Source organism: Phasianus colchicus, chromosome 7 (genome assembly GCF_987193195.1).
Source record: "Phasianus colchicus chromosome 7, bPhaCol1.hap1.1, whole genome shotgun sequence".
Lineage (NCBI taxonomy): Eukaryota > Metazoa > Chordata > Aves > Galliformes > Phasianidae > Phasianus > Phasianus colchicus.
In genome coordinates, this window is record NC_143442.1 from 469881 (window position 1) to 587857 (window position 117977).

The 117977-nt window shown below is 41.4% G+C and overlaps 2 protein-coding genes across 14 annotated transcripts; one reads left to right on the forward strand and one right to left on the reverse strand.

Moving 5' to 3' along the window:
* Positions 1-1711: 1711 nt before the first annotated feature.
* PKP4 (plakophilin 4) lies at positions 1712-65578 on the reverse strand. 9 transcript variants are annotated; one of them, XM_090143430.1, is made up of 24 exons: positions 47639-47698; positions 41153-41246; positions 38687-38799; positions 36165-36253; positions 34558-34695; positions 30293-30327; positions 25799-25930; positions 25453-25643; positions 24143-24701; positions 22063-22254; positions 20313-20529; positions 19052-19184; positions 15605-15818; positions 14313-14496; positions 12892-13009; positions 12227-12418; positions 11920-12093; positions 11206-11356; positions 8934-9129; positions 6769-6853; positions 6550-6667; positions 3959-4090; positions 3142-3215; positions 1712-2606 (listed from the first exon to the last, which is right to left on the reverse strand). In XM_090143430.1, the coding sequence occupies exons 8-24, from the start codon at positions 25609-25611 to the stop codon at positions 2358-2360; spliced, it is 3147 nt and encodes a 1048-aa protein (XP_089999556.1). In that variant the 5' UTR covers positions 25612-25643; positions 25799-25930; positions 30293-30327; positions 34558-34695; positions 36165-36253; positions 38687-38799; positions 41153-41246; positions 47639-47698; the 3' UTR covers positions 1712-2357. The 9 variants fall into 9 exon arrangements, 8 of the variants coding, with proteins under 8 accessions (XP_089999556.1, XP_089999555.1, XP_089999554.1 ...); XM_090143429.1 differs by lacking the exon at positions 36165-36253; XM_090143428.1 differs by lacking the exons at positions 34558-34695; positions 36165-36253; positions 41153-41246 and adding an exon at positions 65448-65577 and having other exon boundaries at positions 25805-25930; positions 47639-47769.
* A 66-nt stretch (positions 65579-65644) lies between these two features.
* CCDC148 (coiled-coil domain containing 148) lies at positions 65645-114987 on the forward strand. 5 transcript variants are annotated; one of them, XM_031590830.2, is made up of 16 exons: positions 65645-65983; positions 67665-67724; positions 80517-80591; positions 83970-84091; positions 84924-85027; positions 85752-85834; positions 85992-86155; positions 86422-86517; positions 86608-86789; positions 90699-90837; positions 92938-93144; positions 104732-104872; positions 108550-108668; positions 111866-111983; positions 113014-113154; positions 114748-114987. In XM_031590830.2, the coding sequence occupies exons 2-16, from the start codon at positions 67688-67690 to the stop codon at positions 114892-114894; spliced, it is 1875 nt and encodes a 624-aa protein (XP_031446690.2). In that variant the 5' UTR covers positions 65645-65983; positions 67665-67687; the 3' UTR covers positions 114895-114987. The 5 variants fall into 5 exon arrangements, with proteins under 5 accessions (XP_031446690.2, XP_031446692.2, XP_089999558.1 ...); XM_031590832.2 differs by lacking the exon at positions 114748-114987 and adding an exon at positions 113600-114271; XM_090143432.1 differs by lacking the exon at positions 104732-104872.
* Positions 114988-117977: the final 2990 nt, after the last annotated feature.

Sequence of the window (117977 nt, forward strand, 5' to 3'; positions counted from 1 at the left end):
CTATTACTATTCAACTTTTTAACTTCCAAATTAACATCGCCCTGTCCTAAGGACATTGGTGTTTTGAATAGTTAACTTTTATTTTCCTCACCAGAATATCAATCTGAATGTAACTCAATGAATACAGTGCATTTTAGAAGCCCCTGCCTTACGTTTACGCTCCCTTTGGCCCTTTGGCTGGCCCAAACACAGCCTGCACTCTGAAGGTGAGCAATGAAATTACATTGTGCCCCGATTTTCCCCACTTTCATGCCTTTGGTTTGAAACCGTACATAAAGGGAAATTAACCAACAAACAGAATGTGGAGATGACTGTAATCATGTAGTACCAAGACAAAGGGTGGAAATACATGAATAATGGGACCATTAAAAAGCAAAGAAAATGACCATAACAAAATATATCTGCCACGCCACAGAAGATCCCAGTTGGGTGCCTGCCCACGCCTTGCTGCTTTTGATCCTAATTAAAGTCTCAGCTGAGAGGTAAAAATGATTCAAAGATGTCAGCAGATTCCAAGGAAATCAGAGCAGACCGTGATCCTGTCAGACCACTCTTTATTATCCAGCACTAATTGAAAGCACCGTGGGACAATGCAGTACCAAATAAATACATCTGGCTCAGTGAAGTTATGGGTGTACCAGATGATCAACATTCATTCTTGTAGCAAAGCTTGTACACGACCCTGAAGGCAGTCAGAACTATGGTGCAAGATCAGTGACCAAACTGTTCTTACCAGAAACAAACTCAAATTGAATTAAATGGAAACTCTTTCCTACCTTAAAAGGAGAAAACCGAAGTCCAGGAAAGAAAAGGCACCACCTGCACAATGCTGTCCCTTGGTAATGCATCATGCTGCAATCAGTGGGGAGTTGCTTGGCTCTGTAACAGAGGTTAAGACCCAACTCATTTCTTCTACTGGGCTGTTTACCCCTTCGTTTCTTTCCCCTTGTACAGCTAGGGGGCAGAAGCACCCCCCAGCCAAGTAAGGAGAGGTGAATTTAATTGGAGCGGTTCTGCTTACCTTTACCTGTCATCACTGCACCAACACAACTGGGGCATTTGCAGATGCTGAAAACTGAAGAAATTTGCTAGGATGGGGAAGAAAAAACTAAGAACAATACAAAGTCAACAGACTCTACAGTGTGAGGAAAGTACACAGTTACTAATGTCATCAGTGATTTGGATTGTAAGTAAATCCAAGCAAAGTGCAAACTACAGACTATACTCTCTGAAAGCAAGAAGATAGAAGTTTTATAGGGGGGAAAAAGGGGAGGAGTAGAGAAGTGCTGGGAAGAACACAGGATGAAGTTCAAACATACCCCAATTGCCTGTAGCCAAAGGAATTGGGAGTAGGACATAACTTCATGCTTTGGTATGCCAGCCTGGCACCTCTGGAACACTTGCACTGTGGAATGCTGAGACAGTGGCCAAAGCAATTCTGATGTATTTAACTTGATTGAAAAAAAAAAAAGTAGTTGCACCTTGCATTCACAGTATTTGTTTCTGAAATTCCACACGCCGAAAATAATAATAAAAAAAAAAGAACAGGGACCAGCTTTCCATGGATGAGACTTCCATATTTATTATTCTTCCATGTGCATAGAAAATGGCAGTGAAGTTTTTTGTTTGTTTTTGTATGAAATATGCAGCGAATGGGAATGGGAGAGGTGCAGGTATGCTGAACTGGACTTTGTGCTTCAAAATTATGCTATTAATTGTATTTTTTTTTAATTTATAACATTTTCTTGGATTTTTTTTTTTTGTGTACGATGTTTCAAATCTCTTTCAAAATGACACACTGCATTACAAATGGATGGCACTTTAAACCAATGTGGCATTTCCATATTTACACCAATGAAAGAAATTTACACGACATAATAGCATACAATCTTGACATTTAGTAATATCAATAAAACAAGGGCATCCATTTTATTTTTTTCTGTACAAACTATCAGAACAAGACTTTTATTCACATAAAAAACAGGTTTAATTTGCTCTGACCTACACACTTTCCAAATTCATTTTACTCAATTCTCAAACCTTTCATCACATCGCCCACACCCTCACCAGACTACAGAAGCTACAAGTAATAATACCTAACATCTAACAGAGCAAAGAAACATCCCTTCCAGTTTTTCTCTCTGACGGTTCCTCACCCAAAAAAACCCCCAGCAAAAACTAAAACAAAAAAACCCAAACCAAAGCCAAATGCCCTCCAAAACCCAAACCAAAAGACTTCCTTATTTCCTCTTTTATTTCACCTTCAGATTTCATAACCAAGACATCAAATGAGGCCATTCAATTTCTTCTCAAGCGCGATGAGAAATATACTGTTGTTTTTTTTTTTCCCTTTGATGCTACACCCAGGAGTCAGGTGAACCTGGGTACTGTTCTGCTCTATAAGAAGATCGTCTGGTGGAATAAAAGTCTACATAATTTGTGGTTGATTTCAGTCCATACTGTGTTGTGTAGTCTGAAGTAGCAGGAAAGTGAACTCGATCGTAAAAGTTTGGGTCTTCATAGCTGTGTGGGGACTGCAGGTACAACCTGTACGCGTCGCAGTTCTTTCTGTTGGTATCTTCTTGACTGTAGTACAGTTGCTGATGCTGTTGGCAACGTGAAAGAAAAATAAACTTTTAAAATGTAATTTAACAGAGAAAATGCTTGTTTTTAGAACTTATACATATTACACACAAAACTCTCCCTGAATAGCTAAGTGTAGCTCTTCCAATGACGAAAACTGCATGAAACGCGCCTAAGGCTCCATGTAGAACTAAAGCAGGAAAAACCTCTCAGCCTGTCTGCAGGTCACCCACCTGCATCCACTGCGGAGCCAGTAACAATCCACAGCTGAGTTTTTAGGACACGTGTAGAAAATACAGAACCTGAAATATCTGCCAAGTCAGAACAGCGGTCTGCGATCCAGCTGTGCTAAGAACATACAAAGATGTGGGACTACAGAAAGAAAGCACAGCGGTAGGCTGACAACAGCTTACGTACTGCTGAGGACAGAAATGCTCAGCTCTCCGCAGAAAACACTGGCGTTACAAAGTGTACTTAAACCCTTTAAAGTTCCATTACGACACCGTGTGCTGAGTCAAGTTATTTCAGTATCACTTCAAAACCAAATTTCAGACTCACCTGTAGCCGCCTGTTCTGTTCTCTCGCTGGTGAGGAATAGGAACTGATGTAAATTGGGGACGTTTTGCTGGAACCTGTGAGAAAATAGGTTTTGGCATCAACTTCAGTCTATTTTTTTTGGTCTTTGTGCTTTTATTTTATCTAGAAAAATTATGTAGCACTCCAACAATTAAGTCTGCAGATTTTACAGTTTACTAATAATACAGTCATGAGATACAAGTGAATGTTATCCCTCAGCAGTAGTTAAACAGAAACCCCAGTGCTTTTTTTTCTTTTCCCCATGCATGTGTGCTGCTGATAACCTTTAAAATGAGGAATTTATTTCTCCCTTTTTACTGACATCTCTTATTTTGTGACTCGAAGAAGGAAAAGCAAAATCAGGAAAGTGTGAAATACTGGTATAGCTTTATAATAACATAACAATATATATGCATATTAAAATAATGTTTGATTATAACATACAAAGTGTATAATAAAATAATTTTCTGCAACAGATTTTTAAACTAAAATAAGTTTTCCAAGCACCTCATCTCCCAGCATATAAACAGATCTCCTCTTATTCATAGAATCAAAAAATAGCTCGGTTTGGAAGGGATCTCAAAGACAATCTGTTATTCTGGTAATGTTTGTAATTTTAAAGAAAATAGCAGATAAATATAAAAAACCTCTTTTTTTCCTCATGCAACAAATAAAAGTGAAAACAACATTAAAAGCAACATTTCTGCTAATGCAGCTGTCCATATTATGATTGCATGAACTCCACACAGAAGGAATATTTACCTATTGCAGCTAGGAGGTCACCTAGCTAGTACCTTACCAGTATAGATGTCTTTATGAGCAATGATATCGCCGTGGTTGTTGTAATACTGCATAGAAGGTTGTGTTCTCTCATATTCAGAGCGGGGTTCTCTAATTCCTAACAAAGCCGGTGATGAAGATGTGCTGCCAACTGATGAAAAAGGAAAGGCTGTTATTGCAGACTGATCATCTTTCTCAAACCTGACCTTCTCTCTTCTCTCCTCACCCTTTCCTTCTCTAAGGATCAGCAAATGAGATGAGCAAATTCATGGGTAATGGCCAAAATTAGTGCATAGCCTTTCCTGTACAAAGAACTGCAATGATGAGAGCTATCAACAACGCACCATGAGATTACCACTGATACTTTTACAACCAGTCACCACTCCATAATGATTTGAAATAAGTAAGAGATTTTACCCATTTCATTCATTTCTTTGTTAAAGTTTATGATTTTATTTAGGTTATGCTTAAATAGAAGCTTCAAGTCCACCATGTCACCCAGGACAGGTCAGAAAACATTACATTCTGCCTGGCTGAAGTCACCCATGCACAGGCTTGTACTATTTTCCTTTCATTATCACACAGAAGTGAATCTTGGCCACTTGGTCAGCTCCTGTTGGCTGACAGCCATTGCAAAACAATACAACGTAATCCATTGCTTTTATTACTGTGAACAGATGCAGAAAGTTTGTACAACTACCTCTTTTCTTTTTCACAGATACCTGTTTTTCTTCTTCCAATACTTGTGTCCTTTATATCATATTCACAATTTTGGGTTATTAAGAATAGCTTAATTATGATATTTTCCTAGCATACTCAAGGCTAAAAAAGCTAACCTGGAGGAGCACCATCTGAAAGTGGTCAACTTAATGTGTGCACTGAGTGACTTTAACGAAGAACAACTGCTACAGACCATGTACAAATGTTCTACCACATCTGCTGTGTGTGCTGCAACCTGCAGGGCTGTTCCCACAGTACTCTGCAGATAAGTTTTATGCATTGAGCTTCCATCCTAATAGTTTAAGCTTGGTCATGCTCTGGAACAGAAAAACAGGCACTTCCTGTTAGTTTCTGCTCAGTGCTCTTTGAAGTACAACAGCCTCAGAATATTATGTTAGAACTTCCCATCTTATTTCCTACTTGCAGTTCACAGAACTGGAGCACCACAGTCATTCTGCTAGCATATCTTAGGAGGAGAGCTTCAGGAAAAGCTTGTAGTTCCCAGAGCCTGAGCAGAATTTGCTTCAGCGTCACTGCTTCTATTGAGAATGTATTTTTGGTTCTGGCTGTAGATATGTGGCCTAAACAGTCCACAAATTCAAGGTGCAGTTTTGATACCAGTATGTGCAACTTAGCAACTAGATCTAAGAGTACATAGCAACTCCTTTGGTACCATGTGGTTGGAGAGAGAAAAAGGGATGTTTGTTCAGGACAATCTCTCAGAAACCCAAAGGACTGGGAGAAAACCAAACATGTAACTGACCAAAAAGATCAGAACAACAAAATGCTCTACAACTGAAGACTGTAGTCTGCTGTTTTATGACACCAGACAAAGAAATCAGTCCTGTATTGTATGGTGTATTGTACGGTGGTGGCTGAGAGGAACTCTGGGCAGGAAGGATATGTTGTCTTTCCCCAAGTCACTACAGGATACGGCTGATAGCAGAATATATCCCAGCCTGAGTCCCTGTTTTTCAGTCACCTGTTTCACAAACTTGTGTGAGTGTTGTTCCTTTTATTTATGTAAGTAATTAATCAACTGTATTGTAAGAGCTGGTCAATTATTTTAGCAAATGGCAAATGTATTTTTCTCAGTATTAAGAGAGATATACTCACATAAAAATAGATAGACAAATTGGATGAAATAAAATGCTAAATTCAGAGGATACAAAACCCACTGAAAGCCTTGCTGTCACAAAGATCTAAATCCTACTCCTGGAGATGTTAAAGGAACAAAGGGGAGTTTACTGCAACAATGAGGAGTCAGAAGAGTAAGATGTGTTGCATTTGTTTTGCTCATTATATTGGAACAAAAACAGGTCCATCACTAGTGGGTTTGCTCTGTGTGCTTTTAAGTAAGAGGCCTGACCTACAATGCCATGCAGCTGAAAAGCAGTGATTTTGTAGAGGGAAACAGTGACAAAGTCCAGATCTCCACACAGTGTGCACTGAGGATGCTACTTAGGATTACATCTAATCTGGTCCCATGGGCTGCATGCCCGCTATCAACTGGGGTCTGCTGATGTTCTGGAAGTACACCATCACCATCTGATTCAGATTCTTGCAAAAGGAATACAATTCTCACATTCTGAGTTCATTTGAGCTTTTGTCATTAAGGAGTTAAAGGGGATGCTTACTTCAAAGAGTGCTTTATCCGAATGCAGAAGTGGAGATGCTCACACACTGTGGGGTCTGAAACCTGCCACCAGTATCAGACATGTCACACACAGCACTCGTGAAGCACCTCTGCACTGCTGTTTGTAGGGTTAAATACAGAGAAAACAGAGAGAGCCCCCGTGCTTTAGAATGCCAAGTCAACCCAAAGGCCGTTTGAGCTCAATGAGATACAAGGTATCCCTTCAATAGATCTCTTTATGTGTCTTCACTGACCTGACTGTATGACCGGTGACATCTGCTGATTGGCTGTTGATAACGAGGGATGGGATTTGAATCTCTCACGTTCAAGTGTCGATACTGGTGTAATGAAGTGACTCTGATTCCATCCATCCTGAGGAGTGGTAAAAAGCAAAGAACATAAATTATTGCTTAATCTTAGCTTAAGAGTTTTTATACAACTGTTTTCCAATGTAAGGTAATTTTGCGATCTACCTTCTTATAAATGCTGCGAAGGTCTCGATACTGCCATAACGTATTCAGTACCTGAGCAGCTGCCTTGACAACTTTCAGTGAAGATCTAAGGAAATAAAGAATATTGTGTTAGTAGTAAGCATTAACTCCACTTAAGCAGAATGGTGTTCTGGAGCAATGGAATAGCCTAAACCTTGCAGCTGTGAAGAAAGCCAGCTCTTAGTGCTGCCTGCAGTACAGCAGTGTCAGCAGGGTCAAGAAAGGCTGTGTACACTGACATGACAGTTACTTCTCTCTTCAGCCTAGAAATTCTCTCTTCATGTCACCACACCAAATTCTCTCTTCATGGTCATCATACACAAAAACAAAACATTGTGATAAGAAACATTCTTTAGTACATTTCACAAAAACTGAGACTATATACTTTAAAACTTTATACAATGTTCCTAGCAGTAGAAAAATAGCAAACAAATTAAAGGGAGTTGGTGCTGAATGTGTCCCAACATCCTCCAAATAGGACTTGGTTCTCCAACCTGTGCTGTGCTATCACAGGAGTGGTTTGGTCAGTGAGACTTTTTCCATTCTCAAGAGCAAGGTGAGGGAATTGCTCTGCCTGTTATGAAGAGCAGTCATGTCATTGTGCCTGGTGTTGGTACTGAAGAAGGGATTTGAAATTAAATTCCACAGCACATCTGTGTCAAACATGTGCCTTTTCCTGTCAGTGTGAAGATTCATCCAAACAAACTTTTTGAAAGAAAAACATGACTGAAAAAGCTGAAAAAAATTGCAGTTTATAGCATCAGTCAATGAGTAGACACTTCTAACCTATTCAAAGATTTTCAGTCACAGAATCATGTAGGTCAGAAAAGACCCTCATAACAACCATGAATCTCAACCATTGGTTCCACACACCTCCACTACCACAGGTTCCCAGGCTCTGCATCCCCTGGCTCTTGCACACCTCCATGATGGGGACTCACTGTCACTCAGGGAAGCCCATCCCAATGCCTGACCGCATCCCTGTGAAAAAAGTCCTCCCAGCTGCCAACTTCAACCTCTCCTAGCATAACTTGTGGTTGTTTCCTCCAGATCTCTCCTATGCACCCTGTTATCTTGTAGTTGTAAGAGCAACTTTCCACATAATCTCCACAGAACAACAGTTATAGTCACAGCTGACACCTTGAACATACAAACTATCATAAATCACAGATACTCAAAATACAGCCCACAGTTTCTTTTCAGACAGATGTTGATAAAAATGCTGTGCATTTAATTCACACTTCTGCACAGCTGCAGATCCTTTCCTCCCCACTGCTGCGCGATCAAATAGTGGGAACAAAACATGGGACTGACTGGATAATCAGCTTTGTGCTGACCAAAGAAGGGAGATCCAGGATTTCCTACTTTATGCAAGAGTCCTGCCAGCATGCGTTCCATCAGATACACTGAGCAGCTTAAAGCAGAGATCCTGATCAGAACTACATGGGGTCCCTGAGGCTGGCTTGGTGCTGGCACTGCATGACTCAGACACTGCGGCATTCCCACAACATGATGCTCTGCTACCCACCTACTTCTGAAAGGTATCAGTGCTACTGCCCACAGTGCCCTATAAAGCCCCTAGCACACCAGGTTGCATGGCACAGACAGACCCACAGCAGTCTGCAGACAGCCAGAACCCATCAACCAACCCATCAGCAGTCCTATTCCAGAGAATCCCACTGGCAAGGTTGCTGTTTGGTAGGGCAGGTTTTCCTCACAGCCTAACAACTGGCCATGCTCAATATAATTAATAGCTATTGAGATATCCTGATGAAGGTGTTAAACATGTTCTGATTTCAAAAAGCTCTAAATACTCTATTAATGTTGTAGGTATTTAAAAGATAAGTTTTTAAATACTGTTTTCCCTGAATAGACCCCATTAATGTGGTTACTGTCTGCAGCTGTAATAGTCTCCAAAAGCTGTAAGGAATACACTGTAAAAGAATGACAGGTACCAGACCAACTGCCTCTTCTGTCCCACTGTGACTCAGACTTGGTAGCTACTCAGATCAGGACAGTAAAAAAAAAAGAACAGACTTTTTAAAATCTATTTTTATTTTTAAACTCCCCTTCCCCCTGGTTACCTGCATTCTTACACATTTGAAATGAAATAAACAGACGATGTATGAAATTTGTTGCCTACTTGCCTGTCACCTCTTCCTTTTGTTATGTTCACCAGCTTTTCTATTCCCCCGGTATCAGCGAGGGCTTTGGCATTTTCCATATTTTTGCTGGTGACCTCATGCAGCGCGCAGCAGATTGCTGCTACAGTCTCATCAGACAGTATGCTTGGGCCATTGCCTCCTGGCAGTCGATTCACCAGATCTCGCATAGCATATTTGCCTGTAACAACCCATCAACAGAACCAAGTCAGAATGTATGTTTTGGTACTTAAGATTTGAAATTCTAAGACTTATCAATAAACTGCATTTGAAAGCAGTCAAATGGAACACGGGATCCAATCCACAGAAAAACTCCAAGACTTCACACTTTATGCAGTAAGAGTAGAGATCACTTTTCTCTTCTCCCTTCTCTCCTTCTGGCTTAAAAACCATGAGAAGTAACCTGCATTTTGGTATTAAAACTGGAGCATTTAGAAACAGAGATTATTTGGAGAAAGCAGAATTGTTCAAGAGAAAACATTACATTATTTCATGTGATTTGAGGAGCTGTGCACATTCCTTGGCTTCATCTATGGGGGGGGGCTAAAGAAATCCTTACAGTCATGTGGGCCTTTTTCCTTCAGACATTCTGTTCACCCTGTTTGTCACCCACAAGAGATAAGATCTCAGCTCCTTCAGTTTCAATTACTGACAGGAATAATCACACTGCAAATAAAGGAAATCAAGTAAAGCTGAAGTGTTTTTTATTTTCTTTTCCTGTTTAGGTCCTGTTGCTAATTAAACGGTTATTAATTGATTTTACTGAAGACTTGTATTTGTATGCCGTGGTGCTTGATGAAGAAGCCTTTCTCAAAGCCCTTCACTGTCTATTTGCATAATGTGTCTGGGGAAAAATTTTATCCAAAAATAAATTCTGCGCACAAAAGCAATTTCTTTTCAAATACAGCGGAAAGTTCCCACCAACAACGCTGTACACAGTACTACTCTGTCACTGCCAATGTTTTGGCAAGCTCAGCAACACACATTTCCACATACCGTCTTATACTGCTACTCAAATGAGTACCCACTCTTTTAAATAACCTTTTTCCCCCCAGAGATTCAATCACTGAAAGCCGAGAGCTCTGCACCAACAAATGGTGACAAAGTTGTATAAAACAGGGCACTGGCACGGGCTGGTTTCGGACTCACTTCGTGTCTCAGAATATTTTATGCCTGGAAAGCCAATAACTCTTCAATAGCTAAAGCTTTTACAGAGAGAGCGCAGGTGGAGGGACATTCCTAACTGACAAGTTCTGCTGTGAGGGGAAGGAAAAGTTCTGAAAATAGATTATCACAGAATATTGCCTGTATATGGCTGATGCAACGGAACATGAGTATATGTTTTTCTCCTAATTTTTTATAGATATAATACATGCTCTGCAAGAAAACATGTTCTGAACATGCCATATGGCAAAGCTCCAGAAATATATAATTTTCAACTGCATTTATTTTTTTGAGAGTAACTATCTCTTATCTGTATAAATAACTATTGCATGCTTACTCCATAGCCTACAATATAGAAAATTCCTGTTACAAAAATCAAACATCTTTACATCTTGCTATGAGTTAGCAGGTTCCTTTGGGCCACAGGAGCAAGGCATGGTCAACACGTGCCATAGTAGACAGATTCCTGACCAAGGCAGGAGAAGTTTTTACTTTTATTTTTAAAGGGTAGATGAGAAAGGCATAGGTGAAAGCTTTCAATGTTAAATATTAAAACTGTCAGAAGAAAACCATTAAGTTCTTCTAGCAAGCATCCTTACTGATTACTTAATTCAGCAAAGGCATATATATATACTGTTCTCTATCTGGGTTTTGGTGGAAATATTTCTCTAGGAGAGGATTTTTGCCCTCTCTCCCTATCCAGCACTACTAAAGCATCTACTGGTGCTCTGGCAGCAAGGCTGTCCTGTTCTCTTAGTACACATAAGGGACCCTGAAGCCCTCTGAGAAGGTTACCATTTATTAGCTCCAAGGAAGCAGAGTAGTGTTTTCCATCATATTTTGTACTGACAGTTTCCTGTTCAGTTCATTTGAGGTCACTTCAGCCCATTGTGAAGAGACAGGCATGCAAGATGGCTAAAGGCAAACCAAAACAACGGCATTACTCTGGAAAGTCCTGCTGTCAAAAAGATTAACTTCTGGGGCACAAGTGATGTGATACAGTAAAATCAAATATGCTATTTCTATTGGTAGAATCTTCCCTTGCAGTCTTTCAATATTAAGTCAGACTTACTCCTCACAGTTCTGGACTCACCAATAAGCTCCTTATTCCGAACATCTAATGCCATGTTCCGTAAGGCGGTTGCCACAGATGAAACGACTCTATCGTTATCCATCCTCAGGAGTTCCACAAGGATTGGCAGTCCTTTTTCTTTCCTTACAGCAGCTCGAATGTACGCTGCAAACTGCAACAGAGCTCCAAGTTACCTGCAGATCTAGTGGGACATTCTGACTGAAATTGTCTTATTAGATGATAATTCTTAATATTTCAAGGACATCTTTACATTTTCCAGTGCAGAGATGATATGTTAACAGTTAAATACTTCCCTTCATCATTATGAAAAAGGGCTGACTCTGCTATGGCAGGACATTTTAAGAAATGAAAGCAATTAACATTTTCTCCATCTCTCTGTGACAAATACATAACATTACTGAAGTATTCTCACCTAATGCTGTTGTAACACATTGTGTGCAAGAGCCATAAGCAGCAATATATGGAAATAAAAATGATAGAGCAAATACAAGTTTTTAATGCTCGTAACCGATATACTACATACCACAGTCCTGATGTTATGAAGTGTTATTACTGCCTAGTACATGTACATTTTGACTGTATAGTTTCCAGACTGCTCTTCCTGCCTACCATCTTCGACATTGCCTTTCACTGCAGAAATAACATTTTCATAGCACATAAGCTCTGATGCCACACTCTACAAAGAAACAGAAGGAAGAGCAGGAATTCAGATACCTTCCAGTTGCCAGCAGAAAGATTCTGGAGAGATCCTGCAGAGCCTTCGAGAGTGGCTGGATTGGAGCTTTCTGCTAGAAGCGTTAGGTACGGCTTCACTACCGATGGGTGCCACAGCATTTCTACCCCCTTAGGAGACTTGGAAAATCCTGGTATAGGGCCAACTCCATCCCACTGAGAAATGAATATGTATTTGTAAATACAATAAACCTCTGTATTTTCATTCAACATATGGTATCTTTCTTCAAGTTATGTTCATCGTTAGCTAAACATTTTAAACATTTGTAATCAAAGAAAAGAGGCAAACCTGGTCCTCCTGTGAAGTTTTTTTTTTCTTCTTCTTTTTTTTCCCCCAGCAGCTTGGCTCGGAGTCTTTGCTTGGTGACTCCTTTCCCAACAAGTCGTCCAGTTCATTGATGCCCAGCAGACGCGCCTGAGGCACCTCCAGCTCCAAGCGGTAGGAAAGGTTTCTCAGGGTGCACACGCAGTTCTCCACTGTCTGAAACCAAATTGTAAAGACAACATGTAACTTGTTGCTTTCTCGTGTAGTGATAAAACAAATTGAGCACAGATCAAAAGGTATTCTAAAGCACAAGCATCAAATTCTAATTCTGGGCCTTGGACATTACTATACTTGTTTTTTTGGGAAAACTGCAATCTCTCTCCTGATATCACCAAACATGAAAATATTTATAATAGTCTTCCCTACTATACTGGTTTTAGTAACCTGCAAATGAAAAGCATGAGAGCTTATTATTAAATGAATGAATACTTGGCAGAAGTGAATAGTCCAGAACAAATTACGACTGCATTATGGGACAGAATTTGATCGTGCATCAGTGACGTGGGGCTGAGAGACAATCAGCTGAGTTAAAAATATCACAGTGAGAAACTGCATTACACAAACCCCAAGAGATTAGATCAGACACATAGGTTAGCATTAGAAATCCCTCAGATGAAATGAGCACACACCTTGCTGTCATAATCCGATGTGTTCACACAGGTGTGGATCACATAGAGCAGTGAATCAACCAGCCCTTCGCAGGACCTCATCTGCTTCCGGGCTTCTTCCCCCGCAGAGCTCAGATTCCTAAACAGGCAAAATGAGAAACGAATGCAGTGCACCCACCGACAGACAGACATCATTTATCAGACAGTTTGCAGTTAACTTTTTCTTTTTTTTTAAACAAACAAAACCCCCATAGAATAATAATAATAACTGACTTAGAGAAGTTAAAAGCAAACATACCATTTGGTGCAGCAACCCCCTCCCAGCTTTCATAAGAGACGAATAAGATTCAAGTGATAATTCCAAGGTAGAACTGACTCAAGGACAAAACAAGCCATTAAGAGAATGCCTTTCTCACAGACTTTTTCCATACAAGCTGTCTCTGTTGTAGTAGCACAAAAGTACAGCATGTATGCTGTAGGATAGGTGGTTGGACTCATCTCTGTTAAAAATACCCTTTGCTGCCTCTTTGTAAGACTGGATTCATTCAGTGCTGTGTTCTATGGTGCAATCCCACTGACATTTGTAATATGCATACATAGAAGTATAAACTAGGGTGTGGGGAAAGGAACAGGCTGCACTGTCCTTCAGAGTAAGCAGCAAAGGATATACAGACAATTAGTTGCCTCCGAGGTAACCACCCTGCAAATCCTGACATGTATGTGGTGAGTGGATGTGCTCTGAGACCAGCCCTGCTGCTAACTCTGCATGCTGACCATGAAGGTGCATGTTCTCTAGGTGCTATAGTAGCACTGAATGTCCAACAACAGTGTGAACCTTGCCTTGAAAAATAACCCAATAAATAAAAAATAGTAGGATGTGAAAATATTCTGGAGTATAGAAGGGTTACCAGAAAATAAAAAGCAGTTTCAGTGTATCTACTGAAAAACAATGGTCTTACTGCGTTGCCTAATGGAAAAGTTTGAAAAGTAATAAATTGAAGTGATAAACGAACATACAAGTGAACAGAAATAGCTCACATGCTGCCCTGGGTCTTTGATTTCTCTTTTCAGATGTTTTAGTTTCGTATTTTATTATTCTGAAGAGTACTTTTCTTCTTACTGTGTTTGAGAAATCCACAAAGGGAATAGTCAAACATTTCTTTACTTGTATATATAGAAAGTAAAATGATCAGTTGCACTTCATACAAAAACCAGCCAAAATTTAACTATTAGCCATTATAATTAACACCTCTTGGTGACTTCGTACTTTTCATATTCTCTTAATACAGGAAAAAAAAAAAAAAAAAAAAAAAGAAAGCTGTTTGAACAATAGAATTAAATGGAATGCAACAGCAATTTTGCCTTAAAGATTAAGGGTAAGAAGGACCTGCTGGGAAGCAGGGCTGCTGTGTACCATGGGGTGCTGTAGAACAGGAGGTTACCTCAGGCATCCTGTAGTGTTGCGCAGAACCAGGGAAGTCTGAAATTTAATTTTATGATCATCATCAAAGGAGGCACTGTTCCACCCGGAGTGTGGCACTATCACAGTGTTTGTCAGCGTTGACAAAGCGTCTCTTATGATTGTCATCTTCACCGCATCACATGAAGACAAGTTCCAGAGAACCCCTTAAGAAAAGATTTCCATTGTGGTCGCTAGAGGTAACAGATATGCAGCAATACTGGCTACTTAACAGACTTTGCTTTTAACAAGAGAAAGATAATTTGCCTATGTATTTAGTTCGAGTAACAGTCTATAAATAGTCAGCAAAGCTGCCATAAAAGGACTTGCTTTGTAACATTTTCTCCTATTCAAGTTGATGTATTTGGCATCCCCCATCCTGGCTGACTGTCCAGGCTGCGATCTCTTTGATGAAGGAGCAGGAAGGTGAGAGGACAGCCCCCACAGAGAGCCCTAAAGGAGCAGCAGCCAATCCTTCCACAATGCTGAGAAGGAAAGCAAGTATATTCATGCACAAATATTCTCCTCTTTTACGTAAGGAAAGAAACCCAGCTGAAACATATGCTGACTGACAGGAAACGTTCCTTCCCCTTTCCTAAGGTACAGCTCGTTCTGCTGCCTGACAGGTATGCAATACTCAACAGATCCAGTTTCTTCTGAAGGAAACAGAGTTCCTTCATCAATTGGAACTTTAAGTCATTTATTCTTTCTGTCTGCAACAAGTGCCAAACTCATGGCCTATAAGCTAAATGCAGTGCCTCACAATCCAGAGCTGAGGGTGAACACACAGGTGCTTGCCATGACTGTTCTAGTAGACTGGACACTGAGAGCCTCGTAGAAGATGCATATTTCCAACTATTTACCTAAACTGTAAAACACACATACACAGTTTGTTTTCATCTTTTGAATTCTGCAGGATCTGTTCACAGCAACTGATAAAAAAAAAAGATGCCTGTAATAAAACTTAGGTTACGAGTAAAAGAAATGTTGACTTGAGGCCTGGCTGTGATTGTAGGAGCATCGCAAAATTTACTTTGGAACTTTGGGGCAGTAACTTCAGGATTCACTTCTCCCCATGAATCTGTACTTCTATGCTAAAGCTTTTAACTGTTAGTAATCAAAATATGTGGTTTTGTATTGACAAAATACTAATGCACAAAAAAAATCCAGCTAATATACTCAATTCCAGTCACTTATCAATTATTTCTAGGTCTCATCCACATTAGAAACATTATCTATGTTATAGTTCTGCACTGGTCTCTATCCAAAACATACCTGTTACGAGCTCTTTTATTTCTGCATCAATGGATTTTCTAAGCAATCGCAGAAGTGCAGGGATCCCACCAACATTCTTCATTGCTATTTTGTTTTCATCTGTAGACTTTCCATACACCAGGTTTCTCAGTGCACCACATGCATTCTTCTGAACCTCCGGGACTCTGTGATCCAGGAGATCCACCAGGTGTTTGATCCCTCCCAGCCGGCACACCTGGGAAACAGGAGAGGAATATCAGCACCTGCTGCTTTCGTGCATTTCACTCTATGGTTTTAAAAGGCTTTTATTTGTAAAGGCAGGATATTCTACTATTCTTCTAATTTAAGATTAACGTTATTTTGAGTTAACAATCCACATCAGAAGGCTATTTTTTTTAATATGAGCTATTTGCAGTATTAGATAGGTCTGTTACAACCTGGCACTATTTTAGCACTGTACAGTAAATTTATGCCATACCATCCACAGAATATGCTGAAGTTGGCATACGAAAACCCCCACACCTACAGTTGCTGAACTGCTGCTGCCCCAGAAGGAAATCCCAGGCAGAAGAAATACAACCAACTCCTTTTCTTACCCAGGAAGTGGTTCTGGGCCAAGCATTCAGATCCAAGTGAAACTGCAGTTCTGGGGGTTCTCTATTTCAGCATAGGACCACATTTAAAGAGGTCCTTTTTCTATTTTAAGTGATACACCCATTAGTTTGGCAAGACACAAGGCCATTTGAAATACACTGATATGTACCAGCTTCCATGAATTTTTGACTCTAAAGTTCACTTTTGTTGGCCACAGCACAAGGTGAATAAAACAAAACACTTAATGGAAACAGAACTGAGGTTCAGCCAAATCTGTTAAAATCGATGCTTTGAAAACCAGCACCCTCTCTATTACATTCTTGGAAATTGGCACTGGGTATCGTAATGATGAATAACTTCATCTGTCCCTAACAGCAGACAGATTGAAGAGGCTTCAAACACAAAACCAAAACCCAACCTGAAGGTCCCACAGGCTGTTTTTGCCTGTCAAATCACACCTGAAGTAGATAAAAAGAAAAGGCTGATGACTTGTACATTTTTTCTAGATCTCTGTTCAAAAAGTTTATTCTTCAAAACGAAAGTGTATTGTTTCAAAAGGAAACAGTTCCACACCTAGTATCTATCACATATGTTATAAAACCCAGACATACAAAGCTTGGCGTTGATCAGCCACGTGAAGCGGTTGCTGTTCCAACAGGAACCCTTTGCTGAGGGCAGCCAGTGGCCTTCAAGCCCCAGGTGATTCCTCTGGCCGCACCTGTAGCTACCAAGTCTGAAGCTCCATGAACATTGGGCTATAGTTTATTTATCTGATACAAAGTAAATGCAGGAGGCTGGTAGAAACAAATACTTTTATGGTGCTATTACCTCTTAATGCTAATAATTTTTATGCTGCTGAAGAACAGAAGCAAGAAATAACTATCATTTCCACTTAGAATGACGGAGTGGTTTGGGTTGGAAGGACCTTTAAGATCATCTCGTTCCAACCCCTGCTACAGGCAGGGACACCTCCCTGTAGACCAGGTTGCTCACAGCCCCATCCTGCCTGGCCTTGAGTGATTCCAGGGAGGGAACATCACAGCATCACTGGGCAACCTGTTCTTTACCTCACAGTAAAGAATTTCTTCCTAATATCTAGAATAAATCTACTCTCTTCCAGTTTAAAACCATTTCCCTTGTCCTGTCACTACCTGCCCTTCATAAAGGCGCCCCTTTTATAAAAGTCCCTCCTCCACCTTCCTGTAGCCCTTCAGGTACTGGAAGGCTGCTATGAAGTCCTCCCAGGAGCCTTCTCTCACCCATAGGAGAGGTGCCCCAGCCCTCCAATCAGCTTCGTGGCCCTCCTCTGGACCTGCTTAATCTCCCTTATAATGTTTGAAGCGCTGTTGTGTTGACAAACATTTACACTACACATCCATAACACCCATGCAAGTTCCAAGTGACACAACAGATGTACCATTTTTCCAGGATGAGATGCAGTTTTTGTGCATATGATTTATTCAAGATAAAACTGGAGTTAGAAAACCATTCCTGAGGATTTTGTTTTACTGAGTCATTAAATACCTTTAAATGTAGCAGCTGTTGCTTCTCTGATTCCATTCATAAATTAAACCCCAAACAAACAAAACCAAAACAAACCAACCAAAAGCCACTCACAAAATGGTACATTATTGCACCAACAAAGTACCATTGAATATATTTATAAAAAAACTAATTCATTAGATCAGAGTATAATTTATTAATTCCAAACATTTTCATAGTTAATTTAAATAATTTTTTTTCCTGATACTCTTCTGCTTACCTTCATGTTTCAGCATGAAACACGTGCAGGCATTTAGTTTGTTTTGCAAATGCTTTTAATATTTGTCAAGTCTGGAAAATTTATCTGGTCTTCATCACAACAATAAGATAATAAATCTAAATAATTAATAAAAATACAAAGTTGATGCAATCTTCAAAGAAAGCTTTACTGATCTTGGCAATAAATTAATCATGATTCTTCCCTATCATAAATAATACTGGCTGCTGGCCTCTGCTTTGAGGGGAATGTTCTCTGAATGGTACCATACAGCTACAGTACTTGGTACTCAAACTGCTAGTAAGGCATGTCAAATACCAAATAGCTCCAGTGTTAAGTAGGGCAAATAACTGAGATGCTACTTCAGATACAACGGAGAAGTTAATATCCCACTCAGATAGTGCTTAAATGTGTCATGTTGCTGTTCTGTTTGTGCTTTTTTGAAAAAAAATAAAGCAGACATTTTATAATTTCCCAAATGAGTCCTGTAACAATGAAAATAAAAAGGGAACAAACAAGATCTTACAGAATAATGTACACAGATAAATAATATCCCAAGAACTCCTACATGAGCAGTCCCACCTCTTAAAAAATGGCAAGACTGCCTATGAGCCTGCCTACATCTTTTGATCACTATCATCTTTAGCAGAAGATCGAAACCACCACCATTGAGCAGCGAGTTGTGCTAGGTTAGCTTCTTGTAGAACTTACATCAACACTTTATTTACATAATATTTATCATGAAAATAACAAATAAAACCCACTTATGAATGAAAAAGCAAATTCCTTTAGAATCTGTCTACAGACATCAACAGGTTCCATGAACACAGGTGTCAAGAAACGTACTCCACATTTCTGCTAGATTACATTACCCAACATTAGACTTATCCACATCACTTCCAGCTGTTATGCAGGAAAGATGTGTGTGTATTTGTCTGCAGTTCCACACATCTGAACACAAGTATACTTCAATATTAACGTACAGCTAGTACAAACAGAAACACACGAGCTCTAGAACATGGTGTTGTGACAAGAAAGGAAAACAAAGACCAGAGCTCCAGTTGCTCTTTCAGTTTATAGCTTCCTCCAGATCAGAAATGCACTCAGTACAGTACCTCTGTTTTCACTTTGTTGTCTCCGAAGCACAAATGCTGAAGGTAGGCGGCTGCGTTCGCCTGGACTGATGGGAACTGGTGTTGGAGCATGTGAATGACTTCAGGCAGTTCCGGATCTCTCCAAGCAAACTCCCTTTGTTGGACGAACACATTGAAGGAAAGGCATTAGTTACAAATATATGTTTATTTACTAAGTAGAACTAGTAGAGTATCTTAAGAATTGTAAACAATTTTTGGTTTTGTTCTGGAATATTGGGGGTAGGAAGAAAACCAATTACATTAGAATAACTATGTCACATCAGCTTCTAGTCTTCTTCCTGGAAAAGGACCCTTTGTATTCTGCACTCTTGAGTTAGTTTGGTTGTTGACAACACGGATATAGGTTTTAAAACTATACCAACTAAAACACTGCAACTTATATAAATCTCTGTGAGCTGAAATATATAATGCAAGATGCACACTGAACATTGCCACTTAAGTGCGCATCCTTACGCAATACCTTTTCCTCAGTGTTCAGTGGTCTTATTTGAAGCCAACTGCACTTGAACAAAAGCTGTGCAGTCTCAAGATTTCATCATCAGATGCAGTAAATTCGAAAAAATTGAGTTAATCGAGGATACTAAACTTGAAATAACTTTAATCAAACTTTATTAAACGCAGCAATTTTGTGTAGTCAAATCCTGGAGAAGTCATTAAGCATGCTTATGCCTAATTCCCAGATTTAGAAAAACTACCATTAACATTTGTTGGGCCATTTTCTTCTTTTTGTAGAGGAATGGTTAAGAAAAAAAAAGTAGCAGTATTTAAGTTTTTCTATTCTCAAAAACCTAAGGAAGTGATGTGCTAAGAAGAGTACTTGAATAGCTGTTCAAAGGCAGCAGGGCCTGTCAGATCACCACAGAATCCACTCATCAGCAAAGGTAAGTTTGATTACTGATCTTGTTTGTCACTCAACAACTACTTTGAGATTTATTCCTCCCTAACAACAGTGGAAAAGAATAATTCAGCTGAAGGGGACCTTCAAAGGTCATCTAGCCCAACTGCCTGATCACTTTTGGCTAACCAAAAATTAGCAGTACATTACCAAGGGCGTTACCTAAATGCACCTTCAATACTGACAAGCATGGAGCGTGGGCCACCTCGATCTGTTCCAGAGTGTGACCACCCCCACGGCAACAATACCAAGACTTCTCTCATAAAGACAATAAATATCATCTTATGATAAAGAATGTTTGGTTCTCGAAAGCACAAGTGGACTTGCCTGGGGTCTTTTTGAATGCTATCTATGGATGGAGATCGCGTGGTCCCATCGTCGGCGGGCGCTGCGTGCTGCAGCCTGTTATAGCCAGACTCTGACAGTCGGTACTGCATTGACCTGTAGGGTTCCGCATAGGTAGCAGTTGTGTTCAGAGCATAATTATTTCTTTGGTATGTGAGTGTGCTACGCTGACTGGATGATCTTTGAAGATTTCCAACTCCTAGTATAAAATTAGTATTAAAACAAACCAGGTAACAAATGTCTATCGAAGAGAAGAGACAATACAAAGTTAAAAGTGTAAGCAAAAAAATCAGCCTAAAAAAGGTGCATAGTGCTCAACGTTGAAAGCTGCCGCCAGTTGTAAGGGAACAGTTACTCAACATCCCAGAGAAGGCAGAGAGGCTGGCTGCAGAAATATAGGTTTGGTGGAATCAGGCTTATGCCCCAGCTTGCCTGAGCATTTAAAGAAAGATATGCATCTTGTGCCATTAAGGAGAAATTAGGATGCAAAATGTTTTAAGGTGTATAATAAAATTCAATTACCAACAGTAACTTCAATTTGCCAACAGTACTAAAAAGAAAAAGGAAAAAGAATTAAACAAATATTCACGTAGTTTGTATTCTATTTTACTTTTCACAATTACTTGTACATTTTCCCTGAATAAAAGCTAGTAAGGGGATGATTTCAAAGTATTAAGCTAATGGTTTCAAAGCCAGGAACATGTATGTAGCTTCCTGACTTAGCAGAACTGTTGTGATAGCTTCTGTTCTTCAAAGTCACTGATATGAGGTGGACAAGTAAACAGAGAATTCAAATTTCTAGTTACATCTGGTGGACATACTGGCATATCTTGACAAACTGTATCTACTGTATGCTGTTGAAGAGAGGATAACTGCAAAAGCCATTGCCTCCATCAATATCCTGTGCTCTTTGTATTTCAGGAATGAAATGCACTAAGAAGCAGTTTTCAGATGTACAGATGTAAGACATGAATTGGACACTTCTCTGTAAATATTTCTGGAGAGTTTAGTTAGATAACTCTATTATTTCCACATTTTTTTTTCCAATTTCCAAATTTCCAAATTTCCAATTTTTAGAAATTACTCCACTACGTAAATTAATCAACCATTCTCTTTACAGAGAATCAGTTCTAATACTATTAATAATGCCTATGCATTTCATTATCTGTCAGTAGCAATTCTACCAATTACTATAGAAATATTTCACTACGCTATCTTCAGATGTAGCATTCTGGCATCCTCAGCTAGGAAGTTAGGGAAAAACTGTATTATTACTGTGAAAGATATGGTAGGTAATTTAGTTGTGCAAGTTATCATTTTACTGCCCTGGTGAATTTAAAAGGGAAAAAAAGAACACGCTCAGCTGGTACGTGAATGATGCACAGAGAAAGAAAGAGCAAGCAACAAAATGTTTATGTCATGAAATACTCTGCTTGAATGTACCTGAGTGCATGTCATCAATGAATGTATTCTGATCCTAACCTGACACTCATATACAGCCCAAATACACAGCATATTTCCTGCAAACATCATAAAAACTTTAAATTCCTGCTGGTCATTTAAGTACCTCTAACCTATTTTCTACCCGCACTGATTTATGGCATATAGTTTCTCCTTTGAAATCAATGCTACCTATCTCCCATATGCCATAGGCCCCAGAAAAGCTTCACTATGTAAATCAAGCACAGCTCTGGTAAGGCTGATGGAAGAGCTCTGTAAGCCCTTTACCTACCTGACCCTGTTCGATACAGTGCTGACTGGGATCCCTGGTGGAGCTCAATTGTTCCATGATTTGGACTACGGTACACGGGACTGTAGTAAGTTCTGCCTTCATAGATAGGGGTGATGTGCAAGTCAGGAGATACAGCCGATCGTAATTCCTGTCCTAGTTGACTGTGTTGACTAGCATATGAACTCCTCAGGCCTGAAACCAAGAAGAGGTAAATATGTACATAGCCCACACTGATTAAAAATAAAGCAGTGATGCTTGTACATTTCTTACTTTAGCCAAGAAAAAATTGCATTATAGCTACACAAGTTAGATAACTCTAACACAACATTTCTGCCTTAGACTTCTTTCCATTGTTAAATGATGCATACCAGAACATTCACTGACAAATCAGCATTCCCTCAATAAAATACTGACAACTTTAAGTTTTCCAACTCAATTTTTTTTACTGTAGCATTTACAGTTGGAGTCTGAGTGAAAGCGAGGTCAGCACACAGTTCACAAACTGAGCAAGGTGAATCTGTTTAGGCACGACAGGTCAGGCTGATGGTTAAACTTGGTGATCTTGAAGGTCTATCCCAAACTAGATGATTCTGTGTTTCTATATCCTATGCCATGGGAACTGTTGGAGATGCTCGTTTTTCACCTTCCTTTTTGCTGGCTGCCTTGAGTTCTGTTTATTTTACCTCTGCTGTGTTTAAAGTAATTCCCTCAGCAGTGGGTTTATTACTGCTATCACTGCACCACTGCCAGAGCCAACCTCTCATCTAGCTTATGTGGCAGGGAAGAGCTTTGGGCAGTACTAACAGCACAGCTGCATCAGTACCAACCTTTCCCCTGGGCCCAATACAGACTTCAGTATTAAATTGTTCCCCTAAAGAAACATGAGGACTACTTTATATGAGGAAAGGTAAAGTTTTTCTCACTGATGGATTAAGCACAAGACAGTAATAACTCTGCAAGTTTCCCGGACATTTTATAGCAAAAATGGCTACAAAATGAGTTGCTAAACATAACTACAGCAGTTGCTAATTATTTCCCTGACACTACAAATGCACTGAATTTAAAATCTGTTTCTGAATCACCGATTTACCCCAGTAAGTCTTTTCATCTCTTTTAAGAGGATATATATTAATATATTAATTCACCTGTTTAGAGAAGATAATCTGAAGCACTGATACTTGCGAAGTACCTTAATGGTACTTTAAGAGTACAGATTTACTATTATGTCAAACTACGTGGTCCACTAGACTGTGTCCACTTTAACTACTTAATTGCCTTTCATGTCCATTTCAGATTTTTTCCATAGAAAATTGGTAGGTCATTAAGCCTTGCAAATGGAGGTCAGAGAGAAGACACCTTATTCTGTTTGCTGGGAAATAGGATTATTTTGGGATTGTCTGAAGTATAATAGTTTAAAAGAAAACAGATGTTGCAGTCACTGCTCAGAAGAGCATCCAGTCCTAACTGCAAGATCACACCTGTTTGTGCTCCTTTAGATGAAGGTCAGACAAAAACAGCAAACACAAAGAACTTAAAGCACATAGTAACTGCATCTTAATAGGACCTGCCTCTCTATTAATCAGTCTATGTTTCAAGACTTTGTTTTAAGACAATATTACCCTATATTTAAGTTGAAATACTTTGAGAGAACAGAATTACTAGGAAAAAAAAGAGAGACTAAAATTCAATGACACTCTTACCTATTTTAAGAAAGACCTACACGTGAAACTAGTCCCAGCATAACATCTTCTATTGTGTGCATATCCTGCACATACATGTAAATGTACTTCACCTTCCAAAATACTACAATGCTTCTGTTTGGAAGACTTAAAATTTCACATAGCCACATAAATCTTACAGCATGCAACTTAATGCAGTGCACTGCTAGCTTGATTGCTAAATTGGAGAGAAAGATGGTATTTGCTTTGAACTTCTTGTACTGATACACAGTGTTTGACATCAGCATTTACAAAATGCACCACAGTTGTATCCTACTGCTACTAATTTAATTTGTTTGTTTAATTTAAGTTTTAGGCTTGTAACAAGATTTAATCTGTGTCTTTACCTTTTTTTTACTAACCTGTAAGGCTATCTGGACGTGGAGGAACCATTCTCTCATATATATCATACTGCTGTCCGTAATGTTCAATATCATGGACTGTTCTCTGTAGTGTTGTTCCCAAATGCTGTGGAACTGCAGTCATACCAGAACGCTTTGGGGAAGATGATCCCAGCTGCGTTTGGGGTGGAGAAGCAACTCTGGTTTGTACATCAGCGAGGGCAAGTGGAGAGCCAACTCTAGCTGATGCTTGGTACTGAGAAGTCCCACCATTGGGATTTGCTGTCTGTCTGGATGTGATCGAGCCAATCCGCCGCACAGTCACTGGGGAAGCAGGTCTCTGTGCAGCATACGGGGATGCCGCCCGCTGTACTGGCAGAGTAGTGGATGAATATGCATGAGAAGCGAGGGATCTTTGCTCAGCAACTGAGGGAGAACCATACCCACTACCCAGAGATGTTCGCAGAGACCCCCTGGAAGGGGAAACACCTGTGCTGACCACGTAAGAGGGAGACTGTGCTCTGGACGGGACTGAACTGACGCGTCTCATGGCTCGGTTGGTAGCAACGTTTGCTGAAGGCTGTTCAAAAACAAAATCAAAACATTTATCAGTATTATCATCTAAGCCACACAGTAGATAATTTTCTCCTGTAAGACAGAAGCCAACAAGAAATATAAGCAATTTATAAATATATTTTGCTGCTGAAGAATAACTGTTACTCTAAACATCATCCCTTCAAGATTCCCTACAAAACAATCTTTTCTAGCCAGAATTTCATATCTGAAACAGCAGTTTCAGAAGCTCTCCATTCCTCGTTCTTACTTGGCTTTCTATGTTAACATGCTTTCTTACTACTTTAATAATTAACTTTGGAAATTGAGGAACAGCATTGCAAAGAATTCTAGAATAAGCTAATAAAGCTTTTCCAGTTAAAAACATTCTGACTAATGAAAAAGAAAGGGAAGAAGGCTAGAAAAGGAAGGCGGCACAGGAACACCAACACCATCTTTCTTTAAGCACCATGTTCACATGTGGGCAAAACCTTGAGATTTTCCCAAACATCACAAACGAAAGAATTTTGAGAGATGCTTTCTTGGAATTATGTATTAGCAGCATACTCTGCACTCAGGAGACCTCAAGTTTTGCTCAACTTCAGCTGTAAGCCATTTCCACTTTCTAAACAGTGCAGGTGTTAGTTAAAATAAACGAATTTAACATAATGTTAATTACATCCCACAGAAAGCATAAGTCCAGCTATACATGTAGTGTCTTTAGAAGTGTGCTAAAGGCAATGTACAGATAGATAGAAAGTGGACTATTTTGAGCGTACCTGGACTAGAGTCTGCCCTTCAGCTCGTGAGCTTCTCACCAAGTGGTTAGTAGCAGTTCCAATAACGGAATGCTGCTGTCTGTTTTCTGGTTTGTTCAAGTTTTGGCTGTTATGAAAGCTGCTTACTTCCTGGTAACCACTATCAGAATAAGAATTCATTTGTGTTGAACTTCTGGAGTTACCTACAGACCCTGGAGATATGAAGCCAGCATAAGAATACAAGAACTGCGTAACAGTAAGAAAATAAAGTATTTCAGAACTTTACTACATTCATAACTGTATTGTATTTTAATGCGGTTAATACAGAAACAAATGTATTGTAATACTGAAAATGCAAACAACAGACCCTCACTTTCATGGAGAGATGTCTGTTCCGGTGAGTAGAGGTTCCCTTGTATTGGTTCTGTCCTAATGTGATAGGCATTGGTATGAACTCCCTCTGACACAAGGGGTTTGTTTGCACTGGTGGCTGCTGGATCTGAAAGAATAAATGAAGAAGAGGAATGTAGAACTTCACATGCAAACTCAATAATAATTCTCAAACGCTACTAATGAACTTCCAACATAAAGGCAGCCTATTGGTAGGCAGCAGTTACTGTCTACCACACTAAAGGAAAGAAATTACCATACGCATGCCTGCGAATCTTATTTCCTGTAGTTTTCAGGTAGTTCTACAGTTCCCAATTTTTAAATGCACTTTCCAACATATATTAATAAAAAAGTGTGATTGGTTACCTACTAAATGTACTTTGCAGAGTAGAAACTTTATGGAACTGTACTGTAGAACATAGAATAGTAGTTACTGGTCTTAAACACCTACCTGAATAAGTAAAAGGTTGAGTTGAACTCCATTCCTACTTGTGTATCATCGACAAGCTGTTGCAAATTTTATGAATGCTTTATTTAATATGTTACTATCTAAGTGCTTATTTTTTAATGACTCTTAAGGTAACATCAGTTCTTAGAATATTAGCAGAACTTCGTAGCAAAGGGAAGGCTCATCGTATGTAAGAGAAAGCAAAGAAAACATCACAACAGTGTTACGAAGAAAGGAGAAATTTGAACAGTCTGAAATACAAGGACAAGGACGAGGGCACCAAACTGAAAACTGAATCAAAATTATTTTGACAAAAATACTCAGCTGTCATTCAACTGCCATGTCACACTTACACTGATAAGAACAAGTGTCAGAGATGCAGTAGGGAATGTGAATTGCTTTAAAGTTATCACCAGAGATGTACATTTGTGCTGAAGAAATTTGTGAACACAACTGGATGGGAAACCCAAAATCACATGCTGGGAAGCAATGGTTTAACAACAACTGCTGTGAATGCTTCATGTAAAGCTGTGAGTTGTTGGCGATGCCTGCGGAGCACTCCTTGAAACCAGACCTCCCAGCAGGGTAACAACCAGCACAGACTGACAGCAGATCTGTGCTGGAAATGACTGAGGAAGAAAAAATGGAAGAGGGCAAAAAAACTCCATGCAGGGGCTAAAGAAATGTCTCAAATTGAGAAATAATGGTTCTGATATAAAATCTGTCAGTAGTCATGGGAAAAAAAAATCACAAAAAACAACAGATGGGCTGTTAAAAATTCTTTATTGCAGCTGTTATTGCAGTACACTGTGAAAGAGAATTTCAAGAGGTAGGGATGCTCCTGGCTCTAACAAGCCAAAGCAGAAATACTCTTACCTGATTTTTGCCAATAGCTGCACACCATGTGCTGTTTGTGCAGTAATGAGATTTCCATACTAAAAATGTTACTGATTATTATCATGAGGAATGCTTGAACACTGTTCAAACACCAGATTTAAGACATAAAGACAACACACCTTACAAATGACATGCAGCCAGCCCACTTACTGGGGAGCAGAATGTTCCTAGGCCAAGCCCTCTACTATATTTGATGCTAAATCAATTCACTGTAATGGGAGTATAATAGACCAAATCCAATTAAGATTTAAGAAGTGTTAGTACACTTGCATTAATTTCATCACAAGTATCTCTGGATATGATACAGAAAACCAATGGTGAAGTAACTCAGTGCTGGCAGACAGAAGTGGGCATTACACATGCTCTTTAAACTAAAAGGCTGCAGGGACGGGGCAGTTAAATTACTTTACAATTATCTTTAACTTGAACATTTTAATTTTCGACCTTTTTTTATTTAAGTAATGCAAGGCCCTGTTGTGCTGCCTCCTGCCTGTCACATTATTATCAAATCTATTCCAAGCTGACAAATAACTGATCTGGGGAGAAACACATCCGAAGAATAAAGTTCAATTGTGCAGCGCTGCACAGCTGTTCCTAAAACAGAGATCCAAACTGAAACCTCACTTCTATCACACATTTGCCACCAAGCAAATGCTTTCACAAGGCTAAATAATGAAGATTGTTTAGGCTCCCTAACAAATGCAAGAAAGCACAATAAAAGGTCTTGTCTTTCTCTCTCTCTCTGCTACTATCAATCATGAGGAGAATGCCCCAAATAAAATAATAGCCTTTTTATAAATGGCTGCTGATCTAATATTCTTTTTATAAGCATCTGCAAAACAACGTCATGCTATATTTCTGTTACAATTTCTGTATATTTCTACTGATGCATTCAGGTAAGTTTGCACCACACACACAAACTGCCGTCTGCAAGTCAGATAAGGTGACTGCAGGCAGCCCCATCCTTCACCTCTGATGCCAGTATTTTTCAGACCACAGTCAGTAAGACATCACTGAGTGATATTTCTGTAAGATAAACTCAAAAGTGAACTCGTAAGTACGTAAAACCTACCATCATGCTACACTCACCACGTATACATGAACAGTAAATAAAATTCCCTTCATCAGTTAAAGGTCCAAGCAAAAAATATATTTTTTTCAAACATGCCCACTTCTGAGCCATTACTGCAGAACAGCCTTACATTACATTCACCCAGATGTACGTAACATACATCTCGTTTGGCATTACACATGCACCATTTAAGCAGAAGCACAAGCTCTTAAGTTAAAGCTTGTGTATTTGTTAGCTTTACAGTTGAACACAAACCCTGTTCTAAAACAAGAAGTGCATTCCTTGTCTTCTCGGACTTCCCCTCTCTTAAGTTCTGCCATTTTGCCAAATGCAAGGTGACCTCAGAGCAGGGGATTTCTAAGGAAAAGAAGCAGCAATTGGGAGGAGAGAGCTAGGGGATAAGATAAAAATAAGAGCGGAGAGATGAAAAAGACAAATTAATGGAAAGATGAGGAGAAAAAGGAACAGCTGAGTAAGTTATAGGAGCAACTGAGGAGGAAATAAGGAATGGAATGTGAATGGGTAAGTCTGTAAAACAGAGGCTGAGATGTGTCAGAATATACCCTTACCAGTGGTGAACTGCCACTGGAACTTAGAGAGCCAAGGGAAATAACAGAACATAAAGCCATGCAAATAATGTTCAGAATGAAAGTTAAAAACCAACCAAACAAACAACACAACAAAGTAATTCAATTACTTGGAAAAAAAAATCAAACAAAAAAACCCAGCTAATGTGATTTCTGTTTCAAAATAGTGTTAGAAGAATATCCCCAAAGCACCACCCTGATTAGCAAAATTTGAATGCCATGGCAAGTAGGCTGTGACCACATTAGATTGAAAGTAATAAAGCTAATATACCTCATGTCAGCAGAGGTGATACCATGATGGCAACTGAAACTGTGCAAATAGAATTATACACAAGGTTTAAGAACTTAGTATCTATAAACAAAATAAACAATAAAAAGGGAAAGATGGTTCAAGAGATGGATTTACTAAGAATATGGATAATTATCGATACATTTGAGTGAGCAAGCAGATAGTTATGGTGCATTATTTTTTATGGTGTGTTAAGATGCAAAGTATTGGATAGTTCTTAAAACTGCATGCATCTTTATATAGGGCTCTGTACAGTATTAATATATTTTTAGTTAGTAACAAGCTATCTACAATTCCATTTGCATTTTGATTATATTCAACCAGTTTTGCTGTACATGACATCCTTTCAAGAATTTACGACTGAATGAGGAAAACAGCATCCAATGCAAAAAGCAGTTTGCAGGGAGCCAAGATCCTATTCTGGTCCTGCTCTATGGTGTTGACAGTGCTGATTTCTGTAGATACATTCATCACTCTAAAGAAACTACCAGCAGGTCAGAGGTTGACTCTTCAACCATTAAATACTGCCCTGATCCATGAGGATCAGATCGGATGGTTCTAACAGTTCCTTCAGGTTATACACTTGGATGTCACTTGAAAGCTACAGTCCTATCCACTTCCATGCAATATACTTAATAGTAGACTCAGAAGAACCATAAGAGTAATTTTTCATATTTTGGAAAGAGAGTTTGAGATATCCTGAGATACAGAAACAGAAAAAGTATTCTCAGGAAAACCACTGCTCATTGGAGGATGTAGATTAAGTAGGAATAGCCATACGAAGGAAAAACAGACCTCAGGCTTAAAGCACATACATTGTCCTCATGGTCCTTATGGGCTATGGGGAAGATTGAAAATTATTTTTGAATTAATTGTGAAGGACACCAAACGTGTAAAGTTTCTGTTAGTATCACACAACACAAAAATCATAAAGGCACAAAGAGATGCAAGAAAAGCAGCTGCAACTACCCTTACTTAAGCTAAATAAGCTTTTATAATAACAAAGGAACAGAAAAGCCCATGTGTGAAAGAGTATATTAATGTTGCTTTAGAAAATATATCTGGAAAAGACACACAGCATAACTGCTAATGTTCAGTGCACATCAAAACAAGCAATAAATGCCAAGGAAATAAAGGGTTTGTGGCATAAGGCAAAACGTACGCATAGAAGATAATACCTGGTGATCTCCAAGGAAATGACTTCTCAGTAGAGCTGCGGAAAGAAAAAAAGTTATCACTAAAAGAACCACATTTCTTGTCAGGATTTCTTTCTTTCTTTCTAAACCCAAGTGCACCAAATTGTACAAAAGCCAGCAGACAAAGTTTCAGTAGCCAGCACAACTAAAACTGCAACTAAACCTCTGGGTATTGGCTTTCATTTTGTATTAATCAGGGGGAATTCCTTATAACTCACTGACAAATGACCAAAGAGTTTGGCCTTTGCACATCAGCGCAGGTAAGGGTGTGATGTATGCCTTATTAAGGCCCGATGGTGCAACCAATCCTATACAGCAGAAGTTCAGAATCATGTGCTGGATTAGCAGTAGAACAAGTTCCAAAAAGAGCATTCACTGCCGATGGCAGAGCCTAGCACGGAAGCTCGGGAATCACAACTCCAGCGCAGTTTGCATCGACGTGCAATGCACTCTGAATAAATGAGCAGAAATGGAACCTGCACATTTAGCTGTTGTTTCCCTTCCCAGCATCCTAGAGAGAACTTGATCCTTCACATATGGTAAAAAGCAAAGCCATCTGACACTCCACAACATGCCTACCTCCAATTACAAACAGGTAACACATTTTTACACGGTTTAGATGGAACCTGCCTTGGGAAACAACTGCTTCCAAGATCTAGCAGGTGTTTATCATCTGTGTAAATCTCTACTTGCGTTTTACAAATAATTATTTTACAGAGAACTATCTTAATCATTTTGATTCTTCTACAAAAGCACTCTCTCACATGCTGGAATAGTATCAATGCACGACAATCTTTACAGACAAATGCTGAATTCATCCATTGGATACTTTTTTTGTTTTAAATAAAAAGCACTGCTCCCTCACTCTAAATATTGGTCATCAAGCTTTGGACACCATTTTGCAATGATTTTAAGGTTGCATTTTCCAAACAAAAAGCTGTTTAGAAGAAAATATGAGCACCTCCATCAGACTTCATGATGTCTATGTATCAGCAGACAACTGGGCTGTTGGATAAGACGCATCTATTTCTGCATTATTTATTGTACTTTTCTACCAAAGCTACCAACAATAAGCAATACTTGAGCACAGCAACTTGAACAATACTGGATATGTACTTTGCACTATAAAAACAAAGAACATTCTCTGGAGACAATGCTGTTGTGAATGGAAGTGCTAAACTTGCACATAGGAGCTCCAGAACTCAGGTCTAGTGTCAGAATCACTAAACACAAAGATGAACAAATCCAAACTCTGTGCCAATCGGGATAAGCAACAGATTCATACAAATATCATCCTATGGGCATAACTTACACAACCAACAACTACCTTCCCCAAAGTTCAGCTCCGTGCCGATGTGAGCTGTGCTATCCCACCTCTATGGGAACTGCTTTATTTGCAGGGCTGTAAGCCTACTGCCTGGCCAGAGCTGCCAGTCAACACTTTGTGTCTGTTCACACAGAATGCTTTAGCTGTCCTTCATCTGCCATGTTAAATACTTGCATCAGGAGCACACTCGTAAGTAGTATGAAAGCTTAAAGCTGTGCATAACTAAATTCCTGGTAGAGGCAGATGAAAAGAAAAAAGTATATGTTGAAATCTACATACCGTAATAAACGTCACTAGTAACGAGTAATCATCAAAATGAGTATAATGAGATTTTGTACTTTTGATTCTTTTGTTGATAGCACAAGTTCTCAGTAACATTTTAACTAAGAATACACTCTCAAAATGCTCCAGCTCCAGCTTTTCTATAGGCACCCTCTTGCCTTCACCAACACGCCAGCACTGCACCCGCTCTGCTGTACCACAGCCACCTCACGTCCCATGTGCAACCCAGCAGCTCTGCCATCAGCATGGCAAGAGCAAGTGGCACTGCGAGTTGCTGGGAGGGTTTTCAGCTGATAAAAGCAAGCCTCTCGTGCTCTGGGTAGGAATTTAGAAGGCCTTGTCTGGAGCACTGCACCCAAACTTGGCCACCAAGTGAAAGGCGCTGCTATTCCAGGTTGAATCCTGAAGCTGAGTGCTGACCACGCCAGCCCAGCCCCGCACACAGCACTGCCTGCTGGAGCCACAGAGCACGGCCAGGACACGGCCTCAGCCAGCCTCACCTCATTTAGCTAAATGTGTGCAGGTGGCTGCTCACAGGACAACAGCCCAGCTTCGCAGCCCAGTCAGGACTGCAGAACACAGTAGGTGTTTACATATGCAGCTCGAGTCAATATTAATTCAATGCTCTTCAATTTATCAGCAGAGCAGCTCATCGGTAAACCACATTTTTATGTATGTGAAAATTAGAAATCAATTGTATAAAAAGCAAAATTCCTCCATTTCATGGGCATTCAAAGCTCTGACGGACCTCCAAAAATGCTTATGGCCTGGGTAAGCAGAAAACAAACATACCACACCAGAGCTGTAACAAGAAAATTACCCTGCTATCTGTTTTTCTGGGTAAGCAGAACAGCAAAGCAAAGTTTCAAGAGAAGAAAAAGAAAACAAAACAGAATTTTAAAAAGCCTAAGAACAATGCAGTTCCTGAATTGCTCCAGTTATCAGAAGGAAAAAAATGTAATTAAAAAAACCAAGAAACCACATCCATTCAATTAGAAGATAAAGGAAACAGAACACCACAGAAGAGCCGAGTGAATCCTCAGAACCACCTGAGAAGGGATGGAACAGCTTCCCAGCCACGAGCTGCCCCTCAGCTGGGACTGACAGACGCGGTGCTTGAATGGCACTGACTGCTGGCAGGGCTCCTGCCCAATGGTAAAACACCCCCAGCCTGCTGTAAGCAGCTGTTTTTCCAGTGCTACTTTTAAAGGAGCTGCAGACCATACTGAACATGCTGGATATTTGAGTTTCAGCTAGTTACCCGAACCCAATGAGGAACACACTACTGAAGGGTCTCCGATAGGAGCAGGCCAAGACAGCTTTTGGGAAAGACCAGCCTGCCTCTTTCACCTGCCCAGGCTGCTCAGCTGCGGTCAGAGCAGGCAGCGAGCAGCAAGTCTATCAGTTTGCTCCCATGTTTCAAAGCCTCTGACAAAGCCTATGGCACAGTTATGTGTCTAGTCATGAGAAATAAAAAAATCCGTGAGATTAGAAAAAGTTACTTAATATTTTAATGACAAAAATTATCTGTAGAAGTGTCCCAGAATTTCTTCTAGCGGCAGTGCTTAAGAACCTCTACGTAGAGTACTGAGATCTGGAGATGATATTACTTTGTTCAACACCTGGGAATAATTCAAGTGGATAACCGAATTTTATAGGCAAAGAAGGGAATCTTTTGACCATCTCATACACAACAGAGGTTTTATGTCCACCTTAACCACTAACAAAATGCCTACAAGCATGATTATTGTATTTGCGTGCCCAGAACAACCTAAAAACCTAAAATCCTATGTGTAGCAACAAAGAAACTGCAGAAGTAGAAGGGAAGGGCAGTGGAAATTTCTGGTATGTCAGTTCAATCAAAAAAGTAAATTGGAAGTAAGTTTCAAAGAAAACACGAAAAATCATGAAAAATTGTTGATGCTGTTACAGAAGCAAATAGTTCCATTCTTGTTATTCTTTCTACTTGAAAAGAAAAAATGGGTTCATTTCCTGAGACAGCTCCGAAGTAAGGGCATTTCAGAGGGTGATCAGTTGGTACCGACAGAGCAGGAAACGGTGACACAGAAAACGATCAGTGTTCAATTAGAGAGTGCAAAACTCTACAGAATCACTTTGGAATATTTTCTACTATTGCAGAGAGCTCACACTGTGCTTTAATTGGTATTGGAAAAAAGGGATTTTATGTACAGAAAGCAGAGAAAATAAACCATCCTGATAGCTGTAAATACATAGCTTCACAGAAGTCAGAAGACATCAGGTAAGCACACTGTTACTCACACTTGATTGATTTAGTTTACTTAGTACTTGAAGTTCTGACCATTAAGCATACTGCCCAAAGGACTTGGATTCTTTAAATGACCAAGACTATTGTGCCTTTTATGGCACTTTTTTTTTTTTTTTTTTGAAGTATTCAAGGCAAGCTGCTATAATGAGTCTAATACTTTACAATTAAATTAACAACTATGAGCCTTTTGGTTCCTCAAACCACACAGTTTTCAAGAGCTACACATGATAACTCATGAAAAGAGGGACAGGAATTGACCCTGAGAGTCACACAGCAAAGTCCCACCTGAGAGGTCAGGCAATGCATTTTACAGAGTCTGACTTCTGCCCCTTGACACACACTGATATCTACCTGCATCAGCACGTACTCCAGCACACCTGGCAGCCCAGGACTGAGTCCGACTGAATCAGTAACGCTACAGACGGAAAGTTAGCTGCAATGCTGTATTATATGGGAGGCTGAACATCCCAGTGGCTTCTTCAGAGAAACCTGTGCATGTTATAACACGACACAAAAAAAAAATAAGATAAAACTGAAACTTTGTATTGTTTTTCCCACTCTGTCATCTCCAATTTTGTAGCATATAACGCATTAAAAATGTTTAATACTTACACGCAACTCTAATCCCCACGTATTCCTTCAGTCTCTTATGATGTTGCAAAACATACAGGATGGCATGAAATATCTTATAAAGGTTGAGCAAAATACCGATTTATAAATATAATTGTGGGATTAAATCATTTAAACAGGCAAGTAATCCACAAGTACACAAAAATAAAAACATTTTTAAATTCAGGGCTGCAGATGATCTAATTCTTGCTTCTCTACCCATCACATTGCAGTTCCTTAGTATGTGCAGATCTGTTGCTGCTGTCAGCATTCACACCCCTCTTAAGAGAGTGAGGCAGTCAGCTATGCCTGTGTGAGGCTGACACCTAGAATGTAGTTATCTGGCAGGTAGGCAACAGTCTAACAAACTTACACTGCAAACTACCATTTGTTTGCTTCCCTTTGTTCACGTGTAATAAAGCAACAAACATATTTCTTAAGGACTAACAGAATGAACCATGCTTTTGCAACACCAGTCCTTCTGGGTGAGCTCACAGGGTTACAGTCTCATCACTGGTGCCAACCTGCAGGGTGGATGTAGGCATGGACGTGCAGACGGTGCCTACTTCTGCATGGAGTGTGCTCTGTCCTGTGGTGCTGTACTTCCCCATTACCACAGCTGTTACAACAACTTCCACTGAGCCAGTACTCCTGCAACAGGCTGATGAGCTGGCTCAGAGGGATGGCTTGACTGAAGCGTAGAACAGCTTAAAGCCCAAGCTGCAACAACCAAATGGGCTTAGAAGTACCCACGACTGGGAGACAGCATCTGTCTTGCAAGCTGCACTATCTCCACGCCAACATAGTGTTGCAGGAATCCAGTTTAGAAGCAAGAACATCAGAGACACTGCCACACAACTGAGGTGAACACAGCCTCCAGTTGGATGTCTGACATGAAACGCTCCCAGCTGCTTTAACCGCATTAAAGAAGATTAAAGCACTATCTCTGAAACAAAGTGTTACTGATTTCCTCAGGGGAAGAAAAACTGAACAAATGGCAAAAACAAGGCAGCATATACATCTTTTATTTATTTATTTTTAGATAAGAGCATACTGGAAAATTCTCAGCTAGATGGAATATTATTTTGCTGTGTAAGTGCTCAACTCCAGTGTGGGTCTTCGAGCAGGCTGTCAGCCATTCCCACTTGATCTTTCAACTAAGCATTCAGCTTCCAAGCTCTCTTATGCCTCAGGTGCCCTCTTCATATTTACTTGTCACTTTGTCAGCCTTAGCAAGATATTTACATCACTAAGTTTGAGGAAACACACCGATATTTTTTTAAGATATAAATGTTGCCATTATATTTGCACCTGCTTTGAAACTCCTCCGAACTACTGTTTTATCTTACTTGTTTTGAACAGCAACTCTACCAGAAGCAGCTGGTCATGAAGAAATTTGGAAGAATCTGATTCAAATACAGAATTTTTCTTTCTGGGGCTAGATTCAGATGAAATAAGACAATTTTAAAAAGGTAGAACAGCAGTCAGAATACAAGGGTGCTTGCAAAAATACATGTATACGAACATACAGATATGCTTTTTTATATGAATATAATTCATCTTTATTTTAGAACGTCTATGTTTTCTACAGTTATTAATAACATTTTACGGACCTGAAAACAAGTGCTTGCAGAGCTCATCTAGACACTCAAGCGTGCTCATACAAAAGTATTTAATAAACCAACTTATGCACTAATATTTTCTCCCCCTAAACTCCCATCAACTTTTTCATATAAGTAGACATAGCTTAGCTGTAAAGAAAGGAACTAAGAACTAATGATTGTATACCGAATCGTAACAAGCATCATGATAAATGACAGAGGTATAGATCATAGAATTGCTTGAGTCAGAAGGGACCCTAAAGGACAAGTAGCCCAACTCCCTTGCACTGAACAGGGATGCCCACAGGTAGATCAGGAGCTCAGAGCCTGGTCCTGCCTGACTTTGAATGTCTGCAGGGATGGGGCACCCCCCACCTCTCCAGGCAATCTGTGCCAATGCCTCAGTGCACTTATTGTAAAAATTATCTTCTTTGTATCCAATCCCAATCTCCCCTCCTTTAGTTTGAAGCCCTTTCCCCTTGTCCTGTCACAGCAGACCCTGCTGAAGAGTCTGTCCCCTTCCTTCTTACAGCCCCTTTAGGTACTGCAGGGCTGCTCTCAGCCCACCTCAGAGCCTTCCTTTCTCCACGCTGAACAGCCCCAGCTCTCAGGCTGTCCAGGGATTTTTGTGGCCCTGCTCTGGACACGCTCCAACAGCTCCATGTCTCTCCTGCACTGAGGACTCCACATCTGGATGCAGTGCTCCAGGTGAGGTCTCACAGCGCAGAGCAGCCGTGCAGGATCCCCTCCCTGACCTGCTGGCCACGCTGCTTTTGGTGCAGCCCAGGATCAGGTTGGCCTTCTGGATCACGAGGGCACAGTGCTGGTTCATGTCCAGCTTTCCACCCACCAGTATCCCTGGCTCCTTTTGGGCAGGGCTGCACTCAACCCTTGCATTCCCCAGCTTGTACTGGTAGGGGCTGTTGTCTCAACTCAGGTGCAAGATCCTGCACTTGGATTTGTTGAACCTCATGATGTTCACTTGGGCCCACTACTCAGGCCTGTCTAAATCTTACCTCTGTGGTATTCAACTCCATGTAGATATCAGTACATAATTTTAAAAACTACACACACATCTCACTCATATTTATGTAGTACTCTTTGCTCTCCAAATTCTCTAGACTGGGACATAGAAAACATTTTCCCCTATATACTACTCATTAGGATTCACTGAAATTGGACCTTCTGACATTCATAACTAATTAACAACAAAGGCTTTTTACTTTTTCTTCTGTTGGAACTTTTTTTTTTTTTTTTTTTTTTTTAATTAAGCTTTCAAAACAAAATCTGAACAATAACTAGAGGAAAGATGGACAAAGAGGAGGGGTATAAAGCAGGAGTCTTGTCCAAAGAATATTTTTGAGTATTTTGAAGTTTCTCAAATAGAAACTCTCATGCCAGGAACAATACTGTCAAATGAAACGTAAGCTAAGTGCTATGACAAAGTAAAACAGTTGTGTTGGGTGGTGCAAGGGATTATTTATTTATTGCAAATAATCATGCCCACTTTCTTATGTTTTTTGTAGGAATAACTTTTCATTTGATTTGTGGAAATATTTGTTATGATCCCAGAAGGAAACACTGTATAAACCTGAGCTTACTGCTGAAAGAATATAGAAACAAAGTTATCTAGAAAAAAATTATAGTGTTCAGAGCAAATCTGCTATGCATATGTCAAAATGGAGCTTGCTGTATCTTGAAATAAAGTATAAGTGCTTCATAAGAGAATGAAGTTTGCTAAGAAGTTGGAAATAAATAAATCGGCATACTCATTATAGCTGACATATTAAACACTTTGCTAAAGTTATTGTCATTACACATTGAATGTGTTAGGCATGTTTCTCACTGCCAAAAATACGCTAACAACAATGTTACAGCAAGGTATTTCCTGAAAGGAAATGTAACAAGAGGAAGGATTTCAGAAGAGCTGGATGAAACCAGGTAACTAATTCAGGAAAAACAAACTGTCAGGATTACTGCACTGAACTAGCAATGTTAGTGCTAATATTTACAAGTCTACTGCATTTCTCTTTGGCTGAATCTTAAAAACAAACTTCAACATACTTAAAGAGAAATTAAAGCTTTACATTTATGCAATCAATGACTAGGTCTTTTTGAACTGTCTTATAACTCTTAATAGCAAATCTGTATTTTTGTACTTAAGATATTAATGGAAGGTGAACAGCTGTTAGTGGAAATACATGGATACAGGACATAAGAGGCCCTTTAACTTATGGGATATATGAAAGTGAAGTCATTGGGACTTGTACCTTGTGCTGGCGATACTTGGTGATTCTGCTCCAAGCCTACATCTTTCTAGCTGATTAGCCACAATTTGCCTTTCCACTTCCAGTTCTCTGGTAAGTCTTTGAAATTGGAGTTCCTGAAATTTCAAAAGAAAAGCATTCTTGATGTTAAAAAATGGGTATGGATTAATTCTGAAAAATAATGAGTTTCATCACAGTCACGTTACTTCTTTGGAGTCTTCCTCAGTGGAACTACTAGATGAAAGTGGGAATTCAATGGTTCTTTAAATCAGTGATTCATGCAAACATTAATTATCTGCTACAAAAAGACACACGTTTAAGCATTTGTGGATTTTTTCCTTCCACAATTACGATGTTTGGTATCTGCTTATGTTGTCACAATTTAAGAAACTTGGTGCCTACAAAGTCTTCAGTTTTGTTTAAAACAGACTTGCACTGGAAAACACTGTATTCTATCCCTTTCACTTGCAAAACTTCAAATCCTAAACTACATTATCTTCTGACTTCCTATTCAAAATTTCAAAGCCTGTTAGTTGAAATTGGTTGAGGATAGAGATGTGCTATTTCTTTCAGCTTTTCTTATATTTCTTGGTCAAAGGTACCAAAACTCAGCCTTCATAAAAGCCAGAACAGCTTTATTTTGCCACATCGTGCTCCCAGAAAGACATGGGAAATACAAGCAGCTGCTCAGAATCTTTTTGTGTTGATGAAACCAGGAAATACTGCTTTATGAAAATGATACTCTGAAATCTATACTGCCATCAAGGGGTATTAGGGAAGCTTTACTCCATTGTCAGGGTTTGCTAATTACAGATAAGGATTCTATCAGAGCAACCCTTATTATTTTTCAAGTTCATATTTGCCATTCCCTGAACATTATACGAACTGTTGAATACTATTTAAAGTAGATGAACATCACTATTTTATACTTTGATAAATATTGAAAATTACTGAAATATAAAATACAAGTATTCCTTGAATTTTAAAAAGTGAATTACTAACAAGCTTTTCCTGATGAATGTGTATTACATAATTATATTACATATTAGTTGCTTGCCTTGCCATACCAGAGAAGTCACTTTCACTCATGGGTTATAGTTAATGCAAACAGTTCTTCCACGCCTTACATCACACAGAAGGAGGCTTAAACACTTTATTTTCCTCAGTGGTCCCTGAAGAGCTCTCTACTTTTTGCTGTTTGCGCATCTGTTCAGTAAGACCAGGCGTGGCTCAGCAATGCACCTATGGCTCCCATCTCCAACCCCAGAGGCAAAGAGCTCAGAGTGCAGGAATCACTCTCATGAAAGCAGGATGCATCCTGCAGGACTTGGGATATGGTTTCTTCTAACTTCTGCAATGAGATCACCTCCATGAAAGCTCCAAATACAAGGTTAATTAGCACTGATTTCCTCAGGAAGCCCCCTGAAGGCTATGCTGCTCAATACAATAAGTTAAAAAAAAAGAAATCTCCTTCTGAAGGTGTAACTTGAGTGCTGTACAACAAACAGGCTGGTTAAAGATACGCCGTAGAACCCACTGCCCCTCCCAGCAGGAACACATCACTGCAGACCATTTCAAACGCTTTTTAAAGCTCAGTAACCAAAGTGAACGAACACATCCCCACACTGTAAATATTGGCTGCAAAGCTCATTGCCTCCAGCACGCAGAGCTCACCCACCACTGCCACGAGGCACGGCATCGCGCACAGAACAAGGCTGCACTTTGCTGCTGCCGCTCTACTGTGGCAACTGCAACAGAGCAGTACATTCTCTTGAATAATCAGACAGGACTAGCGTCCTCATGGACCTGACACGCCTCCCCTCCCCTAATCAAATATTAACAAGGGAATACTTGAACATTCACAACATTCATAAAAACTGTTAAAAACATTACACAAGAAAACACTGAGATGGATTTCTGGGAGCCTGAGACACTGCAGTCATACCGTGCCACATACTGAGCTGAAAGCACAGGTCTAACTGGATGGCAATGGTCAAACCCAACTTCAAGTCTCTATTGGAAGCAAAAATTTAACTTGGTTTGTTAATCAAGGTGACATTTTGGAACCTTGAAATGGCTTCTGGTTGTTTTGGGCTCAGATAAACAAAATAACCGTTAAAAAAAAAAACCACCTGGCTTTTCCTAAACCTAAGCATACAATCCTTTTCCATGTCACAAAGCATTTTGATTTCAAAATAGTTCCATACTTACAGTAAAAATCATTTACCTTTTCCTGAAAACAAATACACAAACTGCGGGGCCCAGGGGAAGCAGATGCACCCTAACCTGGGATTTTATTAAAATCCTCTTCTGAACAGAACTCTAAAGCAAAGTCCTTGTAATCCCATGACCTGATGCAAAAAGTATCACAAACGTGACAGCATGTGGACCACAGCAAATCTTACTGGGAAGGAAGGATGCACTACCAGAAAGTTCATACAACATGCAATGACACTGAATAGCACAGACCCAGTCTTCAGAGTCTGATCCCAGGTCTCAGCCTGCTGCAACTCCATGCGATACCAAAGAGGGACTCATGCAGCCTGTCACTCTTTTGGGCAGTCTGAGTTTTGGAGAGAAAACATAAAAGAGTATAGTAAACAAAAAAGTCAAAGAAATTTATACATGACAATTTACTGTCCAGTTCTAATATAGATGAAACATAACTAAATGCCAATTCACCAACCCATCACTAACGTGTTAGTGGAAATGCCCAGATTTACAATAAACATAAATCCTGTGGTTCCAATGAAGTAATAAAGTTTACATTGAAACAATGGATGCTGACTTCTGTCTCTTCTTTACCTCGGTATTTGTGACTGTAGTTGTTAGGTCTTAAAGGAACTAAAGGAACTGGGGCTGTTTCATATCATTTGCATTGCCCCTACTCTTAAGCTTGATTAACCACCATTTATCCTTCATTTTAGACCTCAAAGTCAGTTCCATAAAAATAAACAAGAAGAATACACAAAAACCAAAAAGCTTTTGTAATTATTATTTTAAATGCAAGTCAAAAGCTGATAACAACAAACTTGGGAGAAGGGGGAAGTAGCACTCTGAAAGAACACCTACCACTAATGTGTGCCTATCAGGTAATACACTATTTGTTGCAGGAAAGTATTTGAATTTGTTTCTCTAGCTAGCTGCTCTGAAAGGAGTGGGAGAGCATGCTCCTCATGCAGGATGCTCCATAGGGTGCTGGCAGCTGGCAACACAAGGTGCTGCTGGCCTAGACCAAAAACTCATTTTTATAGCACTGGCTTGTGACATGACGATGGGAGTCAAGTAAAATAAAGAGTATGCTTGTTTTTGTTTGTTGAACATCTATGTGGCAAGGGAATACAAAAATTATATATGCTGATGATAGCATAGACTTCCATACTGTATGAAAGAGTAACCAAATCTTCTGAAACACATCCATTATAATGCATTGATCAGAGCTATCTTCTTCTTCCAAAATTGAAGAAAATACTAATTCTATTAATATCAGTACTATCTGCTAGCAGTAACTACTCAGTCACTTTATAAAACCAAAAAAAAAAAGCTATCTTTTTAGTGACTTTTCAGGGAGAGGAAGCATACACGTGGTTCAAGAAGCATACTACAGAAAGACAATCACTGACTGCAGGCAGGCAAGCTTCCAGAGCTCTGTAATTTTCCTCTTGGAGGCAGAAGGCAAACCTTGCATGGGGTGCTGATACTGTAGTGTATACCATAGCTGACCAAAAACAGAGCTAGCAGCTCTGCTGCCAAGCAGTAATTGTTCCGCAATGATACTGCAATCTCTCACACAAGACACTTTACAGTCTTTGCTGCCAGAAGCCACAGATGAGACAATTTCTACCAATCCTGAAAACACACTACTGTCTTCATTTGAGAGATGAGTTCCTCTTAGAAGCATGTGGCTCCCTGCCAACTGAAAAGAAACTGTGAACACACGCTGTTTGCTATTAAAACAAATACTTGAGAACAGGTGAGTAATGGGAATGTAATTTGTTTGACGGACATAAAGACCATCATTCTCTTATTGCTAGCTTTGGACAATAAGTGATTTAGAAACAATTGTGTAACTACATGATAAGCAGAGATATAATGATCTTATTGTCATTAAGCAGGAACTTTTCTCCTTCAGTACTACGGATAAGAATGAGGGGTCAAGATTCATAATGTTGAAAAATAAAAAGAACCTTTTTCCCCATTCCTCCTGATGTGATTTGAGACCTCTGGCAAAATACAGGTAACTTAGAGCTTTATGTGAAGGCTGAGAAGTCCAACTGGCTAACTGAAGGCTTTCCAGAGACACGCAAGAATCAGCAGCGATAGTACAAACAAAGACAACACTTGTACTCATGTAGCCCTCCTCATCAGACCAGGATCAGGCACTTGGAATGTCAGAGACATGATGCTCTTGATGCCACTGGGAGATGCGTCTTGTAGCATCTTTGCTTCTACTAGTTCTGAATGGTTGTGGAAACAAGCTGTGGCAGAATATAGGCCAGGATGGGATGTTATGTCGAGCTGCAGTAGCGTTGTGATACGCTAAGCTGTTTAAATTGCCAAATATCACTTTGTAGAACCATTCAGCTGAGCCTCTTTCAGTAGTTTGAGTCGATAAAAACAGCCGGCAACCTACGGAAACACAGCCAGCATTTGAAAGGAATGCTTCTACCCCGCAGTTACTATTTTGTGGTCAGCTTCAGCATACAACACAGACCCACACAACTCTCACTGCCTGTGAATGTATGAATGGTGCTAAAGAAAGGCAACCACATTCTGGACATTTCTGGGACACAGAAGTGCAGAAAAGAAGAGGACACACACAATTCATTTACACCTTCTTCACGATACAATCTACCGGAGTCCTGCATGCTCACCTCTGCTCTAATTCTGAGACAGATTAAGGAACTGAATAAAAGACGTTGAATAAAATATTGCCCCAACTTGAATACTGTACTTCAGCGACCCAGTATTTGAATTTCTCTACCACAGTCTACTGAGGCAACACTAAACTTTTAATTAACTGTATTAGATCAGCCTTAAAGTTTTCAGTAAAAAGGCTTACTCATGCACACAACCACATTTTCACACTCTTAGTATCTCAGTAGCTTCCAAAATACAAGATAGAAAAAATAAAATTGGGCAGGGTAAAGAGAATCACAGATTACATGTTGTGAAATCACACTGCTACAATTATTGGCTGATTACACTTACTCTGTATTCAATAGCAGTAGACCATTAAAGCCCTTAATACTTTTATGCCTGCATTGTTCGCTGGCCTGGTAAAACAATTTAGTGCTGCTCTAGCAGAAGAGGGATCAAAATTTAAGCAATTCATACAAAAGTATTCTCAGTCAATGACAGAAAGGAAGAACGCCACTTGAGGCATTCAGTGACTTCATTTGAGCAGCATTGTCTTTGAAAACTTTGTTACAATGCAGGATATTTTAAACTGCTGCTGAAGCTAAGCACACTGTTTGCCAACTGCTGGTCAGAGGTCAGTTGCTGCGGAGTAGAGGCTGGTAATTCCACAGCCTTGCAAGACCTATACTCTAATATACTTCATGGGTACTCACAGGTTCAGGCAGGCCCTTCTTCAAAGGGAATTTCTCATCAGAAGAGACAGTGAAGACTACAGGAAAAGAATCTCAAGAGCCATCTAAATAATACTGTACTTAGACAGCAAAGAAGCAAGAAAAAAAATTAGAATGTTTCTAAGTATGTGGTTCAATGTAGTTCTAGAAAATGGAACGTTTTTACTGAAGTGTTGGAATTAAACACTTCCAGAAAAACACTTTTGAAACCCTAAGAGATTTACGATTACACACCTACAAGCACATCCAGTCATTCTCAGTCTATAATCACCTACTTAAAAAGGAAAAGGTGAAAAGCTGTCCATCTTTAAGTGTCAAAAACAACTAGACCAAGGAAACTATAATGTATATACATACATATACACAAGGTTTATCTATCTGCCACCGTTGTAACTGATTCTCCCTTGGCAGAGAAATTAGATGCAGTATTTTCGCATTACTTTTCAAAGCTGAAGCCACAGATAGTTCTTCCTGTGAGACCTCCTCTTCTCTCAGCCCAATCACTGAAAAGGAAAGCTGTCACTAAGCAGGAAATTAAATTCTAAATCATCCAGTCACACATTCAATCTTGTGTATTCAGAAGCAATTCATTTTGAATTTAGTAGCTTGCACTTGCAAAATGGCAGCAGTTCCAGTAATCTATAATTTCATCCAGAGAAGTAGCTGACAGCTAGCTGCTTTTGTATTTCCAAAAAGGAAAGCAAAACCCCTAAACAAAAAACAAACAACTGAAAACAAAACAAAACAAAAAAACCCTGGAACTGCTGTGAAACCAAACACCATCAAATCCATACAACTATTAACAGAAGAAAGGGCCGAAACACATTTCAACCTCACTACACTCAGAAATTCCCTGCATTCAAAGAGGAAATCCACTACCAGAAATGCAACTCTGTTAAGTCAGTTCCCACCAATTTTCATCCAAACCGGTCAGGCAAACCGAGAAGCCCCTCCTGGTGAAAGAATGATCCTCCCTACCCCATCAGGCTGTGATAGCAGCAGGGGCATCACGTATACTTTGTAGGGATGCGTTTTTGTTTCAAAAAACTGAGCTGTGTCAGAAGAGCACAGACAAAGTTGTAAGCAATCTCATTTTCTTCACTCTTCTACTGCTCCTGTCAATTAACGTTTGGTGAAAATGGCTGCTCCCCAAAAATATAGCCGAGAGATTCAGACAGGCCTGACAACTTTGTCTCAGTGAGGGGAGTGCTCAGAGCACAGGCTCCAGTTTGATAACAAGGCTGCTTCAAACTGATCTGCACTCATATAAAAAAGAAACAAATGGAGAATTTATTTGAAATGGCTTGTCAAGTTAATGGGCTTATTAATTACTGTATCTTTTTACATAGTCATATATACGCCAGTGTGGCAGACACTGTATAACAAAGACACTCAATAAAAGTACCTGCCTATCTCAGAACTATTACTGCAGTAATTTTAAAAGTTTTGGTTACATTAAGATGTGGTACAGTTTAATGAATAAAGTTATTTTTTTTTCCTGAACTGTGGCTCCACTCTAGTAAATGTTTCTGAAGTAATGACTTTAAGGTGTGGCAGCTCTATTGTACAAACACCAGATCCACTGCAAATAAAGAGAGATTCCTGACTAAAAGGAAGTTGAGCCATAGTAAACATCACACTAGCTTCTTTTCAAGCTTAATAAAGTAAATAACTGCACTGGAAAATATTCTGTTCTGGGCTTTCTGCCATACAGGAAGGGTGTTGAACATGTCAGTGTCTGTCTGTAATTAATATCAACAGAAAAAAAATAACCAAAAGCTGCAGTTTGGTTCTTACTGCCTTCACATTATTTCCAAGGGTGAAGCATGACTTTCCTTCCACCCATTCTAACATGCCTATATGTCTTTACAGAGCTGGACCACGGTTTTGATGTCTGTGCTTCACCAACTACGAAAACACAACTTTAGTTTTAATTTTTTTTCCCTCTTGATCAGAATGGAGTAACTTAATAGTCCATATATTAGTGGTCTCTTTTATGAAAATGAGAAGAGGTTTTAATCTCCTTTTTTAAATGAAGAAATATTTCATGTCAATTTTTTCTCAAAGTAAAAGATTTTAAAAAAATTGTTTCTTGGGTAAGAAAGGATATGTTAGCAACTGCCTTTCTTATATACACTTCTGTATCAATCCAACGTAGGGAATACTGTCACAATGGTATGTTCAGCTTCAACAATATTACATTAAAATTGCACAAAAGCACCTCTGGATAGCAATCCCAGCAGTTACTGGCTGGTGATCACTAGGAATTGCAGTGCTGTCATTTACTGCAGTGCAACTCGCCATCTGAGCTACCATTTCAAGCTTTCCTTTGTCCACAACAAAATAAAATGGACTAACTTCAAATCACCACAGATGAACTTTCGGCAAATGAATTCTAACTGACATTTGTGATAAGCTGAGATCACAAGACCAACAGTGTTCAGACGAGGTGACTCAGGATCACTTTAACCCAATTGACTGCGATTACTCACATCTTGATAGCCTCAGGCATTAATTTCCTTAACACTGGAAGATCAGTTTCAATACCACTGAGAAATGAACAGGCTGCCTATTCCATCTCAAGAACTTTTGAAACAAGTATTTAGCCATGAAAACGAAGATCCAAGTTTCATCATCTTGCAGAAAGTTTTCATTTAAGACTGAAGGTTCCAAAGGTACCAATCTGTTTGTATCGAAACCATATAATTTAATTCTTGTTTGGTTTTATTGGTTTTTTTTTTCCTCTTTTTTTTTTTTTTTTATATATATTGATGTGAACAAGTAATAATGTATCAAGTGCTTACGCTCACAGTTGAACTGTGTAGCAATTTATCTCAAAATGTCTAAAACAGACACCAAAACATATTTATTCTGAAATTTGTAAGTTACGATGTACGCACTGAACCAAGAGAGATGATGTTTACCTATTATTCTGACAGTGAAAACCAAACCATTCTCTCTTTCCCTCCCACCCCCCCCCAAAATCTTTAGTTAGTATGTCTCTTTGTAAAACACTGCACACAAATGTGTACAATGGACAAAAGGGTCCGGATCTCAGTATTGCATCAATTCCACAATGTTGGTGGATTATTTTCCCTACATTTTTGCTTAAACAATAAACCTGCATCTCAAATCTGATTTATAACAGCACACACATTGCAATGGGCACCAAATACCACAATGATGATTCTCTTTACTGCAGTCAAATGATCCCTTTCAGATTCTAATATCTGACCTATAAAATACACTACACTAATAGCAGGAAATAAATTTCAGAAACAATGCTTCTTTCCAGAAATGTTGGAAAAAATGATGGTTACATCTGAAAGAATGGATTTCTGAGCTACTAAAACCAAGCACGTACCTGTTCCTTTACAGAAGCTAAAATGGTAGTGGCAGTAGTCTCCGGTTCCATTCCTGGGCTGGTGGAAGTTTCCTGCGTGGTCTGGAGCCCCTCTTCCACCATTGGGGTCTGCTCAGGGGCTGGCATTTCGCCTGCAATAAAAACCATTTTTAAATAGTTTACATTTTTTGCCAGGGATGTTTAAGTAAAGAAAAGTCTTCAGGATTACATACTCTCATTTTTTCTAAAATCTTTTCAAACTTAACCAAAATGGCAGAGAATGTCAATGTATGTTGATCTGAATACTGTGCTATTATCGTGCTTCTTCACAAACTGAAATCAGAGTGAAGCACAGAACATACAGGGGCAGGCAGACATTACCAGGCAGCACAATGTTTAAAAATTATTTTAAATAAAATACAACACTGTAATAGTTATTAAATGCAGCAAAATCCAAGATGTAAATGAACGCTAGTATTATGCTTGTACTGATCCCATGTCTTCTTACTGTCTGTGACGTGCCTCTGCTCCCTGCCCATGGTGTGGCCAACAGCCACAGTGTCACCTCCAGGTGCCCAGGCAGGTTTACTCTGTGCTGAAATGCCCGTGGTGAATCTGAAGGTGACTTTCTCACAACTGGTGCCAAACTTACCCTTGGAGAATACACGTAAAATTCTACCACACTGTTTGCACACAGTATGTTATACATGATACTACATACTACCTGGATTGCCAAGTATCACCAAATGAGTATCTCTCCGTGTGTGTCTATTTTTGAAAGAACATTATTATCCATTTCAATCTTTTAATACAAAGGCAGCCACCACAATCAAACGTTAGGCCTGGCACACATCTGAAGTGTCAAAGACTCCTGTTTCTAGAAGAAACAGTTCAACAGCATTACAGAAAGCATAACATAAAAGTGCTCTGATGGTTATATCGAAAGGTTTTGAAGAGCCAAAGCAACGGATTCTACTTAAGATTCTGAAAAGAAAGAAGTAATCTTTATGTAAGACTCAACTCCTGCACTGAGCGATAGTAGCCCAAAGAATTGTGGAACTGGTTTGGATTGCCCAGGTCCTTCCCGAAATTTTAAATCACTTTCCGCAGCTCTTTTATGACTACAGCTCAGTGCTTCAGCTTTCTAAATGGATTGTTAAGTTTGCAAGCATGTCATGAAGTAATGAAACTACAGAGTCAAGCTCTTCCTTAATTTAGAAGCATTTGTTGAGAGATCAGAAGGCCAAACCTCAAAAGCCCTCCTGAGTTACAACTGTGGGACACATCCCAGTGTGTCCTGAGCTGAACTGCAGCCACGGAGCACCCACTGGGTGCCAGGAGAAACGCAAGGCACAGGTAATAAATAAATCCACATAATTTAAGAGATGCAGCACTACTTTCTCAATTAAACAGAGTTATACAGGCCTGTAACTTTAGCTCAGTTCAGTATTTAGTGGTCGCACTTTTCCATCTCCAGCTTTTTCTGAAGGTTTAACTACAGGTTACCAGAGATAAGATATATCTTAAAACATTAAAATCAGTGTAATACTTATTCCATGAAACTAAAGAGATTTCTTGATTTTCTTCCCTATAAGGAAGAAGGGGGAGAAAAGTGCAATAATTCCCTACTTCAAAAAGAAAAAAAAAAACAAAGGAAAAAAGAAAGAAGAGATAAGTATGACAAGGTCAAGCTATGATGTCCACGGCTTTCAAAGTACAGTGTCCAAATGAATACTTAAACTCAGACCAACTAAAAATCTCTACAGAAATACAATGTAACATGCACTGGTTTTTCTCCTCTGTAATTTATTTGGTCACTTCCCACTGTGACACTGAATTAGATACCCTGCCAACTGTCTGTAGTAAACTCATGTAGCAATGCAGTCAAGAAAAGGGACACCTGGACTAGCTGGAAGGTACAGACGTTTCCCTGATCAGGAAACATACACCGAGATCATATTAATAAAAGTCAGGTGAACAGTAATCAAATTCCTTACTAATGACGATTATCAGGGTTAAATGTACATCTGTCTCGGTGTTAAGAGGTGTCATTAGAGAGATACACCTTACCAGACAGACAGCCGTTTTAACTGCTGCCCTTTCAGTTAGTGCTTTCCTTGGCAAAGTTATCGGCTTTCTAACCTTGATACAAAGATGAGCCATCTGCTGGCTTGGATCCCACACCCAGCTGGGCGCACAGCTCACCTCACCCAGCAGAATGCTCAGTGCCTGCTGGGGCAGCAGGGCAGCACGCTGCGGCACGGGGCCACGCCGCCAGCACAGCCTGCAGGGCACAGCGCGTGCTGCTGGAGGGAAGGACCTCACCCGAATTCCAAATGCCTGCTCCTAAGTTTGAAGTTCTCCACTTAAAAGTAAAAGAGAGAAGAACAGAAATGGCAGCCGGATTTCCCAACTAGAAGCAAGCAAGAAAACAAGTAAAGCCGTTCAGTTTGAAGTCTGTAGTCTGAAATACCCTACGCTGATTTTGAAAAATGGCAGCCTTCCCTTCCTCTTTACTATGGAAGCTCCTTAAATGGTTTCATGAAACCATGCAGCAAGATGGATCGCTGCAAACGAAGCGGAGACAACTGCCTGGACTTGCTGGAGCAAACTGTCTCTGCAGAGGATGCCTACTGCCTCCACTGTGCATGGTTAGCTTGTTCACCCAACACACAAAAGCACTGAATCCTGACAACCTCCTAGACATTCTCCTTGCCTACAATAGCAGCAGACTCCTTGGCTCCCAGAATACACGGAGGAGCAGATTCATCAGTTCTCTTTAGTAGCTTGCCAGTCCTGGTTTTCCCACTGGACCTCCAAGCATGCAGTTAAGTTCTAAGTTGCCAAAATGGGTATTTCTTTCTCTTGTGTCTGTTCAAATAGTTAAACAGCTGCAAAGCAAATAGGTCTATTGAACTGATCCAACACAAAGCTACGCTTGTTCTCTGTTCTTCCTTCCCCCTGCTCTCCCAAGGTGGGAGGAGTTGGGTGGTATTTTTCTGTCCCAGCTGATCTTGCAGCCATATAGTCATTGACAAAAGGAAGGACCCAGAATACATGATTGAGGAGAAAGAAGAAATATGAGAAATCACTGAACTGAGGGTAGGAACCCACACATCAAATCTTTCTCTCTAGTTTCTGCTCCCCACCTTTCACTGCCCCTCCTGCTATTTTCACAGCAACATCCAATATATTTGCGAGAGCCATCCCTGTCCTTGGGGTGCAGACAGGAGAACCCAGACCTTTCTATTTTCTCTGCAAGACAGTTAAAGTGGTACTTTTCCCTCACAGCTTCTTCCTTACTTCCTTTCATATTCCTCTTGCCTGCCTTATTCTCATGATTCTCTTGAATTTTCTCCTTGCCTTTGTTCCCTGTCTCTGAGCCTCCTACTGCTGACCTGAAGTCAAAGTACAATAAAAGCCAAAGCAATTCCTGCTGAAGAGGCAATGCAATTCTTATGAACAGCCAACTAGTACAGACTGACAGTACGTATCACATGGCAGAAACACAAGGAAAACAGCAAGAATATCATAGCACTAAAAATCCTCGACAATTTATCCACTGGCACAGATCACAAAAGCAACAAAAAAATTGATTATATAAAAGATATCTCAGCATTGCAAAAAAAAAGAAGGGCTTTAAAATTTCCAGACACAGCAAGAGACAACATACTTCAAATATCACACAGAAGGCTAAGCATTCTGTTAAGACATGACCTTTCTATATGGACATTGGTAGTGCACAAGTTTTGTGCAAATGGATTTAATTATCCGATGAAAACATGGAAGAAATTGACTTTGAAAATGACAGCATAAAGGGTCGAACAATTGTACAAACTGAGTTCCTCATTAATAAAAGAAGCCTCTGTGCAACTGACACACGACTTGAGAGATGTAGATGAGTTTTACTACCTGACTGCTACAGTTAGCCTTTTCTTCTTTATCTTTTCAAAATATATTTTCTCCTTCATCCTTCTCTCTCTAAGTCCATTTAAGTTTAAAAGATATCTGATGCTACATTCTTTTACAAATGTTAAAAGAGTCACCCTGGCTTTTGGGTAAATGAGTATTTGTTCGAGCTCCGAGTGGAAGTCTTTTTTTTTGGCCGATGGCAACATACTTTAACTTCATCCTAGTGAGCAGGCAAGATTCTACATCCACAAACATCCAGTTGTAACACGCTCACAACATGAGTACTTTTACAGCTCTCAAGCCAACCATTCAAAAGAAGAGATCAGACAGGTATAGCAGGACGGCCATTTTGAATAAGTGCCTGTTTACGATCGCATCTTTTGAGGCCTGAGGCACCATTTGTGGCTTGCCTTAAAAAAGAAGAATTCTTACCAGCTGAAGGATCTGAGGAGCACTCATGCTTCACACAAGCCACTTGGCAAAAAGTAGAGTTTCAGCAGTTCAAGCCATCAAGGCTCCCGTGCCTTTAAGACGACACAGATCTCAGATCTGAACCCCTCCTCTGGACCATCCCAGGTCTGTGTTGCCCAGCGTAGTTGGGGCCAGTGATGTCTAGGACAGCACATTAGAGCACACTGCTCAAAACTGGTTATACAGACCAGCAAAATCAAAGAGCAGATTTATCTGGAATAATAAAGGCCAGGCTTATCATGGCACAGACTGAGGGGGAGGATGGCTATATAGTGGCACAGACAGATTTGTGGTTGTTTTTTTTTTTTTTTTTTCCCCAAACACTACCAAATGACAAAGATATTCATCAATTATTAATTTAAACTTCTCAGTTTTGTGTTGGAACATTCTCAGTCCTGAGTATGAAGCTGCTCAGAACGAATGTCACACCACGTGCAACTAAAACACTCCTGCTTTTACCCGGGATACATTTACAAGTTCCTTAACGCAACCAATGGTTGCTCCTGCTCAAACAACTGCCATAACAACATCATATTCCCGAGTCCGTGTTATCCAAGAGTAACTGCCAAAAATCATGGCTACGGATTAGCAAGAGCCTTTAACAAAACAAAATTTTCATCAATTGCTGAACATTTTATTCTTAGTGTTTCTCTGAAACAGAACTACACACAAAACTCAGCGCACTGCTAATTATGCTCCATCTGCAAACTTCTACACACAGGTTTACTTGAAATTTTACACTTAAGCAAATTCTTCTCTATTTTCCAAGCCAGAAACTTAAAAACTGCACTCAACCATATCCATGTAAGCATACTCAGATCGAGAAGTTTTGCCATGCACAAGACCTCTTTTCCTGATGGCACTTCCGTAAAAGGTCAGGTCAATGCTACATTAAACAGCATCAGTAATTTTAACTGCTCCCTGAAACAGACACCCAGGTGCCAATTGTACACAGCTCAGTATACAGCAGTCAGAAAATTCGTACTGAAGGAATTTCAGCCTTTTAAGCGGCATTCCTGGTCTGCTAAGCTAAGGAAGCACACCCAGCTTTGTGCACCGTGTTTCATTCAAGTTGAATGGATTGAAAAGTCAGAAGGGACCAATTGAGGCTGTGCAAAAATATCTGTGGGAGTTGTCTGTTCTTGGATACAAAATAGAGACTCTGGGAGAAAAGTGCTTAAGAGCTGAAATATTGAAGTTACTGCATGGAAAGCAAAACAACCAGCAAGGATAACATTTAAAAGCCACATTATCTTTTACCCGGTATCAGACAACATCAATGATCATAACTGTGTCACCGTCTCTTCTCAATAAGATACTGAGATACTGATACTTTCTTCCTTCCAAATTTGGGCAAACTTCATTTTTATACTTTTTCATAACTACACATAAAACAACATTTCCATACTCATAATTACGATTTAGACATCCCTGACAACTAATACCAATACATTTAAATAAGCAAATCTATTTACAACCAAAAAGGATACAAACATGATCAGTTAGTTTCACATGCTTTAACATGAAGCTCAAAATGAGGGCCTTAAAACACAGCTATCAAAAGCAAATCCTCTCAGTAACATGAGGTAGTTGGAGAATTACACAATTTTTAGTCTTAAAATTCAACAACTAATTACTGGTCTAGGGGATTTCCACTTTCCAAACAGAAAAGCATAGTGCAAGCAGGAGCAGGCAAGTCCAGGACAACATCAATATAATAACTCAGGAAATGCACTCATAGATGACAACAGCAGAAAAGAATGCACCTCCAGACTTTGCAAGATTGCTATTTCATATAATGCTTAAGCAGTAATTGCAGTTAGAGGCATACCTTTCCATTTTTAGAATGTCTTACTTTTGCTTTATAAAAATGTCTACAATTTCAGAGAGCTGATATTGAACTGAACTCCAGATACCAAAGCAAGGAACAGCAAGCAGCTGACAGGAGCACCCCAAGCCAAACAAAGCCTGAATACCCTTCAGCAGAAAACAGTACTAAACCAACTCCTACTTTAAAGAGAAGTAAACAAGAAACACATGTACTACAATCCCATAGGAGTTGAGAATTTTACATGTACCATTTGTACCTGGCAAAAAAGGAAACATTTCACTTATGCCAGTTATTAGTTATCTTTTCAATACCATATGCAGCAGAACAAATTACAGACATTAACCGGATCCACCTAATTGCATTTTTTGTTCTCCTGTTTGTAAGAGAGACTGTTTTGAATCCAAAATTTCTCAAATGAACCATTTCAAAGGCACGGAAGAGGAATGAGGAGGTTTCACCTCTCTTTCCTTTCTCTTTTCACGCTCACCTAATGAGCTCTCTGTTGGTTAAGTTTGCATAGGGCCAGATAGAAAAAGCTGCCAGCAACAGAGCAAACGCTGTCTCAACATGCCCAGCAAAGGAGGGGCACAAGCAGGGCTCAAAGTGCCATATGCTTCTTCTCTCTTACAGGAGTATATACAGTTCCTCCTTTTTTTTGTCCAAGGGAAACACAACAAAAAGTAAATGAAAAGTGTATCCATTACATAGCTGGAATATAACATCTGCATATAAAAGATGTTACTTGAAGAAATAATTAAAAGGTTTCTTGCTCGCAATGGCAAGTACAGTTTGTAACTGTAACAAGTATAGTTTCTCTATAGTAACTGTGAGTTAACTCCAAATAGCTCTCAACACACCTTCTGACAAACATTTTTAGAATTTTTTTTTATATGCTTTAAAAATAGATTTCAGTGAGGCCAGTAATGCAAACTTCAGAACAACATATCCAAATACGGAGAGGTAAACCAGGCCTCGTCACCACCTCGTCCCGTCTTTGCCCAGTTTTAACACTGATGCTGCTTGCCAACGTTCTCCTGCTAAGGAACAGAAGGGCTCATGCCAACAGTTTTGCTGGACACGGAAAAAAACAGACGTACCTCAACTTCCTGTTTATAGTCCCCGTGAGAGATAGCACTTGCTCAAGTTGAACTGATGGGAGAACACATCTGTGGTTTTCTGGGTCATTTCGGTCTCAGCCCAGCGAGGGGCCGCGGGGCCCGGAGCTCCACCAACACCTGGCAGCTGCCCGCTGCAGGACGGTGCTGCTGGTGCAGCCCTGCACTGGGGCCGTGCTGGAGGAGCTGTGCAAGGCCTCCCCTGCAATGCCTGCTGCCGGCAGCCGCGGGTCGGGCGCAGCACCCTGCCAGGCCGTGCTGTGTGCCCAAGGCTGGCCTGCAAGGGAGCCAGGCTTCGTCTTGGAGAACAGAGCCCGTGGCTTTCAAAAGCAAGGTTGCCACCACCACCACTATTCTCAACAGCAATTAGAAATATAAATGTTTAAACTAAGGAAAAGCTGGTAGTACTGTTACGTGCAGAGCCGTGGCACCAGCTCGCGCACTTCAGATAAGTCTTCACAAAAGAAAAATGTCCCCAAGACAGCACTGTGACCTTCAGGTTTCCCACTGAATTTCGATGAACTGATGACCTAACTTCGGTGATGGCCTATTTGCAACAGATGGAAATACCTGGGGCCATGCCAAGTATAAAACACTCAAAGCTAAAATTTCAACAGGAAAGTTCTCCTTGATAAGCTACAAAAGATTTTGCCATCATATTTCCAATGTAGCAGTTATAAATTAAAGAATAAACCAATCAGCTGATTTTAAGACACAGAGATGAAAGCTAAATTCCAAGGACAGGAATAGTTTGTTATCAGCTTTGAACCTTACAGAGATGCCACCCATCTGGAGACTGCACTGTAACCGGTCATACAAATGCATTCCTTCACCTGGGAGAGGACAGATCTTACAGCACAACCATTGAGCATCTCAGTGAATCTGCAACAGCAGAGAAGAAGGATTCTTGTGGCAACCTCTCTAAAACTTCAGGGTAGAGTCTCTATCAGAAACAAATAGCACTGTCAGCTTTTACTTTTTAAGATCCAGCTTCTCTAGACCCATTTGTGTGTGAATAATCACAATCTAATGGTGGAGTGCAGGTTTTTCATGCATATGGTAATTAAAGAGCAACTAAACACACAAATAGGTTACTTAATTAACAAATTCAAGCCTGAAAGTTCTAACAGAAAAATCAAGTTGCCTACAGAAATCTTCTTTTCAAATGAAGCTGTAGGGCCACCCCTCAGCCTCATCTGCTCTGGGCTATCACACTGCTACATCCAATTCATTTTTTCTTAAGGCAAAAATGTACCTTAGTATATAAATAACATAATATCTACCATAAAGGAAGATGAACTACTTAAATCACATCAGTTGGAACAGCAGAAGGCAGCTGGCTCCTCTGAGATGTGTTTACAGTCAGTATAGTTTTGATTCATTTCCCACTGGAAAATATCAATATCATGGTGACCTGCTTGCCTTCACACTGTGGCAGGACCATTTTAATTAGAGCTCTTAAAATATATACAAATAGCTTCACATAATAGCTAGGCCCGTTAGCCTACATTCTTACATTTAGCATCCATCCATGGCATTACAACAGTGACAAGTACATCTGGACAGACACAGAATTTTTAGAATCACACATTCAGGTTCCACACATAGTTGAGTTTGCTGACATTTCTGCAGACAGAGGTGCACTCGTGCCATTCACAAACCGTCAAGATAGACAGAGCAAGTCATACACCTGCTGTTCGTGTCTGACAGGATACTGACGGCAAACAGCAACCACAATAAATTTAAACACAAAATCTTCACAGTTGATATCCTACAGGATCCAAACCTGTGACAGTGATATTAGGTAACGAGTTAGAATCACACGACAGCTTGAGTTGGAAGGGACCTCAAAGACCATCCAGTTCCAGCCCGCCTGTCAAGGCAGGGCTGCCAAGCGCTGGATCAGGCACTGGATCAGGCTGCCCAGGGCCCCATCCAACCTGGCCTTGAACGTCTCCAAGGATGGAGATCCACAGCTGCTATGGGAAAACCAGAGATGCAAATCAAACTGAAGGTGACATTAACCTGCCTAACTTGAGACCTCACCCCAGACCTCACAAGACGTGAAATAATCTGTAGAGTTTTAGTAAAATGGACAAACCAGTTATCTTTCACTAATGACTTTCAGTTGACCTTACAAGCAGCACACTGATACTTCAAGATTAAAGGTGCAAATTGACATTTGAAAATAATTAGTTCAAGCTACTGCATCTGCCTCTGCTAGTCCTATGATAAGAATTCACATTTTACATTCATCTGGAATAAAAACGGGACCTCATCGTCTCAGTGTACAGCTAGTTAAAGTGGCCAAGACCGTAGCTATTGGAATCAACCCAAAATAAGCAACACAAGAGGAACACACAGCTGTAGTTCTCACAAAAACTGGTAGCTTATACAGGGAGGCACTGAATGCCCATTAACAAAGTAGATGTGTGCACATAAATCACCATTTTATTTGAAGATAAAGTACAAATCTACACAAGTTCTACACTGTGAAATGTTTGACATCCACACATTCTTTGGTCTAGATGAAATGAACTTGATGTTGGCCAGGTGAGATGCACAGCCACCAAATCTCCTAATACACACTCCTAGGTAAAACAAGGAAATAAAGTTAGCCATTAATGCTGCATCGTACAGCGCTTTGAGGTCCCCTTCCAAATTAATGGAAAGAATATACTATACGTGCAAGGAAAAGTAGAGTAGAATGCTGATGTGCACTTAAAACCACAGAACAGTTTCTATTTGTATACCATTTAAGACGCAACTCTTCCAAATTTAACACATTACATTGTGAAACCCCACCACACCAAACTGCTTTATATTCACACACACACACACAAAATCAATCAATGAAACAACACTAATGGGGAGTCAGAACTCTGGACCTCATTAGCCTGTTCAGGAAGGTCCTTTTCAAAGGAAAAGACAAATGGAGCCACCAGTACTAATGAGAATACATCTGCTTACCCCAGGCACTGCACAAGAGATTATTCAATGCATTAAAATAATGTAATATATTAGGCAATACCATATCCTGACATATAAGCATTGTCCCAGCTTGGATTGTCTTCTTCCAAACAGAGCCTGAAAAAGTCCAAAAACTAAACGCATGATGAGTAAACTCATGTAGCCATGAGAATGTAAGAGCTACAACGGCACCAAGCTATAGGTGCACCCAGCACAACAATCCCAGCTGACAACAACCTGAGCAGATGCCCAAGGAAAGTGGAGAAGTAGCAGCTCTGTAACCCCAGGTTTATCTCCCAGTCATCAAGTATTAGATTCAGCTTAATTACAGGAACTTTATGGTAAAACAGATAAAAAGTTCTAATTTGCAGTACCTTTCTAAATGTTATGTTAAACAAAGGAAAAATATTCTGAAGGAACACAGAATATAAGGTATTTCTCAGATTTTTTTTTTTTTTAATATTCTGTAACAAATTTCATTTTAAAACCTTTAAATACTACGAACGCCAGACTCTTGCAGCAAAGGATGCAGAAGAACAGCAGTTATTCATCTGTTGGCTGTAACCAACATTTGACTTTGAAATTAGTGTTTTGAAATAAACTTAAGTGCTTTGAATTTCAATGGACTATATAATTCCACGCAGATCCTGCTGCCTTAGTTAAAAAAAAAAAAAAAAAGCCTGTTGATGAGTATAAATATAAAAGAGTAGTATGTATGCTGGGAAGGTTAATGAAATAAAAGTTGTAGTAAATAATCTTCTTTATTTTCTATTTAGTTATTTATTTTTCCATCTTTGCTCTCCTGTTCAGTGCTGCTATAAATTGCCAAAGGTTTTGTAGCTGGTTCTTAACTGGTTAATGACTGTTAGTAGAATGCCATTGCACAAGCCTCACAGTTAACATTTATTCATACTGAGGGGGAAAAGCACTTGCTACAGTTCAGTTTTTAGTATTAGAAGGCCTTTCTGCACCCAAGATAAACAGCTCTAGCAAGGCTACAATTCTGTGCAACACGCACCTGATTCCAGCAGGCTACAGACTATCTCTAAGTTAAGAGAAAGCAGCTAAGAGAGCCTGGACAAGATCCTGGGCAGGGAGGGACACAGCAGAAGTGATCCCTGCTTATTTCAGTGCAGCGGGGTGGAAAACCTTGGTTAGGAACAACCAATGATTAACTCAGATTGAGGTATGGAAAACTGAAGAACTTGCACACCCAGCGTCAGTGGTTCTTGATTTTGTAAAGATCGACATTCTGTATAAATAAAGGAAAGCACTCACCTGCTGGATGAAGCATTTCTGAACTGCCACCACAGTGACAAAATGCAGCTGGAAGAGGGGCTGCCATAAGCTTTCATACAAAGCTTTCATACAATGACATTTTTTTCTGCAACACTGTCACACAATCTCAGCAGATGCAAACTGCCATTCACAAGGAGCAGATAACGTGGGGCAGGGCTGCAGAGCATGGCACTTCATCTTCACAGCACTCCATCATAACCTGCACGTCCAAGAAGAATCAGTGCACAGCAGCATCTTCACAGCTACCAGGACAAAAGCCCCAGGAACTCATGAAGCAACTGAACACCAACTACCCTAGAAATGCTCCACTGGTGACAGTACTTGTTTGTATTGATGCATTCTGACACTGAAGTTACACCTAAGTCAACCTGTCTACTAACCTGGTATCCCTGTCAACCATTGTAACTAGCAAAGGCTCATGCATGATGCTATGTGACCAAGGAGTGAAGTTCTACTGAGATTATCTTACTGGAACTGTTGAAATCTGAACGTGTTAGAATAACCTCAGAAATTACGTGATGCTATGCGTAAAGCCTTCTTTCCTGTAACAAAAATTATCTGGAGTATTCCCAGAGTATAATACCCTTTTTCTGTTTTAATTCCAGAAACCAAAACATCAGGAAAACTTCAGAAACTGACACAGGAACACTTGGAATTTTGAAAACAGCCTTATTGTTCTGCAGAGATCTCAAAACAATGCTTTTTTTTTTTTTTTTTTTTTTTTTTTTAAGTACCATCTTCTAGAAAAGAGCTGATTTAATTAGAGCAAAATCTCCCAAGTCTCAGAGTAGGCTGTCACCATGATTTATGCTAAGAAACAATGGCAAAACCCATGGAAACTTCCTTTTGTTTCTTTAATGGGTAATCCAAATAGCATGGAGGAAATGGACACAGCTCACAGGTCTAAGAGCCAACCTGAAATTTCTGGATTTAGGGTTTTTCATCTCACGTACAAATACATTCCCCAAAAGTGGATGCATTGTATCAGCCACCCTAGATCATTATTTTCTAAAACGTATCACTTATTTTCATTATGTTACTGATCAGGGCAAAGCTCGATATGAAGCATACACAGAAGAAACAGATGGAGGCACCTGCAAATGCTGCTCGTATCTCAGAGGGAGGTTATATCGAATAACAGGCCAACAGCTCAGCATTACCGCCGGACACAAGCACCCTGCACTCCAAAAGTCCCTTACCTGGGACCTTCTCCTCTGCTTATCCCATCTAATTTTGTCCTTCGGTTTGTTAACTCTATGGCCACAACACTGTGGTGTTTATGCTCTACGACAGTACGAACGCAATTTCATTTTACCGTATGCTTAAACTTATATCTCAACAACAAAGTCTGGTGGTTTTGTTTCCAAAGAACAACAAAGCAGAAACATTAGCTCTAAGAGCCATCCCCACATTTATCTTTAGATACTGTACAAGACTTGAGTAGGAATCTACAAAAGACAATTGGTGAATGGTGCCATGTGTTTACAATACTTCTGTACACAGAACTCCTCCAGTGATTCACTTGTTTGGAAGCCCTCGAAATCAACTGGAATGACATACAATATTTTGTTTTCTTTTTTTTTTTTTTGTGAAAGATACAAAATACTTTCATCTTTAAGCATATCACAATGAAATGGAATTCAAGGAGCTGTCACTGGTCTCAAATTCTTTCAGAGATTGGTGGGTTTGTTTTATTTTGCATCTTTATACTCCCATATATGAAAGAACTTAGTATGCTGTGTTGCACAGGAACAGGCTAGCAGAAATGATTACAAGTTTATTAGTTTTCACCATTAAGATTTACCTCTGTGATACACAAAGACACAAAAATTCAATTCACGTGTTCCATGATAACAAAACTGCCAATGCGAGATGATGCAGACCACGTTGCTCAGAAATGAAAAGATTTCCTTGAGGAAGGCTGCAGCCTTTTGTTTATTTATTTATTTGCAGGAAAAGAACAGCAATCGACAACAAATGGAAAGTCTCCTGTTCACATCATCTTTCCGGCAGAGATGGCATAAACAAACAGTGTCAATTGAGATACAGATAATTTCTATTTGAACACATATAAAGCAAATGTTTTTGAGCACCTTTTTTTATTTTAAGTATAGCATAGTGATAGCCTAAGGCTTTTCAGACCACTTACGTGCTGTAACGAGGTTTTGTTGAGAATAAGATTTGTTGAGAGCATTTGCACGCAGGCAAGCAGAAACCTAACTTTTTCCCCCCCCAACAGCTTCCCTGTTTCTTCATAGCTGAACATCTCCTGAGCAAACAGCAATGCCTGGCACCGTGCAGCACGGCTCCTCCCTTCCCCTGACCTCTGCCACCTCTGACCCTGCTTGGCACAGAACCAAGCAGCCCTACCTTCCTGCCTTCGGCGGCTCTCCCCTGCTCCCGTCCTGCAGCTGGCTCCAGCTAAGCGCAGGCCGCTCACTGACCCACCTGAGGCTGTGCAGACTGCCGTGGTGGATCCTGAGCTGCTGCCAGCTGACAGACACGGGCACTCCAAGGGAGCGCCGCAGAGCTCTCCCACCGAGCGCTCCGATGCAAATCACTGCTAAGGGAAGGGAGAGGTGCTCTGAGCTCCTATTTACGAATACGACAAGCAGCAAAGGCTGGCCAATTATACAGCCTACACAGTATCTATCAAGCTTTTGCTTCGCGGATCCAATAGCTACAGGGTAAATTTTACTCACTGCCCATAATTATTAGCCTATGGTTGCATAAACAGTAACTACATTAAAAATCCCCCCATTGAGCTGTGATGCAGACAACAAGTTTCAGCTCGTACGTCTTCAAAGGACTTACAACAAATTTCTTTCCTCCCTTTAATAACAAACCACAATACTGATCAGAATTAGGTGAGCTACGGTTTTGATTTAAGGTTCACAGAAACTCACTATGTTTCAGTTAAAGCACCCAGGTAATGTCTCATATAACGAACAGATCCCACTAAGGGGAGAGGAGAAGAGGAGTTAACTTCAGTTCTTCTTAAAGAATGGATCAATCCCTTTCAGAAAGTAGTATCTCATAGTTTTATTCTGTGCACTAAAATAAAGGCATAGTTACACTGACTGAAAAAGCCAATTAGCACAAGGTTGGCTGGTCTGCGCTTTCCTGTGCTATGCAAAATAAAGAACGAGGGGTGGGAAGATCCATGAGAGATGACCATGGAGACATTTTGGAGAAAGAACAGTATTTAGGTATTTTTTCCTTCCGTAACTACAGAAGGTGATAGGAGTAGTTTATTTAGCTCTTCTGTTTGGAGGGAAGAAAACAATAATAGGGAAAAAGATGCGTGCACATCAAAAGTATCTGAACTTAGAAACAAACAAAAACAACAACAAAATTGTTTAAAAACGCTTTCTGACTTTCCCTAACGTGCTACTGCCTTCCTTCTCCTGTAAGAGGGGGAAGCAACGAGGCCGGGGAAGGCAAAGGCGGCAGTGAGCTCCCCTCGGCTCGCTCCAACCACGGCTCCCGGCAGCCGCAGCAAACCGGCCCGACTGGTTGGAGCCGCGGCCCTTCGGCAGGAGCTGACTCAGAGCGGGAGCTGCACGTCACCTGCCCCAGCCCGGGCACACGGTGCGCACTGCGCTCCGGGCCCTGCAGTGCAGCCGAAGGGCTGCCAGTTGCCGCGGAGGGAGCTTCCACCTTAAGCCTGTCCTTTTGGTGATAGTTTCGGGGCCTTCGTTACTCGAAATGAAACGAGTGAACGAAACAACAACAAAAACATCACATCAGTCAACTCAAAATGAAGCGGTACTTCCCTCTTCCTGAATAGCACGTGGCTCCCCTTCCTTGGGGGAAGGAGTGAGCCGCTAAGGGCGAAGACGAAGAGACAGCCAGTGGGAGAGGAGCTGAGGCCCAGAGGCCAAAGCTGGCCGCAGCTGACATGAGGCCGTGCTTTGCTTCTGCTCACACCACAGCCCTGGAAGGTGACCGGGGGCAGCTCCTGGCTGCCCTCATCGCCCCCCGCTCCTTCTGTGAGCTTCACCCAAAAAAGAACAGGCGGACGTTCTGCTGCACAGGAGGGCACTGGAGGTCATCATTCCATGCACCTCAGCACCAACAAGGCTGCTAGCAGCAGAAACCAACCCGCAGCCCTCTGTGCTGTGCCCCAGCCACTCCCTGCCAGCAGCACTCAGGGCATGGCAGAGCAGCAGAGCAGCGCCACGAGCCGTGCCCACACCGTGTCACACTCAGCTCCCCAGCTCCATACACACACAGCCGTGCTCGCTCAGCTCCACACTGCCAGTAAGCCTCAAAGCAGTTCCCATTTCTCTTGGAGTGACAGCTCACATCCAGTCCATAGGGAGTTGCTATCTTATTTGCAGTGCGGGTCATGGAAAGGGAGGAATTAAAGAAAAAAAAGAAAGAAAATCAGAAACTAAGGCAAACACTCCTGAAAATTGGAAGTTGGAGCCACTGCAGCAGGAGTTAATCACAGAGATGCACAGTGCTTTTTATACATGGCAACAAAGCACTTTTTCTGCAGTAACTCTTAAAAGATGTTTCCCATCAAACATTACTGTTCCTGATGCTGTTCCCAGCTCACCTTTCCAGCTGTCCTTCACCGCAGGGCACAGCCAGAGCCACCCTCGGGATCAGAGCAGCACCCCGGCACAGCAGGTGACACCGGGCCTCATCGCCCCAGGGCTGCTCTGCTCCCAGGGCCCTGGGAGGAATCCGAGAGAAGCTTCTGGTACACACAGGTGCTAAGCTGGACACTGACTTGATTGAAAATACTAAGAACACAAATGGGAGATGAGAGCGGTGCAAAACACAGCTGACATCAGGCTCACAAGGACCTCTCCTCAAGCACCAAGAGCTACGCCTGCTTTTCAGGAGACTTTTCTACATGGTATCACAGTGATATCACTGTATTCTGGTAACAAACCCAACCGTTGTTCACGCTTGTAGCAACAGCCTCTTCCTGCTCACCCTGGAACAGGTGCTTTCTTGCACCCAATAAAGAAACAACTAGAGAAACACTTGCAGAAATTGCTAATTTTCAGCACAACTGAAAAATAAATAAATAAATAAATAAATAAAGCCAAACAAAATCAAGGCAGTACTCACAAAGCCGTTCAAAGTTGCTGAAGTTACTGTAGCCATCCAACCTCTGTGTGTATATTTTAACAACAACATAAAGCGAAGCAGAGACGCAGAGAATGCTTATTTATGCTTCCCACCAGTGGGAACACAGAGCAGCCCCTGCACAATGCCTGCCTATTGCCAGCACTGACCACTCGACACCACTCACTACTGAAGGCCACCGGCATTTTCACAAAGCACGCATGAACGTTCAACCTACGAGATAACTCAAAACACACTGTACTGATGTCCTGCTGGTAAATGAAGCTGCTAGGAGCAAAATAACACATCAGACTGCTCTCCTTGTTAACGCTGCCTTACTGAACTTGCTCATCTATTATAACAGGATCCTGCATACTATTATTAAAGCACATAATAATAGCAATCAACAGCACAGCTTTCAGCTTTTCCTTTCCATGCTATCGTACGCACACACACATGCCCTAAGAAGAATTAGGAAGACTTGGTTGGACTGGATGATCTTGTAGGTCTTTTCCAACCACGGTGTTTCTGCGATTCTGAGTGCTGCCTGCTTACAGGGGAATACGCAACCTGCTGTGTTTTACAGCAGGACTTCCATTACCGACCCCACTACTTGCCTACAACATCTCACAAGACAGAAGGAAAAAAGACATCCCGGTCGGAGAAGGCCCACGCTTAACCAGGACCCACGGACAGCCGCTCCCCGAGCAGCAAGGACGGACCCCGGCTGGCAGCAGAACGGCAGCAGCCGAAGGGGAAACCGTAACTACCGCCGCGTTCTCTTGACCTCTAAAGTGCAAATCGCCCCTAAAAAAAAAAAAAAAGGAAAACCGACACAGAGAGAGAACGCCGAAACGTCACCGAAGCATGCAGCGCTAGCGCAGAGCCGACCACACCTTTCGGCCGGCCCTCCATCCCGGCGCAAAGGTCCGCACGCGGCGCCGCGCTCAGATGGCGCCCAACGCCCGCACGTGCCCGCGGCGCTCCGCCTCAGCGCCCGCCCAGGGCCTCGGGGCTCCGCGCTGCGACGGACGGAGCCGGGCGGGGGGCGGCGGAGCTCGGGGCCGCGGCGGCCGGCCCGCCGCGGCCCCGAGCTCCGCCGCCCCCCGCCCGAGGCTCGCCTCCCCCCGCTCGCTCGCTCACTCACCGCGGGCGGCGGCGGGCGCGGCCGCCCCCTCAGCCGCGGCGGGCCCTAGCCCGGGGTCTCCATGGTGGCGGCGGCAGTAGCGGTGGTGGCGCCGCCGCCCGCTCCGCCTGGCCGCGCTCCGCCTCCCCGCCGTACGTCAGGCGCCGCCCCGCCCCCCGCCTCGCTCCTATTGGGCCGACTCGAGGCGGGGCGGCGGGGGATTGGTTGACGCGTCGGGCCGAGCCTGCCAATGGCGGAAGGAGTTGAGGTTGCTATGGTTACCGATGCTGTTAGGCGGGCGCAGGGGGATGCCGGCAGTGCCCCGCGGAGGCGCGCAGCGGTGAGGACGGTTTGCGTGCGGCTGCCCTGACGTTCGGTCAGCGCTGCTGAAGGTGCTGCGAACCTCTGCTGAGAAAGGAGCGGCAGCTAAAGTGCCGCTGCTGCACCCGTAAGCCCGGAATTCATCTTCGTTACCCGCTTGGAAAGTCGTCTGCTACCCCTGGAAGCTTTTGGTGCGATCTCTGTGATAGCCGTTGCCATTTGCATGGATTAATACAGTAAGTGCTACTGCTTGTGCTAAACGCAAAGCTCTTGGTGTATGTAAGTCTTGGTTCCTGGCTGCCCTAAGCATCCCATTATTCATACTGTGTTACACGGATAGACACAAAATGTTACCAAACCAGAATGGTGACCTCCTTCTAGGAAACAGGAGTCCAGAGGAATAAAAGCTTCAGCTTTGTAAAGGAAGAATTAGCAAGGGTGGAAGAGGACCATAGAATCATAGAATGGTCTGAGTTGAAAAGGACCACAATGACCATCCAGTTCCAGCCCCCTGCTATGTGCAGGGTCACCTACCAGCAGACCAGGCTGCCCAGAGCCACATCCAGCCTGGCCTGGAAGATAAAAAGTGGGGGGAAGGCTCAAAAGAGAGAGAAGATCAAAAGAGTAGGAAAAATAAGGTGTGAGATCAGTAGAACAGACACAGAACAAGAGAGCACAGAACCTCTGAGAGCGATGACTTACAATGCCTGCAAGGTTGCTTCACCCAAAGGTGCACTGGATTAATTAGATCAACTTCCAGTCTAAGCTGGATCTAACCTATAATTTGGATGTTGCTACACTGGCCTGGCTTCTGCAGATGACAGCGCTTAGAAAATGAAAAAGCTTACTCGCCTCGCTTGGCAAATGGAACCATTTCTGAGCGTTATTGTTGTGAGTACAGAAGGCACAGTCTACTGGCAGGCTATGAAAGGTGGCTTAATGCCATCTCTTGGCCTTTCAGATTCTGGGTGGCTCCAGGTGGACAGCTGCAACCTTCAGTTATTTGGAACAGGCTGTTCCATGTGCCCCATCTCCCTGCAGAACCACTGTGCTCAGAGTTCTCTCTGTATTTTGGAATTTACAGCTGGGGCTAGATGGGAAAGAGTGAGAAACAACAGCAAGAATGAGAAAATGCTCTTCAGCCAGTTTTTTTTTTTTGCAAGATAGAAATACAGAGAGTTAATTTTTTTTTTTTTTTTTTTTTTTTTTTTTGAGATCATATAAGATTTTCAAATATATTGAATGACTGTCAGTGCAGAACAGCAATTTCATTCTGTTTGGTATTAGTCATGCAGTCATAGCTTTTCATATTTATTTTGGCACCCACAGCAGCCACTGCGTTATCTAATTTGACCACTGTGTATCACAAGTCATCAATTCCCACCCATCTATCCCTGTACTCAGCCCCATAGGGACAAAATGTGTTGTAGAAAAGCATCTGAGTTTGACTTGCCAGTAAAAAGAGCTTGATTCTTCTGATTCCGTTCTTCTTATTCCATTAGCTAGTAGTTGCCTTTGTTAATTTTGGGATCAGCAACAAACAAGTACTGTTTCTTTTTATCCACTTGCTTCAGAATTGACTTGGAAGTAAGATTTCTTTCTCATTCTCAGTATCATCTGGAAAGTGCCAATTCCATTATGTTTGCAAATCTTTTTTAAAAAATCTAAAGGCATATTTTCCTTCTGAAACTTGCTTGTTTCTTATGAGCCTTAAATCTGTTCTCTTAAAAAGTTTATGCTTGTTCTCCAGCTTTTTAGGCAGACAATTTCCTTAAAGGGTATTTGTTAGTTATTTTGCTGCTGCTGTGCTCCTTCAGTCTTTCAAGTCATTAGTATGTTTTTCTGCTTCATTTAATCTATCCTGAAATTAATCCAATTTATCTTTTTTTCTTTGTTTGTTTTTGCTTTCGTTTTTAGTCCTGCTGCTACGTCCTGTCTGGATGACCTGCAACAGCCTCCCACCACCATATCTCTTGTGTGAGCTTTTCATAGAATCATAGTATTGCCAGGGTTGGAAAAGAGCTCCAATCTCATCTAGACCAACTATCCATCTACCACCAGTTTTTCCCCACTAAATCATATCCCTTACTACAACACCTAAATGCTTCTTGAACGTCTCCAGGGGCAGTGACTCAACCACCCATCCTGGGCAGCATTCCAGAACCTGAATGCTTTTTTGGAGAAGAAATTGTTCCTAATAGCCAACCTGAACCACCTCTGGTGCAACTTGAGGCCATTCCCTCTCATGCTGTTTCTAGTTAAGTGGGAGAAGAGGCTGACCTCCACCTCACCACAACCTCCTTCCAGAAGTTGTAGAGAGCAATAAGGTCTCCCGTGAGCCTCCTCTTCTGCAGACTGAACAATCCCAGTTCCTTCAACTGCTCCCCATAAACTTGCACAGCTCCATTGCCCTTCTCTGGACACGTTCCAGGGCCACAAAGTCTTTCTTGTAGTCAGAGGCCCAAAACCGAACACAGCACTTGAGGTGCAGCCTCACCAGAGCTGAGTACAGAGGGATGATCACCTCCTGCTCTGCTGGCTGCCCTATTTCTGATACAAGATAGCATTGGCCTTCTTGGCCACCTGGGCACACTGCTGGTTCATGTTCAGCTGAGCATCCACCAACACCCCCAGATCTGTTTCTTCCACATGGTCTTCCAGCCACTTTTGACCAACCCTCCCCCAGAGACACCACACTCAGCTCCCCGCAGCCCAGACCTCCCCAGTGCAGGGGCTCTTCTCCTGCCTGCCCATCTCTGCTGAGCAGCCTGAGCCATCGGTTTTGGCACTGCAGCAGCGCGAGTTGTCCTGCTATGTCTCCCTGACATGTGGTCTCCCTGAGCCTGTGGTATCATAACACTAAGACTGGGCCAAAAATTCCAGTTTCCCTTGCTCATTTTCAATGCTATATGCATCTGTGTAGAGGGAGCACACATGAGGAGCAGTTCAGTTTGTTCGGCCCAGAGAAGAAGAGCCTGAGGAGAGGCCTTGTGGCAGCTGGCAGCTCCTCACAGGGAGTGGAGAGGCGGTGCTGAGCTCTGCTCTCTGTGACAGCAACAGGGCCAGAGGAAAATGCTTGGAGCTGCATATGGAGCAGGTGGGAGTGAGGGAAAGGCTTTGCTCCAGAGGGCAGTGGGCATGGCCCTGAGCTGCCAGAGCTCAGAGAACATTTGGGCAGCACTCTCAGTCATAGGGTTGTGTTCAGGTGGTGCTATGTGGGGCCAGGAGTTGGGTTTGATGGTTCTCGTGGGTCCCTTCCTACTCAGGATATTCTGTGATTCTATGATGTTCACAGTCCTTGCAAAACATCATCATGCCTATCTTTAATTTCAGTGATAGTTTCTCTTTTTTCAAGATCACCCATGTTTTCTCATTTGAGGGAAGCACACAGGAACCATGGCTGTGTTTAGAAAGTGGGAGCTGTTGCCACAGAAGGCTTGCTCCTTGGAAAAGTGGGACTGGGAAGATCAGTATTGGGCACAAAAACAGTGTTGTCTTTGTCTTTTTTTTTTCCTGGAAACTGTTTAGTGCTGTCTCTTATCTGTAATTTCTTACAGATGCTGAAATTACAAAGATTTGGAAAAAAATAACTGGATAAGAGAGTAATGTTCATGGCAAGCTTACTGAACAAATGAGCAGCTGCTTAGCATTCACAGTGGAAGTCATTCAGATGTGTGGGGCTTTTCCCCCTCATGATAGAACCTACAATTTCATTTTAGAAGTTACTGCAAGGCATTGTGTTGATGTCACAACAACTCAATCATGATACAGTTGACTTTGGGTAGTTTGTAAACTGAATTTGCATCTAATTTTAAAAAGCAGTGTGCATTTCCGTGCTTCTTTTGTTGTAAACTAAGGAGACGTGGGAACTAATAGAAGATGTATTTCTGAAAGAGTCATGGAGAGACATCTTGTTTCAGTGATGGATTTTTACAGAAATATGTAGTCTCATATGGAGGCATATAATATCATTGCTGTCTTTGGTATGGATTTCTCCTTCTCAGTTTAAAAATAAGTGAATGAGGAGTGAATGAGGAAAGCTGTTTGGATGACACCAAGTTATTTGCACTTACATCTTTTTTTTTTTCTTCTTCTTCTTTTTATCTTTTTTTTCCTATTTCCATGTCTTTGCAGGGTCTAGAATCAGAAGTTCATACCTGGTGCTTCAAGCACTCGTCATGATCACTAAGCTTCTCAAGGCACAGCCTCTTCAGTCTGGCTGAAGCTAAGGTGTGATGGAAAGGGACAGTGCTACCCTGTCATGCACAACTGTGCAGTCAGCTAGGTTGGAAAATTGATCCAGTTTTCCCCAAACTCTCTCCACAACATAGCTTCTTTTTCAGTTGTATCAATGTCCTCATCCAGCTCGCTGTTCTGGCCTTCAGTGCCCGCACTGAAGCAGTGGGCAAGTAGCCATGTGTAGAGGGGATGGGGGACCTCCTCTTCTGGCAGTGATGTGAAATGGGCTGCCCTGAGCATCCCTTTCAGCAGAACTGAGGTTTGAGGAATAACAGCTTGCTGGGCTGCAATACAAATTCAGTTGCTGAGTTTAGGAAAAGTAACCTTTCTTTGGCAAAACAAAAGATTTCAGTATCAATATATTGTCCTGGTTTATAGGGTGAAATGGTGAGTGTTCATTTGGCAATGTGGAGGGTACAGCGTGCTGCACCACAGGGACATCTATAAATCAGGGCTGCTCTTGCATGTTGCTGCATCTGATGAAACCGGGCAGCTCAGCAGCAGCTGAGTGGGCGATGTGGGAAGGGACCATGAGAATAAGCTGTGGGAATGTCCAATAATGAAAAAAAATGATTAGCAGTCACTGTTTGGTGGGTTTTCATGTTCTAAGCTTGTATTATCTGTGGAAACTAGCAACCTATTTGGAAACTAGCAACCTATTTAAAAAAAATCAAAGGATCAAAACCAAATCCCCTGACCAAAACAAAACAAAACCACCAGCACTGACAGAAATGCCACAAAAACTCTGGAGAGTGCGAGTACCAAAATCTCTTCAAGGACAGGTGAAGGCCTGCTGGGATAATTCGCAGGACAAATACGGGACAAAACAGTGCTGGGCTTTATTCATGGACTGGAAAAAAACTTGGGAAAGTTGCCAAACTGTAATCTTTCTCATCAATCTAGGAATGCAGAATTTCAAACTGGAATTTAGGCAGCCTTACCGAGACATCAAAGAAAACATATAAGCAAGAAGGCTTTTGTTTAAGGACTGTGCTTTTTTAAGTGTTGAAATAAGAGGCTTTCAGAAAAATATTTTTTTGTGTGCTCTATCTTTCTATGTGTTGGAAATAGTGCTGGAAACAAAATCGAATCAGTGGGCTTACCTGATGATCAGTGGAACTGCGATCTGATGACAGCAGTCCAGATGCTCTGTGCAGAAATTTATACTCAGTGATCAGTAAATAATTTCTTTCTCAGTGGATTGATGACTTCTGCACACTCTAAGTGACATCAAGTGTCTTCTGCTGAATTTCTGCTACTGCTTGGTATTGATTTATTTCGGTATCAGACGGCATGGTAAATGTGATGGTACTCAGAGTTCTGCTGCAGCTCCTTTAAGCCCAGCTCTCCAGCTATCCCTGCCTGTGAAATGGCATCCTTTTCCCATTGGCTCTGTGTTGCTGTAGATGGAACACTGCTCCAAAGCACTGGCTGCTCTCACCCCAGTCTTTTGTTCCATGTTGCTAAAGTAACATGTTTTCTCATTAAGCCATTCTTTTCTTGTACAAAATCTGTACAGAAGAGATGCTTCTTTTCTAAAACTTCATAGCTTTGGGCTTCTCTTCAGAGAGATATTTTTGTTAACTAATGCTATTAGTCCCATAAGACCTTTCTTCCTGGTTATTTCATGCAGCCTTAGTGAGGGTTGGTTGGTTGGTTGTTTTTAAATGTATTCTAGTTCCCTTGGAAAAATGTTCTTTTACTTCCTGTTGTATATTTTTATAGTATCAAGAACATATAATACCAATTCAGACTTTACTAAACTCCTTGTTTTGGTATGTTTAAGGTTATACATGCAGCTATGTGGTCCTTTGGATCCTGACCAGGATGGCCATAGCCTTGCAGAGCAGAGTCCCCAAGAGTAAACCTAAGTCTTTAGGAAGGAGAATGGCACCAAAGCTTTTATAAATAAACAAACAGACATTTCTTTCTTCTACAATTTGGAATGATCTGTGTGGATCATAAATGTGGAAATAAGAAACTATGCAGTGTTTTCTTACAGATTCAGTTTGAAGTGCTGTGCCTTGCCTAGTTCTGGGAGCCACCTGTTAGAGAGGTAATGCATATTTTAGGTTGCCAAGGGGATTGATTTTGTTTTTAATCACAACGTTAAATGTTCTTGTGACATAAAAGCATGAGAAGGGTTTACTTGGCTCACTTTAGTGTTTAGAAGGCAGGTTAAATTTGGGCCAGGAGCATCATTTCATTAGTGCTCTTAAGCAAAGAAACCCTAAGTAAGAAGGCTGCTTTTCTTAGGGCTTCTGTGCTCTGTCTGCTATCTGTGTTTATATGACTCAAAAGTTTTCTGGCATAAGAAAAATAAGACAGTATCAGTTTTGTGTGGGTGGCTGAAATGCTCCTTTTCCAAAACTGATGAGCCTGAAGAGATAATGAAATTGCAATATTTTGTTCCCCTAATCTCTCTCTCCTTGGAGTGCCTCAGACTTTGTTTTCCACTAGCAGAAAAAAATGTGTCAGGCAACACTGAGATGCTGTGCTGTAATGCAGGGAATGCTGATTCTACTGCAGTTTTCTGTAACATCGTTTTAAGCTCTGTTATGTTAAATGAGTAATGTACATCTACGTTTTTCACAGGAAGGATGCCAGAGCAGCATAGTATTAAGCTGTTCTATGCACCACTGCAAATACGCTCCTTTCCACCTGTGGTAGTGAACGAGCAGACATGCTTTGCAAGTCTGCTAATTAAGGGTCAATTTTACTGTACGTTTGTTGCTCCTTAAATAATGGAGGAAATTATAGGCTTCTGTGATGGATAAATTCACTCGCTTCTTCCAGCGAGTCTTTAAATAAATGTGTCACAGCATATGGTTTAATTTGTAATATTTTTAATGCTACACACGGAGGTAATGTTCTTAATTTCAATTATGCTTTGATATGGACAGGTGTGCTGTCTGCAGCTGGCTAACTTTAAGTGCTGCCCTTGGTCAGTGCAGATGGTCTGTCCGTGTTTGCACAGAGCAGCACAGCCAAATGGCACCTGGGTCCCTTGGCTCATGGCTGCCTGGCAGGCATGGGTGACTCCGTTTCCTACCTTCTCATGTCCTTTGTCTGCTTTCAGAGATTTGGTTTCCTTTCTTTTACATCGCTGTTGCACTGAAAACATTTTTTATTCTATGTGGAATTTTCTTTATTTTATCTTGGGTTTGCTAATTAAAATATTGGAAGATATGAGGGAAATAGAAGTCCTCTTTCACAAATGGGTGTTCAGAAAGGTTTTGTCTCGTTTCTGTTCTGTCCCTTGCAGTGTCACTGAGTGTTCCCACAGGCTGGTTGCTCAAAGTGTTCCTCAAATTGATCTTTGTATTCTGGATTAAGATTTACTTAAAGAGGAAATAATGAAGTTATATCAGACAAAGAGGACCGTGTCATTTCTGGGAACATACAGTTTCTAATACTTGACTATTTCAAACAGCTCCATAGTTCTCTCATTAGGGAATGATGATTTGAACGACAATCCAACTATGGGATTTCTCTAAGAGCTGTTTTGACACTGAATGATAGAAGTATTATTGTGTGTTACGTTTGGTGGAGGACTGAGTGCTGCAAGTTCTTTAAGATCAAAATGTTGTGAACGGGTTTTCAGGCACTCAGTTTGCTGGTAGGAGGAAATGGGTCTGATTAAAGGTGGTTATTTTTAGTTTTTACTCCATCCTGTACAATGAGTGACTTTTCTGCCTTTTTGCTAACAATACTGAGGATCAGAGCATTCAAACACCTGCATGTTAATATTCCTTTCTTTTGAATGGAAACATGCAAAAGCCAAGAAATTGATGTTTCCTTCTTTAGTGGGAGGTTTGGGTTTTTTTTCCCCTTAGATTTTAAGAGATGCCTAGACATTAGAAAGTGAGAGCACTGAAATGGGGGAACTTGAATGTTTGTTTGTTCTCTCCTTAGTTTGTCAGGAAACATCTGTCCTGCTCCTGTAATCAAAGCTGCTATTCATTCCTAACATCTTTCAATGGAGTCAGTGGTTCATTTCTGGTTTTTATTTTTAACTATGTACGTAAGTAGTGATTTACTTCAACTGCCAACACCTGCTGTTGCAAAATTAAGAAACCCTTGTTTCCCTAAAATCTGTGTGCCTGAATTATTGGATTATCATTCAGGATCACTGAATCAAACTCTCACTGATTCTGCTGTTAAATTCTCTTTTGTGTAGAGTTGATACAGCTTCATATTATTGATTTTCCATTTATAATACATCTGATTTAAAACTTGCTTCAAAGTTTAATTTTAAATAGCATGTCCACCCCACATTAATTTTACTCTTCTGTCAATTAGCATCACTTTAACCGAGAAGGAAAAATGATGGCATCCCCTGAATCTGCAAAGACTTTTGTATGTAAACGATGTGTTGAATGGAGACGGTGAGATCCAGGCTCCTTTAAAGTTAGAAGTTCAGCTCTTTGTGAAGTCTCATGCTTGTGGAATTGGGACCTTTGCTGAGTAAGAACCACCAGGAGCTGCGACGTGTGACGGCCTCATTGGCCAACTGCGCAGGCTTGGCTTGCTGCAGAAGTGCTGACTAACACTTGTGGAGTTTAATTTCTATTTAAATGAAAGGGAACAGGATCTCGCCTTCATGTTTAGCATTCCCATTTAAGAATATGCTTAAGTCATGTACTTGAAGCACAAGCATTTACATTAAGATAAGAACGTTTTTAAATGTTTAGTGAAATTGGAGGCATAATCCTTCTTTTAAGAAGACATATTCGTATTACCTTGGAGAGTTCTGAGCTGCAGTGAAGCACTGACTTATCTGCAGGAGCAGAAAAGGATGACTGGCGTGCCCTGTGCTTCTCACTGTTACTAAAAGGTTTAGTCACGGCCGCTTGTAGACATGGCTGATTTAGCAGGCTTGGGGAACAGTGTTCTGTGTAGCGATGGCTTCTGTTCAATGCCTCTTTCTTCTTTTGTACTTTTTGTTTCTAAGATGCATCGAGGCTTCCAACCTGGAGGCTGTATTGAAGTTAGAACAAAGCCTGAAAGTGTGGTGCCTGAATCAAGGCTTAGATGGACTTTTATAGCATTGAAGAGGTTTTAAAAACATCAGCATTACAGCAGAAATAAATGTAACTTGCAGTGCTTATGTAATTCTCCTTGCTACATTTTCTAGTTACTGAAGATTAAATATGGGTTAAAACAGATCCCACCCTTTCCAAAACCATCTCAACATACTCATTTTCCGTTCTGTAGTGGTCATAACATCGAATCTGTGGAATCAGAAAATGACTTCAGTTGGAAGTCTGAGATCAAATACAAATGTATGGCACTATTGCAGAAGAGGTTGCGAGAGAATTTGTTCTTAATAGTAACTAATAGTAAAATGCAGTAGCCTTAAAATTACAGAAAAATGGCCGAATTGCTGCGGGGTTTGGGTTTGTTTTATTTTGTTGGATCAGTTCCCTCAGGCATACTCTCCTACTTTCTGACCAAAAGGTTGGAAGTTGATGGGAGTATGTGAAATTTTGTTGAAGAAAAAGTTGTTGGCAGAAAGAAGAGCTGGAATGTTTGTCAAAGGGATAAATAAATAAAACTAGAGGGGTAGCTGTGCACTGCTGGGGTTACCAGGATCCACTGTTACTTTCTGAAAGGGACAGCATTCCTTGTGGTGGGGTTTGTCACTGAGGAGATGCTTTGTAGAAGGTGATCTTCACCTGCACCCTGACAGGGTGCAGCTCCGTGTCTGCTCAGTGCTCCCAGGTCTCTGAGCTGCTGCTTTCAGTCTGTCCTTGATGCTAAAAACAAGCCTGAGCTAAAACTTCATCGTGTCTAAACTATTTGGAGACAAAGTCGCCCTCGGCTGTAAGCTCTGGAGCACCTTGTAGATTGAAAGCTGAGGAGGAGGAAGGCCGTGGCTTGTGCTGCCTGCCGGCTGGGACTGGAGCTGGTGTCTGTGATGTGGGGGCACAGCCATCCGGCACGGCCGGCTCCACGTGTTGGAGCAGCGCTATCGCCAGGCAGTCACCAGCCATTTCCTGGAAGGACACTCACCTGGCACAGGTGCTGTCTGGGAGAGCATTAACAGCTGTGTAGGTACGGGCCAGGACCAGTGAGCAGGGCATGGCACGGCCGAGCTGTCGCTCAAAGCCTTATGGGCACTGTGGGCACTGTGGGCACTCAGCCCTGCTGCTGTCCCAGAGCACTGCTGGAGCTGTTCTGCTCTGTGCTGCAACCAGCAAGGGGCAGAGCCAAGAAAGGCAACACAGGATTTCTGTTCTCTTCGTTTTTTTGAGTGTGAAGGATTGGATGAAGTGTTCTGGATTGAATGCTCAAAATGACATGATATCTCACCTTGGTTTAGGATGTTTGAGTGGTAGGCACTGCCTGAAAGCAGCCAGAGGGCATTGTCCCGTCACATGTATGGACTGAAAGGACTGACCAAGTTTCTGGACAGCATACTTGATCCGAGCTGTGTCTTACAGGCATTAATAATCTGCTGGAAAAGGCTGCAGAAACAAACCTATTCCATAGAAAATATACAATGACTCTAAAAGCAGGACAGCTTGCTGCACAGTGAAGTTACCCTTGTTCCAAGCTGTACTACGTACCAAATAGCTTTTCTTTGCAGAAGAAGTATGTGAATTGAAGTTACTCTGCTGTATAGATGAACAGATTTCTAAAGCACTGCAGTCTTACTGAAATTGAGACTTTCACTCTGAAATTTCTTTAGGTTCATAAACAAGCGTATGAAAAAAATAACGGAGGCAGACAAGATACCAGGAACAGTTTACTTGCTTGATCTAGCACTTTATCTCTGCTCAAGTAGCTGCAAAACTTTAAAATTAGTCATTTTCACCATGAAACACAAATTCTAGATAATAAGCTGTAGTATTTGGCACAAATTTCACCTGCAACTTAGACAAGGCTTCAGGGTAGGCCTTGAGTGAGTGCTCCAAGAGTTAACCCACTGTTATTAAATACGTTTGTCATCTCTAAGTGCACAATAAATTCAGTCTTGGTGAGATTATCATTATGATAAAAATATACCCAGCCCTGTTCCCCTTTACATGCAGACTCACAGCTAGGAGAAGTGCTAACATGTCATAGAATTTAGTGAAGCAGGATCACAGTGGGATCTTCTTTTTTAAGGTTATGAACTGAAAAAGTTCTAATGGCCTCTTCAAGAGCGAAGGGAGGAGAGTGCTTAAGGACGCTGTCACGTGTACTGAAATGCAATTAATATCCCTTGAATTCTTGCACTGCCTTTTGTGAACTGGAGTGGAAATGCAAGAGGAAGTAGATGATATTTCTGCTATGTATCACTGTCCATGCCTTGTGCTTGTAAGCACAAAAATGGAAGTGAGCTTTCTGCTCCCTGAAGCTGCACAGCTCATTCACTCAGCAGGGATTCCCTCGGGCAGCTGGCACTGCTCCACGTGCTGTACGTGGTGCTGGGGTGCCCTGCCTGTGCTGGGTCGCTCCTGCACACACAGGTGCTGCTGTACAGCTCTGCTGGGTGCCCAGTGCTTCTCAGAACCCTGTGAACCCAGCTGGAGAACCCTTGGAGGTACTGAGTTCCCTCTAACAGAAGCATGGGAAAACGGGGTGCCAAGAATAGCGAGAGCAAAGAAAAGCCATCCTGCTTTGTTACAGATCTCTCAGTTTGACTAGAACTTTGTAAGGAACTTTGATGTCTCACCCTGCAGTTAGAACTGACCCATGCTGTGTTTTCCTTTGTGGATACGTTATGCTGGGCTGCTACAAGTCAGAGAAGTCAGAATTGTTCCACAAAGCACGTGCAGTCTGTGCCATGTCCCATGGAGATATATGTATTTCTGCCTGCAGAATCTCTGAATAATCCCTGAATATGGTATCCTTGCTGATATCTCTGGCAAGGGAGACGAAAACTACTGCGTAAATATTAACCACAGCATGCAAACCCCTGAAGAGAAATTGCCATTGTTTGAAATAGTGCTGCTGCTGGGCAGAGCTGGGGGGCTCTGCAGACAATGTCACACCCAAGGAGAGTCATTCAGCTGGCTCTTCCCCTTCTTTTCTTGGCCTCAACTGATGCAGCATGTGTCTGGTGCTATTGGAAGAGGCCTGGGGCAGTTATAGCATGCTGTCATGTCAGGAGCAATGTCTGTAGGTGACAGTAATACTGAGCCACTGCTGAGCATCTCCCTGAATGAGGCTGGGGTTGTGATAGCTTGTGATTAAGTATTTCTTGTCCCAGTTGTAATTCTGCTGGTTCTTCCAAGAAGTAAAGGCTACTCTGTGCATAGCTGACCTTTTTAAGAAGCAGCAGAAAAATGTATTTTGTTTTAGAGGGGAAAGAAGAGACATTTCAACTTTGTGTGTCTTGACATACTAAGTAAGGGTGTGACTCTCATTCTGTACCGTTCTGTGAGCCTCTAAGCAGAGAATTTACATATAGAATGGATTTGATTAAAAAAAAATCAATTCCAACTGAAGTATATGTGCAGATAGAGAATTATGCAGAAACAGGTTGTTACTCCCACAAAATATTGCCATCACAAAAAAGCCAAACAAAGCATCTTCTTCTGGGCAGAATCACTCCTTTGGCTGGATGAATTTGGCCTTGTTACATGGTTACAGGTTAAATCCAAGCAATTGCTTTAAGGAGAGAAAATGGGATCAACAAAATGAATACGCTAATTCTTTTCTTTCTTTTTCCCTTGGGGAGTATGCGGACTTTGGGATAGCACTGTGAGTTTGTTTGCAAGTGACTACTGGATTGTAAAATAAACATTAATGTTTCCTAATAGGAACAAACTCCCAAATGTATTATCATATTTTCTTCTTAATTTCAGCCCCTGTGATCAGATGTTGGCCTTCAGAGTAGCTTCTGACCAACCAATACTGCCAATTTCTTCCAGAACAAATTTGGAAAGGTCCCTTTCTTGCTAATATGTGGTTGCTCTTGGGTGAAGGTAGATGATGTTTAGACTTTGTTGATTTTGGTTCAGTGCAAGGGAGGGTTTCCTATCATTTAAATAACACAGACGAATATGCACTGAGAAGCACTGGGAAATGTCATGCCATCAGTGAGCGTTCGCTATTTTCTACTTGCTGCCGTCATCCAATATTCTTTGTGCAGAACCTGATAGCCGTGATTTTTTCTTTGCTTTCTAACTTCCATCGTTAACTAAACACAGTATGAATATCAAACAGTGTCTTGGAGACACAGGAATGACTGTGTGTGCAGTTGTGGCTTAGTTTCAACTGCATTTGCTGTTTTTTTTCTTTCAGTAATAATGGTACTTTGTTCAATGAAACTTGTCCATCTCAGTCGGGTTTTTACACTTAAGCTGTTTTTGATGATTCTGCAATGCAGAATGCTGTCAGGAAGAAATATAGCTCACAGGAACATACAATACTAAGTATCCTTGGTTGCAGTCGCACAGTTTGGGTAGACTGAAATTAATAGCTCTCTGTCAGAGTCATTCCCTTTCAATTGCTTCTGCTGCTCTTCTCTGCCTTTCTTTTTGATGCATTGGGCCATCCTTGGAATTTGTGTGGATAAGCTGGTTCAACTTGCTAGAACAGCAGAAAAATAACTCCACAAAATACAGATGAACAGACTTTGCTGGTCTGCTATTTACTGTGTTGCTACTTGCTGCAGGAGCAGGCAAATGCCAAAGCTGCACCACCTTAGGTGGAATTTGTGTCTAGGAAGCAACAGAGAGGTGAAGCTGGCAGTGAGGGGGAGGGTTTGGGGCAGACTGGCTGAATGCAGCCTTTCCCTCCTGCTGCGGTTTGGCCGTTCATCCAGATCTGCTGAAACATCCAATCTTTAGCTTTGCATGCATGTTTTCTTCACAAGCAAAACCTGTGATAGTGCCTAACTGAAGTGGAAACACGCTTTTAGGACATCAAAGTTGGTTTGTTTTTTAACTGCATTGTAGATGTTATTACTTATGGTTGGACTAGATGGTCTTGGAAGCCTTTTCCAACCTTGGTGATTCTATGATTGCAGTGTAGATGTGAGGTTGATCCCAGTGTGCTGTAGATGCTTGATGTACATTGTCTGTTCTCATTGCTCATTAAGAATTAAGCCAGTATTACTGAAACAGCTGGGTTGGGCTGCCAGGTGTTAATGCAGAGACTCTTGAAGGGGTAAAAAGAGATCTACATATAAACCGTAGTATGTAAGTACAAAAAAAGAGAGGCCTTTCAGGCTTCATTTCTAAAAATCAAAGAGCAGCTCAAATAGCAATCTTCCATTTGGGCCAGTAGGACAGATACATTTCAAAAAGCATAAAGGAAAGGATGGGTGATCTACTTGGCAACAGTGTCACAGATCCATCAAATGAATAATAGCTTGGTTTCCATTTCTCAGCTGCTCCCTAAACAGAAAGATTTTTTGAACAACAGCAAAAAAACTGAAATCTTTCTTAAAATGGAAGATGAACTTGTGTAATTTCTAATTACGCATTCACTCTGATAAGTTCTCTCTCCTTGGAAATCAGTGTGTGGTTATTGTATGAGTATTTTTAGCATCCTCGGTGCTGGTGTTCTCAAGACATGTTTGTTTCTCAACAGATGTTGAACAACACATAAAAAGGAGTGAACCAGACCACAGAACAATGTCTGCAGCTCAGAGGATTAGTGATGTTGGTATGTACACTGTCGAGTATAAGTTCAATTGCTCTGTCACAAGTAAAAACTAAACAGTTTATGCAATATTCTATGTGATTAATTGCGACGTGTGGAAGCTGCTATGGTATTTTGATGTTTCATGTAAAACACAACGAGCTGTGGGGTCATTTTGTTAGGTTTTCTGTAGGGCATGTAGCAAATGAGAATCCTTTGGAGAGGCTTGCAGGAGGGTCATGAGATAGCTTTCAGGACTTGCCTTAGGGTTTTATATGGGGTCCTTCTGCAGTGCCGACTATTAGAAATACTGCTTTGAGCCACAGTGTGCTTTCTGATGAATGGGAAAAAAAAGTCTATAGTGATACTTAATGCCAAGTTTCACTATTAAAGATACCCCCAAAAATGGGAAGAAAAACCTCATTCTATGATTCTATGAAAATTCCCAGCTTACACATGGAATTACTGAAGGTCTGCATGCTGAAGCCTTACAGTACCTGGGCAGATGTTGAAGTATTTTTGTTCACTATTAAAATTGCATCTCAGGTTTAGCCAATGTTTATTACAGAGAATTGTGAAAAAATGTTAGCTTAGTATTTTTTACTAATGTGGAGACGTATATATTTTTGGATGTATATGTACATATTAGGTACAAAAAGGAATCTTTGTATTTGTAAGACAGAAGGCACATCCAACACAGTACATATTAAATGTAAAGTTTTCATCTGATATGCTAGCAGCCTCATTTTGGAGTTAATTGTACAGGAATAGATTTCATTGCCTTCAGAAATATCCTCAAAGAGTAAGGTCCTCAGTAAAAGAAACTGATAAAGATTATGAGTGCAGATTCATGAGGTTCAGATGTACAAGGTAAAGCAAAGAACATATCAAAAGCAAAGGCAAAAGTGAATGACATGGGGTGAGAGATTTGGGAATTTAACCTGTCTCCCATCCCTTCTGATTCTTTCAGATATGAAGGAGTACCACCAAGTGTAACCTTTGTGTGTTTCTCTGATACACTTCTCTATGGTCAGAGTGAAAAACAAGTGGCTTCTTTTTTTTTTTTAAAATAACATTCCAGTTTCTTTTCTGTTCATCCAGTGGGGTGACTCTTTCTCCTTTCCTCACTTTCTGCACTGAGCCCTATTGCTTCCCCTACATCAGTATGCCCTTTTACATGTTTCTTCCTGTTCTTCCATCCTTTTTGCTGTCTACCCTTTCCACTCATTAAATATTGCGAGAAAGAAGGAGAACAAAAAAGATGGGATGTGTTTGTTTTTTTGATCACGCCCTCATCCTTGATACACCTCACTGAGGAATAAAGCTGGGGTTTCAAAAGCTGATGGTAAATGGCAGCTGTCAAACAGGGACACTGAGCTGTAATTTCATCGAGAGGTTTAAGGAGAATGACAGTGCTGTTATAGGCCAAAGAATACTGGTTAGGCTATTGCAATTTTGAGTGTGATACCCAGGTGGGTTCCTCACCCGGATATCTGCTCCACAATTCAGAACAACTGGTGTGAGAGCTTCATGCTAGTGAAATGATTTCAGAATAACTTCTGATGCCTGATCAGAAGGTGACACTGCCAGCAGAAGGTGAAAGTCAGCAGAGGCATGAGAGCAGCAGCAGCTGAAACAGGCACTGCGGGGAGAGAGGCAGGTTGTTATCTCCTCCGGAAGGTGACTGTCCCAGCTTTGTTCTGACACTTACCTGCACCATAGTAGGCTATCCTGAATTAAGTGAGGATCAGGAATGCTGGAAGGCAAAAGATCACACTACCGTGTATTTCTGAGATCATGAGATTTATGACACACCAGAGAAGAAGCATAGAGCTGTGTTTAATGACTCCTGTAAATAGTTAGTATCAGTTATTGATAACAGTAGCAGTTACTGATTCATTTCTGATGAGTATGACAGGATGAAATTGCAAACCTGGCTTATCTCCCAGGTGAAATGCCTGCAGGGAGCCTTAATTACCTATGTTATGGAAATGCTCTGAGGCCCTTGCTGCGTCCTGCTGCTTCTGAGAGTGGGCACCGATGCTGCTACTTGAAATGACAGCAGACTGGCAGTGATTTAAAGGCTTTGGGAGCAGTAGTGAAGAATTAACAGGCTTAAAAGGAGGAACTGAACGTGTGCTTGTTCAAAGGGTTTGGCTGCTAAAATTTTCCTTCTTTGAATGCATAATGATGGTACACAGAATCATAGAATCATACAGTGCTTTGGGTCAGAAGGGACCTTTAAGATCTCTTTTCCAACCCCCTGCTACAGGCAGGGACACCTCCCTGTAGACCAGGTTGCTCACAGCCTCATCCAGCCTGGCCTTGAGTGATTCCAGGGAGGGAACATCACAGCATCACTGGGCAACCTGTTCTGTGTCTCATCACCCTCACAGTAAAGAATTTCTTCCTAACATCTAGTCACATGATCTCTGATGGACAAAGTTGTAACCAATCTCAAAAGCAAGGAAAAAGTGTTCATGTAGAATCTTGCTAACTTAGGGAAGAGGATTTCAAATCTGGATCTGGATCATCAGTAGATGAACAATGCTTCCTACAGCACTGAAAACCAGGGGAAAAGAGTTGTTCATACAAAGATTCCAGGAAGGATAAAATGGAAGAAATTTTCCCTCTGTGAGATCTCTCGAAGGGAGAAGTGTGAGTTAGCTTCACTGTGTGGTGAAAGACCAGCTGGGTTAAGTTTTATCAAATGCTTTTTCAGCTCAGCTGCTTCCTCTGGGTTTTTGGACAACAGACTTTCAGTACCGAGACAACCTTTCAAATACTGATGATAGGGATATAGGTAGAAAGTGGGCATCCTGACCCACACCACCTGTGACAGGAGCTAAGTGAATGCTTTCCTTGTTTTTTTTAAGGAAGTTCTGTAGAAAAGTTTTGCTGTTCTTGTGGCTGGAGATTTGATGAGAAGTGTACCTGAGACCAATTCGGTTTACAGTCAAGGATTAATTTATAGAGCTTTTCTTTTAGAAAAAAAAAATCCTATTAATCAATTCATACATGACAGTAAATGTTGAGGTGGTATTCCAGTTGGTGTAATAATTATGCTTATATTGAAGCTTAAATATTTCTGTGTTAGAAGTTACTGAAATTCCAGTAAACTCAATTTGAAGTGAATTATTCTTTTAGTTCACATAGAAAAAAATAACTGCTTCTACTAAACTATTTATGAAAAGACAAATGGTTAATTTTTCTTACTGTTTCTATCAGCTTATGTTTATATCAGATTCTTATTCAGTACCTACAAATCTCTGTTATGGAAACTTCTAATGTTTTTATTATACTGCCTCTAATTTCCATGCAAAATGCTTTCATTTTATGGCTCAAACTTAAAATATTTCTTGAGGATTTGACATGGTTGTAAATGTTTTATGTGATAACTAGAAAATCTGGTGAATCCTATGAGAAATGCACTTTGCAGTCAGAAATACAAACCCATTGACTACAAACGTCTATGTGAACTCACAGCAGCAGAACAAATGGCATCCACAAAAATTCAATTAAAGGTATGTATTTTTTAATTTGTGTTATCACGTTTTTAATACAATGATCATACTTCTTTTCACTGCCCGCGTGGAATCTGACAGTGAACAGGGGGGTGGGGGGGTTGGGTGAACTGGGGGATCCTTTGCCAGTAGGGGGGTTTTGCCACTTGAAGCAGCTGGCTGGGGAGTGCTGGAGTTGGGTGGTACAGAGGGAGGTGGGTGGGAAGCAAGAAGAAAAGTAGCAGGAGAGGAGCAAACGTGTGCTGGGCATTCTTCTGTTCCTGCTTTCTTCACTGCCGATTGGCCAGAAAGTCTGGCTGCTACTTCATCCACTGTTCCATGATGGATTTTCCTCTAGTTTAACAAGTAACTCCATCGCTCTGAAAACACGCCTTCCTGTTCTCTGTGAAGCTGAAGCCTTTGTGAAATCTGCAGATGAATTCAGAGCATCTTTAATTGGACAGATTTAGAAAAGCACCCTTTTCAGTAACCAATTTTTAAAATAATTTTTCTTTAGAGATATGCTTTCATTCTTTCATCTTCTTCCCACCTGTAAGAAAGTTTGTTGCTGTTTTTTTCTCTTACTCACCCACCCTCTTTATTCTGTGGGAAATAGGAATATGAAGGAAAAGAAGAAGAAGAAAACAGATTACACTTTTTCATTTTTCATTTTAATTGCAACTTGAAGTGGAATAAAATTTTTCATGGAAATTAATTAGCCCTTCTTCTTTAGAAAATCGCTTTGTAAAGAGCTGTTAGGTTTTCTGTTCTGTAATCCAGTTTCAATATGAAGAAATTTGATAAAGATATTGAGCATGCCAAAAATACTGACACTCTTTTAATCTCCTTGCAGATTAAAAAGATGGAGCAAATTTCAAAAATCAGCAAAGAGCAAATGCTACTGAAACAGCACTGCCGAGTGTGGTGGCGAGAGTATAAGAGACTTAGTGAGAACAGGTGGGACCTGAGGAATCTTACTGTTGTTAAATAAATACTCAGACGGCAGAGATTCTTGTGCAGCACGTGGGATGAAAGGGACGTTAGGAGGAGAAGATAATTCTTTGTGCAGGCAAAAGAGGTTGTGACTGCCATTGAAAGGGGTCTGCAGGAGCAAAGAGAACAGATTAAAAATGGGCAGAGCAAGGTGGATGTTCTACATGTAAGTAGGTCACTCCAAAAGTAAGCGCTGAGAGACCTGGGGCTTTTCAACCTGGAGAAGAGTAAGAGGGGTTCTGATCTCTGTTTGTAAATATCTAAAGTGTGAGAATCAAATGGTGGGGCCAGGCTTTCTTCAGTGCTGGGCAGTGACAGAACAAGAGGCAACAGGCTGCAGAAGCTGTTTTCTTGTCTTTTGTATGATGAATAATATCTCAGAATTTTCGGAAAGAACACTTCTGGTGACCTGATGCAGTTCTTTTCTCAGAAAGAATTTGCTGCCCAAACCACAGCTTTGCTGTCTTAGATCCACCAGCTTGCATGTTGTATAGCAGATCTCTTCCAGCATGTTTTGCTGAAGGGTGGCTTCCATATCTCTTTCACATCAAACACCTGCCCTTAGAACCTTTGCAAGTGGAGAGTCCTTTTTATTTAATGAATGAAATGTCTGAGGCTTATCATTCTTGCAAACTTAATAACTAAGAAATCAATCAAGTCTTCTGTCAAACTCGCTCACATTTTGCAGGGAAAAAGCAGAAGCAGAAATACAGGCTCTTCTTGATGAAGGAAGTCATAAGTATGACTTTTTTTTGGATATATGGGACTTGGGTAAGAATTTTCAATTCATTTATTGATTATTTATTACACTCAAAATGATCTTAATTGCTTGTTTTTAAATACCTGTCATGACAGTTATTGCTTTAGGAAGCACAGTACTGCATAATACTTTGTGTTTTAGAAAGCTTTATGTTTCATTTGCACTTAGAGCACAAATTGTCACAGGAGCGGGATGCTTACCAAACAGATGCTGTGGCTCCTATCTGGCAACTAAGAGAGAATCTGAAATTCTGGCTGTCTGAAATGCAGCATTATGTCACAGAAGACTCATCTCTGAAAAACAAATTCAGTCTAGCTGAGAAGTTACAGCAGGTTGGCATTTTAACATTACTTGCCTGATTTCTGATCATGGGCTACTTATCATTTATTTTGTATGTAATGTTTTCAGGCTAAAGCTGACTTTCAGATTATTTAGTAAGTATTCAGTAAGTTCTGCACTTGCCGCAGTGCAAATCTGTTCCACTGAAACCTGTAAGAGCATAGCAGAGTTAAACTGGAAATCAGGTTTTTATTTCTAAATCAGAAATGTCATATTCTAACAATATAAAGAAATAACAGTAATGTATTTCATGAAACAGATCGAATCTGTGAAGAAACAATGGAAAACAATTTTGGAATTTCTTAACCTTGAAAGTCTGGCTTTGGAAAGAGAGCTTCAAGACGACAAAATAGAAGTAAGCTTTTCCTTATAAATGTAGTTAACAATGTTGGAGAAAAAATTGACTGCAGAGTAGTGCATTCTGAGTAGCATTTTTTCATCACAGGCCATAGTGCATGGTTTTGAAGAGAAAAATGGACTTTTCCATGAAGTTCCTTCAGATCTACTGTCTTTGGAATTCCCTTATCCAGACTTGAGGAGCTTTGTTATCAATGAATACCGTAAGCTTGCAAATGAATACTGGTCTAAGCTGCAAGAGATTGATCAACAGCTGAACATCATACATAGGTAATGATATCTGTTTCTGGATTTCTTGTGCAGAGGATAATAACATAAACTTTAACGTATTTTGCAATTTACAGGTTCTGCAGCTTCCTTTACTGGAAGGTTGGCTCTATTTTATTCGGTGCAGAGAGCAGTTGACTCACTGCCCAGCTCTCTGGGGATAAAGTCAGTAGCTGTTTGCACAGGTCTTAAATGCTTGTATCTATAAAGCTGATAAATAGGTCTTGCCTTTTAAGGAATTTTGGATCACTGCACTAATGATCATCATAAATAAACATAAGAATATATATAGATAAAGAATAGTTTAAAGAAGGAGAGGTTTTTCTGTAAATGAAAAAGGTAATAGAAAGAACACAAATATTCATAATGATCTGGAAATGTAACATAACTAGAAATGTAATATGTAACCTAGAAATATAATATGTTAATGGGAGCAAAGATCAGCTTTCCTGCCCCAGCTCACTTGAATCCAGGAGAGTGTATCAAGTTGCAGCTGTTGTACCAGCCTTGGCTTCTTTTTGTTCTTTACTGATATTCCCCTAGATTAAAGTGATGTCAGGTTTTAAGAAGGTGGAGAGTGGGAAGGTCAGAGGAATTATTTGGAGCCTGGGAAGAATAAACTGGAGAGAGCAGAAAGAGCCCTGTGTTTTATCGGTAAAACAATCACCAGCTTGGTCTAAACTCCCCCTTTTCCTACATGCTCTTGCAGTGCAGCACTTAAATATCCTGCCCCTGCTGATAAATTGGTTTGGGAATGCTCAAACAGGTGTAAGATGTTGCATCCCCGAGAAAGGGATGTTATCTACATATCTTTTATATAAACTGCCTGGATATTTTGTAGGGCCTTCTCCTTCCGTTATCTGAAACCAGTCTTTTATTACTCTACAGTCCTAGGTGTTATAACATGGTACTTATTAAAAATTGTTCTGATCTTTCCAATTTTTATAGCATTTACAAAGCAGCAGGTGGCAAATTTATAGCAGTTTCAGTGTTTACTGCTTTTAGAAACTGAAGATTTTTTTTCATGCACGATAAAGGATGATGATGTTTGATCAGTCTAAATTCACTTCCTTTATTTCTGCTGAAACACAAATTTAGTTTTTGGGAAAAATCCAACTTCTAAATTGTCCCATAAATTGTGGACTTGGAACTGATGTGTTACAGCTGATGTTTCTCTAAGTACAACTGTATTTTTGCCACAATTTCCAAGGATATCTCAATTATTTAAATAACTGAAAGATGGGTTTAGTACTACATATTCAGCACCGTATCCTCAGCAACTTCTTTCAATGAAAGGGATACTACGACTATGCTGAGTAAATGTGGTTCCTTTTTTAAGGCCCTTTAGCAGATGTTTCTGGTGGAACAATCAGCAATGACATAACTGATGGCCAGGGGAGTTAACATCTCACTTGGTGGCATTGATCATATCATAGAATATAGAATCACTGTCGCAGCCTATCTGCACATTCCACAACACGTCAGTGCATCAAGTTTATGTTGTCCCAGCTATTGCAAAGGATTGGTGGGGATTATAGGGCAGCTTCCCTTCTGAGTCCTTTTGTGTTCTTTAAAAGTGTAAAGCCAGGGATTAACCCTGGGTAAATTTGTTTCAAAGGAAGCAGCTGCCTCAGGCTTGCTGAATGTCAGACAATCTCCCTGTTTCAGTTCTGGAACAGAATCAAGATTGAAATGTTTTCTGGTAGCAGAATTATACACAGAAGAAAAGCAAGAAGGATGTTTAAAAATTGGGTTGTGCCGTCAGCCTTGTCAATGTTTGTGAATATCCTTACGGTGCTGAAGAAGCATATTACCTTAAATAGTGATGTAAAGAGTGATGTCAAATTTCATTTAGATGAGATTTTGTTTTATGTAATTTTACAGAGGTTTAATTAAGAAAATATCTTGCATTTATTGAAGCAAGATATTTTCTAATTCTCTGTGCATGTAATGGTTGCAAATACGCCAGGCTGGATCGTTTCCTTTAGCTATTTGTCTGTGTACAGCTGACCAAATCTCTTCACAGCTGACAAACCAAGACTTCTGCAGTCTGTGTTTCCCTGCTCCCAATAACCCACATGTGGCTCCAGCTGTTAGCTCCCTTGGCCATCTTCCACAACCCCCAGTTTCTCCGTCTTGTTCCCAAGCAGGACAGCACCTATCGTTAGCTGGCCTTGCTCCTGAGCAGCACAGCACCCATCGTTAGCTGCCATCACAGCAGTGGACAGAGGGATCCTTAGGGAGGTGAGAGGACTAAGGCAAATGTGGGTGCAAGACCTTGCACACCCTTGTGCCCTGCAGATGGGGGCACCAGGCCGGCCTTCTGAGTGCAGGTCTGTGCTGGTCCCTGCTCTCAGGTGGGCAGTGCAGTGTCTGCTGGTCAGGATGTGCTTTACTGTAGGAAAAAGACCTCTAGATGTTCATAAACCTGCATGTTTGGAATGAATGCTATGTTATCTTAAGAAACGTAGTCAGTTAAGCCTTCACAGGAGCAGTGCAGTCAAAGAGGTTTAAGTCATAGCAAAGAATAATTAATTTGTCCATTAAAGTTACTCTTCAGAATGCCTATACCTCAAAATACCAAATTATGACACAGATTCTAAAATTAATATCTGATCTGATTTCATTGAAAATACTCTCTAGAGAAAAGGGGGGTGGTGTTTGAAGCACTCATTTCTGAGGATCAGTTGCAAGACAGCTTTCATAGAGGCTGCAGGAATAGCCATCTTTCCATTGCCTCCTCTGTCACATCTCAGAAGCTCTTGACGTGGAGACCCGCAGTCCAGCCTCGCAGTTACAGGACAGTCCTGCAGCCATTCCCTTTTTGGGGGGTTCCTTAATTCCTTTTACTCTCTTGGGCACTATTTCTTCTTTGTTCCTAGAAAATGAAAGCACCCTACGCTCAGCAATCTGCATTCATTGTCTTTCATGAAAAATGAAGGAAGCATTTTCTTTGCTAGACAATGTCTGCTATACTGAAGTTATTTCCTGTTTTATGTTGTCTCAGCTTGCACAGTAGCTGTCGGTCATTGGAAATAAACTTTTTACAGGAGCTGGATCTTCTCTCTCCCATTTTGAAACCACCTCCATTTCTTTTCATGGTGCTGGATCTAAAATTAAACAGCTGCGTCTCGGAAATAGTTTGTCAGGCATTCCACAGTTTGTGAGAAGGTAAAAGAAAATGAGTGCAGAGTAAGAGAAACATAGGTCTATCTCAGGTAAAACCGTTGAGGGAAAGATTGCTCTGTCTACAATTTCATTAACTTTAATATTAATCAGTGTCCAAATCCATATTATTACTTCTGTGTTCTTAGTCCTAGCCCGGTATCTGCAGACATGGACGTCGTCCTTAGCAGCGCGGGCTGAGCTGTGTGATGCATCCTGCGGGCAGCAGCTGAGCCACTGGCAGCAGGACAGGCCTGGCCAAGCACGGTTATGCCTTGATGATGATTCTGTGGCTGTTAGAAGCTTGTTTTTAACTAATTCCTCATCTAGCTGCACACTGGTATTATCATTCCGCCCCTTTTGATCATTTAATTAGTGCTCAGTATGGAGACTAGTTGTTTTCCTTTTTCACACTGCTTTTTTTCATGTTGTGTGACTGCTAACATAACTTGAGAAACACGGTGTCATTCCCAATAAAAAGTCAGGTTAGAAAAAGAAGAATTCACTCAGATGACAGCGCAGTAAATGCTTACATCACAAAAGCAGCCTGGGTTTGTTTTGAGTCACTGAAGTAAGTCTAAATCTCCCGGCTTTGAACCAACATTGAGTTTACAGCTCAGAATTGTTAGGAGCCCAATGAAGTATAAGGCCATTCTTAAGGAAACGAACACAAAATCCTCCTAGAACCAGACTCCTGCTTTTAAAGTCTTAAATGACATCGGGACCAATTGTTTTGAATTTCTGTAGGAACACTGACTGGAAGGAAGAAGATCGGTGGGTTTTTGAGACTGTCATCAGTCAGTACCCGAGTGACCTCCAGCAAAGAAGGACCTTGTACCTCGATATGCTGCAGAGATGCCTTCCTCACAAGTCTAGGCACGAACTGGTCAGTATAGCTCAAATATAGACGTTCTTACAGAAAGCTTGCAGTCAGCATTTGTATTAAAAATGTTTAGCAAAGGTTTTTATTTCGTAACTTCTTAATTATTGATTTTATTCTGCACGGTGAGGATGAGATGTCCCTGTCTTTAAAATCCACGAACTTGAAAGCTGTTCACTTCTTGATCGCAGCTTCAAAATATGCAGATTTTATAGTTCCACAAACCCTTACTGCCAAGTTCACAAAATTAGTTTGCTAGCATTGCTTTGCTGTACCCTTTTATAGCTATGTCACGCTGTTCAGCTTCTCTTGTTATTTTTATTTTTTTATGAGGATGTATAGCATTGTCACACCGTCTAGGAATAGTTATTTTAATTGGCTTGTGGCACATATATAGCAGGAAGAGCGAAAAGATATCTCCTGCTCTCAGGGAGAGGCTATTTTTATATTCATAATGCGTTTCAAATTGATTGCTGATTCCTTTCCCACTCCGCAGTGAATAAGCACAAGCGGGTAATAGAGAAACCCACTTCAAGGCCAGAATACTTCAGGAAGTCGTAGGGAAAGCTGGAGTCTTTTTTTACCTCTGTATATATTTTTAGACCATCTGCTTTCTTGGATTTGAGGGTGCCTACTACAAAGCAGTGACAATGAAGTGATACAGATTTATGGCATACTTTCACCAACAGTAAAGTTCCTGTGGACTTTGGAACTTTTGCATGTGATAACTGGGCTAAAAAATGATGTGCTTCGTATAATGTTTGTGTATTTTTCACCGTAGCCATTATTAATGGGCCTCTCTAATTCTTTGGGGGGGGGAGGAGGGGCATTTAAAATTTAAAAATCATAATTCTGCATTGAATGCAGTGTTTATATTATCATGACAGATACAGAAATGTTAGAACAGTACTAAGAATCTATTCTTAGAACATTTATTACATTAGCATAACTAACTAAACTTAGAACCTTCTCTTCTTCCTTCTCCCTGAAGAAGAGTGGGTCACTGGACAAGCACTGAGTGCTTGATTCAGCAGCAGGTCATCAGAGTGACCTGTTTTTAGATGAGCAACCTGCTCATCTCCTTTCTTGTGCAGGAGCTTCTCAGCATAGTTTAGCTGCTTGCCAGTAAGGCTCACCTGAGTTTGAGGCAGCAGTGATGGCAGTGTGAACCTCGGATGTGGTGACCACACAAACAGCTGAGAAAGTGCAGAGAAAAGTTCCAGAGGGAGTGATGCCTACTTTTAATCTCCAACCAGCTGCAAGCCAATGGGAAATCTGTGAGATAGGCACCAGCTGAGTCAGCATCCCCTTGTCTTCTGCTAAAAGCCTGGAAGGGAGCATCAAGGATGTGCCTCTAGAAGCTTGTGAGCAGAAAGCTATGTCTAGAATGTTCATCCTTGTAGTTCATATTTTTGGGGGATGTAAGACAGGTCCAAGTTTCTAATGCCACAGTCCATGCAGCTTCACCCATTACTGCTTCTGTCTACGGTATGAAGCCTGAATGTCCTCTGGAACCTCACTGATTAAGATCAAAGAAGGAGTATTTAAGATGAAAAACTGTGTATTATTAATGTCAGTGTGCTGCTTGGCAAGCTAAAAATCTGTTTGTAAGTGTCCTGTTGGGAAAGAAAAAGTGAAGCTAATTCTCATCTGTACTACATTGATACAACTGCTTTGCGTGGTGTTCTGTTTCTCTATAGGGGGTCACAATTTGCTATGAAGAGCCTCATCTAGCTAAAAGCGCTTGGAATTTTTGATGATGTATTGAAAGGACCTGCTTGCATTTTATGTATTCTATGGCAAGAAAGCATTTTGTTTATTTGTATTCCAAAAGTACTGTTCAGAAAGGAACAGTGGGATATTGGAATACTGAAGTGCTGTGTGGTGGAGCAGACAACAGGGAAGGATGGCAGTGCTAGGATGGCCTGCCAGTGTTGGAAGGCTGCTGCAGACCCGGCATCAGGCAGAATGCTTTCAGGCTCTAGATTGTGGATTCCATGGGGATATTGGAGATACAGTAATTATGCCAATGATATTCAAGATTTGCAAAATATTTTATTGATTTTAGTTTTCAAGCTTGTCTGAAATGCGTTACTTTTTTTTTAGGTTACTCATGAGAAAGCTTGGGATCATTACAATTTCTTTAAGAATCAACGCAGAGTCTTGATCTTAAATTGGACTCAAGCTAGGAAAGCATTCTTCCTGAAGGCGGTGACGGCTGTTGCTGAAGCCTCTGCTGCTCGGGAGGCAGAAGCAGAATCAGTTAGTAACAGACAAAAGCAACAGGAGATCTGTGCTGAGCTGAAAGCCAAGGTAGGCTCTGTTATAAACATACCCCATGCAAACTTGGTTTTTACTGCCAAATTCAAAATGAATATAAGCAAAAACTGTTCTAAAAGTTACTGGTTTTAGATGAAAAAAAATAAGATAACCATCCTGTTTTCACCAGTGTTGTTGAATCACTTTGGCCAATTTAAAAACAAAAACAAAAACAGACCAAAACAGAGAAGAGGGTGAACTGCATTCTGTCAGTACAGGTCAGTGTGTTTGTGAGGCTTGAGTTGGAAATGGTTTTGAAGATTCTCTATTTCATTACCCATAGGGATACTTGTTAGCATCATATTCCTTCTACCAGCTCTTGAAATTAGTTTGTCTTTTATTGATTAAGAATTTGATCACCTAGCTCAGTTTAGGCCTTGCTATGAGTTTGTGCTGTGGGTATAATCTCTGTATAAATTGCAATCACATTTGTTTTGGTGGATTTTTAGCACCATCTCAGAGTCTGATAAACTAGTATTTTGGAACTGGAAGAACAAGATCTGTTCTGCTGTTTAGAATATGAGAGGCTGCAAGCAAGCCTCCAGGCGTGGAGGCACCACACTCTGTTTCTTTTTAACCCTGGCAAACCACAAAATATTTGTGTTTTAATTCAACCTCACGCACTTTGAGGAACAATGTCATAATTGCTTTCAACGCTAGAATCTTCTGAAGTGGGAGTGGAGCATCACTTTCACCAGTCTTTTAAATGAACACTGGTTTGTTTTTGGAGAAACAAGAAGTATCTGCCTTCCCTTCTATTTACTTTTCAGGTTGTAGAAAGAATTCTTAAAAATTGGCTCCATCGCTTTTGCCCCTGTTGTGAGACAGAGGTTTCACAGTCTCCTGAAAGGTGGTTTGCTGTGTGAAGAGGTGAGAAAGACTTATAGGGCTGGAAGGGCATTTATTCCAGAATTTTGCATTTTACGAGCTGGTCTTCTTTTCTTCCTCAAAAAGTAACAAAGTGTTATTTTACATCCACGTAGCTTAAGATGTTCACTGATGCACTGAACATTGCCCCCATGCCCTTAGGTTCTGACCTCCTGTTTCCGTAACCTGGAACTGTTTGAAACTTAGAGCCTATTAGTGCCACGCTTCTCAAAAGTTGCTTTCAAAGGTGACATTGTTTTAAAAAATAGAAGAGGGTGAAAGTCTGATCAAAAACAATTCGCCTCTTTCCCAGAAGAAAGGAATCAAAACGGTGCAGCGTTTCCGCTAAAGAAGAACATCCTTGTGACCTACAGCTGAAGGGGCTGCAGGATGGAAGGAGAAATTGGGCAAGCTCTTCTGAGGGAAATCATTCTGAACGTATCTGTGTGTGTTGTCTGGATTTGAGGCTATATGCATCTGAAAGCTTACACGTTACCTAGTGGCAGTTCAGCTGGCTTCTCTTTGTAGGGTGAAGTGTGCAGCTAAGGAAGGTGTGCCTTTCTTACAGAAAGGGCTGCTGGTAACTAAGAAGTAACTCTGGGAGTTAAATATACATAGAGGAAAATTCATCCTGATGAGCATCGTTAAGACGAGATTGAAAATAAATTTGTCTCTGCAAAGGAGCTGAAAACCAGGTGTAGGATTGTTCTAATCTTTTTGTCATTAACTGGCTCAGTGCTCTGCATTTTGGTGAGGACAGCATAAGGAAATCTCACGCAGACCACTTTCCCAGAGGAAAAAATGTACTCACTGAATGATTTATCTTGTAGTATCTGGGTATACTCATGAAGAGTTTGTATCCTGAATGTGAGAGGTGCAGATCTCCTTCATTACACCAGCAGATTTTGGGGAAGGCCGCCATATGTAAATGCCTTTCTACAGTGAAATGGAATTATGGCACATGCACTGGGAGGTGTCCATGTCTGAACAGTCCTAAAAGTGATGAGGATCACTAGATCCATTTTGCATACAGACAGTTCTGAAGTATAAAGTCAGAACAGTTTGTGTATGCAGCTGCTGGTGGCAGAATGGGAGAAGACTGAGCTCTGCCTGTGACACCTCTCACTTCCAGCCAGTAAACTGGTTAGCCAATTTTTGTAGTCTTTCTGTAAAACTGTATGCTGCCTGGGGTCTGTAGAGTCCTTCAGAAGTTTTTCTGCACGTTAGAATCAGTTCCTAATTTTAGTACAGATTTAGCAGTGCAAAAGAGAGGCAAATATGTGCCTGGCTACGTATTTTTTTTATAAGTAATAACCACGTAATATCATCCCACATTTATGTATTTTCTGTGGCAATAACAAACCAAGGCATAGCAAATGGCCTAATGAACACATGATTTAAAGCTGGTTTAAATGCACAAGAAGCAACTGTGCCATTGATGAGACTTGGCCTCGTGGATGACTGGAGATGGTACAATGATTAAAAAGTAAATCAGCTGAGAAGTTACGTTGTTGCTTGCAGCAGTTTTTACTTGGGGAATGGATTGTTAAGACTGTATTCCACATTTCATCTCCCAGAAAATCTCTGGATGTCCTCACCAGAACTCGGGAACTTCTGGTGGAATAAATCATGAGAGCCATTCATCCATGTGAAATAAGGTGTGAAATGAGCAATGCTATTGAGGATACACTCTCTTATCCTTAAAGATCCTTAAATTTCTGATATCTGTCTTTAACATCAGCAATTGCCCTGGGGAAGGAAGGCTGTGGGGGGAAATACACCCTAAATGAGCAGTAGGGTATCACCTGTGTTACATTTCATGTTCTTCACACCGTGTGCATTTGGGTTCTGCAGAAGATGCAGTGTTTTAGTAAAATCTTTCTTCCTAAACAACATAAAGAGAAGCAAATTGTTCTGCCAGAAGGCAGGCAGGTAACCAGGTGAGAGTGACCTTTTAGGAGTTTGGCAGAGTGCTCCTCACAGTTGGTGTTTGATGGCCTGAACTACTTGCTGTTCTGCATCCACAGATTGTATCCAGGTGTTTGCAGGTATTCAGAATATTATTTTCTATTGAACTTATTTTAAAATATTTGTAATCCAGTTCTCTCCACCTTCATATAATGCAAGTTATAAAGGACAGCCAGCAGAGGACCTGCAGAAGTGCACAAAAGGGCAGCTCAGTCTCATGTGAATGGTGCATAGGGTGAACTTGTTCTTCCTTAGCATAGAGCACAGTGTCAGTTTTCCTTTGTATCTTTTCTCTCTTTGTGCTCTGGGGTTAATCCCTACTCTAGCAGTAGAATCTTTTACAATAGGTTGTTAATTTTTGGAGAACAACTTATGTATTCCTTATCCCAGCAGAAAAAAAGATAAACCAATTGAAAAAGGAGAGACTAGTTAGATGGAATTAATGGGAGTGTTAAAAATTATGTAAAGCGTGAGGAATAGTGGCTTTCTTCTTTTCCTTTCCTGTATAGTAGGAAGAAGGGATTTTATTTATTTTTTAATAAAATATCAGTACACTTAGAAGTGTCATAGCTCCTTATTCAGCCAAATCACTGATTTGAATGAATGACTACCAAATGAGCCCAACATTATGTAACTGAATGCTCGTTTGCTTTTAAATTCTGGATAGCTGTCAATTGTAATGCTTTGTCTATAATCTGATAATTTTGCAGGTAACATTTTTAAAAATAAGTAGTGGGACACCTGTAATTTATAATTTATTATTATTAATTGATTGATGAAAGTTTAGGGTCTGAGTCCCAAACCAAACACATCTGGCTTCTACAACTTTCCTGGCATAAGAAGAGACTGAATGCTGGATGTAGCTCATGTTAGCCAGAATAATTAAAATCTATAAAGATTGGCTATTTTGCACCAGTTCAAGATTTTTTGCTTGTCAAATTTGTTATTATTATTATTTCTGTGCAATATGTACAGAACACTAAACCATTTGTAGGCTTTGTCAGTGACTTTTTACTTCAGCAGTTTAATGACTGGAGTTACAGACATTTGCATTATGTCCAGGACTCCACGATCCCTGTGGGTCCCTTCCAACTCGGAATGTTCCACTGTTCTGTGATTCTGTGACTTCAGAGTTTTCTTTCTCGGAAGGATGGAGCAATGGCCACTGATGCGCCCAGTTCACTTCCTAGAAATGATAGATATGAGGAAGTTTTCATAAGCTGATTTTTAAATACAGGTGTTCATTCAGGAAGTCTGTGATAAACCTGAGAGCTGTAGGACATTATAGCACTTCTCCACAGCCAGGACTTAGAATCTCACCAAAGATGAGCCAGCTCTGTCTCTGAGCATGTTCTCAGTACAGAGCTCACCAACCTAGATTCTTTAGCTTGAGGTTAGTACAACACTGACAAATTACACAGCTTTCGGGTCAGATCAAGTTTGGATGTTTTAAGATTGAAGCGTATGCAGAGTTTGTCTCTGCCTGCTTTCCATGCTTTTCTTTTTTTCCCCTCTTTTTCCCTGTGCCTCCAGTATTTTTCAGTTATGTTATTTCTGACTATCAACCTTTCTGTTGCAATCTCCTTGCAATGTATTATGTAATGTTTTACCTGAGATTTAAGGGTTTAGTAGCTCAAATGTTTTTTCTGCAGTTCACACCTCAGTTATGGTGATGTTACTGTGAGGCCAATTTATAAAGGAAAGAATCATTTAAGTCACCCTTGTTCCATACACACACAGTAGAAGGAGTTCATAAAGCGATCTGTAGTATGTAGAAAGCAGACATTCTTGAACTACAAATGAAGAAATAATTGTTCTTTTTTTCTAATTAAGAAAAAGTCATTAGCAGGATGTGAATGTAAATAAACAGCTGGTTATTGGGTGATCCGGATCTTTACATTTTACTTCAGAGGGACTGGGGAAATACTAATCTGAGAGAAACAGAAGTTCAGGCTTCACTTTTTGCTAGTTCCATGAATTATTTACAGAGTAATTTACAACCACATGTTCTTTCTACTTGCAGTGATTTATTCCCATTGTTAGCTGCACACAACATGTTTTATGTCTGATAGTTATTAAAGGCAGCGCACAGGGACTGCAAGTGATCAGCTCAGTGTAAGTACTGAGTTACCAGCTGAGCCACAGCAGTGGACACCCTGCTCTATGCCAGTGGGAAGCAAATTAGTTTTAACTGCCTTCCCAGTTTGTTCAGGCCTTCTGATTGTAATTAGAATTCACACTATAAAAGTCAGCATACAGATTTGAAAACACATTTTTGCTGCAGGATTTTGCTTTCGTATCCCTCCTTCTGCCATAAGCATTTTTATAGCTGAAGAAAGCATCTATGGTTCTATTAATTATGAAAAGTTACTTTTATTCACGTTCTGTTTTTTTAAATTAGATCTTTTCTAGTGGCAGATATGGACTTGTATGGGACGAAAGTAATGCTAGTGCCAGTAGTTTTGATTTTCTCTTTTATCTCTTGCAGACTTTGCAGAGAGAAGCCTGTGGAGCACAAGCTGCTCAAGGGTACCAGGCAAAATCCACTAGGGGTGTGAACTTCTGTTGCTAATGTCAGAAGAGAAATTCACTCTGTGGTTAGAAAAACAAATTATAAATGTATTATTTCTGAGTTATCTCTTTACCAAATGCTCTAGTAAAGGATTTTTCATAGGTCTTGTGTAAGTCAGTTGAAAGAAGTCCCACTTGCCTGGGTTGTCATCTGAGGCTCTGCGGAGTCTGCAGGTTGCTCTTCAGAAGAATGGAAGGTGAAAGAGCTCCCACTCTGGAGGAAAGAGGGAACAGGTTTGCTTAGAGGTGAAAGTGGCTGGAGATTTCAGCCCACCATCTGTTCACATACCTGTAGACATCACTGAGCACTGTTGCTGTAAGTAACTTCTCACTGTTACTGATCAGCCCCAGGAGATGAAAGGAAAGGTGCATACAAATGTTCCAGAGACTGATACAGCTCTAGGAGGTTCTGAAAATGTGTTGCTAGTTTGGGTGATTTTATAAGGTTGAAAGAATGAACTCTCAGGGTACGGGAATGGAAAAATTTCCCTTTTTTCCCATTTTTTGTTATGACTTAAAGTACTGACTTCGTCACACCAGCGAAGATTGTTGGAAATCCTTGCTTAGAATTTGAATTCTAGCTGCTTGTTTTATCTGTGCAGCATCAGCTCTGGGGCTGTGTGCAGTCATCCTGTGACACTTCTCCCAGCCATTCTCTGAGTTTTTGCTTTGCAGCGGCCCAGTTAACAAAGGCTACTTTTAGTTTGAGCTGTTCCATCCAAGCCCTGTGAATGCGAGTAGTTGTCCTCTGTTCCTGTTTGTCTAGCTAAGGAATTCAGCTGCTTGAAGGATCTTGGGGCCAAGTTTGTTGTTATCACCCTAGGCAACTTCAATATCTGCTTCTAATGGAAGCCAGTGTTCCTCAATAGGAAAGACTGTATGTGGTGTAACATTAGCTTAGTTAATTTAATGGGAATTCCTAAGGAAAATCTCCTCAGAAATGTTTCTGTCATTAAAAGAGATATATCTGTAATATTAAGTGCTTGGTAAATTCATTATTACTATTCAGACTTCAAGAGGTTTGCAGTGTACTTTACATTATTGCAATATAGAACATTGTAATAATGAACTGAAAATGGAGATGTATGCATTCTGTTCAGCACAGCAATTTAATAATTCACTTGGCAAGAGCTCCTCTAATAGCGCATGGACTGTGAAACATACTTGAAATGCCAGTTGTAATTAAAAACTTTCCAAACTTAATGTTGGCAGTACTTGTACTGCTAAGATGCAAGTTTTTTTGTGAAACAGACAATAGGGGATCCAATTTTCAGTGTAATTTTTAATATTAATTTAACCTTTTTTTTTTTTTTTACTTATTAAACAAAGCATTTACTGCTGACACAGTAAGATCTCCTGTTAAGTTTTTGCACTCCTAAGAAGGAAAGAATGCAATCAAGTACACGTTAATTTTTTGGTGCATTCTATGGCCCCAGATTATTGCCTTAGTGGATCATCAGAAGTACTGTTAAGGGTTGTTTTTCTTCAGGTCTGTATCTGAAGATATGTCCTTCTTCTGGAGGAAAATCCCAATGAATACAGTGGTTTTTCTTGAAAAGCTTGGAAACAGAGTGTCCCGTAGTCACTTGTAAACATCGAATTATTAAAATGTATGCCACAGAGATTGCGTTTCTCTGCCTGCCCCTTCTTGTTGTTGATTTTGCAGCAGGACCCAGAGGCTCTCAGATAGGACTGGGCTCCCACGGAGTTATGAGCTGTACAAAGACGTAGAGAAGTGTAGTTTGCAAAGTGAATCACAGCACTGTACAGTGATGGGTTTGGAAAGGACCATAAAGCCCATCCCGTTCCAACGCCCCTGCAGGGCAGGACACCTCCCCTCGGGCTGCACAGGGCCCATCCACAGCCTGGTTCACCTGCAGGGACAGGGCACCTCGGCTCGGGGCAGTGCACGGCCTCACCACCCTTTGAACAAGGAATGTCTTCCTAGTATCTAACATGAATCTACCCTTTATTACTTTAAAGCCATTACCTCTTGTCCTATCAATGCTTAATGAAGAGTCCCTCTGTCTTTCCTTCGGTATTGAAAGGCCGCTATGAGGTCTCCCTGGAGCCTTTTCTTCTGCAGGCTAAACAACCCCAGCTCCCCCAGCCTGTCCCCACGCAGAGCTGCCCATCCCCTGAGCGTCCCCAGGGCCTCCTCTGGCCCCACTCCAGCAGTCCATGTCCTCGTGCTGGGGGTCCCAGAGACTGCAGGGGATGCACAGAGAGCACGGCCACCTCCCTGAGCTGCTAGCCACACTTCTTTCGGTGCAGTGCAGGATACGGTTGGCTGCTTCAAATACAGATAAAGGTTTGATTTCTACAAGAGGCAGTGCACCAGAGCCTTTTTTGTCGTGAGCTAAGGTAGTCTGGCTCCTTATTTTGCAAACTGTGACAGTGCTAGCAGGAATCTGATTTGAAATCTGGCCTGTGCCTTCTTCCTTGGGTGGTGCTTTCTGAGAAGTTCCCCTTCGCAGGCAGTCTGACCACAGCGTAAGGTGAGACCATGAGACCAGAACTAGCAGAAAGATGCTTCTAATGCTCAAATGTGGTTCAAAAACTGACTCATTTTGACGTTAGACTCAGTTGTTCAATGCCTGGTTTTTGGAATCTCTTACATAATGGAGCGTTTTAATTTAGCTTAGTTTAGTTGGGAACATTTTATCCTAAATGGCTTCGGCAGTTCGTTTGGGGCAGACATGACACAGTGCCAACCTACTGAATCACCATTCATAAATATTTTGCAAACAGTCACTTTCTGCTCTTGCCAGTTTTTCCTTTTTTGTTGCAATAGCAAATCACTTTTTAAAGAATGTGACTCTTCTTTTGCCTTAATGAAAGGCATTGATCAGATGAATGTGGGAGTGGGCAGGGATGGCATAACCTAATTTCATGTGCTGCCTCCTGGAAGGAGTAAGTGGGTATTGTGGGGAAGTATGATGCAATGAAACTTTCCTTCCTTCTGTTCATTCTGTTCTGTTATTATCTACTTTCTTGTTTCTGCAGTGCACTCATACACCTGGAGATCCTAACTAGATTAGATGAAAGTGGAAAGCAGATTATACCCACTAAGTAAATGGATGTGTTTAGTAGTGATTTAGGGCAATGTAGACAGCACTGGGGAAAGCAGTAGAGATAAGCACTGTATTTATTATTGATGTGCATCGGTTTGGGCTGGTAAACCTTTTTGCATGTTTTGTGTTTGGTCAGATGAGTGAAATCCTGTATTTGATGCTTCGTTACGCTCACTGTATTGTATGTAACCTGCTGAAAATCTAGATCACACCCTGATAGTGATCTCTGCCATGGATCAAAGGGCACTAACAGGAGAGGTATATGCATGCAACTAGGGAGGGACTATGGCTTGCCATGAGACTGGTGTAACATACGTGCTATGAACACAATTTGCTAACCAAAATGAACAAGTAAGAGAGCTTGAGATGTTTTCACACTAGTTTTGGTATCTTTAGTATCAGTACTGTTTTATTGCCATAGGCTTTCCTTTAATCAGCTATCTTGGTGACAGGCTCTCTGTTGGGACACTTCTATCTATCTCAGTATATATTTACAATCAGAAGTTCCCCTGAAGTTTCAGTTAACTGCAGATTTAGTGAGACCTTTTTAATGGGTTCAGCATGCTGACTAATGGCTGAAATAAAACAAATGAAAGAGATCCTGGTAAGTAGGTAATTAATATCTGGAGAAGATCAGTAAGGCATCAGGAGGGTTCTCAGACTTAAAGGAGGCTGAAGCTGCAGCATATCTTGACCCCACTTACGCTGGCATTTATCATTATCCTAAGGAGCTTGAAACGACTGCGAAGCAGGGATAAGGAAAATGCAAGCTTAAAAAAGCAATTTTTTGATACATATTTTAACTCCACTGGCTCATTTAAGTTCAGAGTATCTCAAGTAGTGCTGTTATTACAGAAGTTTAAACTTCCTGTCAGTTTCCCAGCAGTTTATTTCAGCTGCAGTCTGCATACACTTCTCACAGATCTCATCCTTCCTTTGTTTTGTTGTTAGATTTGAAAGCTTTGTGAATATGTTCTTGTTTCAGTCTGTTCTGCTGTTTTGAACATGAAGTGGAAATGGCTGTGTGTTCTTCCACATTCACGTTCTAACACTCCTGCTTAAGCTGCCAGGCTGAAAGGGCTGGGTTTTATGTTTGTTTTTTTTTCTTCTTAGGAGTGAAAGGGTAATTTTACCACTGCCAAAGAAATTGTAGTAAATGGTTTTCATTTATTTGTTTGTTTGTTTTTACTTATATAGCCAAGATATGAGATTCTACTAAGGGAACGTTTTCAAAATTCTGAGGAGAAAGATCACCTGTAAAGAATAGCATCAGTGCTAAGGAATACAGCAGTGATGTTTTAACATTTTCTTTCCATAGTATACAATTTTGAATTCCAGCTCAAAATCCTTTTTAAGAATAGCCAAAAAAAAAAAAAAAAAAAAAGATAGCTGTCTCTGTGCTGACTGCCATTATGTGAGCACACTCTCAAGTCCCCATTGATGTTTGCTGGCACAGCTTGGCCCTCTGTATTTAAAAGTACAAGACTCACTCACCTGCGCTGCAGTTCTTAACTTTGGGAACGGAGCTGAAGCTGGAAAAGGCTGTATGTGCTCTGGGAGAATAACAATGCAATGCAACATCGGCTTGAAGATGCCCTGGGTCTATTGGGATGCTGCAAAGAAGGAAGTAGAAGTGCTATCTCAGCACAGAGGGGCGAACACGGGATCTGTCCTGCAGAGATCTGCTCACTGAGGGACACGGACCGCCAGGGCTCTGGGTGTCCAAACAGAGGCCTTGCACAGGAATGGGAGAGAATTAATGGTGTGCGGTGCAGCTGGAATGCATTAAAGATGGCAGAATGCAAAGGAAATGTTTTACTATCAGTATACAAGTACCCACAATAGCATGGAAAACCAGATGAGGAATGGCTGTAGGCTCACTCTTTTGAGGAACATGGAGGTCTGTTAACACTTCAGAATTTCATGCCAAAAGAGCTGGCAAGCCAGCAGCTGGGAGGCAGCGTTAATCCCATCGAAAGCCACGCGTAACGGATGAGCTGCTCGTGACAGCGCCGGGGGAAGTCGGGGCTCCTGCTGGGAACAACGCACTGCAGGGCACGGGAAGCAGCCGCTGCCCGGTGACACGGCTCGTTCTGCAGCACACGGCGGCAGCGGTGCCTCGTGGGTGGTTGGCTGTGCAGGATCCATCCCAGCCGGGCAGCCTGCCATGGCATGGCAGGGCCGTCAGCTGGGGCTGGTGAGCAGGCACAGGGCTACTGAGCTTCTGGGGCCACGCTGGGGCACCGCGTCCCACAGCCCTGGGCTGGCACCGTGTGCTGTTCTACCTGCTGGGGGATCTTTGTACCGTGGTTCTTCTCTGGCCCTGAGGCTGCTCTGTAGGCTCGCTCCCCAGTACTCTTCCTGTTTGCATGTCACTTTACACCCACAGTGTTAATGCCTGTGCTGAATCCTCATTTCCACCTCTTCTTCTGATTTGCTGTTTTTGTGATCATTTTCACTTTTCCTTCTTGACTCATGGCCAAGTACTGCAAGGAGCAAGTAGGGCATTCCATGGAGTTGGGGTGGGGATGGTTAATTACAGAGGCTCAGACGATCTTTTGTCATTTCTCAGGCTACAGCAGCTTAATCCCAACCTTGGCCGTGCTTTAGAGAATGGCTGCAATGCAATCAGCTGCGTTTTGCTTCTGAGGAATAACAGCCCTCCGTTCCCACTCCTGAGCGCTGGCAGTGTCTGCCAGCAGAGTTTCCCCACGCCGTCACCAGGCTGCCCTGAGTGCCACAGTGCCCACGCTGTGGATCCCCTTCATCCAGGAAACGATGGGGTCGTTAAGAAACTTAACCGTTATTGAAAGTCCAAGTGCTGGAAAGATTTAAGATCCGATGTTACTGAGGTTCCTGTGGCAATTTTACTTAATCTTTTTGTATGTGTTCTCGCTGCATAATACACAAGTCAGTGGTGAATTATTAATCTGCAGAAAGACAGTGCTAACGGAATGATTGCGTATTGCTGACAGATTACAAATTTTAGTTTAAAAATGGATCACACGGGTTTCCTTACCAGTGTCAGTTTAGCAGGGTCACAGCATTGCACAGATTCTCCTGCACAGCTGTTTAAACAGACTTTTCAACCCTTCTCTCAGGTCCTACAATGGAGAGCACAACAGGAGGAGGCGGCTGAGCTGGAAGCTGCTGTAGCTGCTAGAAGAAAAGAAAAGGAAGACGAGAAAGAAAGGCTACAGAAAGAGCAGGAAATGATTCGCAGAGCTCAGGAGAAAGAAAAAGTATGAGAAACTTCTAAGTATTTCTGCATTCGTTGATTTACAACTGCCGTTAAAAGCTTTAGCTGATCTCGCTGCTCTGTATTCTTGTAACAGATTTAGTGTTAGAACGGAGATTAGCAGCCCGTGGGGTCCCGGTGCCGTCCCTTTTAGCCTTAAACCTGCCTCTACTTGTGCATCTGTGTTATTGGTTCCTAACGAAAGGTACTCACAACGACAGTGTTTGTAACCATCTGGGTGTCACCGAACCTCAGCGCTGAGGCACCAGAGGTTTGGGGCTCTTACAGTTCTGTGCTTCTCAGTAGTGTGGCAAAGACTATGAAAGCTTCCAGTGCTGCAGTTAAGTATGCTGCAATGCAGCAAATGGGCTTTACAGCATGTTGTCTGCAAGACAGCGCTCTGCACTGTGCAGCACAAGGACCTTAAAGTGAGCCTGGAGCACAACGATGCTGTTAACCAGCTCAGGACATCGGAGGGCTGCAGGACATTATGCTAAGCACTTGTGTGGTACCACTTAAAGCTAAACTTCAACGTAATAGAAATCAGAAATAGGGAATATGGTGTGTTTATAAAATCAAACTGTCACGTATGTGTATTTGAAGGATAGGACACAAATTCAGGAGGTTTTAGTATTAAAATCGTGCCCCTTTTTCTGATTATTTTTGCAATGAAATCTGCCTTGCTTAGAGTCCAATTTACCTGTGGAGTATTTGCTAAGACTGCAAAATTATTTCTCCTATTTCTGGAACGAATAAGTAGGAGAATATTATAGGTTGTTATTGGCTGGTCTTTCAGATGCTGATGAGTAAATGAACTCCTTTAATGTAATGGGACTTCTCATGCCAACATGTTTGTGAGAAGAGGCACTAAGAGCTGCGTTGTTGTAACATGGCAGTTAGAAGAGATAAGAAAGGGCAGAACTGTTCCAAGCAGAGTTGCTCTCAGGATGTGTGTTGGGGGCTGTAGTGGCATCAGTATATGTCTCACTGCAGAAAGCTTGGGCAAACAGGAAGGAAAATGAAACTTCATGTAAGTTATCGTGTTTTCTCTGCAGACTTTGCCTTCTTGTCTTTATTTACCTGCCTAGTTTCTGTATAGCGTGCCTTAGTAGGAGTGAAAGTTTACTGATGGGACTAAAACATGGGCAATTAGACTCCCTAGAAACTGATGGAAACTCATTTCAGTAGATGTGCCTCTTGCAGTGATAGTCCTTGCAGTAAAAACTGAAGCTATCTATTTTTACAGCAATTTGCTTAAGTTATTACTAAAGCAATTTACTTTACAACACTTAGCAAAAGCAGAAAGGAGATGATAGCAGACCAAAATAAATGACTTGCAGGCTGGTGGAAACAAATGCCTGAGCAGAAAAATGGAAATGAAATCCTTCACCACTTGGATTTTCCCTATCTGCTTTTATAGCACTCAAATATTTTTTCTGGTTTGAAGAGACACGTCTCTATGCCACGACAAGCAGGGCAAAAGCAGCAGCCTGTGCTGAAGGGCTCCTGGAGGGGTTGTGCATGACTGCTGAATTTGGCTGTAGAGACAGTTCTGCAAAGAAGCACCGGAACGAAAGTGGTGCCTGCAGAAAAGAAGCCGAAGCTTTGCTGAAGCCTTGCCTCCGGATGGGCTGTTGTCCACTCGTTAATTCTCATTGTTGTCAGTCCCCAGAGCCAACATTTGAAAAGCTGCCTGATTTCTAATCAGTTTTATTTGATTAGTGAGTTCATGTTCTTGTCACGACTTTGCATTTTGCAAGTATCCAGGTTCTTGTCAAGCTGAAGAAGTTTCTGCTGACATTTGTCACCCGATCTTCTTCCTTTCCAGACATTTATCTCAAAGATTATAAATGCATTCTTGGCAGAGTACGTCCTCCTGCCAAGCTATCCTAAATCATATAATTAGAAAATTGTCCAAAAGTCACTTTAATGGGATGTTTCTCTTTCCTTCATAATATGCAGAATGCTTTCATTTCTCCTAAGGAAAAAAAAAATCAGGTTAGCAGGGACATCAACAGCTCCTTAGTTCTGCTGAAACCAGGGTCTGCTCTGAGGTCTGACCAGGCAACTCATGGCCTTTATGCTTGTTTTAATTTGTTTTTTTTTTATCCTTATCCTATTTATCTTTGATATTTATCATTTCAGATTCAAATGTACAGAAAAGAACGTTTGTGTCTGTGAAAAAACAGGCAGAGAAATCTTTGTCAGAGCAGTCTTGGGTCAGCTTCAGTCAGTCTGGATTTTCTCTTTACTTTTGCTTTGCTTCTTGTAGACACCATAATTGAACTTTAAAAACATAAATTCTACAAACACACCCAGGGGGATTTTTCAAGATTATGTGCACTGTCACAAAACCACATTGTATATAAGTTTTTTTTCACATTGACATTTATTTCTGTGTAATTGCTCTTTGCTGATATCTCGTTACCCATTTAGGTTCTGGATTTAAAGTTATGAGGCAAGTGGAAAGCAGAAATGACGAGAACTTGTACGACTGTTATCTGCACTCACTTTCCATGTCAGAGTTTGCAGGGTGAGATGTGGTGGTGTTTTGGCAGGTGTTTGATGGATAAGGTGTAAGTGGGCTCAGCTGCAGCGCGTGATGCTGAGCCTTGGTGGTGCCACTGCAGTGAGAGGCACGGAGAAAGGGGAGTCCGGATCTAATGGCAGTTGGCTGCTTTGGCTGCAAGAAACGGCGCTGCTACTTTTCTCTTTGTTAAAGCTTGCTGTGTAGAGCTGCCTTGTCTCACGCAGTGTTTATAGTGGCAGGTGGTGTGGAAGGAGGATGGGGCTCTGTGAGCTGTGCTGACCTGACTGCCAGCGACGGTAATTTCCCGAGTAAATATTTTACTTGTCCATATAGCTGTGTGCTTAGCTGTGTATATTTTCCACCTCTCCCGTGCCTGTGGATAACGTCTGTGTGGAAGCTCTCTGCTACGCGCAGATGGGATAGCAGCTGTGTGAGGTCAGCACTCGTATGTTTCATGTGAGTAAATGACATCTGAGGCTGGAAGGAAGGGCTGCAAACACGGTGTGTGGCTGCTTCTGCGTGCTGGGACAGCAAAGCAGCGCGTGGAATATCTGCGCTCGGTACCCGCGTGGGCAGGCTGCGTCACATGCTTCCAACATAAATCTGAGAAGGGGGCAAATGGCAGTAGGTACAAACGCTCTGCTTCTTCCGCTAGACTGCAGATCAGACTTTCTTCCTGTGTATTTAAATACCGACCTTCAGAAATATCCATTGGCCTCTACTCAGAGATTATGAAAATTCCTTCAGACTGTGTGGGGGGCAGAATAATTCCAAAAGAGAGACTTTTATTTTATAAGTATTCCAAACGGGATTTGATAACCATTTTTATTAGAATGCTTCTGTACAGGCCTTGTTTTCATGTTCTTTGTGTATAAAGAATGCCCTTAGAAGATAATTGACTTCAAGTTAGCAATGCTGAAATAGAAGCACTGTTTGGAAGACCTGTGTTATTTTGTCCCGTCACCTTATGTAGGTTTAACTGCTTTACATTATGACTGTAATCAAAGACTCACAGCACTCACAGTACATTTTTCGGCCGCCAAACTTGGGCTCACACACAGGTTGCTGTCTACAGGTGTCTGAACTCTTCTTGGAAATTAGGCTTATGGACGGTTGTTAGTTTGTTCACTGTTTGTTTGTTCAACTTCTAGGTTAAAAAATACTTGGCTGAGAAACAGCTTAAGTGGCAAGAACAGGAAGAAAAAGAGCTACAGCATTTGGAGGAATTAAGGAAATTAATGGCCAAACAAGCACTTAAAGACAGAGAACGGTAAAATACATTACATGTGAATATACTGTCAGGAGGAGCTTTTCACAGTAGAATTTGTTTTGTTCTCCCTACCTTTCAAATTAAAGCAAAATCAAATAAGTGGGTTTTTTTCTTCCTGTTTGATGGTTTCCCCACTTGATCTGTGAAGGTTGCACATGGAGCATCTGCAGCCTTGAGGACACTTATCGTTCTTTCAGAGAACCTTAAATTGTGCCCCTGGATTCTGAGACAATCAAATAGTTACTCAGTGTTGAGCATTCAGACCTAGTTCTAGTAAAAGCTGTTGCTCTTGTTTTGCATGAAGAGCTCTCAGTTACTGATACAGTAAATGGTTCTGCACTGGATCAAGTATTTCCACAGAACTGTTTGCTTTTTTCCTCTCAAGCAAACTGCATTTAGGATTTTAACCAAGGACAGTGAGCAGATCTTGATGGCGACCTTTGTATGTTAGAACCAGAATGCTTCTAAGGCTGGAAGGAAAATACAAACAGTGTCGTTGCAGTGCATTGCTGGTAGCTGCTGTTCGCTTGTTTGATGAATGGGCTGAACCTGTCTGTGTTTCAACCCGTGCCAAGTCTTCTCTGCAGAATGGGGTCTCTAATGACCTGCTGAAGGAAGGAGGACCATTAAAAAACCATCGCATGCAGTCTGGTTATAACCGCTCTCAAATCAAAAGTTTGCCTTTTTTACATGAAATGACTCGCCAGGCTGAACAGGCCAGAAGTGGAATTAAAATAGGGATAAAGTTCAATTGACTTTTAAAGACTGACATTTATCGTAGTCATTCATTGTGAAACACTGCTTCCACCTGACTTTGTTACGGTGCCTCGCTGACAGCTGAGTTTAGGTAGCCGTCCTTATGCTGGGAGTACTCCTACACCTCCAACCTACCTGGCAGGGGTTTCGGCTACGAGCAGAGGAAATACAAGGCTTGAATTACTGAGTTTTCAGCAGAACTGAATAGGAGAAAATGACTTTTCTTTAAACCTGTACACTGCAGCGTGCCAGGCAGTTGGGGAGCGTTCTTTTCTTATGGTAATAAACTCTGCAGGATAAAATATAAGGAAATGGCACAGTTCATTGAGGAATGCAGGAAGGAAACAATCATACCTTCAGGCTATTATGAATCAAACGTCAGCAAGTGCTTAGCGTTATGTTTCCCTGAATTGGCATACTGTACGAAATAAAACAGTTTAAAGAAAAATGCTTGCTCTTCGTGGAGATTAATAATTCTCTGTGCTTTTCATCTCCAAAGCCTTCACAAATATTAATCAAAGAAGGGCAGAGAGGTGTTTCTGTTACTAGGAGCTGTGGTGCTACTGGCACGGCGTCAGGCGCGTGCTGTACTGAGGGCAGGCGTGCTGGTGTAGTGATTTCACACTGAAGAATTGCAGTCCTATAGAACCTAATTGTATCCTCACATGCTTAGCCTGTTCCAGAGCACATCATGTTTTTAAGTCTTTGCAGAGCTGATTGTAAAAGGTGGCTCAGAGCAGCACAGCGATTCTGACCTGAAATGTCCTCAGGCTTTTCTGGGAAAGGAGCAGGGTAGGTGTGAGCTAGCTGACTGTTCCAAGTGGGAGATACAGCCTGGGCAGACACGGAGCGTTTCTGATGGATGCAGTCGGATACCAAAAAACGTTCTGCCCTGATCCTGAATTGTTTCTGTATTTAATTTTAAACTAAGCAATCGGGCTTATAAAATAATGATTGAATATAAGCATGTATCCCAGACTCACAGCTGTGTTCAGGTCTCACCGGGTAAGCATGAGATGCTAGATAACCAGGGCTGTGACCAAATCGAAGGAGTAAAGGCCCTGAAACAAGATGCTGGGAGCACTGCAGTCTGCCTGGGGCCCATTGGAAGCAGAGATTTAAATACGAATGAGGTGCTTATTGAACTGACACAGGGAATAAGGTATGTTCTGATACAGAGCAAAAATGCTACCTGTGTGATAAAGCTTCCCCTCCCAATTCCAACTATGGCTGTCCCAATAAACTGCAGTCCATTTTTACTATTGAACATTTATGAGGATGTGTTAAAGCGAGTTTCAGTGAAATTCTGCTTATCAGAAATTACATAAGTGTGTGCCCACAATACTTCAGGGGTGGTTTTACTGAACCTGAGCAGCTGAGCTTGTTTTTCAGCTGGCGATTTATTAAAATTGGCACTTAGTGGTACTTAGAATCAAAACTGAATATTAAAATATCTTGATTTTTAGCAGAGGGCTGTTAGAGTGAGGGCAGGGTAACAACCAGGGTTGTGGTTGGACTTGATGATCTTTAAGGTCTTTTCCAGCCTGAGCAATTCTATGATTCCATTCTATTCCATACAGTGATGTGAAAAGGGTCTCCATAGCATCCTTGGTTGCTTTGTACTGCTCTCGTAGGACCAACACACTTGTCCCAGTAGTTGTTATTGGGCTGTGGCTGCAGTGCTCTTCTGGAGCCACCAACACAACTGCACTCTCAGTTCCAATATGTGCAGTCCACGTGTGCTCCTTGGAGCTAACAAAACGCTGAGGGCGATGACAGCAGTTCTGCTGTAGCTGAAGCAGCCCTTTTTTCTGTGCTTCCCTGAAGGCAAACGGTGGCAACAGCAACTTGTGTGAAAGGGCTGCCAGCGACACCACAGAGCGTCCTGCAGCTTCGTGAGAGACAGGCTTCGGCAGATTTGGGCTGAGAAGTAGAAGGAAGTGTGTGGTGTGGTGGCAGTGGTATCTCAAGGGCTGTAGACACCTATTGCAGAAAGTAGAGCAGTGAGGGTAGGCAGGAGGTGAAGCTCCAGGATTATTCGTGCTGAGCTCCGTTTGTTCCTTTGGAGAAAGTCTTTAATCCGTGAGTTTTCTCTCTTCTTGGAAGGGATTTGTTTCTTTAAATGGAAAGGGTTATAGGGAACAGTTGTGCTGCCATACACAGATGTCAGAGAACATTTCTTCTTGGCAAAGAAAACGGAAAAAAGTGAGTAATGGTGCTATAAAGCTTAAAGCTTGCTAGAGAAGAGCCAGGGTTGTAGAAATGAAGTCTGAGAGGTTAACCAACTTATAAAAAATAAATAAAGGGAACGGCTTCTTTGCGCTTGGCAGGAATTCTGACGGTGGGCATAAGAGAGCATCAGGCTAGTTTTCAATTGGAGAGTAACAACTTTAAAGTGAAACTTGAGCAGTTTTCCTGTTTGTATGCATGCTGTTTCACAGGGTGAAGTTTAGACAAGCGCTGCTAGAAAAGCGGATCCTGGAGAAAAAGGAGGAGGCCCTTCGAGAAGCGAGTGCAGCTGAAGAGAAAGAGAAATGCCTGGAAGCACTCCGACAAAAGGTGCTTCTATTTCCTATGCGTGGCATTTTCAGGTGCAGTAAAGACAGAGCACATACTGACCAAATGGAAGTTAAAACAATGCTACGCCATAAGCAAATAAGTGAAGAAGCTAAAATGCACTCCAGGTCTGACGTTGATGTTAATGCTGTCATGCTATAAATCTGATGTGCTTTGTAACCAACAAGGAGAATATTTAGAAGCTAAAGAGCACTGACATGTCCAGAAATATGGATGGGGCTAAACTGAGCCTGCTGGCTGCCTCTGGCTGTGGGTTGTGAGCATCAGATCTCGTGTCGATCTGTGATAGAGCTGCAGATGCTGGCACTGCTGTCGTACCACCCCTGAGGTCTCCTTTGCACCCAGGAGGGGCTGTCCTCTGCTTGCCTGGAGTTCAATACAGGCGTATTTCCCCGCAGCATTCGTGAGGTAACTACATGAGCTCTCTCTTCATAGAAATGCCATTCAGCTTTGAGGTTGATTTCAGTTCGTAAGGACTGGCATTGGCATTCACAGCGTGCAGGTGCTCTGCATGCAGCCTGCCCGTGCAGCAGGCAGTTCTCCAGGCTGTGGCAGCCCTGCACTTACCAGTCATGCACGGTGCTGTATGAAGTCTAGGCAATTATATTGTCTCCGTCAGGAAGCTGGAAAAAAATCTTCTCCCTGAATTTCACTGCATCAAAGTGCTTTTCATTGTTTGGTCTGAGGCAGTTTTCCTGCATTCACACCTTGCATCTTCCCCTCTGTCCTGTGTTACAGCACTCGGAGGTTGTGGCAGGGCTGGCTGGGGGCTGTGCTGCTGGGATCATCCAGAGAGCACAGGGCTGTGCTGCCGTGGGACCTGGTCCTGTGCCCCTGGGGGGATGCACAGGCTCTGGGCTCAACTTTTGGCTTTACAGCACTTACACATGGAGGCAGATTGGTTTAAGGTTCTAAACTGTGTCAGCAATGGCGGTTGTCAGGGGACGTGTGTTACTGATACCTCCATGCCCTACACAGACTGTAACGGTTGTTTTCATATGGTGTGCTTTAGGTTTCCATTGCAGCAAAACCAGACCCAGCGAGAGCGGTGGCTGATACTGCAGCATCCAAAGCTCGGATGGGCATTGGGTCCACAGAAGAGTTTGTTCTTCAGAAGCCACTGTTTCACTTGCAAACATACAATGAAGAGCAGGTAGTAGCACATTTTACTGCACGGTTTATTGTATGCAGCCATACTGTGAGAGCAATAGTTGGTGATGGTTGTGTAGCTGAAATAGTAATGTTAATGGAAGAACATGGAACACGGTGTATGCAAAACACACACACACACACACTGTGCCCCAGGGGCTGTGCTGCTGTCCCTGAGCCACATCTCCAGCAGTGGGAAGGATGCAGGGCTGGGTGCCGGCTGCTTGCTGAGTGCTTTGCTATTGCACCATTTCAAAACTCACCCCATTCATGCTTTTACACGCTCAATTTTAAAAGTGCTTCCTATTCACCTGCTCGTGCAGGTGTTGTGCTAAGTGGCTGAAGTGGAGTGGAAGTCCTCCTTACTGCATGAAGAGCCACAGATAACTTCATGGTGGGGTGTTCTTTTCATTTGGGAATCTTACTACACTTCTCTTCATAAACTGCAGATTAGAATTGTGGCTGCCTGCTCACTGGTGCTGAACTGAAAATCAGATGGGATGTTGTTTGTGAGAGCTGAAGGAGAAACCAGTCAGGGGGAAGCATGAGGTGGCTTTCGGGTTGCTGCTCTGCTGAGGACAGTGCTAGCTCTATTTCAACTGAAGTTAAGCAACACAGGGAGAGACTTTCTCTTTCTTTTACTACTCTCCATCTGTCAATGTGTGCATTTGGAACTGAGAAGCCCTAAAATGTCTTAAAAAAGGAAGTGCTGGGCAAGCACGGTAATAGACATCATTACATTTCAGCTATTCAATGCTAAAATAAAGCTTTTATGCCATGGAACTACATAATAGCATTCTTCTTTCTGTCAGTATCATTTCCAAATTTCCCAGAATGGGAATGATTTTGAATGCAAGGGTCTTTGTTTGGCTGAGAAAATTTACCCAAATCCAGTGGATGTTGTGAGGTTTGGAAAAGTCTGGCTTGAGCGTGCTCTAAAAGGTGCATGTGAGGTTGGTATGTGAGTGCTCAGAACGCTCTGCCCTCTTCAGCTGGTCGTGGGCACTGTTCCTGCTCCTGCCAACACCCAGCACCTGGCCAAGGCAGCTGAAAGGGGCTGTGCATTTTGTCAGATAACCTCATGGCAAATTTTAGCATTCATTTTCCTGGGCCTTAGCTGTTGTTACAGACATGGAAGTGGTTCTGCCGTGCAGTCGCTAAGCAATGCAATGAAAGAATCATAAATGCATTTGAAGTGCTCGGATCATTGATGGAGCACATCAGAGAAGTCAGAATCCTTTTCCTGAGCAGGCTGAGTTCAAGTCACTCAGTTTCTCATCCGCACTTTGAACTGAGCCACAGTGAGGACTGAAAACCAGAGCTCTTTATTAACACAGATTGTGATCATTAGTATTTAGAAAGGATGATATCACAATATGTGTAGTGAGTAATTCACCAGTGAACTTCTTCGCTTCCAAAGGCTCTGTTTGTAACCAGAACGTTTTTTACCACCTTCTGAACCCTTTTGTTTCAAACATATATAACATATATTGTATGTATCTATATATACATTCACTAATAGCCCTTAAGTGTATCTTGCAGTGTAAGTGAGGAAAGTACAGCTTTGTTCCATCATTGCTGTGGTTTATTTTAACAGATCATTTCTGACCCCAGGCTTCGTGTCGAGTTAGCTCTTCGAGAAGCTGGACTTCACAAAACACTTTATGCAAAAGAGATTTTACCAAAAATTCCTCCATTGAAGCTTCCAAGAAGAGATATGGAATCTACAGTGTTTAAAATGTAGAGTGCTTTATGTGGCAAGAGCAGAGAAGCTTCAGGGGTAAAATCTGAGTCATAACAGTAGAACTTTCAATAAATTTCTCATTGGCTGTGTCATGGAGTTGTCACTGTGTGCAATCATTTAAGAAAAGGATGCACCTTCCCATACGGTGTTTGGTACAACATCTGACACCTGCCTGGGTGAAGGCTTTGAGGAGGCTTGGTGGGCTGCTCTAGAACTCCCCGTGCTGCAGGATTCCCCATATTTCTTCCCAGCAGAAGATCAGCACTGATGGGAAAGACCTCTGCAAACACTGCTGGTCAGTTTGATGCATAGCATGCTTTGGAATTCTGGTTTTTAATTGGCAACAGGGACCACAAAGGCTTCGCAGTGACTTAGATGATATCGTGGTACACAAACACGTCCCACATAGCTTTCATTCCAGGGTGCCTGAGAATGTGATTCTTTTAATTATAAGATCTTTCTGCTATTCCTTGGTGACGATGAGAAGGAACTTAACCTTTGCCTATATTTAGAAACCAGTTTGCTGTGTCGGATTTACTGGAAATCAGTCATGCAAGCAATCTTGTATTGGCAGCGTTTCAGAATGAATGATACATTATAAACATCATTCCAGATCCAGGATTTTTATTTTGGAGCGGTCGCCACCGTGTTGATCCTCTTCAATTAAAGGCAAATTGATGTCATTTCATTTTGTAACTGATTGCATTTTCAAGCCTCACATAAGATGGCTGTAAAATGTATTCTGTATGTAAACAAGTTACAGCGAGGAGCTTAACCCAGAATTCCTGAGGACAGTAAATGTCAGAAAGATCTGAACGTCCGTATTTGCGTATCTAGTGAACTGCAGGAACTTAATTAGCAAAATATTGTGGTGCCTTACAGGTGTTAATAGGACACACATCTTCAAGGCTGTGTGAAGCAGTGATTCCTTGCTGCCCAAAGGAGGAGCTGCAGGTGAGGATGTTGGAGGCCAGGCCGGCAGAGCCCATCTGCAGAGCTGTGCTGGCTGCTGCACTGCTCCTAGCAGACCTTCCTCTCCCGCTGCCTGGCTCAGCAGCTCTGCACCGAGCATCTTGCAGTCTGACAGGTGATGTTACATTTTTCACACCTTACACTGAAGGTAATGCTGACAACATGTAGCAGTGCAACCTGAACTCAGGAGGGGTGTTGGTGCCCAGGGAGGGAGGTTTGCTCTGTCGTGGGTGGGTGAGGCTGTGAAGACAGAAGCAGAGAACTGAGGAAGGGACCACAAAGGCAGGGGAGGGCGGGTGCTGCAGGCTGCAGCAATGGGCAGCTTTAATCGAGGCAAAGTAATCTGAGTATCAAAGAGACGTTATTTCGCTTGGGATAAAAATGCTGCAGAGACTGCTTGCTCAAGAGCAGTGGGAGCTGAATATCCTCTGGGTTTAGGTATTGCATGTTTGTCTCGTTGCAATTCAGTGTATATTTGTGCATTTTACTTTGGTGTCTTGTTTGAGGTAACTCAGTATTTTTAACACATGCTTGGCCAGCTTGTTGGCCAGCACTGCTTTGCTTCTCTTCTGGAGACCAGCTTGGCTCCAGGGATAAATCCTCCCAGTGGCTCCCCAAAAACAGAAGGTCTCAAACTTTAGGCAGTGTTTGTTTTTTTTTTTGCCTTTAAGGGCAGATCCAGAAGACAATCTCAGCGGTGCAAAATCTTGTAAAATTGTAATTATCTTGTCCTCTTTCCAACTAGTAAGATGCTTATGGAGAAACAACGTTTACATGAAGCAGAAAATTGTTTTTGAAAAAAGGGGCTCTGATTTGTAAGCAGTATTGTGGATGTTGTCACATCTGCTGTTTCTGAGAGAATGGGCTCAGGAGTGTCATCTGGAATCTGGGAAGAACTCTGTAACTCCAATGTGGGGTTAGAAAGAGGCATTCCTTCGTTGCTCACGATGCGCACCAGGCGAGGCGACAAGCAGTGTGAGCAATTTGGAGTTCTACACTGAAACAGTTAAGACATCCATATGCAGCACATTGGCATACAGATTCATTCTTTGTCAAGGACTCATTAATATATGCCAGCACCTTTGGCCATGCTCAGTGATATCTGGGGTGGCCAAGTGCCCACCTGCTTCTTCCCCATCTTCCACCATCAGCTCCATCACTGAGACCTTTCACTCACTTTCAGCTGCTGGATGTTCTGAAGCCTGAGAACAACTTCTTTATGAAAATGAAGTCACTCCACTTGAAGATGTACCACTCAGCTGTCAATTCTGGTTGTCAGAAGTGGCTCAAATGTTAACTGGTGCCTGAAAGTCAAGTATGCCGCAGCTGCAGGATGAGTCGGTGCGGTACCAACTGCTGCAGAAACACAATGCTTGTGCCAACTTATGTGCACATAAGCTTATGTGTGCTTTTGGGTATGTATTTATAGAAGAGAAATGTGAGCGGCTGCAGCGCCGGCTCTGATCCCTGGGAAGCAGGCGGCTGTGCTGGATGCTTTGCATTCTGAAAGGGGCTCCCACAGACGGAGGTGCTGAGCCCTGTAAGCCATTAACTGACTGATGTGAAACCCTGGGAGGGTGTCAGAATGTGTGACAGAGTAAACATTTCCCAATGTAATCATTAAGTTAAAAGCGGAATAATTGAAGAGCCTTAACTGCACCACATTGTAGAAAATAAAGAAGTGGCTGTGTCCTACAGAGCAAATGATCAGGGTTGTAGCTGTGTCAGCTACAGCATAGCAAACCCCTATCAAATTGGGCAAAATGTTAAAGCATCGTATTGCTTTTCCTGGAGTAGTTTTCATTGAGAGCTCAGGTACCTTATGGTTAGTACATGAGGTTCTTGGAGTGGACATTGGACTTTGCAGAGCTGAGCTTGAATTGCAGGTTAAATTGCACGTCAGTAATGGGTGACTGAAGGACCATAGCTCAAGTCCTGCTCTTCCTCAGACATCAGATCAGCATTTGTGCCTGAAAACTGAACTCCAGGAAGGCAAACTCAGAACCAGGCTCCTCCTCTGAAACAAATGGAGTTTGTGTGCTCCCAGCGCTGACCCGGCGCGATGGCAGTCAGGGTGTGCTGGGAGGCTGGGATGCTGCAGGGAGCTCTGC

Excerpts from the sequence above, each read along its gene's own strand:
- CCDC148 (XM_031590830.2), top strand. The coding sequence starts at position 67,688 with ATGACCTGCAACAGCCTCCCACCACCATATCTCTTGT. Across the intron at positions 80,592-83,969 it reads TCAGAGGATTAGTGATGTTG|AAAATCTGGTGAATCCTATG; the intron begins GTATGTACACTG and ends TGTGATAACTAG. Across the intron at positions 86,518-86,607 it reads TTCAAGACGACAAAATAGAA|GCCATAGTGCATGGTTTTGA; the intron begins GTAAGCTTTTCC and ends TTTTCATCACAG.
- PKP4 (XM_090143426.1), bottom strand. The coding sequence starts at position 47,764 with ATGCCAGCCCCTGAGCAGACCCCAATGGTGGAAGAGGGGCTCCAGACC. Across the intron at positions 25,931-30,292 it reads ATTTCCTTGGAGATCACCAG|ATCCAGCAGCCACCAGTGCA; the intron begins GTATTATCTTCT and ends TTATTCTTTCAG. Across the intron at positions 12,419-12,891 it reads CATCGGATTATGACAGCAAG|ACAGTGGAGAACTGCGTGTG; the intron begins GTGTGTGCTCAT and ends ATTTGGTTTCAG.